The following is a 144,179-nucleotide window of genomic DNA, read 5'->3' as shown; positions in this document are numbered from 1 at the left end:
TTGAAAACCACATTAATAAAAGCAAACAAACATTACAGAACGCAATGTCCGGTGATAATAGTGTTCTTGGATGCCTAACCGAAATATAAGTATTCCTATCGCACTATTATATCATCATCATCATCATCATCATCTCAGCCATAGGACGTCCACTGCTGAACATAGGCCTCCCCCTTTGATCTCCACAGATACCTTATAAAGACGACCTTATAAAGGTCACCGGAAGACGCTGGATGCAGGTCGCTTCCAACTATTATATGCAGTAAGGTATTCATATGTTGGGTGTTGAATGCTAAGAAGCTTACAGTTTCTTGACTAGATATTGGACATACATTGATGTAGGGTATTTAAAGCCTATATCAGAATTTCAGCGAGTGTACTAGCAGAAACGTGCAAAGTACTAGCGCTGATCAATAGGGTTGAAGACCAGATTGTTTGTTACATTGCTGAGATAATGATAGGCTTTGATATTCCACTCTCAAATTAAAAACTACATATTACCAAAATTAGTTGAGTTAGCATTCTCTTGCTTACAAGGCACACAAAGTACTTAACTCGTACATAGAACTACAATTTAAACCATTAAATTGGTGACAAAATATGTGGTCGCCATTAAATTGGAGACAAAGTATGTGGTCACCATTAAATGGGTGACAAAGTATGGAGTCACCATTAAATTGGAGACAAAGTATGTGGTCACCATTAAATGGGTGACAAAGTATAGAGTCACCATTAAATTGGAGACAAAGTATGTGGTCGCCATTAAATGGATGACAAAGTATATGGTCATCATCAAATTGGAAACAGTCCATCTAGGTCACCATTCAATTGGGACGATCTTATGTGATTACTTTCCTCGTACGGCTCGTACGGTTTTGAATGAGTGAAAAGCATTGATGAGGTACCCTAATGCCGATCTTTTACCTTGGAACAATGCATTCTGTATCAGTTTTAAGTGAAGTCGAACCAAGCAAGATGAGTGCTCATTATCTGAAGGCACAGCAATATTTCAGACTTGCTTGATTTCACATGGACTGATTGGCGGGATGTCTGCCAAATGGACGGATCATCTCTAGTGTAGATATAATACAGGGCCGGAACAGCGGCTACAAAACCTGAAGTTAAACTTGCCGGCCTGATATCACTGCTACGAATTTGTCTTGTTGAGCCTGAAGCAGATGCTGGTATGTTACCGTCTGCAAAGGGACGGATTTTTATTTATGTTTATTTCACAAGGGAAGGGATGTAGTGTCCTGCAGTATCACCGATATCTGTCGTCTCCTTAAATGGAAAGGGAAATGAAATGGAAACGGAACAAAGTAAATCAGTTTGATGGCAGTGTGATCGGTGGACTGATCTGATAGCGTGGTTTTGTTGTGCTGCAGGTGTTTGATAGATCTTTAAGAAATTACCAAAATATTTATGAGTTTGATTGTTGGACTTTTTGAAACAAGGTTAAAATCAAAACAACAAGGGAGAGATGTAGTGTATGCAGGTACATGTGCATCATTGTATAGGTTATGTCATTATTATGACGCCTCGTGCGCATACGTCACTCGGTTATAAATACCGGATCGAGCGGTGGGGAGTCAGTCGTTGTCAGACTGTCGACCTGTGTGGTGGTGCGTTGGCGAGTCGATTAACATAATAAAATGAGCGTACAATACAGACACGAAATTAGTCCGTGATTTGTGTGCTTATTAGTAATTCAATAGATACTTACACGTTACCAGGATAGATTGGAAGGGGGCCGTGATTTAACATGTCAACGGAGTACCCACGTCAAATCAAACTTTAATACTGCATGATGACGTCACAATTGCTCTATTGGTAATTACTACAGAACCCATTGAAGGTACATACTTCAATTTCTGACACTATGTTAATTCCAGACGACATAAAACGTTATAAAGGACATAAAAGAGAATTTCAATAAATGGAACTGCGAGTAACATGATTGTTACGGCGCACGCTCTCATGTACAAATGTAAGTATTAAGCAGTAATAGCAGTGTATACGAATGTTCGACGCGTAATCTCAATCTAGATAGAACTTTAGTAAAGGTTCACTTAGGTGTATAAGCCTTGAGATAACATCGACCTCTGTTGAAATAAGAAAGGGTATTTCTGCTAACCCTTTTTGTATTCACAATAGCAAATCTCCAAGAGTCTCTGGCTTACAACGACACGTATTGTGATTTTGTAGTTTTACTTTAATTCTCTAACCTCACACTTTTTTTGGATTTTTATTTTGTACTGTTGGTGTATGTCTGTACTGTAAAAGTTCATTAATCATAATAGGTATTACAGTAATGCCTATAACTCAATACGTTAATGCGTCTACTCCATTAGTCGTAAAATTTGCCATTTTAATTTCCGCTCTAAACAAATACGCAACAAAAACTCACTTCATTATGTAATACATTCACAGAGTTAATTTCACAAAGTGCTTTGCTTCAATCAACGCTTACATATACAGATATATTTGTGAAATTTACAAATGAGAACATTCATATAATTAATTAATAATAATCATTACTCACAATGATCGAAGTAAACCTCTGTTTCAAAAGAAAAACTCGATTAAACTAAAAAAAGGTTTACAATAAACATTTAAATAGTAACACTAAATAAATTAACCGAGCTTTAACTTTAAGTTCATCAATTGATTAAAGTAGTATTTTACTTAGAGTAAATTCACAATTCTGTAACCGTCCGCTTTTCTCTCAATTTGTAGCACTATCGCTGCTAATTGGATACAATTAATTTTCGAGTAATTTGGCAATTGTTTATTTAGTGTTCGGTACAACATAAGTAATAGGTTGGCAAACAGGCCAACGCCTAGCGCCTGATTGAAATCGGTAACTGCGGGCTGGTAGACACCTGCAACACTAATGGAATCTGTCTTGTCGCCATCATTAAGAAAAAAATATAATTATAGTACTAGGTAGGTACATAGGTACTCACACAGGGTAGTCATAGCTGTAATGAAATACGTATATCTAACTTAAACGTAAACAAATAAAATAAAAACAATTGTTATTTATATATTGCTATAATTATATTGCGGCTCGTCAAACAAAGTGTTTTTACTAACTTATATTATAGGTATACGGTTTCATAGAGAATTACTCAATATCAATGGTAGATAGGTATATAGGGCAGGTAGATAGGAAAAATAACAGTTGCATAAATCTGTTATAATATTAATTCAATGGAATTATTACTCTTTTTACTTAGAAAAAAAAAAAAAAAAAAACATTCATACTACATATCTTATTTAATAAATGTATTAAATCCCGTAGTAGGAGGTAGTATAGTATAGTCTAGACACACGGAAGTGTGTCCGCCAAGTTCGAGCAAAAAAAGCGACACACCGGCCGTGGGTTATATTACACGAACCATTTCGGGCCAAATTCGACCCCCCTGTAACTCAACATCATTAAAAAGTAACTATTTTTAACTGAGGTATGTGTATGGAACTTGGTACTTATTCAGATCTCACTTCTTTTATAGGCGAAGCATTCCCATATTATCGAACTTGGCAGTCTTTCACATTTTTGTTTTGGGTGGGATTACTATCAAACCCTTGAGGTTCACCAGAACATGGAGTAACTAATCACGTAGATTATCCTTTAACATGTTCTAAAAAGGGAAATTCAAGTTGTTTACGTGGCAGAAATGTAAATGCATTTTATAAAAGATGCTTAACATTTACTTCAGAAAATATTATTCTAGATTCAGCGTAAATAAGACATCTATTTTTATTGTGTCACTAAAGTAACTGATTTAATCTCGTCCTTCCACAATTTTTATCTTAAAAATTTCCACCCAAGGGTATCTCTACATCTCACCTTTTTATTTTAGCTAAATTAAAAAGTAAATTAAATATTCTGAACTTGTTCGGTATATTCTACGGATTGTATAACGTTATCCCTTTCATTACAGATTGCTATTTATTACTCTCGGACCAATTGAAGCACCGTTGAGAAATTAATTTGGCACGATAAACAAAAGAGGGAAGGGACACAAAAATGTAATTTAACATCGATATTGTTAATTAATGGCCCAATGGTGTAAGGGGCACGAGACAAATGTTATTTCGTAATTCGCAATAAACTGCTGGTAGGTATTCGGGCACGAGGTCGGTCAGCCACAGATTATAAATAAGGGTGGGTTTTTACACGATTAAGCCGCCCTACCTTCCCCAAGGGGAATGAAAAACGGCAAACCTATGGCTTTCCTTGTTTTAGGAACCTTTATAAGTAGTTTAGTGTGCAAACCTGGGTTATTTTTGCCAACAATCGTGCCTGAAATGAAGATTTTCTTATGACGGAACTCACATGAGACTTTCACTCGTCATTCGGTATGCCAAGGCTTCACTTGACACGGACATATACAGATTCCCACCGCATGTCAGCTGAAACGTTGCTTGTTTCTTGAAAAAAATATGTGGGCGAGGTTCTACGTTTGTGTCCTAATTCTAGTGTGTGTTATTTATTTCTGCGCCATAAGGGACCAATTCCTCCCTGCTTTCATTTAAATCTCGATAATATTCGTGAAAAATTTTGATACCTTTATCTGTTTTATCATTCGTATATTTATTAAGCTCCGTAATCCTGTCATGTCCAGTGTGTCTGTATATTTTATTCAACATACCGCGCATAAAAAGTTACAAAAAATTCAAGCCCTAATTGCCTAGGTATTTGTTATTTTATACGCAAACTTAAACTTTTCGGCAACACAGCTGTCGTTGTAAGGCTTCGGTTTCGCGTTCGAAGGGTCGAGTTTATAGATAAATCAGTTTAATAGAAATTGTCTTGATTTATAAGCTGGTGTTACTATGACGGATCGTGACTATACATCATGGGGTAAGGTGGCCCCGATTATTTCTATTTGTGGTCGCCTTGCGAACATGGATCAATAAAACGTGATTCAATTGTATTGTCGAATTGAACTTGTTTTTTAGCGTGCGAATAATAGTTTTTCCATAACTTGGGTGTGGTGGCGATTGTAGAGAGTTATAAGATAATTAAATGTAGGTTAATTGCAGATCTTGGTAATAAGTAAAATAACTTCGAAAAAGAGACATGCCGAATTTTCAAGTTTATTTTACAGCTGCTCTCATTTTTAACGAACGCTGTTTTATTTTTTATTCACCTTACCTGATCTGCATGATTTCGAAATGTATTTAAGTTTTTGGTACCAGCTTGAATCCTTTACTCCCATCTATACTTAGATACCTGCGCACGAAACACGCCAAATCTGTAATGGATCTCAGTCTAAACCCTTTTAACTCATCCTACTAATATTATAAACGCGAAAGTTTGTATGTATGGATGTATGGATGTTTGTTACTCTTTCACGCAAAAACTACTGAATGGATTTTAATGAAACTTTACAATAATATAGCTTATACATCAGAATAACACATAGGCTACAATTTGTAAACATATTGTTCGAAATACTAAACCTGCGCAGACGAAGTCGCGGGCACCAGCTAGTTAATAATAAAATTAAAAGGAACCGAAAAGAGAAAATTAGGATAAAGTTATGTTAATGATTTATGAAAGGAACTGAAATAAAGGGTATTTTAATGAAGCATGCCAAATTACGCCTAAAAACCTTTTAAGTATACAATTAGGGAAGGAGTACGAAATATCAGCCTATTTGTAAATAGCCCACAGTTTTTTTTCTTTTGTTAAAGCAAGTCAGACACTAATAGCGTCGTTAGAAGGACGAGGCCGTTTTCAATATTCGATTACGTACTTTCTTTATCAACAAAAAATGGAACAGAAAGTACAATCAAGTGTTTCGGCCCAAAATATATGAGTTTGTATAGAACGTCGTCTCGGTAATGTAACATTATAAGTGTCATATCATGAGCAATGCATGTTGCCTGTATTTGCTCAGTATCAATATTATAGTGGAAACACAAGTCACGCCTCAGGGAAGCTGTAATTCGGATAGAATGTTTACCACTTACAGCATAAAGAGTTTCTCCAGACACATCGTCACAAGAAATATTTGATACATTGGTTAGGTATTCAAACATATCGATGTTAAGGCTCTTACAGCAAATCTTCAAATCTTATAAACATTAAATTCAACTTTATTGAAAGACGAGAATTATTCGCCAACCTAAGCTATAAAATTCACAATAAAATATGTACCTATAGCCAACACAGCTTTTATTATACACAAAAAATGCTGATTTATATATGGGTTAAGTTTTAGAGGGACTATTTCGGTATTCAGTAACATGAAACACATGTAAAACTAGATTGATTTATAGCGATATAACAAAGACTATCTTATACAATAAATCAACCCTAACTTTTACATGTACCAATTCTACGACGAAAACGACAAGTCATCCCGTGCGAGCCCAATATTGGCGCCCAGTGTTGCCCATAAAGTGTATCCGTATAATGTAAGTTTAGGAGCCATAAGATAGATCTTGGGGCATTTATTCCCCGTCCGGAATCCAACCACACTGACTATGTAGTTGCGGTGGTCGTCGCAACATTAACGGACACTACGCAACTACACATTAAACTGACGTAAACGACTGCTCCCTGAAAAGACTCCTTTATTAAAACTTATCAAATCAAATAAATGAAGGGTGGATATGTAACACTGTATGTACATAGATAAATACCTACATGCAGTAAAATTAAATCAACCACAAAACCAAAATGCCAGGTGTCTCCAAAAAGAATTTGAGCTACTGAAATTAAGCCGTCAGACAAAATAAGTACGTATAATTGATATTTTTGATAAATTATGTCTGTGAAAACAGCAAGTAGAGTTATTTGAAAAATAAAATCATTTACTTTTGAGGATTATTAAAAATTGCGGGCTTAAGTTGAATGTTAAATACTCGACGGTAGGATCCAACAAAGCTCAGTTACTGAGAATCTTAATAATTCTTTGAATGCATGCAAATATCATAAAATTTTCATGAGAAAATAAACTGTATAATTTTATGGAGATGTAACATATCTACATTTACATAAGTGCACGACCACAGTAAGGGTTAACATTAAACGTCAGTATTAAGTAGGTCCAAACGTTGTCAACATCTGCCACAAAAAAGTTAATCTGGCAACCCTTAATAAGTCCTTTAACCTTTCATAATGGACCGGATTTCAAGGGTTTGATCAACTGGAAAAGGGACCGTGCAGTTTATAAATATTTAGAACTTGTTAGGACTTTAAAAGATTCGATCATCTATTTCATTGAATCTATTTAACAAGCAGTTAAATAGATTCAGGTCCAATCACGCTCCATGTTAAGAGGAATAACAAAAATAGGGACAAAATCTTAGAAGTCCTTATTAAGTTTTATTTCAATCTTATTTTATTGGTGCCTACACCCACGTCACCTAAAAGCAAGTAATACAACTTTACTGATGGGCGATAATGAGAATATATTTAAACTATGACATTTAAATAGGTAGATACTTTAATAAAGTTATTTTTAGTGTAATAAAAATCACCGAATTTCTTCATTTACTTCAGAGTAAGTGGCTTGGAATCGTGATGTACTATTTGTATATCTTATGTACATAAGATAGGTAATAATGGCAAAATAACGTTGGCTCGAGTTATTTACAGATTTGATATTTTGCTTTAGACATATATATCACCTTTTCTTTTAAAATACGTGTATGTCTTATCATAACATGCACGTACTTCAAATACATAATGGTTTTATAACCGTTTCTTAATCATTCTAATTTTACACGATCTATTTTTATTCGTATGTTTACCGTACCTATATTCGTACCTATTTTAATCAAAACGGTATAACGTTAATTTATTTTTATCAAATATTTTAAAAAATCGGCTGATCCGCGAGGAGATACGGGTATTATAAAAATACCCTTTCAGTAAAAAAAATATTTTTTTCATTAACATCAGAAGACAAGGAAAATACCCAACATTCTTTGACTGAAAAAAAAAGAATCCACTACGTAGGTACTTGCTAACGATTGCTACAATATTTATATTGTTTTAATAAAATTAATACCTATAGTTGGAGAACCTTTTATGTTTGCAAAGATTTTTCCGGGAAAACTACTTAACTTCAATTATATTTTCATCAGGAAATCAGTAACAAAGAGCACTTAGGCTGAAGAAAGAAATCTTGTATCATATCTAATCACTTTTTCAGTATTCAATACTTCGAGCAGTCATCTCAGCTTAATTACAATGGCTTTGTGTTTGATTAATCGCTTACAACGTTATCACGTGAGCTGTAAAATCAACAAAGTAAATTATTAACTTGAGATATGATGTTAAGTCGGGGATTAACGCCTTGGATTTCGCTTCCTTTAATCTGAGTAAATATACATATCTCGGCTTGGCATGTACTGAAGGGTACCTATTTACAAATAAATACGACATCAATATAGGTACGCGAATATTAATAATGATTTGGTGGCCAAAAGCCTCCTCTCGTACTAACTAGGCACGATTATAGAATAACCACAAACCTTGCTCATGATAAATGGTGAAGAAATATGATGTATCAGATGTATCAGTGTTCTGCATTGCCATTGCAATTAGAATTTATTCCAAAAGTGTAAATATTATTTCGCCCTCTGCACCGTTCTCAGCTAAATGTAATTTGACTGTGTGCTAGTGACATAGGTACCTTGTACACTACTAAAAATTCGACGAATTCTAAAATAATACTTAATGGCAATCTATTGTAGAATAACATACTTATACCGACAAGGAGTTCCTAACTTATATTCCATGTATACCTAGTTTACCCTGTATTCTAAGTAATTTGTCGTTTTGTCATTTAGTTTTTAATATTTTTTGCTATGTTTTGTAAACAATACACAAATGTAATTGTTTTGAATGACTCGACTGTCTGTTTTGTTTTCATTTGTTTCTAGTTTTAGTACATAAGCCATGCATAGAGGGAGGTATAAAAGCGGCTGTGTACTGACACAAAGGTCGTGACAAAACATACAAACATGTTAAATAACGCAATATTACGCAACTGAACAAATAGCAAACAAACAAAGCTTTTATTCCAATTTCACTTTAATCTGTACTAATATTATGAAGAGGATTTTTTTGTTTATTTGTTTGCACCCTAGAGGTTCCGAAATTTCTAAACCGATTTGAAAACTTCATTCACAGTTGGAAAGCCACACTATCCCCGAGTAACATAGGGTATATTATATCCAGGTAAGGGAAGAAGTCCCCCCGGGATGCGGGCGAAACCTATACAGAGGAAATTTTTGTTCGTACCCTAAAGGTTCCGAAACTCCTGAACTGAATAAAAAAACACTATTGAATCTACCCTGGCAAAAATCCTCAGGTGACAAAGGCGGCTACTTTAATCTGGAAACGGGAAGTAGTTTCCACGGGAGGCGGGTGCAACCGCCGAAAAGAGCTAGTTACATATAGGTATGTACCAAAATTGTTCAGTGGGTGGAAATTCACACCACAATCCGATGTGACAAGCAAAAATAGCGTTTTGATGGCATGGCCGGTCCTACTGATTACTTAACACGGCACAGTTCATTTAATGAACGGACTATGGCTGTTGCTACCTTGGCTACCTACTTTTCGTCCACACCTATGTCACTCCCTAAGAGATTGTAACCTCATTGACAAAGTGACACGAATAAACAGCGGCCAACGAATTTTTAAAGGTGCAGATTTTAACTTCTATGAATACGTTTATGAATTATACGCTTCTTTTGTTAAATGTAATAAGGGAGAGAAAGTTTCATTTTAATGTCAAAGATTTAGCTTTAAGATTTATTGCCGCGAATATTGTCTGCACAAAAAGATCGTACTACATCGCCAGCTTGCGAAAAGTATCAAAAAACTTCTTATCGCGCGCATTTTTTCATGAAAAATCACATCATGTTATCATAAAGGAATTCTATAAGTTTGCTGTCATACACCGTTGATCGAGGACCGCCCAATACACGCAATAGAAAATTGCCAAACACGATAGTTATGACCACAAAATAGGAAATATTCCCATTTGAATTCCGCTCGGCATTCTGTAATTCTTTAATTCAATCAATTTTGGATATTAGGACCCAATTCTGCTTGGACAGACCAATTTTGGTGACATGTTCCGAAATCGTTTCGGTTGTATTTTATTTCACTTCTAACATTTTATTTATCGGTGTTGTGGGTACATTTTATACACCAAAACGAGAGTACCAAAGAACTATGTATTTCCATTTTCCAGTTTGCTATTCGCACTCTATCGAATAAAAGCGCTCTACCGGCAATCAATGAACTAAATAAACCACATGGGTTTTATGCCGATGTTGAAAATGTTCTGATACATTTTATATTCACAGAGTTATAAATGATATACTTATAATAGGTATCGTCGATTTTGGTAGTTCTAATTACTCATAGTACATTTAACTCCACAAAAAATAGAGGTAGGAATGTATTATCAGATTGTAATGTCGCACCTTCGGAAATAGCTGTCGAACCCGATATAATTGAGGAAAGCAATGTAGGAAGGAAAATATATCGAAGATAAAAATCTTTTCGATTCTCTTTCTACACACATCCTGTATCCTGTCAAAGATTTCTCAACTTGATATGTTATCGAAGGGTTTGAATTCGCTGTTAATACTCCACACACAGGTAAAACTCTTTTTATAATTCGGAGGTAAAATATTTGAGTGTTGTATCTCTGGAAATGCTGAATGAAAGGCAAATAATAACATTTACTTGCCAAATGAATTTTAAAAATTTCGTCGTTGCTGTACATAAGGTATCTGTATATGAACAACATTGTAGGCAGAAACTTATTGAGTAAGTAATACAATGCTTTCAAAGTTAATCTCAACGAAATCACTTTTCTTTCAGATTTAAAACATTGCATGAAATAGAATTGTAACGTTATTTCACATACTGCGAAAATATGTGTTTAAATTGAAAATAAACGTAATACGTTCTTATTTACTTTAAGCTTCTTTTCATATGAAAAAAATAATGCAGTATACATTTTATTTAAGCGCTATAATAATATGGGAAATGTAGCCTTATGACGGGTATGTAACGTTAAAATAAGCCGTGTCAGGAGACGTGGTTCTTTATTGTGACGATATAGTATGACAAAATGGCGCGCCTGAATGAGGCGGTCTCACACTTCAGCTGTAAGGACACTCCACTCCAACACTTGCTGGCTTCTACACCTACATTTTCTCTAAGAAAAGATTTGGTTTTTCCATTTCGATATACATATTTTGCAGCCATTTCGAGTCACAACTTGGAGTTGGACCTATATTTTACTAATTAATATGTAGTTATTGAAATTGTTGATTTTAAAAACATTTATCTGACCTATTTACAAAGGTACGTTACATATGCAAATATTACCCAAATAATTCTGATATTAAGGTTTAGATAAAACCACTTCATGCTAATTGTGGCGGCAATTTAATCGCAGTTACGATTGTTTCCATCTAAATTGGGTAAAATAAATCCCTATTTTACAAATAAACCAGATCGCTAATACAAAAAACAAACGAATTAATCAAATAGAACCTTTGCAGTAATTCCGTTGCTTTTTTGGGTAATGGGACGGCTTAGGAGTGCCTTTAGCTAAAGTATCGAATCAACTCGAAAACGATCGCAAATCAAATTTACGTCTTTCAGCCGAAGTAATAGGTGTAACTAGGGGCCTCCAAGTTTATTTGAGTCAGCGATTTTTTAAATGTTAGGTTTACTTTTAATGGTGTCTTGTCAAATCTTTCTCGATAAAAGTTGGATATCTACTGAACTGACACTCAAAGATCGTAAACATATGATATGTATCTATTGAATATTATACACACATCAAAAGTGTCTAGGGATCAAGCATTTTTATGCGGATTTCTTGAGATTGAGATGTGGCTTTGTAATAAATTTATGATTTTATAAATTTATATGGATCCTTTTTGGTGCATTTCATAATTTGAATCAGGAACTGTGAATCAAATTCGAGTAAAAGATGAAAATCAGCTGTCAATATTTTCCCTATAAACACATACAACGCATTGAAGACATTATTAGTGCTACTGTTTCCCTACTACTGATTAAAACCAACGTTATTATGGAGCGGCGACGTCATTTAAGCAGGGAAGAAATGCTCAGAGCCGTGGGAATGATAGAAGCTGGTTCCCGGCAACGTACTGTGGCTTTAGCTCTGAATACAAGTCAGAGTGTTATCAGTCGACTTTGGACACGTTACCGAAGCACTGGTACCGTAGCTGAGCGCCATGGAGGACGGTATCGCTGCACCACACGGAGACAAGACCGATACATTCAAATCTTAACTCGAAGAGCTCCAACAATAACCGCCATGATGTTAGCCGTGAGGCTTCATCACTCTTCAGGGAACTTAATTAGCGACCAAACAGTCAGAAACCGCTTGCATGAAGTGAACCTTCATTCCCGAAGACCGCTACGGGTACCACCTATAGCAATGCACAATCGTAGGATTCGATATCAATGGGCTCTTGAACACAGAAATTGGGCAGAAGAACAATGGCGTTTCGTGTGCTTTTCTGATGAGTCTCGTTTTGGTATGAGACCGGATACAAGACGTATACGACACTGGAGAACCCCTGGACGCCAACAGCGATTAAAATCCTGCCAGGAAGTCCATCCTTATAGTGGTGGAACCATCATGGTATGGGCGGGTATTTGGATCGGCGGAAGAACTGAGTTGATTTGGATCAGAAGCAACCTCAACGCTCAAATTTATGCTGAGACGATTGTATCAGACGTCATCGTTCCTCTACAAGTGCAAATCGGTCCCTTATTTCAGTTAATGCATGATAATGCACGACCGCACACCGCAAGAGTTGTAAGACAGACTCTCGCGGCAGCTAACATCAATGTCCTGCCCTGGCCTGCTCAGTCGCCAGACTTGAACCCGATTGAGCATGCATGGGATATGCTACAGAGAAGAGCTCTGCCGAATATGGAGGGTATCCAGTCGCAAGAAGACCTTTTTTTGTTGTTGCAACGAACATGGGCGGCCATTCCACATCGTGATTTGGATGAACTCATTTTGAGTATGCCAAACCGATGTTCTTGTGTTGTTAGTGTTCGCGGTAGAAACACGGATTATTAATTGTTTAAGTTACCCAATAAACTTTTAAAGAAAACTGTTATTTCAGTCTTTTTTTTCGAACTTTTGTGTTAGTGTTTCAAATGTCAAAAATCCCTTTATTAGGAAAATGGCAAATTTCTTTATTAGTGCAAAGGTGACTTGGTTTATCGTTACTGTGACAAACGAAAACACTTTATTTGATGAATCCTTAAAGAAAATTTTAATTAATATCAATCAGGAGAAAAGTTATTGCAAAAATATATGTTGATCCCTAGACACTTTTGATGTGTGTATAAGCGTATATAGCTCACAAAGGCGTTATGATCCTCAGCGGAGTCAAAGCGTGAACTAATGCTCCCTCGCGTTTGATGAACGGTAGAAGCATTAGCTTCATAGCCTCATCCAAGCATATACTGCGTTGAATCCATGCTGAAGGCAAACACGTTTCCTTGTGTATCTACATATCTAAAGTAGCTAAATGACAAGTATATGATTGTTCTTCAATACATTATTTAAGCAACATTATTAGTACCTAATGATAGTGTCAAACGATATCGAGGTCTTTGATTCCGTAATAAAATGTTAACATTGACAAGGTTTTTACAAATTCTCAGTAAATAAAGTAGGCCTTCATAATGTCTCGCTCATTCAATAAACGAATCAGGTAACTGACTTACAATTAGAGTCGGTCCGAAACAATCTCCCTACTCTTTGTCAACGCATTTTCTCTTAACAAAGAAATAAAGAATAGCTTATTAGATTTACAAACAGTGTCGAATTCAGAGAAAATAAACTGATAGGCAGTCATTTCATTTGCATTTAAAAGGTTTCATCAATTTTAAAGTGCACATTTCTGTTTATAGTTTCTATTTCCGAAGCACTGCAATGTTATTATTTCTGCACTGCTGTTTGTAGAACCAAATACGAAAAGCAGTCCTGAATTATATATTAAAATGAATAAATAACGAAACGTGATTGAATGAGCACTTACTCCATAAATACCTGCATAAGCCTTAAATATACCAAGTTAATTTACAATTTATTAAAACTCCTCGAAATTAAAACAAATACATAAGTGTCAGTCGGTTTTTATACCCTGATTGTCACTTCCACAAACAAGTATTGTGTCACAGGCGAGGCTCAAGCAAATTCCGCGATGTAAAACAAGCATAATGTAAAAAGGCATTTACGAGCCGGCAATTTAAAACCCGGGCCTACGTAAAACAAAATCTAATGACAAGCTTTGACGCCGTTTGCGAAGGCCACCTGAATCTGATATACAAAATTATGCCTATTAAACGTAACAACTTTTCTTTTAAAATACTTACCTATTTACGTACTTAATCTTAGTTTGGTATGGGCATTATTCGCTGATGGATTGTCGTCATCAATTCTTGGTATATTAGGCTGTGTGGGTACGTAACCGCAGTGTAAGCCTAGGTTTGATAAGCTCAGTTGCGTCCAATTAAGTGAACACTACAGTGTAGGTGATTGATAAGCTTGTTAGTGTTTAGTAGCCGCCTGACCCTCGCCGTCGGCCGTGTATGGCAATCACGGTAATGTAGGTTAGAGGTGTATGCTCTTATTGATATCGCCGCTCGTGTTCAGTGTCATCTCTGCACGACATCGGCGTAATGTTTTTATATCTTGTTTTTGTAGTGTCCTTATTCTTTAGAGTTATTATTCTTTATTGCACACATAAATACATTTGACACACTGAAAAAAGAGAGATAATGTACAATGGCGAGCTTAACCCAGTGTTGGGTTCTCTTCCAGCCAACCTTAGAGTGAAAGAGTGATTTAATGGGGTAGGGCAAATGTGCAACTATATACTAATAAAAATAATGTATATGTATAACATCTGAATAAATTAAATATATATATACCTTTTATAATTACATAAAATATATACAAATATATACACAAATATACACAGGTCATGTTGATAAGAATGTTCCTTAACTCGTCTCTTAAACATATCCAATGATGAGCTCTCGCGTATAGAATGCGGCAGGGTATTCCACAGCCTAACAGCACGAACAGTGAATGATCCATCATAGCGACTTGAAGTGTGGGATGGGACACGAAGCAGAAGAGATAAGAAAGAGCGACAAGGTTTGCCTCCGGGAACGTGAAACTCAAAGCGTTTACGAAGGTAACTTGGAGTGAGAGGATTGTGAAGAACAGAGTAAAGAAAAGAAAGAACGTGAGCGTCTCTACGCCGCCGAATAGGCAGCCACTTCAACTGGTTCCGAAATTCCGAAACATGATCGTACTTTCGGAGGCCGAAAGTGAAGCGGATGCACAAATTCTGCAGACGTTCGAGTTTATCAAGTAGCTCCTCAGTCGCATCAAGAAAACAGACATCAGCATAGTCTAACAGAGGAAGGAGGAGCGACTGAGCGAGAGTAATCTTTGTTGGAAAAGGCAGGAACTTCTGGAGACGCTTGAGTGATTGAAACGAGCAATATACCCTCCTACTTACTTCTGCAATGGGTTTAGCCCAAGATAAGTTGCAGTCCATGAAGACACCCAAGTTTTTAACATGTGATGAGTAGGCTATGACCACATCGTCGTACAGAAGTGAGGGGGGAGTTTGCAGCCTATTTAAAAAGTATCTGCCACCAATAATGAGAGCTTGAGATTTGTTCGGATTAACAAAAATCCAAAATTTTTAGCCCATTGACTTATATTCCCAAGATCATTATTGATGGCATCAATAACCCTAGAGAGCTCCTCGGGTTGACAATGTTGATAAAGCATTTGTTGTTACTTTTCTACATATGCAGGTAGTAAAATCAGTTTATTCGCATCTGCGTCAGTCTTCATTTTTATTGCGATTGATTGCGTACAAAATACCTATGTATTATGTATGAAATGGGTAAAATGGATGTACTTGAGTTTATACGCCACCGACTTCAAGGCCGATGCACCTAAGAATAGTTTTTTTTTTGCTTCTCAGTTTTTTGGGAGTCGGTTTTATTTTTTTGTAAAAAGTTTTTTATTTTAAACTTTTCAGTGACAAGCATGGAAGTGGAAGGTTCTCATCAATATGAATAATATAAGCACAAACACGAGGTAGTTTACGTCTTCAGTTGTCGAGTACCCTCGACCTTCTCTGGTCTCCATCATCAGGTTAGCTCCAAACCTTCACTGTTGCATAGTGTTATCAGACATACGCCTTAGTGACAAGTTTTTACCCTACGTATGCCTACAATTTTCGAAAATTTTCGAAAGATCAGATCTTGACCTGATGATTATGGGACCACCTGGGAGGTAAACCCTATCGAACAAAAAAAAATTTTGCAAATCGGTCCAGGCGTCTTCGAGTAATCGGTGAACATACATAAAAAATAAAAAAAAGATCCCGACGAATTGAGAACCTCCTCCTTTTTGGGAAGTCGGTTAAAAATACCTATGTATTATTTACTTCCAGTTAAATATTAATGATTTTTTGCCTTTGTAGCTGGATACATTTCACGTTTTAAAAGCCACAATGGTTCACGAAAAATAGCAACCACATCGCGATCCAAAGAAACTCATAAAAATTCTCTATATGCTAAACAGTGACCGCCCCTGCCACTTGAAATTAACCAAATGCGAAAATAAAGCATTTTCATGGCGCTAATAAAAATATTCGCATTGCTTTTTTATTGTAGAATCGTCAAAACGGGAAAGTATTGTTCATTATTTATGTACATTGATGCGTCTATTTACTGGCTGTGCTGTTAAGTGGAGGCTAGATTCTTAAGACTAATGCATAATTGTAATCTTCACTCCATTTAAGCACTTGCTCTATCTATAAGACCTTATAAGGCTTCGGTGAATATAGTTATTAATGAAAACAAATAACGAGCGACCCGAATATCTGAATGTTATATGTAATAAGATATTACACTTCAAGCAATAAATGCTAGGTATAGAAGTATACAATAAAAAATTAAGTATAACCTGAACGTCTCGTGAGTGCTCTGTTTTATATGAATATTCGCAAACGGAGTTTATATAGGTATACCTATATACGTAGATACTAATAATATTTTTCTACTCCTGAATTACTTGAAGCATAACTTATTTAGCTTAATTATAAGTTAGTCCTGTAATTAAACGTAGTTACCCTGAGACCGGCTACTACTTAATAATCGCAGTAATTACAACGTTTACGTGAACTTTATTTAGCCATCAAGCTATTAGTGAAACGTGTATTCTTAACAAGAATTTGAATAATTCAGAATTTATTCTCGTTAATAATTTCGCTCATTTTCAGCATATGTTCGAGACAGCCGACCGTTCCGGGAAAATATGAAAGAAGTTATACATATGTAATCCATCACCATTTCACACACTATTTTGTGAAATGTAGCTTCCGTGTAAAAACATGCAATTAAGTACTGCATGTTACCAAGCTGTCTTTTGTTGTTTTACTCTTTTGTAAGTTTTGTTTATTATTTCGCGACTGCTGTAGACAGTATTTTTCGTTTCACAGGTGTCGTTCTCTAATAGGTCGTGACTTCCTCCAAAAACTTTTCGCCATAATAATCCTAAAGATTGTGGAATCATCCTAACTAATATTATAAATGTGAAAGTAACTCTGTCTGTCTGTCTCTCTGTCTGTCTGTCTGTCTGTCTTTTCTTCACGCCTAAACTACTGAACCGATTTATGTGAAATTTGGTACAGACATAGTTTGGAACTTGAGAAAGGACTTAGGATAGTTTTTATTTCAAAAAAAAATATAAAAATAAAAAATAAAATTTATTCCGGACATATAGCGCCATCTATTGGTCAAACCAAAAATATGCCGGAAGTCACTATTCCATGCGAACGAAGTCGCGGGCAAAAGCTAGTTCAATATAAAACACACCAATTAATAAAGTAATATTGAGCCGACATCTACGCGCTCGCGTTTGAGCCATCGCAAATATTCCCAGAAAGCATAATAAACATCGTTATTTCCTAGTAATGTCAATTTAAGCTCGTAAATAATAAAGCCTTACATCAAAAATCCTATTGACCAGAAGCTTTTAAATTTCTATTTAATTTCCTTCGTAGCTTTTACTCGACTGCGCTTCAAAAGGTCGGGATTTGCGTCGCTACTGCTAAGTACTCATCATTCTATTAATAAGCAGTTCATTATAATACGGCATTTATTATTAATATTGCTAAAGGGTTGATTAAAAACAAGGCTTTGTTGAAATGTTGATTGCTTTTGTAAGTAATACGAGGTACGAGTTGAAACCGAGTTGTTTATTGGTTCAATGTTACCTTCCACAAACTTTATATTTCTTGTGAACATTTTGAGGTATGTGGTTTTATTGCTATGGTTCCCAATCTGTTTGCGGAAGACATAAAATATGCATAAATGGTAATATTCTATGAATGATTCATTTTCAATAATTGCCAACATAGCATCTGGAATTTCGCCCGAGAATAGAAATAAATATGGTCGCATTCGATTACTTTGTTATTTGGTCTAAGTTGGAAAGTTTTATACACAACTAGAAAAACATGGGTAACAACTTAGTACGAAATACAGGTGTTAGATCTCTCTGAGCCTCATGTTGATGTTACAAAAGCTATTTGAAGCACAATTAAAATTAAACAAATTCTATCTGCCCTTGGGTTAATTTTGTCCGGTATTTACATCGAAGCTACAATTAAATATGTTTAAATATATTTATAGTTTTTGATACCGATATAAATAAACATTATAATACAAACTAACATCCCTTTGACGTCCACACGTTGCCCGCATAGATAAATATCGACATCGCACTTTTAACGATGGAAAAATATACAAAAGCACTATTATAGTGAAGGTTCGTAGAGTACCTATATGTTTGATACATTTAAATCATTAGTTTATCAATGTACTATTCTATTTGGGTAAAATAACTGAATTGAGCTAAGAGTAAGTAATAGAATAGAAAATAAAAGAACCTTAGGTTGGAAATAGACGAAAAAAATAAGAGAGACCTCGTTAGACGATTTATTTGGTTCAAAATGATAGGTTCTTTAGTAGGAAAACTTTCCAATTAAGGATGTAAACATTTAATTACATAGAGTAAAAAGAAAATTAATCTTAATCAAGAACAACGTTTTGCATGCAATTTAATATACATTATATGTGGCGTCGATGTTGCTGTGGTGAAAAAATAAAAGCACGTTTTCCACGGCACTTAATTAAATGTGGAATTTTAATTATCGGCTTTTCCATGCCGTATACGTGGTTTTGCAATATCGAGTTGTCTCTTTATATTCACTTGTATTGTGTTGATTGTCACATATTTGTCTCTAAATTTAATCCAATATGTTGCTATGGCATTTCGTGAACAATAACAAATGAGTAAGGCCAATAAAGGAACAATTGTTTACAAATAATCTATTTTAGCAACAATTTTCCTTTCAGCAAGTTTGTTTTGAATTTCCCTAACATAACAAGCCTAATATGACAAGACATTAAACAGACAAAGAAAAATACACAATAATTTATTCCAACGAACTTCGGAAAGGTCCATTCTGTTTTCATTTGATTGAAACTTCCGCTGAATATTGTAAATGATTTAGCCTCAATGCGGAAACCAATATCCCTGAAATAAATGAATGAAGATTTATATTTCTTCCAATTGTGAAACAATCACTGTTATTTTTGTTGAACTCCGATAGTCACAGCTGTATTCCTGAGTTTTATGTGAGTAAGAAAGAGCCATAAATAAAAGGGCGCTCTGTCTCTTACAGCGCTTTCTCACTGGCGGATTTTATCGTACGTTACCAGTTTTTGCGCACACGCGACACACTGACCGCACCAAGAACCAAGTGTTGTCGCGCGGAAAAAAACTGAGCAGGAAATATTCAAGTATGAAAGCGCCCTTAGTAGTTCCAGTAAAACGATGGAGGGCGGTCTATTAGTATGGTTTCTCCGGCTTAGGCTAAACTAAACTTATGAAGTTTTCATTGGCAATTTCAGCATTCATCAGAGGGCCATTCTGTGCAATCGAATATGCAAGTTCAATCTAACTAACTACGAACTCAAACGAACTTACCAATGCAACATGAACAGAGAAATTGATCGATATAAGCCGGAGACGAGTGATTGTTTTAAAATTACTCTCTTGTTTATTAAAGCACGTTCGACAAGCATCTGTTTTCAATTACATTTGCTACTCGATTCATCAGTTTTTGGATACGCTGCACGTCATAAATGCAGTTAAGTTGAGCTTCATGATTCGTTAAAAATAAATTGAAAACGTAAAATGAGAATACAAATTATTATCCGAAAAACGTAAGATCAATGACCTGCGCACTACAACCTGAAAATGAATGAAGCGTAATTTAACCAACTTCATAATGAAAACCGTTTAACAGTAAACTAACAGAATATAAATTTCGATCCATCAAAACACATGACTGTATACTTTTGCCTTTGTAAATAAGTTTAAACAAAGTAAAACAACAACGAAAAACATTAGCATTTCCCTTAGAACCGCGAGCCAACTTTCCGTTGAATAGATTGATCGGGTCGAACTCGTGCGGCGGACACTTACAATATTGAAAACGAAATCTATCAAGTGATCTGAAGCCTTTATGAAATGTCACTCTGGTAAGTAACTTGCCGTAAACCTTATGGTCATAGAATAAAAAGTAAGTTTTTCACAGTTTAGAGTTGTAGATGTGGATAAAGAAAAAAGTCGTGGTGGCCTAGTGGGTAAAGGACCAATCTCTCAAGTATGAGGGCGCGGGTTCGATCCCAGGTCAGGCAAGTACCAATGCAACTTTTCTAAGTCTGTATGTACTTTCTAAGTATATCTTAGACACCATTGGCTGTGTTTCGGATGGCACGTTAAACTGTAGGTCCCGGCTGTCATTGAACATCCTTGGCAGTCGTTACGGGTAGTCAGAAGCCAGTAAGTCTGACACCAGTCTAACCAAGGGGTATCGGGTTGCCCGGGTAACTGGGTTGAGGAGGTCAGATAGGCAGTCGCTTCTTGTAAAGCACTGGTACTCAGCTGAATCCGGTTAGACTGGAAGCCGACCCCAACATGATTGGGAAAAAGGCTCGGAGGATGATGATGATGATGTGGATAAAGAAAGATCAGCTTTATGTTTATGTTACGGAAAAATACAATTGAATTTTTATGGAATACAACTTCCACAACAACGATATAGGAACTTCCATTTATCTGGTTTACTTTAAATTACCTACCTACATTTTTACACACCTATATTAAGGTACAGCAGAACCGACATACCTACTTCAAAAAGTTCGTTCGTTGTCATAGCTACTTATAGGTACCACTATCTAGACACACGGCAGTGTGTCCGCCAAGTTCGAGCAAAAAAAAGCGACACACCGGCCGTGGGTTATATTACACAAACCATTTCGGGTCAAATTCGAGCCCCCTATAACTCAAAATCTATTTTATTTACGCATATCAAATTTCTAGTATCTGTTGAGACTCCCTCACTTATCTAAAATACAAAATTTCATTAATGTACCTATTGTAGGTCTTGCGATATTGACGTCAGAAAATCGCTATTTTTACTATACACTCACTGACTGACTAACTGACTCACTCATCAAAAACCTAGACCACTTTCAATGGTCGTATTGACTTGAAATTTGGCATGGAGGTAGGTCTTTATGTCAAGGTAAAGGGAAAAATCTGAAAATGGCCAAGTGTGAGTCAGTTTCAAAATAATGAAGGTGTAAAATACCCGGTGTAAATTTATACAACTAAGGAACTAAAACGAACTAAACTTATCTATATTTATATATTATATCTTCGAATGGTCGTACCGATCTGAAATTCGTTACAAAGGTTTGTATTTAGTGAAAGTAAAGTAAAAATCTGAAAACGGCCAAGTGTGAGTCACTTTCGAAAATAACGAATGTGTAACTTTAATCCACGAACATAATATATGATAACATGTCATGTCAGTCAGTTGGTAAATCTAGTCCATTTAGTTAATCGAGTTCATTTCTTTGTAAGAAGCATAGTGCATATTCAAAAATCTGAAAGATAGTATAAATGAGACATTTCCTTAACTAACTTAATCTTAAGAAAAAAATGAAATAAACAACCTTACAAAAATAAATGAAATCCCACCCAAAACAAAAATGTGAAAGGCTGCCAAGTTCGATAATATGGGAATGCTTCGCCTATAAAAGAAGTGAGATTTGAATAAGTACCAAGCTCCATACACATACCTCAGTTAAAAATAGTTACTTTTTAATGATGTTACTTGGCAAGTTTAGCAACTGGACGCCTACTGTTGGACTGGTGGACTCGATCGAGGGATCGAGAAGTGTGGAAGCGGGATGGGGAGGCCTTTGGCCAGCAGTGGGACATTATAGGCTAGTAATAAAAAAAAATAATAACTTGGCAAGTTTTAATAGCAAATTATATACTTGATTCATTGCGTTTAGTAGGTTTATAACAAGGTGTGTGAAAACTTACCAAGTAACATCATTAAAAAGTAACTATTTTTAACTGAGGTATGTGTATGGAGCTTGGTACTTCACTTCTTTTATAGGCGAAGCATTCCCATATTATCGAACCTTTCACATTTTTGTTTTGGGTGGGTTTGCACTTACAGTAATCAGTAGGTACCTATCTGTCTGTATGGGTGTCGTAGATACTGATCTATACCTAGTTATGTACATACCATTCATAGGAATGATAATATTTTCTTTCAGAAATGTTCCACTTTGGCATTAAATTGATTGTCACTTACGTATTATATCTTTCCATACCAACGGCCTTTTCGTCTATTGCAGACGATTTATGTGGTGGTGTCTGTGATACAACGCCTTTCGTGACTGAACAGACCGATCTTTGTATAAAACTTTAGTAATTGTATCTCACTACTCCATGATATACATTTGTTAGATCTTGAAGAGCAAAATTCGGGGACCGTGGAAAAATCACGTGAATTGAGCGCTCGGTGACCTTTAGGTAAACTGAACAATAATAGTGGACTTTACAGAGCAACGAAACATTCTGAGTTAAGACCAGCTTAACAGTCGAAAACCTCTCTGTAACAGATTTATTTAGTAGCAAAAGCTCCGAATTAGACGGGATCACTGGTGCAAGAAATTTTGCAATTTCTGAGCGACATTAGGGTAAATACGCCAAATGTCGGCCTCCCCCCAAACTTCGGCCGTCTGTACATTTTCAGCTTGCATTCATTCAAAAGGTAATTAAGTGTTAGTTTTGCTCCTCGAATTGCAACCTTGGTTTATACTCTATACGTACAAATCGTTACTATCCGATTCTGTCACTTACTCTTCTCATACTGAGCGTCAGTAGCGATTGCGCCGATGAAACATCAAATTCGCACGTAAAGTAGCTTACTCGAAGTGAATACTCACATTTTGGGGATTGATATTAGAGCGATAAAACATTTATTTATTTTTGTTTTAAGCTTGATTGTCACTAATGGGTTATTTTTACTATATTTTAAGATAGTTTTTTCAGCGTTTTGCGTATATTTTTCAAGGAAAAATAGGAGGCCGCCATTAGGACAACAGTTTTGACTTAAAACCGGAGTCTCGGCCGTGGCCGACTTAAAGCAAATGCAGTCTATTTTATAAATTCCTATTGTACTAATTCCGTTGGCTTAACAAGAGAATTTGCAAAGCTTATAGGCAAATAGATCTATTTTACGTTTAATAGCCAAATAACGGCCGGGGTGATATTAGTTGAATCTCGAGAAATAAGGTACAAGAAATAGGGGCCGACATTAGAATCGTAAATAATCGTAATGTCGACCAGCCTCGAACTCAAGCGCCACTATACAGGCTGATGAAAAAATACTTTTATATTTTTTCATTTTCTCAAAATGAAATAATTTATTTATTATAATTCATTATATCGTATAGGAGTTAAGTTTAAATGTAGGAGTTGACAGTATTGTAGGCATGTTTATGGTAGCTTTATAGTTTGATACTTGCTATCTATTAAACCGTTCTTATTAGCTTAAAAAATATAAATGGTTGGTCGTGAATACGACTTTTTTTGTTTAGGGGAAACAAAAAAAATATTTTACTATAAATTAAACAAATACAATTACAAATGTATACTTAGTATTATATTATAATTCTGCTAAAATAAATCATGTTAATAATATTTGTCACTGCCTTAATTTAAAACAGCCTATACCTGGCCGACATTTGGAAAAAACGCAACCGACCTTGGGCCGTGAATGGCCGACTTTAGGGTTTTTCTGTTCTCGACGCATCTAAGCCTTATTACTTTTTTCTTTTCGTAGAAATATCAATCTTATGCCTATAAACATGACATAGATTAATCAAACTATCCAAAACCGCATCAGAAACTATCTTTCGTTGGAAACTGACGGTGCTATAGCGAACCGCAATCAGAAAATCGCTAAGGGGGCCGACATTTGGCGTATTTACCCTATTTATTTTGTACAACTCATACGAAATTGTGGACGTTTAGAAAATTATTAAAATCCTTTTGCCGAATTTAAAAAAAATATTTACGCCCAGAAAGTTTAAAAAATCAACAAAACATAAAAGACATTCCTAATAAGATTATTTGAGCTTTTTCTCTGTATTAATATTGCTTTAACTGTGAGACCTAACTATTAAAAGTTACTGATCATTAGTTAGTTATCTATGTATTACATAAAGAGAAAGTTCATAAATAATTTATTTTAATATACATATATGAAGCAGACCCATTAATCATAATATTGTTTGTTGATATGATAAAATAAGATAAATGGAGTAGGATTAAAAGTGTTGCCAGTAATTCTAAATTGTTTGTATTGTGGGTATTAACATCGCACATTTTGAAACGAAGATGGACATTGCCAAAGCCCGTGGTAATCTGCAGGAATGCCTACAATTTTCATATTTTTGTGTTATGGCGAACCCCATTGTCAAGGATAATTTGAAGCTTAATTAACTCAACGCCATAAAATGACATTTTCTGTAATAGTTCCATGGCAATATTCAGGTATGTAAGGACCTTTATAAATGGAACTGATGGGTGTAGACAGACAGGGTAGGAAAACTGATATTCCCCCAAAAATATCAATTATGTTTTGGTACATTTTCAGAATAATAACATAAATATTATTCAAGAGGCATTTAATGAGTTCATTTCTGTCGGTGGGATATATTTCTTGTGAAAATATCTAAAAATACATTCGTTAGTTCTTATATTTGTCTCATATAACATTCGATATTCCAGGTATTGAATGTTTTTCTCTTTATACATATACAAGACTTTTTTCTGATTCATTTCTAGAATTTTAGTTTGTCTTTATACGATGTCTGAGTTTCCAACCGGGCTAGATTTTACTCGGCCGGAATAGTTTTGAAATGTGAAATTTTCTATATAATATGCAAATATTAATGTTCAGTGAAGGCAAAGAAACTGACATGCGCAACTCAAAGATAGGAAAAGATTGGATTTGGGACGAGCATGCGTGAGCTACATTCCAATCTTCAGGTTACACTTCCGAGCTAGATTTTTAAATTTTTCTCGCTTTTGAAATTTCAAATTTTCGACTTATATTACCTACGAAATGGTTTATAATATGGATTTAGGTATTGTTAATATTTTTTTACTAAAACCTATGACCTCCTACTACTATAACATATACTATGATGTAAGTACCTGTGTCCAAGTTTTCACTCATTTTATAATCTATTCCTAGTCATGTTATTCATATTTATAGTATGATTCAGTTTTTTACTGATATACAATAGTGTATATATAGGCCTTAATATAAATTAAATTATGCTTTATAATTTGTTAATTGGCATTTCAGTCAGCGCTTAATTTGTTTGTTGAATTCCCAAAACTGTTCTTTGTTCCGGCAACCCTATTCGTAACTAGAATGGGATTTGGTTTTCTCCAAAATCTACAGCACGTTTGAAATCTAATTGCAAATTAAAACCACAAGGATATCATTGGAACTATTTGGAGCGAGTCCAATCGAAATCTTTGCCTATATAGGTAATTGCCAATATCCGAAGGAATGGAAAGTCGGTACAGTCCTCCGAACCTACTTCCAGATCTAATCTAAAAGTTTGTTGAACACCTGTTTGAAAAGGTTACCAAAAGGTTTCCTAAAATGAGTGGTCTTTCCTGTAATACAACGAAACGGCCAATGAATATAGTGCTAACACAATTAAATATCTTGGAATTCTTTGTTTGCGTGCAATCACTATTCATTAACAGAAAAACTGGCACATCAATTCCAACAAACTCTAGTTTAATTAGATTACAAGTAACACGTGTAGGCAGCTACCTTATGATTCTCCCATTGTAGTAAAATTTTACGAGTAGTAAACGTCAAATATAAAGTAACGTACAGCTCAGTCGTAATATATTAAGTTCATGTCTGACACAGCACAATAAAATGGTACATATGTTGACTGCCACGGAAGTGCGCCCTAGGGCACCGACAAAAGGCCGCCGCAAAAAGGAGAACGACCCAAATCGCACGTTTTATAAATACCTAAACTAACGGTCGATATTTTTGGAGTGGACTAGACTGAAAAAGTTCGAACGCTTAAAAAATATTTTTTATTTCAATTGAAGTTGCGTAGAAACGTATTTTTTTTTTTTTTGGTAATGTTCTCTCTTATTTTCTTGCTCAAGTCTCGTACTTACATATTCTCGGGTTTCCATATAGGTACTTACCTACGCTTCATCTAGGACCATCAATTTCAATTCTGTGAATACAAGTGCACTCGTCGGTGCATGAAGTCTTAAGTTGCCTATATAACTAGTGAAGATAATTAATTAGAAGAGTCTTGGCAAGATTCTAAGCTTCCGGGAATGAACAGGCACACCAGATCAACGAGACTTTCTTACTAATGTCTAATGTGTGTACCGCTTGTGAGCTTACGTGTTAACTTACTGGAAAAGAGCAGAGAAGCAATGACTAGACAATATAGAAAAGCTGGATACTGGCATTAAAAGTACAGATTAGTTTACAACTGTAATGGGCTAGACTCCAAAACCTTGTTAAACACATTAGACATTAGTAAGAAAGTCCCAGTAACAGAGTTATAACTTGCTAAATTGTGAAGTATCTAATATTAAAATCTCTCAACTTATATTAAGGTTCCTCCCACTCTCGAAAATTCTAAGCAATTTAAAGCAATATTATTACATCAGTAGATACCACACGTCTTGGGTCTGACTTAGCCTACCCGCGCACTGCAGACTAAACAGTCGGCAAACAGTTTTGGCACGATGGCTGTATTTTTTTTTTAATTCAATGAATCTTTATAGTCGATCTGAGGCCGCTCAAATACCTACCTGATCGTAGTTTTGTGCGCACTCCCATACCTACATCTCCGTACTTATCAAGCGCCCGATCAAAGTGTCGTCTGGCCCAAAAGTCTACAGTGCGCTGAAATAAAAATTAATATAAGGGTAGTTTTTAATTACTTATATTACTTAATATTGTATTCTTAGTTCATTTTTGGTCCTCAATGACTGCAAAGTAAAACCTAAAATAAACCACAGTACATGCATATACAAACATACCTACATGCGTTAATCAGCGAAATAGACAGTTAATAGTAGTGATGTTATCTGATAGACTTTTAATTGTGCCTCTTCTTTTACACGTGTGAGCTTACAGTACCCACCTTAAAACGTATTTAATGGATCTACCCACGCTAGTTTAGCGTGGGCCGATGGATTATCTAAAATAACATAAAATAAAAGTTTTACACTAGGTATATGTTGTATCACTTATGTTAAAATACCTAGCAATTTTGCTAGGACATGACAGTGTCCATACGAAATATTTTGTTTTCAATTAAAAAAATAACATTTGGTATGCTGAATTCTACATACATATATCATTCTTAGCAATCTTAATAATGTCGACTTATGCACATTCACATGAACCTCAGTCTTCTGATTCTCCCATAAATGTGAAGAGATTTGGCATTAATCCAAGCCCTCATCATTATCCAAGATATCTCGAGCTCTTAGCCGTCAATATGCAATGAACGTCGACCAGTGTAAGAGGCTGTTATTTCCCGCTTAGCTTCATCTCTGAGCCGTGGCGTGTCTCTGTAGCAAAGCTTAACGGACGTGCCGCAGAGCCCACGCAAGTGCTTCACCAATGATTGATTGGTCTCCCACACCTATAGGTATCTATCACGACCGTGTAACCGTCAGCATGAAACAGATCCGCCAATGTACATATTTCAAACTCGGCGTACTTCTATGTTACTAGAAGTATGTAATGAAAGTGGAGCTCGAAATATGTTCTCCGTACCGCCGCGGAATCAAAACACCGAAACTTTTTATAAAACTTTATCAGCGACAGCCCTCAAATTTACATAAGAATCTAGTTGAGTGAAAGCTTTGTTTAAAATGGAAAATTTGTGTATTTTCCAAGCCCTATTGTACTCCAGCAAACAATGTCAACTTAAGCAATTAGTCAGAAACTAAGTGTGAACGTAATTTGATCCAAAATTGTTTACATCCAAACTTTTGGCATCACATGGCCTCTCCCCGAACACTTTCTCAATCAATATTTTGTTTTATAAACCCAATCAGTCAGCTAATTGAAGGTTTTATTTTTCTTTGTTAACTTTCCCTCTTTACCTTTGAAATGCAATTTCTGGTAAATAATAAAAACGTCATTACCTGCTTACGTAAAGACAAACTGTTGCGTTTTTATAGTAGGTACGTAGTAACGAAAGGAACACAGGTATAAAATAGGAGTGCAACGATGACTGGAATAGAGCGTCGAGAATTCATTATAGGTTGACAAGCGAATATTTTCCTCGCAGCAGTCGCCAGGCAATTTCCAGCAACACGGTGGAAATTTTAGAGACTGTAATTTGAAATCTAAAACTAAATCTCATCCAGTTTCGTATAGAAAGTAGTTACCTTCGAACTTTCACGCTTGGTCTTTTAATCGAGTGAATGTAAAAATTCATAAATATATTCTGCTGCAGAAGCGATATAAAAATTCTAGAAAAGTCGAACAACCTTTCGATGAGGCGAAATTTTATGAGCTCTCGAGATATCCGACCTTTCTAAAGATTATGTTACACATCTGCTTCACAACACCTGTAAGGTAGGATTTGCCTATTGAAAATATACAAACCAATTTTTATTATAAACCAGTATCGCTGGGATTATGTTTATTTATAACTAAGTTTATACAGACAAAAATGTTAGGTACTTCGAAAGGTTTTGATATTCCCCGAATCTGATTATACTTTTTAATTTTACGACAAAAACGTCACACGCCAAATTGAATTCCGTAATTAAAGCCTACGTCAGAGGCAGAGCATGAATTTGGACGCGATGTCTGGACCCTTAATAATCCAATATTATACAATGTAATTTTTCATTTTGTCACATAATATTTCAACCACTTACAACAAAATACATTTTCCTACGTGAAAATATGAAAAGAAACATTAAAATCTGTTCTCATATAAAAATGAAATGTGTTACAGGTGATTTTTCTAATTTCGGCTTAATCAACAAAATACGTAGTCTGTATTGTATGTAGGTACATGATAATTTAACACCTGGAAAATTATGATTAAAATACTTAATCAATACTTTTTCATAAAACATACTTAATAACATTTTTTTGGAAGTCAGTTGAAAAATATAAGCTTTACTTTTAATATTAATATTATGAATGTTTAAGTGAGTTCGTATATTTATAAAGCTCTAAGGCAAAAGCGGCTTAACTTAGAAACGGGTGCCATATTATACCTACTATCAACATACATAAGCAAGATGAATATGAAAAGATGATGATAAAAGAAGCGGTGAAAGCAGATCAATGGAAGCCTTTGATTTCCTAACATGAAATCTAATGATACGTCCGATTAGCGCAACTGACAGCTGCATAAGATACGATTTCAGATCACCAAAATAAAAATTGAACAAGAAGTAGAAAATACAATATGCTTTCGAAGTCCAATAATGAGGCCGAGGTGTGCAAAAAACATTGATGTTCTCAAAGTCAGCTGTCGTAGAAGTCATAAGATTGAAAGAAGATTGAAAGTCTGTGTTAAAAATGGTGCAAGGAACAACGTGACGGGGAAGAAAAGGCGACAAAAGGTGATGTCAAACGCGTCAATCGTATGTTTGGTAGAAATGACATTGACCAGTAGACAGGTGCAATTTAGTACATACATTGCATTCAACGTCTCGAATCAAGATGAGCCTTTATGATTTGCACCTGTCGAGCGTCTGAAAATGGCGTTCCATTAAATCAATAAAATGGAGTGCCATTTTGAAATGACATTTTCGCTTAAAAAATTAAAGAATGGAGGTAAAATTCGCGAAACTAAGTAGCTATTTACAACATCTGAACTAAAAATACTAAAAGCTGACATTTCTACTAAAAGTATAAAAAGCCCCAAACTGTAGGGATGAAATGAATTGAGTCATTTGAAACGGAAAAGACAAATAGGGCATCTGATTTCAAAAGCCGCAAATATTTCGTATCGGAAATATGTATTTGGATTGGGAGAATCACTCTTTACAGAATACCCCTTTTGCGATTCAAATCCAAAATTCTTCAACTTTAGAACAATATCCGGTGTAACATTTCTGTACAAGTAAAGTACAAAGCAGACTATTTGACATATTCAAAACTTCCGTTCTTATAAATATATATTATCTGTGCCGTTGTGAATAAATTCTTTGTTTTTAGTAGTGTTATGGTATTGTGGTTGCTTAGGAAGTATTTCGGTTAAGCCGAGCCCGAAGAGAATCACAACATTACTATCTCAATTGTATTTCCAATAAAACCTTATCTTTAGCATTACCGGCTACGATTCCGCCGTAATCTCCGGATTGTTATACCTTATTTTCAAACTTACCTATGTTCCTCTTATTGATTCCAATTCCAATACCTATTCTTGCCAACAAATAACATCATGAAAATCTTTTCCAAAATATAACGGTTATAAGTGTGTTTAGTAGCTGTCTGTGAAGTAATAAATTGAGTATTCCAAATCAGTGGACTGCAATAATTCCAATATTTTCCTCACCACTTGGATAAATCAGCGAGAAACATTATTAGACGGCTTTTCACCAATGTTTCACCTTGTAGGTAATTTCAGAGTTTATTCACAGTTCTGAAAAGTTATGTATATTTCCATAAATTAATACAACGTGTAGGCCTGCGAATCTAGCCTGAGAACCTCAAGCTGCTGATTGAATTCTTTTCAACGGCATAATTTTTGCACGCATCTAGCGTATACTGAGCTTTTTGCTGGGCTCTAGATAACTATACCAAACCTCTTTATTCTACCTATGAACCGCTATGATCAATAAAATTTTGACAGATGTATTAATAATTTTGACAATATAACCTCTTGGAAAATAATTGCAAAATTGTAAAATTTATGTGAAATAAGTGGTAAAAATAATCTAGGCCACATGACGCAGTTTCTCTGGAGCATTGGCAAACTAGTTAATGACCCTTCAGCAGCTATATTTCATGAATTACGACAACGTTTATTCAGAACATCACAGGAAGAAATTACTCACGCTGAAGAGGTGCCAACATCAACTTCAGTAGTCTGCAGCAACGTGAGGTGTATCGAACTGGCTGATACTTCAAATTCTCCATTTTCCAGAAAACCCAAGCAACCAGATTTTTCGTCTGTAAACGTTCAAGTAGGAAGTGGAATATTCACAAACCGTCACGCATCAATTCAGTGTCGAGGGACATTTTACGGTAAACAAAACAAGTACACCAGCGTCTCGTCCACGCGTCGCTCTGATCGTGGCACTGGCGGTAGTTTGATGGCGGTTAAAAAGGATGCTACTACTAGGACAATGAAATTAAAAATATGCAAACAACATCGCGATGTAATTGCAGCTCTCCAACACTGGAAGTTTCGGGAAAAAAATTATTACGACCAACCAACATGTAGCAAATTTAGTCAGTTGAGGTCTTCGTTCACACAGCTGCTTAGCTCTTTGAAAGTGGAAAAAATACAGAGTGTCCCCCATTATATACCACCAGAGCAGGAAATGATAAGATTATACAAATCCGCAAGTTTAGACCTCAACGTTGACTACGAGGTAAGGTACAGACGGAAACGTGTACCACGAATGTCGCAAACAAAGTTAAAACCATTGAAAATTGACCCTAAAGTGTGATGACATTAATTATATTCAGAAACAAGAATAACACGGCAAGTAATTGAATTTCCCCATGTCGCGTGACAATTACCGCAGCGCAAATACACATGTTATTTAATAAAGATACAGTAATGAACACGATATATTATATTCAATAAATAATGCTATAACTGCTGTGCTACATCTTATGAGCTAGAAATTAAAAAAAATGTGTTAAGTACACATAATTTGTTTGACTATGAGTAAAGGAACTATAAACCTTCAGTATTAAAAATATTGAAGCTTGTTGTGTTAGAATCAGGGACAGGAAACTGCCGTGGTAGCTCTTGTGTGCTAAAAAATATTATAAAAGAAATGTATTAAGTATGTACCAATATACAATTGTTTGATTATGAGTAGAAACTTCAGTATTGAAAATATTGAAGCTTGTGGTGTTAGGATTATGTAACTGCTGTGCTAGATCGTATGTGATAGAAATTAATAAAAAATGTATTAAGTTCCTATACGTTATTGTTTGATTATGAGTAGAAAATAAAAACCTTCACTAAAATGTAGACATATACCTACATATGTACATTCTTAACATCATCTAGATGGACTTAGCATTCCAGTTAATATCAAAACATTATTTATTGTTTAATCTGCTGTCTTAACTTTGATACGTACCATGCCATTCAACTAATTATTACAACTTTCGATGGTAGGGACATTGCAAAAGCTAGACTTTTCAAATAAGCTGCAGACAAATCTATCTACTTTATTAATACCTCGTTTGAAAATTTAAATAGTATTTTAAAGCAAAACCAAACAAAAATAAATCATAGTAATTTTTAAAAAAATCTTTCAAGTGCCCTCTGTCGAATTAAATGCTATGATATTTTCATGATTATGTATTTGCAATTTACAACAAAGTTTAAAGTTGAATCTAGAAATTGGGTTCAACATTTGATTTTGTCTGAAACTCGTTTAATAAACGATAGATAATAAATCGCAAAGGTTTCTTTGTAATTGATATTTCTTCAATTTTATTCTCTGAAACTTGAAAGAGTTGTGCTTCATTGCTTCAAATAATTACGAAAATATTATTTGAAAATCAAAATCGTACCAACATTAATTTTACTTACGCTTAAAATGTAAGCTTCATCTAACTAAAACTTCTGACTATCATAACAAAAACTATAAAGTATATGTTAATAACTAGCGGGATGGCCGCCGTAACAAAATTGAACAGAGAGTGATTTATCATGGAATCCAACTTCTCGTTGAAGTTACGCAGCAGTTTCATACAATGCGTATAGAAAGTCCTACTATTGAAGTGCTGACGTCAACACTGGCGTTGATATATCGAATATGGTGTAATAAAAACATGCTTTTTTCGAATTACTTACAGCTTCAGTGCCCTCCGACCTCCACCGTTGGACAGCTACAAATGACCGGCGGCTCTCCCCTACCAGTGTCAGTGAAATTCAAGCTAAATTAATTTCTCTTCATTTGATCCTCCAAACTTTTATTTATTTCGAGAGTTTGAAGATTTTTCTCTCTTGTTTGATTCAAGCATGTAATAATTGGGTCAAGATAAAACGATATTGCATATACTAATATTATTCTAAATTTTACTCGATCGCAACAAAGATTTTGATCACAAAGCTTCACTAGAATGAGGTAAGAGTGATAGACCACTTAAAGTGTACCGGTCCACTTAATTATACATAAGCTGACCTGATTGAAGTTGGAAGTTGGTCGTCCATCTTAATTTCTGTCCCGGCGTAGTCTTCGGACACTATTCAATATTTCACCACTCTGAAAGTCAGATTCGTGGATTACGCGTTAGGAATTGGGAAGGTGTTAATGATGGCAGATATAAAATCAAAATGACATCAATGTTTTTTTTATTCTAAAGGACAATGGGCACTTTGTATGGGATTTGGTACCCGCTCCAACAGTAACGTATGATATATCATTATATAGAAAGGTATTTACGTGAACAATAATAAAAACTATGGGGCTTGCCTCAATTAGCTGTCCGATCCGAGTAACGATAAAAATTAAATCGACATAGAAACAAGTATGTCATCCATATATGCAAATTCATTAAGAGGCATATGTCTTCAGTATAATAATTTTAAACTCAGTTAATAGACATCTTACATTGTTTGAGATACACTCTATTATAATCTAAAGGTTGTAATAGTCTATGGAGTCATACTACGGAAACACAATCGTCATCTGATTTGACAAAAGTTCAAAACATTTCTGAAAACACAACTAATCATTTTAGTTACATACTATCTTTAAACATACTGGCTTCCATGTACCTACACATTATATGAAATAAAAAAAACCTGTTATTAAAACACGATAATCATTAAACATTAATTGATTAAATACTGAAAGACTTTCATCAAATACATAAGCTATATTCTGCGTGAACTGCAAAGGTTTGCACACAGACTTTTTTTAAAGCAGTGGGCAGGCAAACATTCTAAGAAGGCCAAATTCTTGTTTTTTTGTTACTTTACCAGTTTTTATTCAATACAGTTGGATTTAAGAACTACATCTACGTTGATGATTTATGAACATTATACATTCTATTAGTCGATGTCACGCGAAATGGACAAGGAATTGGGACTAGTCGTCATAGTAAACATTTTTTGGCTTGCCAAGACCTACGCAATGGTACTAGAATCAACACTGTTGGACAGGGTACCAAAACGCCCATCGTCCTTTCTTTTTTTATCTCTCCAGTCTTTGTGTTTGAAAACTACCTTCGTAATAGATACCATTACCTTATAAATACAGTTCACTGATGTGTTCAAATGAGGCTATCATTATAAGCGAGGACTTCTAATTGACTTTCTGTCGGCTATGCCTTCTTTTCTTCCATATTGTATTAAATTAATAAAAAAATAGCGAAACCGAAAAATCAATAAAAGTGCCTACTATCTTCTACTATATCTACTACTATCTACTATCTACTAATACTACTAATCAATAAAATACCTACCGCAAGAGCCTCAGTAAATCGTGATGCAGTCGCCCTTTGCGGCACAGTCACTGGCACATGACACAACATCCGTCATGTCGATTGATACAGCCTCGCCAATCAGCGGCCAGCACCACCGTATGCTATTAAGATTTATGATTAGCTAGTATATTGTGTTATCCCAATGTGCAATTTAACTTTGATGCTATAGGCTGTTTGTTGGATAATTTCTCATTAACCGCAGCTAAACAAGATTTGTGATACATAGCTTATCTAACAGGACAGTATGACACAGAAAATTGTTACTATCAAAAACACCTACAAGTAATGTGGCCGCATTTTGGCATTGAAAATGAATGAACATCTACCTAATTCGACTAATAGGGTTGAAAGTTGCGGCAGATAAGTAGTTGGTATTTATAATCAACTTGATAAACTTCTGAAAGGGATCAGGAAGTCGGTTAAACTCATTATCTGTCACCGAAACAGTGGCTGTGCTAAAACTTAGTAAGTAGTGTTGAGTGGCTGTTGCTAACTGCCATTAAGTTATCTAATTAGTTTTTTTTGCGTTAAGAATCAACGGCTCCAGTAAAATTAAAGCTAATTATGTTTTTGTGTTTATTTTTTTTTATTTTTGATTAATGTATGAAAATAGAACGATGATAAAATATTAACGATGCACAATAACCTAGTTCGCCTATTATTAAGAACATAAAAAACCATGGTTTATTTTGTTAATCCAAATCAGATGGGATCAAATTCAAAACGTGGCTTCGTAATAAAGTTTGTTTTTATTCTAATTTATATTCTATAACGTGCACAGCCAAAAGTACAAAAGAACGAAGTTATCAAGAAATCTAAATTACAGTCGTAAAGTTTTACGACATAACAATCACTGGAGTATTGAATCTCGCCGATCAACAGGATAAAGAACTGCTTGGGAAACCAACTTATAAGTATGTATGGCTTTTACTTTACCTACTTCTTCCCAGTTTTATTTACTTTATGTTCTCTATATAATGTATGCTTTACCTCCTGATCAACTTATTCACCCACGCATAGAAACCTTTCATAATAAAGTTACTGACGAACAATATTATATCAATTGTAAGTTTGATTTTTTTTTTTGAGTTTGAACTTTGACTGAAATCTAATAGGAAGGTTGAAATTAATTGTAAGTTTGATTGACTGCAAATTCTTCATTATACGTAATTAGATTTAGTGTTAACACCGTCAAATCTTATTTTTATATCTGTACATTACAAAAGTAGGGAACAAAGCGTAGAATCCATTAAGATCTACCAAAAATCAACTAACCGTGCGAGTTGGTGAAACTCACCGTCACATGATACCTATCTACTTAGCTTAACACTTCAGCTCTTATCTAATACTAGGTTTCAGATATTGCCACTTACTTTATATCTAAAATACAGTACAATCCACAGGGACGCTAAAAAAGAAACATTATTGAGGAAGTTCTAATATTACCTACTTTCTTTAAAATACCAATATATTTTTCGTGACTAAATGGATATTTGAAAAACATAAAACTTCATCCGACATAAAACATGTGAGGATAAACCTACATTCCCTTCGCAACAACGGATCCCATTAAATCAAAGGATAGAAGTGACATCGTAAAATAAATGTATTCCTGTTTACATTGATGTACTTGACCCGTATTCAAGCCGCTCAAACCTATTGTTGTGAAAACTTCTTAGCTTTCATTCATAGATTTCACGTGGATTGTTAAAAATTATATGATGGAGCACTTGCAGTAATCTCTATTCTAAACTACAATAATGTTAAATTTCAATTGCACTTTCACATTGTTGCCAAGTTTTCGCAAGGCCACCAGTGTTGCACGTAGGCACGAGCGACAATGCTCGAAAAACTGAGCGGAAAATCTGCAAATGAGAAAGGGCTGTTATTCTACACGTGTTCGAGCCAGGCAAAAAACCTACCTTCCGATGAATTTAAAAATAAGTTATTTCATTTAATTATCAGTAAAAAAGGAAGTTTCTAGATTTCTTGTGAAACTCTCGTCGTTATAGTTCGATATATTTAGTTTTATTTTTTATTATGAACACTATTAATTTACTTAGAACAACAAAAGAAAGAAGTCGATAAGGCTTAACATTAAAACGTCAATATGGGTATAACAACATAAATCAACCGATAATAGACTGATATCATAATTATATGTGTTGCTGGGGAGTTTGTTGCGCCACTTCTTTATTCCTGAAAAAAATACATGATCGATTGATAATTGGTGAAAGGTGAAGGGTGGCTTTTGAAAATTTTACCATTTAAAAAGTGCTGTCTCGCACTCAGCCAAGTTTAAAGAAATGAGTTTAAGATAGGTGTGTGACCATTCTTTACGCGTTTTCTATTGTACCTATTCCTAGGTATTCAAATATCACAAGTTACTTTTTATGTCGTAGGTATTACATAATCTTGCGAATATATCTATGCAAGGTGTATTAATAAATGGGATAGCTGTTGCATAGAAGAAATATAGCCGTAAGTTATGTTGAACTCGTATTTTAAGAAAGAATTGATATATTTACATCACTCTACTTAAATCCAATCATTTTTTACAAACAAAGTCAAATAAATCACTTTTGTTTTGCGTGTCGATAATATTTTTTTATTAAAATAGTAAAAACAATGTTGAAATACATACACATTTTGGAATCGACAAACAAAAAAGAATAGGCAAAAAACCACCTTTATTTTCTGTAAATAAATAATACAATAGATAGGAACTGAATTAAAAAAAAAAATTAACACTCAAATATTTTTCAGTAAAACTGACTGTTATATCTGCGATGTTCGATGGAGTAAAAAGAGATAATCCAAACTATAAAACAAACAACTGGAGAGCTTCTGTTTTGCTACAAAGTGATTAAACTGTATCGGCTTAAATATCGTGCAAGCTGTGATACAGATAATAAATCGCGTGGATAGTCAAATTATGTGACGTCATAATAATAATTTACTGCTGTCGTCGACGGCGGCTGACAAAAGCGGACGTGACTCGACTGAAAGGCTGCGTAAAGGCTCCCGATTTGATTAGCTGACTTTTGGTACTCTACATCCTTTACAAGTCATCCTTGAAACCTTTTAAAAACATATACCCTTCCAAAGAAACCTTTGAATTGTGGAGGATGAATGGTTGAAAAAAAATATAATTTTCCATCAGAGCACTCCATTTAAATGAACATGCTCGTACGTGTATATATTTTTAGCTACATTAATGCATGTTGAGGAGGGTTTTTCGTTGAAAAGAAGGCCAGAAAGCTATAAAGGCCAAATTGTGACTACGGTATAGTGTCTCTGAATATGCTGAAGATATAGCTATCTCAAAACATATTCTGATAAAAAGCTAATCAGAATCCAGAATTCTATATCTGAATCCATATGCTGTATAACAAAACATTCTTAGGGATGAATCACTTTAATAGTCGTGATTTCTTACTAAAAATATCCCCATCGAGATGCATGTACGTCGAACATGTTTTGCACTCTAATTTCTTCGCTTACAAAGTTGTTATTATACAATATCAAACAGTATGACTAATATTAGACACTAATACACATTAGAGTAGTTCAAGGATTGGCCTCCTAATAACGTGGCGAGACGAACAGTCCATAACGTTCTAAGCGTCAAGAAATTCGTTCCAGAAAATAGAGCGAGCGTCGACCAACCATAATTACGTAGAAAAGTATAATATTGAAACTAATCAGCGAATAATTTTGGTTTTAAATTTCATCATGACACATCGTTTGACGAACTAGAAAATTAATGTTGTGTGCAAAGCAATGAAGCAAGAATAATAGCTTCTCATTAAAAATCTAATCTCGGTTGACACCCTTTGCAAATTCCCTTTGTACTGAAATATCAACGCGAAATTCATGTACATTTTCTATGAAATTTATGGTAGGTAGTGGTCTTGTGAAGTCTTCTGTCTCCTAACCTAGAGGTATATAACAGGTTCTTAAGGCTAAAGATTCAGTGATTTATAGTTGTTAGTGACGACTTAATCCAACTAATATTATAAACGCGAAAGTTTGTAAGAAGGATTTCTAGCAATAAGTACTGAATTTATTTTGATGAAACTGCGAGGACATGTTAGTATACGCCTACTTTAATTCTATAGATACTCATTTCTTGTAAATGCAGGAACCCAATATAATGCCAAGTATCATCGATTCTTATAGACCTTCATGTCCATAATGCAAGCACCAGAGAATTCGCTTAACAATAAGTTTACAAAAGAATTAATTAACAGACTCGCGTTCTCTCATCTAAAAATACAATGTTACATACCTGCTTTGAGATAAGTAATATTCAATCAATTTTCAGTGCACATCAGAAATCCGTCCATTTTCCATGTTTGTCCAGTACAGGTTCATATCTGTCTGGAATCTGGAACACTATTACGTATCACAAATACAGCCCGTGCGGTTTTCATTTAAGTCCGCCCACTCTAGATTCGCAAGCAAACCTACAAAATGGGCGTTGGCGACTGAGCCTGGAATAATGCCTATGGCGGTAGGAGATGGATTAATGATGATAAATTACCGCCACTTATTTTGTCTACTTATACGGGTAACGGACAAACATTAAGTAACCACAATCTTAAATCACTTATTAGAGTAAGCTTGAATTGGAAATCTTGGCGTCATGCCATTCACTAAATCGCATACTTTACTTGGAATTGTGAACCTGGGAATTGAAATTAAAAACATAAGCCACAAAAGTTTACAATCTGTAAACTACTTACTTATAATCAGTACTGAGTTACACGAAACTATTTTAAACTCCTTATCAAACAAAACGTAATTTATAAAAGATCCTTATTATTATTTCCAGCAAAATATGTGTCCATTTATCTCCTATGAATTCATATCTGTCACCATTGTAGATTGTACGCAATATTTCGCAGGTGACCCATCATAATGTTATTGAATCTATACATTTTAATGGAATATCAGAAGCGTGACATAAAAATGTGATGACGCCTTCAACAGCGAAATATGATGGCGATGATATTGTTATGTGTCGACGGGGAGCCTTTACGACCTAAAATCCTCATAATATGTCCGCCATTAGTGTAATAAAAATATCTCTTTCTCTTCGGCATCTCAAGACGAGCTATGCTATTTTTGATTTGAGTCTTGAACGTCTGTATACTCCAGGACTCCGCTTTACATATTCATTACCGTTATAAAATCTACATAAAACAACGTTTAACAATTATACGCACCCGTTGTCGTTTGATCGTCATAATGGTTGTTTTCTCGATGCCAACCGTAAATGGTAGCTCCTACACTCCCATACTTACTTATCTGTGTGAAAGGAACTAAACAAATTATGTACTTTCCAACCATGACAATCGTAATCAAGGGTCAGATGCAAGAAAATAGTTATTCACGTCAACAAGCCAGCTTTTTAACCCGTCTTGTTATTTATCGCAAAATATTTACGTCTTCTATATTGTAGTGTCCCTTGGGTACCGACTCACATAGGGGTATTGGACCAAAAAAAGCGGACATTATTATTTTATGCTCTTATCCTGTTTATTGGTCAAAAATCACTATGTAGAATGTATTATTACTTATTTTATGATATTATTTTAGTTAAAAAAAAGTCGTGAAAAAAAAAATTAAACATAACAATTATTAGCAAATTTTGTGACATGAATGAATCAATCAATTAATCTTAACTGAAAAAATCACTACTTGCTTCAGTTTCATCGCCAGAATCCATCGAATTTTCGTCTTCAGTTGAGACTTCAACTTCACTTGGCATTAGCATTTCCCTAGCCGCGGTACTAAAGGGTTTCGACTTCTTTGGGCGTTTTGGCCTAATACTGCTTATAAACGGGTCAGATGTAAGAAGTAACCTATTCGTCTTGGTTGCACTGCTCTCGAGAAAACTTTCGTGCATAATTGAGTCGATATTGGCGAAAGTGTTTATTTCTTGCTTCAGCTGCTTCTTCCGAAAGACTTCCAATAGGTAATAGCGCATATTAAACAACAAGTGGCCCGTGTGCAAGTATTTTATGCACCGTGGGTGACATCGGATGCCAAGGATATAACTCAACGTACAGCTTTGCTGTCTCGTTACAAAAACATGCGAATTTTTCAATATTGATTTTAAGGCCACTTGATATTACATCTACTATAACAGAAAATCTCTCAATCAATCTTACATCAATTCCAGTGATTTCTGAAGACACTTGCGGTTTTTCAAAGAATCTACGACTTGTATTGCCATCGTTACTGTTGCCGTACCCGGCTTTGGGAACGTCAACAATAAGACCAAGCCGAGATCTAAACTCTTCTTGGATATCTTTCTTTCTATCCTTCACAATATCTTTTTCGGACTGCGCTCTTATTTGCCATTTTTTTATGGTTATTTTGTAAGAAAGATGGAGCAAAGTTTCGAAAAATCTAATCCTTGCATGTAAAATAGATAATCCGAATTTAAGGTTTCCTAAGTTCACTTCTTTTGATGATTGTAAATTATTAAAGTCTTTAGAAGTTGCTTTGCAAATATAACATCGCATTGTTGACTTAGTGTCCGTTGCAGAATTGCACACTTTACCATCAACCATTGTAAAAAGCATGGTATATTTTATGGTCACATCTCCGTTTTCTCTGTAGATCTTCAAATCCTGTAAATTATTGATCTGATCATTGTAATATTGTATTTCCTCGTTTGTAATATCAAATGTTTCATGAACAAATCTTATTCTCATGGGGCGGCAAAAGCGAGGTGAGGATGGTGTCGCATTTTGCCAAATAACCCTTTTGCTCTTGGTACAAATAATTTGAAGGGGCACCACAGATGATTGAAAGATGAAAGCATCGGAATCGGCCGTATTTTCAAATCTTTGTTTGTACTCTGTCTGGTTCGATCCATCACAGCCCCACTTACAAATTAACTCCAATAAAGCTATTTCTTCTGTTGGTAGACTTTTTAGTACATCATCCAAGTATAACAGTAGTCGTTGAGACGTGTGATTCAATAAATTTTGAAGTTTTACTTCGGCGCAGATGGCAGTTACCAAAACTGATTCTTTATCTGGGTAACAGTCTTTTTTTGCTCTTTGTATAACACTATAACATGGATATAATTTTTTATCACTAGTCCTAATAATTTCATACTGATTCCTCGTTAAAGACGCTTCCACAAAGATTGATAATGCTTGATTGGGTGTTAATTGTGATCTTAATGATGAACCGCTGCTTTTGTAGTTTTTTAAGTACGTTGATCCTCGGGTTGGACTTTTACTGATATCTTTGACCACTTTTGCAGCCTGTAGATAACCACATTCTCGGAGCTTCATTTGACTCGCATATAAGAGTTGTTGAGAGTCACCCTCATCTTTAAGGCTCTTAACTCTTCGCCTTTTACTGCGATCACATAAATCACTAAATGCTTTAGATGGACGACCTGAATTTCTACTTGATCCCATAGGTATTTCTACAGTACCTTGAAGCCAACTGTGATTTTTTTTCAAGAAAACCTTTTCTGTCCTACTCGCAGCAACCCATCTGGTCTTCATTTCTGACTTAATGGCAGAAAATTTGTGCAGAAACTGTTGTTTTTGTTCCTCGGGGAAAGTCGGCTTACTTACAATATCTTTCTCCACAGAGTCCAACTTCTTTACAAATTCTCTTTCTGTACTTTTTTCATCAATTTAAATAAGTATTCCCGCGTAATAACATTGTTTCCAGAACTACCTGCTAAAGAAAAACTCCTGTATTGTCAAGTTTTCAAAGTGAATAATATAAGTTTGTTTTGTAAAAATAGTATTAACGAAATAATACGAAAAAAATATGATAGGCAGATTTAGGCACCTAAATTTCTATGTTTTCAATAGTAGAATAGTTAATCTTGTTATTAAAAAAACAAAAATTGCCCTGAAACATCCTGAGACATAACAAAAACACTATTATGTATATGTTTGTTGTAAAATCTTACTACGTTTTTATGCAGTCTAAAGAATTGTTCATATCTATAAGCTAACTAATACTACATCAAAACAAATAAAATAAAACGAATAACGATGAATATGAATACCTGCTTCATTATTATCCATCATGAATATCACTTCACAAGACTTTGTTTAGTTAATAACAACCAAAATTGCGCGATAAAAAATCGTTAACTCAATGATTGCTACGTGACCGTTTGCAACCGTTCAATTGATAGGCGAAATAATGATACACAACATTTTTTTAAGTTTTTAATGTGGGTAGTTTTAGGTTCTTAATTTATCTAGGTACCCTCAAGTACATCCAATTTGCGATGATACTGTACTTTGATCTTGTCGAATATTGTCCGCTTTTTTTAGTCAAATACCCCTATGTGCGACTGTTAGCTGTCAAATATTGCATCTAGCCCTTAGCACGGTAATAATTACTAAGTATCTTTAGTGTTTATTGTTCATAGATACACCATTTGGGTGGTTTCTCGTTTCGAATAGCTTTTGTAGTACCAAATGCCTTAGTAACCATGTTGATTGTATAATAATGTAGAACCATTATTAACTCAGTAGTTATATCAAAACCATGCCTTAATTGAAATTCTCAACTAATATTTATCTTTCGCGATCGCTTGCACCCTCGGCGCTGAAATAGAACATTTGATGTGTTATCTAAACATTACTATACACTGTTGAGTTCCTAATGTATTAATAAAATTTATCTACAAGGCAATAATTTTGATGATAAGATCAGCTTGATAAAACACAGCTGGATTTCAGACAGTAAAAGTCTGAAATTCTCTCCTACTGCATCACCCACAGCCAGAGGAGTCATAATTTGATGATTTTATAAATAAAACGAAAAATGTGTTGAAATAGAAAGCTTGATATAAAGCTAAGATATAAAATCTCATCATTTCAATAGTTCATACGACACCCATAAAATACCACCATAACCTTATTACTTCAGATGGCCTTAAGATTCCCTTTAATAGCAGCACATTTAAATTTTACGACGGTGAAGCCATTTGGGTCCATGATGATAACGTTATAATTACAATTTATCACATACAAAGCAGAGTGGCGCTCAAAGCTATGTGCTTCGACGGGTCTCCGGGATTCATTTCAATATCATATTTTTCTCCAACAGTTCATCCTACACAACTGTACCAAAAATGATGTCTAGCACAATACTCCCTGACGCTCGTATAATTTAATGGGCAATTGCACCCCAAATCCTATAATCCATTCAATCTTGCTGGAACTTGATTACGTTCTAAGGAAGCAGTCATCTAAGGTCAAGGTCCTGATAAAGTGCAGGAGAACATTCACAATATAATATTACTTCGTAGATTCGTAAGTAAACCGTGTTGTTTTAGTGTATCCCACACAATTTCCGTGTACCACACAGTCCATTTCATAACCAAGGATACACTTTTACTTTAGTTTTGGAGCCCTCGGGAGTAAGGGCTCATCTATTCTGGAATGAAACATTTGCCAGTTCAAAAAGTTGAATTTATGAAGGTCCCATCCGACCATACACAGATGACACGTTTATTATGATTTGAAAATAAATGTTGTTGCAAGCATTTTCGTTATACTAGTGTTACATTGGTGACAAAGCTTTGTTGCATTTGTAATTTTTTTATGTATTTTATTTTATAGAACTTGACAGATTTATTAATGTCTGGCCTAAGAGATAGCAATAAATGGTGGCAGTCTCAAGGGACTACTGTCCGGAGTGCTGTCCAGTCGCATAAATAAGGTCCAACCCGTAATGACATATAGCCAACCTAACTTTAAGCACAGGTCTTCATAAACTTGAAGGATTCTCGTAAACAACGAGTAACCTCACAGTGGTATTGGATATTTAATCATTAAAGTTACCTAGAAGTTTAATAATGCCTAGACTCTCCACTCCACGACCTAGACTCCCCGAGTCCTTATAAACTATTGATTCTATTTGCTTTGAAATCTAAGTTCTTGTGTGTTTGTTCTTCTAAAGGTACCTTTAAAGTCTATAAGGTAAACTTATAGTTCACCTTCTGTTCTTTATCTTCATATACAGATCATTCATTTCGAAGCTCGCAACAAAATCACCATTTTATATATTTGTATATGAAGATAAAGAACAGAAGGTGAACTATAAGTATCAAGTGGGTACGTAGGCACGAGCCCGCTGCGAGCCGCTCGCGCGTGGAGCGCTGTAAGCTCGCAGTGACACGCCGAGTGGCGGTTTCACTGCGAACACAAAGGCGGCTCGCAGTGTGCTCGTGCGGACCGTGGACGAGCCGTACCCACTTGTAGGTTGATACCGTATCTGATACGTTTCGTGCTACACTTCTAAGTGAGTACCCAGCTTATGATTAACAACTGAGATACCATCTCACTAGGCATAGGTAGGTACGTGGATAAGTTTCAACATCCAAAACTTTACGGTCTTTAGCTAAAGTTAAGATGCGGAAAATAAACAAAAGAGGCCAATTTTTTCTTTGTTAATTGGAAAATGGACGAAAAACGCCTAAATTAGAAATAGTTTATAAAGTTCGGAAGTCCTGCTTTTAAACTTATACTACGTGATAATGGTGTACTGATTTAGATGGGATAAGTATTTGTTGTCTGGATATTTTCGGCCATAATTTCCCAGTAGCTATAGGTATGTGTCGACGGGGTGACAGTGACAAATTAAATAGCCAATCATACCATGATCCCTTGGGAATCTTACTGGCCCCAATCACTGTGGATGAAATTGTGGTCAGATCATCTATGAATATATCGAGATTAGGTACCTACTCGTAGTCGAACTACTAAGTCCAAGGGATAGAAAGTAATATATGTAGGACCTAAAATTATAATATATGCCTATACATCCAGTAATTTTTGAGTGCATCAATAACAATACCTAATACAAAATCCCCAGTTATAGCATTTGTATTAATTGATTTGAAACCCGAATTTCTAAAATGTTATTAGACCGTCAACGTCAGGACTCTGCTATAAAATTAGACTTGTCACTTTTGTACCAACAAATGTTAAGGTATTCGTTCAAGAGAAGAAATCCATTGTTACAAAAGTTTTTAAATTAATTCCGCTTATCACTTCAAACTTTGACTCGGAGCAATTTAATATTTATGTTCGTTACAAAACAATTAACAGTTAACTTATTAATGATGTTGGGAACATGCTGTGTCGCGAATGTTCTAATCTTAACACAATAATAGGTGATGCCGTATTTATCTAATATAACCTGAGCATTACTAAAGTGGCTATTCAGTCAGGCTTCGCCTACACACATCTTTTGTTTTCTTAAGCAAAGGAGAGGCCTTACAGAATAGGTATATGTTTTCATAGCTTGGTGTATGTTGCATACGTCATCAAAATTGTAACAATTAAAGTTAATGTTGCTCTCAGCTTCCCTTCTACATGGCATTATAATTGTTTATAATATTTTGTTTAGCACTATGGTTTTCCATGAGGATTTTATGTTGAGTCTTGAAGCTGAATTAAATCCTGCGAGAAAGTCTCTTTTGGGAGTTAAACCATGATGAAATGTGGATGCGTATTTTTCATAGCAGAAATATTAAATTGGGTCCCTATCACAAAAAAATCAGTAAGCAAAGACGTCTAATATCTCTGCTGGGTCCGAAAAAGATCCATTTAATGAATGGTGAAAAATTCATATGAATATTCGTGCAAAAATATGTGTTTGCGTGGGATATAATGAAAGAGGAATGATACCTTATTTTTTAAATGAAGCCGTGTGCCTCAATGTTGATGCAAAAGGAATATTAAAATTATGTGGAATCATATTACATAGGTATAAATTGATGAGAGTCAAGCATAAAAATTACAACCTTTACAACGATAAGTATCAACCTAAAACATCAGGCGTACTAATTATTATCCTGTTTAATTTACTCCTTCGTGATTTCAAAACTAATCGCAGATAATATTAGATTCCTTAGTAATTACCCAAATTATGGAAACTTTGACAATATGAAGCTTTATAATGACTATATTTATCTTTACTTAACACGTTCGCGTGAGCAACGTCTTACAACGTGGTATTGATATAAGTATGAAAAGGCGCAACGTCGTACGATGGCCTCTAGATTGTCATATTTATTTTGACCGACCATGTCAGACCTATGTGGTGGCGACAACGTTTATAGACGTTGGACGTGAAATAACGTTGCGCCACATAAAACAGATTATAAGACTACGTATAACGGCGGGACGTCTTAAGACTTGGTTTAATTTTGTATGGGAAAAAGATGCGCCACAGTACCAACATTTAAAAATGAGACTGCTCACGCGAACGTGTTAATTTTATCAAACTATAGCTGGGCATAGCTATAGTTTTGCGGTGTCCGGAAGGAACTAATGGAAAAAATGAAATTAATCTCTGCTCAAAGAACACACTGATGATTTTAACTCCTATAGTATCTATGCAAAAATTACTGTTATTTTGATAAAGTATTTTTTACTGAGAAATGGCGCGGGAAGGACATGCGACTTGTTGAAGATCGTCGAGGATAATTTCCGGATTAATCCGCACCCAGTTTAATCTCGCAGACTGCGGAAAAGAAAAAAATCTAATTGCTAGGAATTGTATCGCCCACCAGACGCTATTGTGTGACATAACTGACTGAAATATAGCAGCAATTTAATAACATTTGCACAGAAAAAGATGAAATGATTCAGAGTCAGTCATACAATTTTTAATCTCCGAATTTATGAACGTTGCAGTAAAGAAATAGGTTTACATATAATTATGTTGATATTTTTTTCTTATACATATTAAAGCTTACCTAACTGCTTTTGCATACATGAACATATTTAGTATTCATAAGTTTTGCAAATACGTAGGTATTTGTAAACATTGGTTGTGAACCCAAAATTAATATGGCGCAAGCACACATAAAACTGAAATCAAATCAAACTAAAGTTTTTGTGAAGACGAATCTTTTCTTTGTAACAGAAGTTGATTAAAATAATTATACCTACAACTGCAATGAAACTCACAAACCTCCCTTTTAATGTAGTCGGGTAACATCACGGTCGATATCCCGTCGATACAACGAATCATGATTCCATGCATATGTAATGTCCCAGTTGGGTATATACCGTGTATTTTAACGTAATACTTACCTAAATCCATCCAGTATTTTACCAAATCCACAAATCGATGTACGGCACATTCAACGTAATTGATGCTTTTATTATAAGAAACGTTTTCACTTCAGAAACGACGCCCACACATCTTATTTCGTTCCCAAGTTTATCGGGAGCCATTATAAACATTATCGGCAGAGAGTTGGACTCATCGCTTGGATTCGTGAAGTTTCCACTTCATTTTTTGCTTATCGATACCGAAATAGTAAATGTCGATAATTCCGCACACAATGTTGTTTCTTGTGTGGAGATAAAAAATTTGGTTGTTTCTTCATCCGTAAATTCTCGCCACTTTGGCCCCACAAAGCGTCCTTAGTAGTTCCTATGTAGCTGCCTTTGTTCAGATAATGATGAACAAAAAGTTCGAGCAGCGACCGCTAAAACAAGCAGTATTAGTCAGGTAAATATTATCTTTCCCTCAATAAAACTGATGTGCTGATGTTTAATTCAGGATTTCACCGAACTTTTCAAGACATTGTTTTCGTTGTGACTCGTCTACGCTCCAATGGGAAATGTTATTTTAAATTCTGGAATCTACTGAAACAAATGTTTATGTTCACTTGACCGTTACTACCTCTATAGGAATATTAATGCAAATTCAATGGCTATTGGAACGACTGAGTCGTTAGAAAGGAATTGGCAATAACTGCTCAAGGTAATATCGAGCTCGTATTCGCATGTAATTATTTTGTAAATAATACTGAAGATGAAGGAATAATAATTTTACACCCTCTTCAAGATATAGTCCAAAAATGCAATCTTTGTCTATTGGCAAGTAAGATACTATGATGTCTATATATGTTACAGTATTCCTTAACTCCCTTGAAAGGTGTTGTTTATCTTGACTACGTGATTTATACGAAACAAAATGGATGCTTACAAAATGGGGCTTTTCACAAACCGACATACACGTTCCAGTTTCTAAGGATTTGTGTTCCGACAGTAATATATCTAAAAGTGAGCATTTAATGAGGAGAACATATTTAAAATGAGATATTTTGAATAAAACTAAAATAATATAACTCACGAGTAAATAAAGTCACCAAAATTGATTTAAAACAACTATATTTTTTCATTAGCTATGAAGTTAGTCCAACTGCACACAGTTTATCAAATATTTTAATTTAAAAACACACTGTTATGAGAACTGGGAAAACAATAAATAAATGAAACTATGCGAGGCCAGGAGACAGAAAAGTTGATTATGATGTATCACTGTTTTTCGAAACAAGAAATATTGTGTTGGTTGCCCGCGAGAATTGCACAAAATCTGATAATGGTTTTATATGCAAATATGCACCTTATCGCCTGATGTCAAAGTCGTAAATGCATTCACTATTCAACTGAATCACTATAACAAGTTTTTCACATATTCTGAGTAAAAAATCGTGAAAACCGAAGTAGGATTTAAGTAAATATAGTAATTACTATAACGTATGTATAACGTCTGTAACTTATAAAGTATGAAACTTTGCAAGAAAAGGCGAAATTAATAAAAATATTGATCATCTTTATTTACAACATCATTTGTTACACGAACATATTTAACAGCTACAGTACACAATACACAGTCATTTACACATAATTGGTTGGTACTTGGTTTCTACAATACATTTCAATTCGAGGGACGATTTACAATGATTTACATCGTAGAATATGGCGTCGACCCTCAATATACTTACATTACGTTACGCGTCGTACCCTTACTCTTTGTAAGTACTGTGAGAGGAAATCCCAGAGGACTATCAAACCATTCAATAATAGAATCTAATAAAGTGATTCTAGCCTTTTGAAATGGTTTATAATTTACAAATACATATAGGTATGTAGAGTCACAATTTTAATACAATCTTGTAAAATCATTTTCTTTAATCGTTTAATATACTTGATACGTTATTATTCGGTGATATTCTACAGCATGTGCATATAATATTTATTGGTACAATTGAATACGAAGATATAATTATTTACAGACAATGTGTACACATGAGTTGAAACAGAATATTCATGACATATTCAAGTGTTTCGTCTAACCTTCGTGATAACGCGACATATGCGAGCCGTCCGCTTTACAACCTTAAATATGTATCATATGAAACGGAATGACAAGTACAAATGCAGGGATGCTGGTAGGGACCCTGAATATATGAACGTCATTAAGTATTTAAACCAAAATAAACAAAAATTGTAAGTAGGTAGCAACGTTTAGGAAAGTACTTTGAAATAACTTAATTGTTTCGTTAATTATGCTCACAGCTGTTACTGTTTTCGGATGAGATCTGTTACCAACAAAGGTTGTCATTCCCATTTCGTAATAAAGTAGGTACTTTATAGTAGTGGATGGTATCTACTACTATACTGTACTATTACTGTCTTAAGAGACAGTATTGTTGTTTGTTTATTTACGGAATTTAATTTTATTTAATAAGTTATGGAAAATTTAGTAGATATGTTTCGTTGTCATGTACCAATTCAGATACTCATACAACGTCATTTAAATATAAATCTAAAAAAATCACGCCTCGATTCAAAATATTTATGACATGAATATTGACAAGTTAAGAAATCCAATTTTCTAAAAGTAATCTTCTTGCGTTCTCCATCGCGATAGATACACAGAAAGCATTGATTTTGTATTACAGATTCTCAATTTTCCACCGTGCGGTTATATATCCATATACTCAAATATATTGGTACATTAAATGCGGTTGGCAAACTGTCGAAATTTGGAACGGATGCCCTGGGGGACAACAGTTAAAACTTATCGACATTTACACAAAACGGTTTTCGTCATTTTCATGGGAATACCTAACACATTTGATACAGTCATGTTAAAGACATACATACTTAACACTTACATATTTAACAATGATAACAACTGAAAAATCTATAAATTAAATCTTAATATTTACAAAGTTTGGTAGAAAAATCTTATTGACACATCTCTTTCTACTTTCTAATTAATTTCACTAATACGTCTCTTTCACAAATATAGATTATGTACAAACACTTTTTGGGATTGACTAAGAAATAGTGTACCTAAGCTCTAAGTGTAAGGTTATATTACAACAGCAGTTAAATAAATAAACAACAGTTTGAAACTCCATAATATCATAAATACACAGGGTATTTAGCTCTTTTTCTTTGATGGTTGCTCCTTTACCTAAGTTGGTTGGGTGGACGTTTTCGTAAATACATCCAGTATTTATACTATAATTTTCATTCGCAGTTATCACTGTGTTCGAAAAATTATTCGTCGTCGCACAAGTTCATAAAAAAGCAATGTGCATGACTGCACTTAATTGTTCGAGTTAGAATTATTTTCAGTAATAAATAAGTTCTGCGTTAGCGCATAACTTATAGAAGAATAAGAATAGACATAAAAGTTGTCTGAAAGAAAGCTCGGAACTTTATACTTGAAGCTAAAATTAATGAAACTCCAGGAGAGTTCTGAACACCAGTCCTTTATCTTAGTTTGATCCACATTTAGTTCAGGTAACAACATTTTATAAATACTAATTTAAAAACTGTCTTTCCATATTTCCATAAGGGAAAATACGGGATGATGTATTAATTTTTTTACAATGTTGTCGATAAAAATTGAGGCTTATCGCCGCAAAAAAACAGGTCATTTTTCTAGTCAATTGGGTCAACCCTTTATGTCGTACTCAATTAGTTCTACTTCGAACAATGTATCGGCTAAAGTACCTTTTTGGGGTCTTCCAGTGAACTCAAACAGTAAGCCGAGCCCTTATTAATTCGTTGTGGAATCCTACCAAGAGGACGAAGGTCGAATATACCCAGCCCTCGGCTATATACATTGAAAGCCCGTCTTTGAAAAAAGTTCTTACAGTGGCTTAGATACAATATGGTAGGGCTTTACTCATTTCACAAGAACAATGTCGGTAACAATGTTATTGCTATAGAAACAAAATGTATTGCCAAGGTTTCCGGGTATTCTACATAATTTGCACGGCATAGATACGTTAACAACGAGTATGAGCATTACTCAAGTTTGTGGAGAACAATATTACTCGCAGAAATAAAAGTTCACATTGTTTTGCTGCCTCTCCCGGCGCTTCGACTCGTAACTAAATATTTCCACGAAAATGTTATTCTGAACAAAAATACGTTGCATTTTCCTGCTTTGACTTGAGTCAGAAAAATGCTGACATGGTTTGTGTTATTTAGCCATTACTTTTAAATCCAATTTATGTTTTGATAGTTTAAATATAATATAATAAATATAATACCATAAGAATACTTCTGAGGTAATATGATATTAATCGCGGAAACTTTAGGGCTCTATTTCATTACAGTTTTCGAGGGGCGAGAGACGTGACCAGAAAACATGGCACGCTCTGTAATTACGTTTGCTATAGGTAATGTATTTAGCTTTACTTAGACATTTATTTATACGAGTATGATTGACGTATTAGTATTAAATTACTATCGCGTTCCTTATTTGTTTCTTTTTATATCGTACTGACTTTCTGTGTACTTATAAATTCCGACAAAAAAATATTATTCCTCTATCAAAATTTTGGTTTATTTTAAGATGATGAGTAGTGATAGTAGGTAAATATAGTTTTATGAAATGCTCAAGCTTTCTCATATAAAAATACGGAACCCTAAATCATGGCATAGTATACCTAACGGTGGCAGAATTATTTTTAACTTTCAAACTCGGCTTTTATGTTTGTACAAACTTTGGCCCAAGATTGATTGCTTGCACACATTCTTACATTTCTTGTTAAATTGTTACAATAATAGACTTTTGTTCAAAGGGCTTATTTCGGTACTACTTGATAATAATTGGCGTTTATTTATATAAAAACAAATGAAATGAACTAGATAAAAAAGAGTAAAATAGTGATTTTATTACACTGAAACTAAAAACAGCAGATCCCAACAATGTAACCTCACTCTAGTTCTATCCGGATCTAATAAAAAAGTTAAAGCTCGTCCGTTCTAGTTAGTCCCGTAATTCAATTCCTATTCCCCAGTAAAAGTGCTTACTAAACAATGTTTATAATACACTATTCTATTTTAGAAACCCTTTTTTGTCCGCCCAATGTTTTCTGATATCTACCACCAAGTTCATCCTTGTACTTTTCAAACTCGAAGCAAAAACATGTCTATGGTATATCTACCTACTTCCTTTTAAACGGATATTCTTTTGCCAGTAATGGTTCTTAGAGTTTAGTGCTTGATCAAAACTGGGTCGCCCATTCTAAAGTTTTTATCTACTTTTTACAGATCAGTAAGGATCTCAATTCCAAAATTGCACACATATCTTGTGAGTCCGTTCCGATAAGTATTGTTAAAATACTGACATAAAACGAAATAAAAAAAAACATCACAGAAACGTCAATAAAGTGATATTCCAAAGTGACAGTACAGCCCTTCAAACTATTATTCACATTTTTACCTATGGTTTACAAATAATAAGTACTTTGACTTTATGTGTAAGTTTTTTTCCAAGGATCTTTAAACATAAACTGAATAGTCACAATAAGCCACAAGCGAAAACCTTTTCTCGCAACAATAAGGAGATTAATGGAATGAAGCAACGCTTATTCAGCTATATGTTAAAGCCAGTTCTAATGTCCTTTGAATTCGTCCCACTTTCATATTTCATACAACATGTACTGTAACTAGGTAGAAACTAATTAATAAAGGTTCCATTCTGTAGCCTTGTGCTTTTAACATAGTATAATTAGCAACGAAAGTGGATCACTAACTTCAAAACACGTGCTGAAAGGACATACTAATAATTAACAAAAGTTTTAACAACACAATATACCTCAACTTTTGTTCCAAGAAATTCTACACTTAAATGACTAGAAAGTTAAATCTCAAAAATGCTGCTCAAAACACCAGTCAGACTGACAAGTAATTACACTGGTCAGATTGACAAGTAATTACATAATTATATGCAAAGGTTTGTAAATCGAGTAGCGGGCTCGTTAAAACAGTCTCTAGGCAGGGAGCGTTCCTTCAGCGTCAGCACTGTGGAGATACACTTAATCCATTAACTCTAAGCTCTCCAACTTTGCAGTTTCTGAGAGACACGACTACCTAATTTCTGTTGAACTTTGAAATCGATTCTCCAACAATAAATGTGTTTACGGTTAGATTTAGCCCAGAACAAACTGGAATAAAACAATAAACAACTGTCTAGATACTTTCCAAACAAAGTACAACAAAAACTCTGTAAACAAAACGTTCAACAAATAGCTAATTCAACATTACAGTACTTAGCCTATACACTATACATTTAGACTGCTAATAGATTTTACATAGAACTTACAGATTATAAACTGTACAGAGAATACTTAAATAAAAGTACCTACTTTTAAGTACTAAACAATTTGGTTCGTAGCTTAATCCCTCGCCACTAATTACTACAACATGTTGAAGAGTAAGCACCGCTTTAACTTTAACTTACAAAATTAAAAAAGTTAATTTCATTGTTAGGTGAAACTGCACTTAATTCACTTTTAATAAAGTTCAAACGCATTGTATGCTGTTGGTTGTTGAAATTCATGAAGACATGTAAGGACATGGTACCTTGTGGTTGATTCACAGGTTCGCGACCGAGGTGGTCGCGGTGTGGGAGCGCTACGCCTTCAGTGCGGTGACCGGCTCGGCTGGCGTGCCCAGAGGCAGCACCTTGCGCGCCAGCCGCGTGAACGTGGAACGAAACTGACGGCTCATGCTGCAGTACAGCACGAAGTTCACCGCGGACCCCACCAATGCCATCAAATCCATCACCTCACCTGCCAATAGAAATGCAACCTTGAGGTTTGTGAAATACAGTCGTTATTTCCAATAAAGATGGCGCGGAACTCTCTTGTGGTTAAACCCATATAAACTACACTTTCCATTCAATAAAATACCCAAAATAAGGTGTCAATTTCTAGTATAAAATATTACGTCCCACGGGCTTTGTGGTAGTTTTTCAAAATACTGGGATCGCGCAGATAAAGTTTTGCAATTAAAAATAATACGTAAGTGAATAGTGTGACCATACAGATGTTTTCTTTGTTAAATACATTGAAGGTCCATTGAACTAGATCCTATTGATTTCCTAAAACAATTGTACACAATGAGAGGCGAATATCTCGTGATATTCTAGGTAACAGCAATTTATCAAACCGATGCCATTGACGTTATATTGACACGCCCTAACTATCCGGGTCGACATTCATAGTAAAGCTAAAGGCAGTATTGAGTGATAGATTATATAACTTCAGTATAACACTTCAAATTAGAACTTAAGACTGTATAAACAGTAAAGCTCAGAGAAAATTTTGCAGTATCTGTCAGTTTAAACATTTCGATTCTGGTGGTATTTAACTAGGTACGTACATCCTTTATTGAAATCCTACTAATAAGATAAGTTCCAGGTAGACTTGTACAAAGTTCAGAATGAATACTTAACTACTTTCCAGTTTTCTTAACGAAGACGAACTTAGAACAATAATATCTTTAGTTTGTTTTCCTGCTTATAAATCTGTGTTTCAACAACAAACTGCTTTCTGAATTTATTTATTACAGTTACGCTGAAAGATGTCCATTATGACGCTTGCGTCGTCAAGCTCGCTATTTTCTTGTGCCTTACTTGGCAAGCATCTCGACATGTGCCAAGTGTCAATCATCGTGACATACCCAGCTAATTAATCTCTGCATCAATATTCACTCGAACCTATGAAGCAGCGATATTCTATATATGCTACCTTAATTTCATAAGCAAATCAATCTAAATCTTAATGTAATTTAGATCGTCCCTCGGTACTTGCTAAACTGCTTACGTCGCTGGCTTGTATGGATTGATTAATGTTACATTATGTGATGCGTAATAAAAATGTAATTTTCTTTCACCATAGGTACTATGACGGTGCTTGTATGGAAACCACCTGCATAAGCAAATTTTATAAAAAGATTAAGCAAAACACGTATTTATTTTGCATTTCACATAGGTAATTGTTAAAATGCTTTAGTTGGATTAATATGTGATTGCAATCAAATATTAAATAATCGTGAGGTCGTAAATGATAATACCTACATAAAATGGTCCTTAGAAAATTATAGCCGTAGTAGTCCTGAAATAAATTCTTTATTTGATTTTTTAACGCTGTTACACCGTATTCATTTCAGTTGGTGCTACCTATATCATTTTATTAGAAACGTATTTACAACTGTAAGAACATCACAATAAAATCGCGTTGGAATAAAACCACCCAGAAACACAATTTCAGGACATTGTGGAATTAAGAAGAAGTCAAATCGTATATCTCAAGTCAGCTGCCGATTTCCCCAAAGCAAAATGAATAAAAGTATGTAGCTGCTAACATAGGTAACTAGAATTCGTTTCAGAGAAATGCGAATCTACTTTGATTGTAGAAACCAGTCTGAATATTGAAATCTATACATATAATAAATCTGTAAAAAAACTGTGTCTGTACATTGAATATATTAAAAAAATAATAATTGGGTGGGGTTCAGAAACAGTAATGGAGCACAAATCCAAAAAAAAAATTCTGTCTGTATGTCTGTATGTCTGTATGTCTGTATGTCTGTTTGTTTGTACACGCTAATCTTCCGAACTACTGAACGGATTTCAATGATTTTTTCTTTGTTGTATCAGTATTAAGCCTGGTCAACATATAGGCTATAATTTATCTTCGAAACTTGAAGACCTGATGCAGAACACCAACAGACCAATAAAACTATAAGAGATACAAACATGGTGCCGTGGCAAAAATTGTTTCATTTGATGAGCATTTTCAGCTGAGATAATAAATTTTAAGATCTGGAACACCTGATGTGGAACCCCAAGAGCCCAGCTTCTCTGTACCATATACAGGTATGACGTTTTAGCAAAAGTTGTTCAATTTGATAAGCACTTTCTATTGACTTATACAAATTGAAGATCTAAAACACCTGATGTGGAACTCCAGGGCCCCAGCTAGACTATAGCATATAGAGGTATGACGTTTTAGCAAAAGTTGTTCAATCTGATAAGCACTCTCTGTTGACTTATAAAAATTGAAGATGTAAAACACCTGATGTGGAACTCCAGGAACCCTGCTAGACTATATGAAGCTTATGAAGATATGATGTTTTAGCAAAAGTGGTTCAATCTGATAAGCACTCTATTGACGCATTTTTCTTTTCTCTCTCACACAAACAAATAATAACGAAGATACAACAACGCTTGAATTTCGTGTTAAGTCACTGCTTAGTACAAATTTTACATACCTAGACGTGGCGTCACGAGCCCCCACTCTCTAACTTTGTTACGTTATATCTCATTATTATTTTGTATGTCTCTTCCAGACCTCGGGACTACAGAGTTCCGAATTTTTGGAAGGCAAACGTGAGGCCAAAGCCAACACGCTGAAGTCCTTTTGAGACAACTTTAATGAAATGGTGATACAAAACCGACGATTATCCCTTTATACACTATAGAAATGAATCCAAGGACAATCCCCGGTGGACGTCGTTAAAAAAAAGACAATCCCCGGTTCTGTGCTAAACTATTGCTAACTATGGAGGAAAACTACTTGGGCTATTGTGATGGGATGTTAGTGGATGACAATGTATTAGGTACATGTAAAAACGGCAGGTGGAGACTCGCCACCTCACTTACTGGGCCCCCGGGAACCAGTCACTGAATAGCAACAAGAGGACAACAGGGACATGAGCGGCTGAAGGGTGAGGATACCTCGGCGGACTTTAAACGCAGATTACGCGCTCCCTGTGCTTACCATGAGGCACCTATCCTCCGAGCAGGGCTACTAATCCTGCTCTAGCGACTCCACTCTGGACGGCCAAGTCAAACCAGAGGCGTGAAACCTACCCCCGTCATGGTTCACTCCGACCGGCCGGAGATGGGGGACAGTATACACTCCCTGGAGAACTCAGTATATATAGCCCCGCGGGGTCGCTACTCCCCGTCATCAGCCTCAGATGTCCTGCGGTGCCTATATCTCATTATTATTGTCGTTATTATCTCAAGAGCCTTTGTCCCAATTATGTTAGGGTCGACTTCCAGTCACGATGCAACTGAGTACCAGTGTTTTACAAGGAGCGACTGCCTATCTGACCTCCACAACCCGGTTACCCGCTCAACCCAACACCCCTTGGTAAGACTTACTGGCTTCTGACTACCCATAACGACTGCCAAGAATGGAATGTTCAATGACAGTCGGAACCTACAGTTTAACATCCCCTCCAAATAACGGTCATTGGTATCCAAAATATACGTAGAAAGTACATACGAACTAAATCACCACGAATTCCACTAAGTCACCACGACTTTGGCATCTATTTAATGTTTTTTTACGTAGTATTTTTGCCACACACAACTTAAATGCGGACTAATTAGAATCACTACTTTTATCCCTATGTTCACGTCTTTTGCGACTATTCAGATCTTTGATTTTGCTGACCCCGTAGTCGCTGGCATAAGGGACAGGATCCGCGTACGAAGTCGCGGGCAGAAGCTAGTCTTCAATAAATTAAACTGTTCTTCGAGTAATTTCGAAACGTCTAACAAACTTAGAGACAGTTTTGGAAAGTTTAAAGAATGAATAGACGTCATAATAAACTTATTTCTTACTTACAAACATTGCTTAGAAAGATTTCAGATTAACCACATAATGTTCAACCGCTATACAGGGAATGAAAGGATAGCCAGTGGAACTGACATTAATAATGTATTGCAATATAGCGGCAAAGGATTTCACGTAGGTACAATCTTATTTGAAGCACAGAATTCATAAAAGCAGTCTAAAAGTAATAAAATATAAGTGAAATATAACGTCACTTCTAGTTAGGAACGAGCCTGTATCATAGTCAAGATCGTGAGTCACGCGACTCTCGTTATACCAGCACATTATTTTTAAAACGACCAATCTCGGAGATTGCATCAGACTGTACCACGTGGATTCTTGACAAATGTGTCTACAGTAAAACCAAAAGGCTGACAGGATTTCTTAGTATTTTACTAACAGACATACACTCAGACCGTGTCAGACTATATTATTTACAATTACTAATGTAGTGTTCTCTTGGTAACTGTATTACGAAAATTCTTGTGGCAAGGCTACTTCGCAAGGTCGACTAGCTCATAATGTTATTCTTCTTTACTTTATTAAATTGTTGAGTTTATATGTTGTTATGTCAGGAATAACGATAAAAAGTATTGTTATTGTGTTTCTAACTATAGCTAATAAAGTACTGTCCTTGACTCTCTCCATAGCTAAAAGGATAGTACTTTCTGGAGTTTTCTAACTTGTAACATTCTTAAGTATTTAGGTACTATAGGCTGTTTTATATGCAAAATTAGCGAGCAACTCAGTGAAAAATAGAATGTACATCATACTAACTAACATTTTATAAAGATTATATAGTAAATATTTTCCCTAAATCTAATTATATTTTCGTTTAATTACTGCTTAGCTCCGCCTCTAATTAACGATGCCTATTTCGTCTCACTTAATAGGTGTAATTAAGGTTCGATGATTAAGACATCTACGTACGTATCTGCACCTAATTACAATGCTATGAAGCAACTGCCATGATTGTCCTTTAATTGCATATGTTGGTCATAATAATTAACGAAGTTGAACGGAGCGAGAATGGCGGACCTGACGATGCGAAAGAATTGCCTATACTTGCGTACCTATTTCTCGTATATATTATTATAAACCACTTAAGATAACTCTTCACAGTGTAAGTAAACAGATGTGAGCACATTCGAAAAACTCTGATTTATGACGAACAAGTTCTCCAAAGCGAAAATTTCAGTAACCTCATTTCTTATTTATTACCTACATTGATAAAGTAAAAGCCTCGAAAACATTTACGGGTATGTTATTTGCACATAAATATTAGCAGACTAAGGTAAAATAAATATAAAATTAAGTGACGAAAGCCTCCAGTCAGTTAAATTCCGTCTAATGATGGTACTTAATTAATTATGTGGGGAATCACGGGAAGCATTAACACCACTTTAATTTATTAGCCACGCATACACTTAATTAATTATGTGTAATGTTTAGAAATATAAATTTTCGCTTCTAAGAAATTAAAACACAAGATATACCTACTTACTTACCTACTGTATGAAATGGTTTTACTCACCCTTTGCTACCTTCTAACCCCAATGTGATAAAGTATCACTAAAAGAAACCCACTCCACTGATCTTGTAAGCTGAAAATAACCACCCAACTGTAGGATTTTATATCGACAATAAACTAAACAGAAATTGACTTTTAGTACTAGTTAGCAAACCAGATAAACTATCCGCACTAAAATAGCTATTTATTGTCAATTAAGTTATTATTCGAATCAATGAATCGAGAAAGTTAATTGACTTTTCGGGTCAAGCGGATTAATATTCGTAACGATTTCAAATCGGGATGTTTCGTAAATGTAGATAACCCTTTAACGATTGGTTAGTTAAGTTAATCGCTGACCCATTATATTGGGATGTTCGACTTTAATTTTTAACAACAATACGTTACTATGAAGAAAGTATTAAAAGTATCGTCGTCAGGCTTTTCCTCTTTGCGGTCAACCCTCGTGTAAGTCGTCAGATACTTATCGATTTTGAGTTATTTATGGTGCTGACTTGTCAACAAATCATTGTGGAGAACCCTCTATATCTTATGATTTCCTCAAGGTCTAAAGTTGTGTCTAGACAAAACACTATCTTATTGTTTATCGAATAACCAATACCTAGCTAGTGAAATACTAACGATTATGTAGAAACACTTCAGTAAAATACACAGAATCTGCCATTATTCAGTTTATGGAATATTTACTACATTGTTAATTGTTAAGCAATTAAATTTACCAATAATTCGTTTCATTGTATTTACAAATACGCTAATAATGTCAATAGAATTTCTATAAATTAAATTCAAATTCAGTGTCCAAATTTATCTATTTCGAGGTAAACACTTTTGATAGCCAAAACAGTTTACTGGTAAATAGATTTTAATCCCCAATTCTTCATGAATATTCGATGGTAAAACCACAGCTTACATTTCAGTACGGAAATACAGTGTTATTCTGTTAGCCACTTAACTGATCCGCTACACGAGCACTAAAGGTGCTACCGTCGAGTCCTAATTCGTTTTATCGCATCAAGAGTTCCGTCAATTACCTTAGGATCCAAGGGAGTTTAGGTATTAAGAACAACCTTAATTGCCTAAGTACCAGTTGTTTTTCTAACGTACCTGGTATCTCGAAGCTAATGTAATCTATGTATAACGTTCATGCATTATGCATGACTCCTCATATATTAGCATATGAGGAGTCATGCATACCTACATTAAACATGTCGGAAAAACATCGGAAAATGTATTATAATAATTATGACATCATGTTTCGGATATTTTGTGATTTTCGGTTAAAATTTCAGCTACGTCAAGATAAATCACATTACCTACTTTTAAATTTTCTTCATTCCTCTACTTCATAATAGACATCCCTCGAGATTTGAACTGCCATTTGTATTAAACCAGTAATAAAAGGGTTATCTAACTCTATATCCATAGACGGCAGTTCGGGCAGAGCTGATTGAGAGCTTTATCACTGTTCTATCACAAAGGGCCGTATAACTGACGCTGACCTCGCTAATCTGCCCGATGGACATTTGACCACTACCGGAGGCTATGAATACCGTACTTTGTCCGTAGTCTTCGCAATGGCCGACAGGAGCTTTATGACTTATTACGAAAATTTTAGTGCAGAGATACGCCTCGATAACTCAATCCTACGAAGGTAATCGATACATGCAGACGTGAACCACTAGGTTGTGATCTTATTTATAGAATATCTACATTTTACACCATCACTCAAAAAAAACAGACTGTATTCAGATTAAACTATTCAATTTGACCTCAAATCAAATCAGAGCTCAAATTGATGATATTTTATTCGATCTACTTTTCAGTGTAAGTAGAAGTAGAGTAAGTTCCGATTAGAACATTTGGATGTCTCCTCCATAGACGGTAGGTACTTCGCTCTTCCGGAGCTTCAAAAAGCTAGCCAAAGTCGACCGTGGACCGAAGCCAACACGGTGTGACGTTGCTCATATTTTATGACTATGTTAATGAGTTTCGTCACCTAAATTTTGATTTCACACACTGTACAAGTTCTTAGTTAAATCAGCGAACAGTGCATTTCAAATAGTTGACAAACAGTCTGATGAGACTGCCCGGTGGCGGCATCGCCATGTTGCATTTATATTCGGAGAAGTTAGAATATTATGCAGAAGTCCAACAATGACAAACAGCAGCATCTAACTCGGAAATATTCCTTGTCAATGCAAACGAATATATCTATATGTAGGTGTATATGTATATAGGTACTTATTATATTAAAACAAATCAAAATGTTTACACATTAATTAATGCGTTATCATAACTATTTGGTAATCTGTGACGTCCTACTCATAACTCTACATATTTATAGAGGTAATGCTTTTACAGTAAAGCTGCTAAATCGATTGTGTTGTAATTAAGCACTCAGATAGACTGTATCTGGATAAAGATTATAATTTTATCTGATTACATAGAGTGACTACATATTATTATCTATAGTTATAGGTACATTAAGTTATTATAGTTATTATAATTATTATCTGTGAGTAGACAAATGAAAGTTGTGAATGTGATATTTTTTATTGAAGTAAATATTTTTTGTTATGCTTTTGCGGATTGACGGGAAAGGATTTGTGATAGGAAGTCTCCTGGAAACGATTATACAATAATGTCTCATCTAGACCTTAATAAGTTTCAGGGAAAAACCACGGTAGTCAAGTAGTGCAGGCACAGAAAGCAGGTCGGTCAAATGTTGTATGAATTATAAATTATTTTGGGCACAGTTTAATCTTTTCCTTTTGAAACATTAATATATTCAGACAAATTGTTATAAATTATATAAGGGTATAAAGCCTACAGTCGTGTTTGCTTTATACAGCTTTATTACGATTTGACGTGAAGATTTGGGAATAAGTTACAAGCTCTACCGCCTTCTAGCCCATTAACGTAAATTATTCAACTATTATGCGACCGCTATGGTTTAAACCTATTTCTTGCCCTTACAAAAGCTACATACAGGATCTAGATAATTTTCTGTATTGTTATAATACCGTGGGACACTGGAATCTGCTTCTGTATTTTAGAGTTATTCCCAATTTGTCATTAGTACCGATTGGTCACCAACTATTTTTTCCATACACCAAATCCCGATTGGTCATTCGAGCAAAATAAATAATTTAATATTTAAATTTTGAGTTCCGATTCGTCACCCGCATAAAATTTCACGTATCAGAGTACCGTCAGAAATAAAAGTGTTAGAAGAAATTTTAAATGATAAACTTCAATGTAGGTAAAGGTTTTAATAGTTCTCATATACATATAATAAAGTTTACATTAAAACACAGGTGAAGACAACATGGGCATTTTATAAACCCGAAAATGTGACTCGATACTTTTTGTACCGGTAACAAAAGTACCAGGGGCCCATAACTAGCAAAGAGATTGTATACATAAAAATATTCATAAATATAAAATTTAATTAACAAAAATAATTTGAATGTAGTCAGCAGTTGTGTTGTACATACTGCAGTTTTTCTTTTAAATTGGTCCTTGTTCGGTTAAACAGAACGTTTCAGTTCAATTATCTTCTTAAACTTCTTGTTCTTACTATCCATACACTTCTTCCTCCGAGCCTTTTTCCCAAAATGTGTTGGGGTCGGCTTCCAGTCTAACCGGATGTAGCTGAGTACCAGTGCTTTACTATCCATACACAATTGAGAAAATATATTTATTTTATTTATGTATACCTATGTGCTTAAGTTTTGCTCACAAGTCACATACACTTCCAGGGCACTCAATAACCAACTAATAATGCATTTACACCACATGTTTTTTTGCTAATACCGATAATAGTAAATAGTTACTTACACAAAACAATAGAAACCGGACCATACTTTGCCCCTTCTATATATTGTCTCTTTCTAGAAAATAAAAGGCTTCTGTTTTATTACCTGATTTTATATATAAATAAGTTATACCGGAATTTTCAAAAAATTGGTTCACATACATAAAATACAATTCATCGACATGGTGTAAATTGGTATGTTTATCTACAATTAGGAAAAAAACGTAAAATCCTGACACTCTTGACTGCTATACTCCTGTAAGTTATGCGGTCCTAGTACATGGTGGGCAGTTCCATGGACACTCGTTGATTGGTATATTACTCATCTGATTTATGCGATCCTGGTATTTTGGTTTTGGCCGTGCGTTGTGTGACGCCGTTGAAATCGCGATTTTATTAATAGCGTCTTGCCATAATCGGAAAAAACATAACCAACATAAATAAAAAAAAACGTAATACAATATCGTACAGCTTATCTTGTTGACAGTACTTTTTACAAAATAAAGTACGGATGACCAATTGGGACTAAGCAAAATAAAATATTTTATTGAATGACAAACTGGGACACGTTTTTTATGGATGCCAAATCACTAAAATGACGAATCGGGCATAACTCGTATTTTAGAACGATGATATTTTAAAAGAAATTAAGGGAGCCACATCTGGTTTTGTTCCTACGCATGGCCTGCAACTTTTGGGATATGTAACCTTTGACCTGCGCACATTTATTATTATGTTTAAAAAATATATTTTGCCTTTTTACAGAATATGCTTACAACAAATGTTTCCAGTAATAACATATGATACTGTGTTTACTAGTACACCTAATTAGTGCATTATGTTATTAAAATTAATTACTCATTAGCAATAATAGCCAACATCACAGAAAATATCGTTCCATCAACCGTAGGTAATTTATACATTTCGGGACAAAAGCCCTTAAAATCAAATCAATCATTTTGTTTGAAGTAAAAGAGTAATAGATTCCCATTCAAGATAAAATATAAAGAAAACGAATAAGCGATTTTATCTGGGAATTAATTACGGTAGCGTGATCCCGAACTAGGCCTTCGTTTGTAATGACTGACGGATCGTTTAGTTTTATCTCTTCCGTAAGGACGCGTGTGAACGACAATCATTATGCCAAATAATGCCCAAAGCCCAAACTACTCAGAGCTATTTCCTGCCCTAAAGCAATTAATACATTTCTATCTGCTACAAGGTACGATAAGGCCGGACACAACTTTTGTCTTTAATTGTTATCTATGACTAAATCTGCAAAACTTTGTTTTGCTTGTGCGATTCTTCGTTTTGCCTATGTTTCATTCTACCTGTGTGATTCGAGACAATACTTTAGCGACTAAGGTGAAGAAGCTTTTAACAGAAAAAAATCTATCTCATTATTTTCATATATGCTTATTTTTGCGTGAATGCATAGGTATGTAGATTTAGGATTATTTGTGACGGTCGCAAAGTTTTAAAAACAGATCAGGTTGTAGGAAAACTCTATCACAAATGAATTGTCCTTTATATTCCAATTTAATCGTTAATAATATACAATATAAGTACCTAGGGATGGTCTGTTTTTGGCACCAGAGCCCATAAAACAAGGAGGAGATATTACAGGGTCATGTCGGGAAAGTTTATCTGTTCACAAGTAGGTAAGGGTCAACCCAACACAGACATCTGGACAGATTAGACACCGTCATGTGGCTACTTGCCAAGTAATTAACGCCAATGCTATGGACTAACGGATTAAGACAATGGACACCGTTATTAAGCAGTCGTGTAAATTGTAATTATGCCGTGTAATAGGTAATTACTAGGTAATTGTGGAAATTCAGACCGTTAGGGAAGATTCTAGAATGACTTAATGAATTGATCATGAGTTCTTGGGTGATATCCACGCATAGAAATCTACCCATGCATTGTAAACTGTATGTAAACGAGATTTCTTAGTAGAGTGGTACCCCTGCCTACATGGCAATTTAACCGTATTGTTCTAAAGATACGCTCTTTTGCCTTTACTTTTCAGGCAAACAGACTACGTTCTGTTAAAGGTGATATATTCTCGAATTTTTGTATTCAAAGACTGTCAATCTTCAAATAGAGAGCACACAGTGCATAGTAGTTGTATCATCAATTATACGTAACATGTTCTCCGAGTCACGATGTACTGTAGATATGCTGATGTATGTATAAACAGAGCTCAACCATTCAAACTATTGACAACACGATAATATAATGGATGGGGTTAGACAATGATTTATCTACACCCTAAATAATATGTTTATTATAATGAATTTAATTTGTTTTAATAATGTTTTACATCATTTAAAAATGGCCTACACAATACCTTGCATGCCGCATATAGTGAAATGTTAAAAATTTATACACTACAATTCATCATATTGGCTTGATTTATATTTCGGTCTAATTAAGAAAGACTTACCAAAAGCGTAATAACAGACTTGAAAGAGGTGCGGAGCTATAGCTGTAAGTAGGCCGAAGAGGGCTTGTGGTAGTTCTGTAGCTAGGAAGAGTCCTAGTAGAGCGACCAGCATCCGAGTCGTCCGGTCTGTGCGTCCACCGCCACCTCCAGCTCGCTTCCCGCCATCTTCATTCAACCGGGCTTTCTCACCCTGGACAATAAAGATGGCGAACTTTATCTTATCAACTAATGAACATAAAACGACACATTAACAGTGGTCATTTTCAAAAAAAAACATAGGATATGATAAAACAACACTTTGAAAATAAATTTCTCTACTGCTCGTCAGACACGTCTTCGCTCTCATAAAATATATCTAAAAGCATCGGCTGTCAGCAACAAAGAAAAGTAACTTATATTTTTTTCTCAGTAAGTATTGTTTCTATTCAAGAGATAGTTTGAAAGCGATCCTTTGAAAGAGCTGGTTATGTTATGTACGATATTGTACATCTCATACAAGATGATCAGGAATTATATGAAGCTAATCTTCAGGTATGTGAATATCATTATATGCGGAGCTTCGTAGGGTATCGGAAATCCCTCTGTGTGTAAAAGCATGTATGGTACCAAGAATATGTTAACGTACGTAACAATGTACCTACAATCGATACTTGCATGACCGGGTTGTTCTTATCAAAAACCCAACTGGACCGAATACGAATACAAAATAAAAAACTGGTCGTACCTCGTTAGTTGTGATTGCAGATTTTTTCAGTAATTTTTGTCTTCTTCTATCACTCGACTTCATTTTTAGTATTAGTAGCACACTCAGTATTGATAACACTACACAAGGTATGAGCTTTATAAACACGCTGTAAATCCAAAAAATAGCTGTGAGCAACTCGTTATTATCTGTCATCACTATAGCGTACTCTCGCTCCGTGCTCACTGTTGCATTCTTAATTATATCCGTATCGTTCAATGTAACGTTTTCGTGCCCATTTTTCGACGAAGAAGGAATTTCTTGAATTTTCATCGCAAAATATATGGGAAGACAAAGTATTGGACACACGGCATACGCCACTGCTATAGCGATATTGGTGTTCTTCTTGTTACACAACGTCCTATTTTTTTGTGGAAACTTTATGGCTATGAACCTCCAAACAGCAAGCGTGATCGTCAACCAAATAGATATCGTATGGAAGGTTTGACTGAATATGGAGTGAAAATAGACGTAAACAGCCCATGCATATGAATTGCGATTGAGTTCTGCGCAGATATCTGTATAAATATGTAACGCCAGTGGGATGTAGTCAATCATAACGAGCAGATCAGCGACTGCCAGCCCGGTGAGGATAGAATTTGTAGATGAGATCATCTCTTTTCGACTGAGTACGGCGATGTTGACGGAATTAGCAGCACTACCCAGCAGGCAGATGAGTAATGCGATGTACCCATGGATGCGGACATAGGCTCGCTGGAAAGCCTGCCCCTCTGGCACGCAATACGCCACGCCGTCGCCTTGCATATTTCTATTTCGTTTTGTGCCAGCCACAGACTCTTGGAAAACTATCTACAAGCCGCGTGCATTGTCTGAAAAGAAAAAAAAGGGTCTTACATCATTTGTCACAACGCTTATTGCTGCGGAAAATACGGCCTATTCAGTGAGGCCAAGAGAAAAACCTGAGAAACCCGACCGCTGTCACTCAAAAAAGTGTATCAACGCGAGTAATAAACAAATAAAAATATCTAGGAACAGGATTTTCCGGCTGGTTGTGTTATCCGAATGTTGTCGGTTATTTATGTGTGTGCCTGCAACGGCCGGGTAATGGAATAATCATAAATAAAGTAGCGCGCGGCACTCAGGGCTGGCGCCACTTTCTCCGATTGTTCGCAACGACTGAAGCACCTCGTATTTTCTTCCCTATCGGTAAAGTGCCACACAGTTCCGGAGAGACTTTGTAAACTACTATAAACCATAAACTTCTGCAAAATGATTATTAAAATTATGCCTTCTCGGGTGGTAGTGGTTTTATAGCTTTATTTTGTTCAGAATTTAGTTTAAAACTGTGTTGACCGCAGATCACATTATAAGTAATTTATCAATTTATGTTTAAAGTTTTTATGAGATAGAGAACTTCGGTTCGATTTTGCAGGTACCTACACTATGCTTACAATAAGCAACACATAAATATGTATGAACTCCTCACTAACTAAACAAACCATAATCCGGATACTGGAACGGACTCACAAAGTTAGCCGACATTTATTATCCTCTGAACTTACAATAAACTAACAGTTACACTGTTTATCTCTTCCTACTTCAATAACAATCATTTCCATAATTTGTAAATACGCAGTTGTTATGTTTTTGTTTTGGTATTTTTTATTAGCCACAAAACCTTGCGATGTAGCCCTTGACTTTCAAATTACTTTACCCGTCCATGCTCACGGCATTTAAAAAATAAGTTTACATAAGAAAAACGAGTGAGTTATGTTATTCTCAAGTTCAAAGCCATTATGAATACATTCAATACATTATACTATTGAGAAGTTGTGTTTAATTTCATTGGTTAAACAAGGGGTAAAGTAAAGGATCGTCATCTTCCTACCATTTTTTAAATTAATTCTAGGTCATGTTCTGAACCAGATGCAGCTGATATATAAATGGTTTCGTTCAGTAAGTGGGCGTAACATTTTTTGTCAAAGTCTACGCAATTACTAGGCTAAGTGACAAAGTTAGTTTATTGAGTACCCTCGAGTGACCAAACTAGAGACTGCTTTTAACTCATGTCGAGGGCTGTTCTCAGTTGACTTGACCCTGGATCTTGACAATTAAGTGGATCTGCGTACGTGTAACACGGTAGTTACGAGCTAATTACATTACCTCGCAAGGTACCTACGTCGGACACTGATACCCCCGGCCCACGTTGAAGGTAAAGTAAATAAGAATATGCTTTACCATTTTCCTATTACTATAACACGCCTTAACACGGAACACGTAATTCGCTCTAACACCGCTGTAATTTCGCTGCGAAAAGGATGATGCGTTTTACCAAAAAACATTCTACTTTAATAACACGTTCAACCTTATCGGAATTACTATTCAAAGGAACTCAGGGGACGGCACGTCCGCATCGTACGTAAAAAGATACGGGAAAAGGTGTGTCGTTTGTTAACCAACTAACTTTACCTTTCGGCCCGTTTTAATACAATTTTCGTTTTGGTTCCCTTCAAAATATTCATGTTAAATAAAACTAGTTACTGTCTAGGTTTGGATAAAAGCCAAATAAAAAACTCAATTCAATTTGGCTCTTTCATAGTCAACAACTCAACTCAGCGCCGGAACTTGAAAAGACCTAATTAATTCATTATACTGACATTTGACATTGCCAATTAAGAGTCACAAACCTGATTTAAAATTACTCTAGTTTGAAAACAAACCCTCAGACATTCTGTGAATCGTAGGTAATTTCCAAGAAGTCCCTCCCTACAGACCGTCGGGCTTCATTTATAATGAATACAATTTTATAAAACCTCGTTAGTAACCAACCATCCAGTGTTTTGTTCATACCTAAACCTTTGTATTCGCAGGTCAAGTACTTCTAATTAGTGGTACCTTCTGAGGTACACACTAACTTGACGTAGACATGCTCATTTAATAACTTACAACACCTGGTGTTCTACCCGTTTTGTGTCGAGTCTCTTACGCGTGTGTAAGACATGTCCTCCATTAATTAACCGTTCCGTGTAAACTAGATGAGAAAAACAATAGACGTAGTTCGGTATATCAATCATTTGATATTTTGCGATCTTCGCGAGTTGTCAATTACATGTTTGCTCGCTATCAAAGAACACTTCGGAAATAGGCCATTATAATAATGCGAGTCCTTAAGAAAAATAATCCAAGCACTTTGTCTTCTCAACGGGAAACATTGTCCCTTATTTAGACGTGCGTTGGCGTAACAAATGGTTACTATTACCATCAATATAGTGGACTATCACTTGGATTTTGATGGCGGCTAATGATGCAAAACGAAACACCGATTGTTAGCGGAGGATTACGTCTTGAAAATTCGTCCGGTTTCACTTTTGCTGGTTTATTCACGTACGAATACGAATGTCAATTAAACAGAATGAAAAGAGCGTATTTGACACTGATCTTGTGAAGAATTATCACACGATAATTACGAGGACGTTTCACAAATGTAATCAACGTTTTTTTGACATATTACGCATCGCGTCGACCCATTAAGGTGCTGGATTTTGTTCAAATAAAATTAAAGCTGTTTTATTACCTATGCATTAAAGGATTAAAAATACATTAAGAGTCAAAGGCAAACGTTTCACCCCACTTATACGGTTCGATAGGCATCAGTAAGTACTCTACGATTACGTAAATAAGTGTGCTCCCGATCTAAAAGCTATAAAATGCAAAGAGTTTAACGCTCTAACCGCATAAACAGCGCTCTTAAAGCACTGATTAGATAACTCAAGTTCACACTTCATCAGACCGTAGTTTGAAAAGACGCGTTTATTGGGGCGTTCTACATTGACTACTAAACGATGTTATTTTGCATCAAATTCAGTTACCCACGCACTTAATTCAATTTAATACAAAACAGAGTTATTTAATTAGTTCTTCGTAAAGGATTTATGTAAATCCTCTGAATGATTAATGCAATAAAAGTATCAAAACTTGTCATTAAAATGCTTTCATAAGTAATCAGAGGCTGCAAAGTGTAAACAAAGGGGAAGAACTTTATTAAGCTCAAAAATAAATTAGGTGTCTAAAATATCATTTTGTTTGACAAACAACCGAGGTCAAGGTCAATGTGAACACTTAGTATTAACCGTCGTGAACTACCTACACAAATGATTTTACTACCAGAGCGGTTTCCCGCAGTCGCATCCCGAGGGAATCACTTCTTCGGACAAAAGTATTTTAAGTTGTTCCCTTGGTATATGTACCTCTAGCATATATGTTGGTTCCCATTTATTTCAGTACCAAACACGTAAATGAGTTCAGTCGAGTTTAGCGCTTTAACTTTTGCATTTATGAAATTAAGTAGATACGTAACTGCTAAGTACTTATTTCCGAACTTTATCAAGACTGTCGAGACACTTGCTAGCCAATACATAATTATGTCTGTGGTACCTTTTTGGTAAAGTTTTTCATGCATATTTTTTTGGCATAATAAATGATAGAAATCATATAAGGAACAAATGAATTTCCACCAGTTACCGCCGCCGTCTATTTCAGTGTGAACGCAGAACTAAATATTTATATGAACTTACGAAGTCACTTTGAGCATATTTTATTAAACATTCTGTAACTTTTATCTACAACTGTAGGATTAAGTAATCTACTTTATGTAAATGAGCAAAAAAAAGTAATGGAATAATCCCCTAAGGAAATTGATGATGTTTAATAAGCATTAAGGCGTATTTATGGTTCAGGCGTTGGGATCTACATTAGTAGCTTTGTCCATGAATTTATATCCATGTATTTTCGTATTCATAAATATGAAAGAAAACACCGGTTTTAGGTACATTTAAGTACGAACAAATATCTTTCGACGTTCTCCTCTCTAGTTAAAAGGATAAAAAGTATTCCTTGCTATTATAATGAAAACTAAATATAAAGCTTTAAGTTAACTACATTGCTGCAATTACTGCACAGTTAATGTAAATATCTAGCCGCTCCTGATACCGCTACAGGAAAAATATATATTTTTATTGAGAAGGACATTTTAATTGCGTTAGTTTTTATTGAATCTATTGCAAATTGATAACAAAATGAAATTAAGTGGGTTGTTTTCTCTGTTAAAAATAATTGATTGTAAAATTCTAGATTTTATGTAGCTTGTTAGTGTCGTTTCTGATAACAAACACGTAATTAACGAGAGATAAAAAGCTTCTAATGTCTAAAATATATTTTAATTAATAAAGTAAGGCTAAAACTTGGAATAATTGTGTTACTAAGAAAAGTTCATGGCAAATATAACTATAAATGTTCGTAATGTTTTATAATTCACTAAAAGCTGTTTCTCGCAACACCACCCGCTTTTTATGTGGTAAACCTTGCGCCCCCACACATCATTAAAATGATTATAAGTTCTATATATAGGTGAATATCTATCTTCATATCTCTAACCGAGAACGCATGACAAACACATTAGTAATTACAATATTAATTAATAGGTATATAAATGCGCAGTAATACATTATTAGACAACAAGAACACCTGTCAAGTGAACTTAATCCATAAATAGAATTTTCTATGAATCTCAACAAATAAATTAAGCACACATCGATTGTTATAACTTTGAACTGGGGCCCGATTCTCCTAAGTTAATAATGTCAAAATCGAATAGAAATCGAATCGCAATATGATCGCAATAGCAGTTTTAACCATATCGGGCATTCTGCTACTAATAAAAGACCAATCGTATTCGATTGACATTTGATTGGTGTGCGATTGGTCTGCTATTTTGGTGATTTTGGTCCATACGGTAGTTTGCTGTACAATCATTTTGCAATCGTAAATCATTTGCAGACAAAATGATTCATTATTGAATGACAGAAAAGGATAAAAACGTTTATTTCAAAGAAAAAATAGCGGAATGCCACATACGCTTCAATCGTAATCGAGTCGAGATCGGATCTCAGTCGAATCGAGTCGAACGTGAATCGTATGACGCTTAAGTAAAATTAGGAGAATCGGGGCCCTGAGAGTTCAAAAGCACAAATATATTAAAGGTTTATAAACTCAGCTTAAAAGAAAGTTATGTATTTGTTGGATAATTAACCGACTTCCCAAAAAGGAGGAGGTTATCAATTCGGCCGGTATATATTTTTTTTTTTTTTTTTTCTATGAATGTACATCGATTACTCCGAGGTTTATAGACCGATTTACGTGATTCTTTTTTTGTTCGACTCGGAATAGCTGCCAGTTGGTCCCATAGTCATCAGGTCAGGATCTGATGATGGAAACCCTGAGAAATCGAGGGCAACCTTCGAAAGTTGTAGGCATACATAAGGTAAAAACTTGACACTCAGGTGTACGCCTAAAAGCACTATTCAACAGTGAAGATTTGGAGCTGATCTGATGATGGAAACCAGAGAGGGTCGAGGGAACTCGACAACTGAATATGTAAAATACCTCGTATTTGGACTTATATTCTTTGTATTGATGAGAACTTCCCACTTGTATGGATAGTGACAACTATTCGTATCACTGAAAAGCTTTAAATAAAAAACTTTTTTACAAAAAAATTAAACCGACTTCCCGAGACACTAAAAAGCAAAAAAAAAAAAAACTATTTTTAGGTGCATCGGCCTAGAAGTCGGTGGCAAAATTAACTTAGTAACATCCATAAGACACCGACTTCTAGGCCGATGCACCTAAAAATAGTTTTTTTTTTTTTTGCTTTTTTTCATAGACAGTTCATAGAATGGGACGACAAAGAATGATTTCGTTAAATCAGTTTTCATGAGTATCTTAAAGAGTGGTTTCGTGGAATCCCGCAAACCTTCGCTGGCGAGATTCAAGAACATAGTTACGTTAGTTAACCTGACCGACCACTTCTTGATTAGTGTGGCCTAAGTGGAATTCCCAATACTTAGTACTTCAGCTCGAAACTTTCTTGAGTTTGAGGGGATACGAACCAATTATTAAAATTGTACTTTGAATACATTTTAAATCATAAACAATATTTACAGTTCAAAATATACGTCGTCAAATTGTAATAGGATCATGTAATTACAATCCAATTACACCAGGACACAAACTATACATTTATTTTGAAATATAATGAGGTAAGGTTTTAAGGTCACAGGACTTCACGCTTTACGCACATCACACAGTTTCCGGAGCGTCCAAAACCTTTCCTAAAAACCACAGCACTAATCAAAGTCGGAATAAGAACAAAATTAGTTTGTTCTTTACACATACTGGCCTCGTAATTAACAATTTGACGTCTGTGCGTACGATAAAGGCGGCGAGAGGCTAAAGTTTAATTAATCCGTATTTCACCCTTATCTATACAGGCATGTGGGCATAATCTGTCGAGAGTCGCTATATAAACAATTAACTTAGATTGAGCAACCCTGAACCCGTAGATGAGCAAATTTTGTTTTCATGCCTTTCTCACTGAGTGGGTATACAAGTATACTGTGCACAGCATTCATTTTGGCTGTGGTACGGCGGAACCACCGAGTAACGAAGCGTTATTGCCTAAACAAATACCGAACTAATGAAAAGTTGACCCACCGTTGAAAAACAACAAAAACTACTTTGATACTGACCTATTTACTTTTTTGTGGATTTTATTCTATGTTTGTGGCAGGTTGGTGGTGAAGTTAATACTTTAGTGGGAGGCATAAGAGAGGATGCAAAGTAAAACCGAAGACGTGCATAGCTTTCCGTTCAGCATACTGCATTTTAATGCAGAAACTTGAATTTTCCTTCGACGACAGACATTTTAGTCCAATCTAATGCAGAATATTTTCATCTACAGGTTGCATTTCTTTATTGAAAAACCTAGATATAAATCTGTGGTATTTAATAAAATAATTTCAATGTGACACTTTTTTAATACAAACATTTGAATTGCTGTTATGAATAGAAGTAATTTGAAAAGGTTTCAAGTATAAATGATTTATTTTCAACAGCATTGAACCTCGACTGATTTAATTTGATTTATTCAATGAATTTAAAAGATTATCCTGTTTTCAACTAGAAGTTCAAAATGTTTATTTTATACATTGAAAAATAAATTAAAACGTGAAATAAATTGAATTGTTTGGTTAAAAAGAGAAATATCAAATATAAACATAGAAAAATCTTGTTTACTCGAGAGGGACCGAAAACACTAGAAACTGTTGTTCCTACTTATAAAGTGTTGCACCTTGAAGTCTTCATGTTTCAATTTTATAATAAACGTCAACTCTGGGAAATAATTTCCAAGGGTTCTCACTGCGACGGCAAACTGTAGCAAAACAACTGGAAACTGCGCCGTAACCATTCTGTCAAAGTAAAACAAAATGATCTACTTGTGCCTATAATAAAGACATTTATTTTTCATTATTTCACTCGTGTTCATGATATAAACTCAATTTGTAAACATTTTCTTTGCAATAAATCAGCATCACACGTAATTTTTTTCTCATTTCATCCCCATAATAATAAAATATGAAGTAAAACAAATTAAGGAAAATATTTCCTTGCTCTTGCAGTACTTAACGTTTAAAAATATGACAAAATAGTTCACCGATAAAAGTTTGTAACTTATATAAAAGAGATAGTCAGTATGCTTCTGAGAAAAATACGAGTACTAATGTAGGAACCATTTGTGTGGTACACGGGCGTGATAAATTAAATCACGTCACAAGCAAGTACTGCGTTACCCCTTTTTACGAGGATACACCAAAGGCCATTATGAAAGTGGGTTTAGGTACACCTAGGTAAACATAGGTCCTTATTAAGTTTACATTACTTACGTATGTAAGTTAAGGTTCGCTAATAACATAGGTTATATAGTTATTATTATTACGTAATGAGTAGGTTATAGGGCATGATGCTATAATGTAGAATATACGATGTCGTAATTTCGATGATTCCTAGCAGATGCTGAGTAAATCTCAGCTGCTCAGATTGAAATAAATGTCTTGTGATGGTTATCCATAAGTAGTTCCTTGAACGATACATCATTGGAAAACAAATGGGAAATATTATGACAGACATTATGCATTACACCTGTTCGTTTTTTATTTATATTGTTAACTTTATTACTTAGACCACGTTATAAACTAGATAACAATGTTTATATTAAAGCTTTCATTTGAATCTATTGTCATTATTATAAGCCGAGAAGATGCCATATTGTTTTCTCAGCTCAGACTTCTATTTTAGAAAACATTTGGAGACAATGAAATTCTTGCAAAAATGTGTTTTTTCCACAGCAAATGAATGAACTCTCTGGAGGTTTATAATATTTATTTTACTTGTGGCTTTTGTTGGAAAAGCCTTTGCGACAATAACGTTTTCATAAAATTATCTGTCTGAATGACTTCTAGTTAGTGTCAATTAACTATTGCCTTTATTGCTCTAGGTTAGTACATAATATACTGTCGAGAAATTAAAATGATTTGTTTATCTCAAATACTAATTGTCACTTGTTCTAAATATAAAATAAAAAAGACGTTCTGAATTCGTATAAGTAGTAATAAATCAAACAGAGTAAATAGAGGGACTATTTATTCCTGGTACTAAAACGAAGCTTCATTAAAAGCTACACACAGGTAAAGAAAACTCCTTATACGTACACAGATAAAACGGCTCACTGATCAATCGACGTAAATCGCTCTTTGCCTCAGAAGTATGTGAATGATGAAGTTTAATTAAAGTGCGCGAGAACGTTAAAGGAATAGTCTCGGCAAACCTTACCGATATTAGTTAAGTACGTTAATTTAACGGATACCAGGCATTACACCCCACTGAACTTGCTAATAAGTTCTGTTGATTATGTAACGCAATAAAAACTAAATTGGTGCCTGTAGGTAGCTATTTTCTATATAATTTCATTCTTTGTTCCTATTACTTACGTGAGAAAATGCCATCTCTTACACGAGAACTAAGAAAGCCATAAACTTGATAATGTATGGCTTTGATATTGTAATATCTTAGATAAGTACAAAGTAGCTCGTCTCAAGCAATATATCTAATACCGCAAACAGTGCAGTGGTCTCTCAATTTAATCAGATGAGAATATCTCTTGTTCAGTCCCATTCGCTTTATTGCAATTCAATGCTATACAATATGTTCAAAGATATCTAGCAAATACAAACCTTTAAACCTCAGTACAATGATGTAATATATCACCCATTTAATTATTTCAGCTTTTATAATAGATAAAACAATTTAACAAAGTCAGCAGGTAAGATGCCTCCTTTGTTAAGCTCAATTTACGATTAAAAGTTTATATCCTCATTTGTAAAACATTAATTTCAATTAATTTAAATTTTCATATAATTTATTAGACCAGCATTATTTCATAAAGTGCTTGAAATTTCAAAAAAATATGTAAAATTACGCTCTCAAAAAGCAATAAATTAATAAAGAATTCGTTTTGAGGTCATCTGTAGTAACAAATCAAAATGAATAACCTTATCTATAAAATTACCATTCAACGGCGTTCGGGCAGTGATGCAGGCATTTTTATGAATGAAAGTGTGTCCCTGGTGTCGTAGGGTAACACAAAAGCCACACCTAATGTGTGTGGCTTAATTTTACACATAGGTGGAGCCGTCCATATACTACTAAGCGTGGACCGAAGTGGCGCTGCGGTTTCCCTCACAATCGCGCCACGTAACGTGTCTGTGCGGTACACAGTTCCTAAGCCCAACAAGAGCTTTGAAAGCTCTGAATTTATCACTTTGGTAAACTTCTATTAGAAATTACCAAGTGAAAAGTAGCATTTTAATTGAAAAGTGAAGCTACCTGGTGTGGGCAACGTAAAATGTAAAGGAAATAAATTCATGACTCCTAAATAAGCTCACAAAATTAAATTCATTCATAGTATGCAAAACTGACGCTGAATCTCAGACAGCAGACGACCCGTTCATTTTATAACTAATTAAGAGAGGCTGTATCGTGGCTTGCATACTGATTCTATTACTTCACGCATGTGTTAATAATCTCTTGCCCTTGGGATTAGTTAACACGAACGTGTGAAATCTTCGGGACAATCATTTTCATGGGTGTAATTAAAACGGCCTTTGGGTATTTTAGAAGAACCAAATTGCTCATTAAGAACCCTAAGGAATACTTTGTGTGCATTTCTGAATTAAGTACCTATGAATATATTTATCTAGGAGATAATGTCCCTTGGCTTTATGTGTAGGCAGGTACTCTTAAATCTCTGTAAAATTTTAATTTATGAATTTCACGAAATGATAATTGTTGGTTCTTTCATATATCCTGTGGCCACAACATTGTTAAGCCAATATTTAGATCGTTTAAAAAACAAATTGAGCTTTCTTTATCATAATGAAGTTTCCATATTTTACCTAATTCTTCACTTTTGAACGATTTCGATTTTACCATTGTGTTATACAAAGAGCAGATATAATGAGACACTCGGCCGCATACACCTTGAGTTCAAAGCGGTTGGCATTGAGATAAGGTACACCTTATGGGAGAGGGCTGTAAGCCGCTCACTGAATGTCGGTTGAGAGTTGAGAGCAGCTTGTTATAATACTTAGTCGACCACAGTCACTACTAGGAAGTGGGATTTTCCGATACAGGTCGCTTCTGATCTTTTTATGCCTTTCTAATAAGTACTGCCTACCGAATCAAAGTTGTAAGAAAAATCACTTGACAAATTATTTTTTTTATTAATGTAAGAGGTTTATTAATTGGTGTATTTACATATAAAGGTACACAAACTGGTAACAATATGAACATAGTAAAGAAAACGGCAGCTAATTAAAGTTCCAACCGTGTGCCCTACATTTTACAGATTCAAGGACCGCGTGTAAACAAGTTCAGTCGATCGTATCCAACTGCTGTATAAACTTCAAAAGGTTATACCAATAATGTCATGATTGTTGCTAAGCCATTGTTTTGTGCCATTGTAATTGAGCATAATCTTTAAGGTTTTGATTAATAGCAGCTTAGATGCGATCGTTTAAGAAGAAGTATTCGCCTTTAGTTAGAACAGAACCTATCACGCTATATTCGAAACATGTCTAGGCGAACGTTCCATATCTAAAGAAGTCAGTATAAAAACGAAATATTTTTATGCAATATCTATACTTATAACAAATCTGTAGAGAGGTCAATTCTGTATTAAATATATTTCCAAAATAACCATCGGGGGGTGATGATTAGTGATCGATACTGATGCCAAAAATGCAATCAGTAAAATTTTTGTCTGTCTGTCTGTATGTTCGTTATGGAAACAAAAACTACTTGACGGATTTTAATGAAACTTGAAACGTGAAGGGAAAAGTTGGGAAAACGGGAGAAGTTATTCCATTTACTTAATGGTTAAAACTACATAGAAACCATGTACGACGGAAATGTTCTCCTTAAAATTATGTAAAAAATGTACCACGACAGCATATGTCTATCTTTTATGGTTGGCTCACAATAGCACGTGTAACTTTCGATAGCTTAGCAGTTTGGAGCTTTCTTATTATATTTGTCTACTATTACGTTTATAACACCCTCACGCACACTAATTTAAAAAAAGTAATATTAGAAAATTGGATAAGCTGGTGTTTATTATTTCCTCTCTTTGCACAAAGTCCGAATTTAACGCTCGTCGCTGGCAGAAGTTCTAGTTTGTAATAAGACATGGAAACTTAAATAAAACGTAAAATACTTTATTAGATTATACAAAATCTGATTATTATAAATATCCAGCTAAAGCGAAACTTTTATTGTTATGCTTCTGGTAAGTGTTTTCTGATAGAATCTAAATCTGAAACTGAAGTCATTAGTAAACTGTCTACGACAAATTATAGATAATGATATTGTAATGTTAGCTTTAGGGGAAACGAGATAAGATGAAACGGGTCAAAGACAATAATAGTTTCGTAGTTATTCTTTCTATTACATTATTTTAACCGCAATCATTGGAATGGTCAGATTACAGATATTCAATATAAATAAAGTTTTCCTCGAAATATACTCATATTTTGTTAGTTATTTTAAAAGAAATGTTAAAGTTCGATGACCTTATGAGTTATGTTTTCTCTTGAAAGTAAATTGTTTCTGAATGAATCGTCATTGATTAGCGGATCACCATAATTTAAAAGATGAACGTGGAACAACATTCGTGATTGACACAGATGCCGCGAGCTACGTAGATGTCATGTTGATACATAAGGGCAGACTATCGGAAGACCCTTAATATATTCCAATCACGCGTCCCACTATCGACTAACCTACACGCCAGCCAAGATGAACCTCCGGCACAGCACTGAATAAATCAAAATCGATAATTACATCCGTCGTTCAAACAGAAATTCGACAATTTCTTTTTCACAGTTAGCTGGTGTACATCCATAAAACTGTAACTTTAACAGGAACAATAAGAGTGCCTTTGTTCTCTGCTACTCAAATACCATTGACATCGCGGAATTTCTTGTATATGTGTAAAAGCTTATCTACCCAAGTATCCTCAAAAATTTGAAATTACGACGTTGAAGCTGGTTTATGAATTTTTCACTTTGTACTACTTTGTAATGATATTCTCACAAACAAGTTTGAAGTCTTGAGATTTTTGGTGGTGCACGTTGAAAAATGCCTGACTTGACTTTAAAACAAAGTAAGTAACTTGCCTCTATTGTAAGCACTAAATAAGTGAAGTTTTATATTCTAGTAATATTCATAGGTTGTCTTCATCTAAGTATGCAAGTGTACGAAACCTACTGGGAAAATCAACTTGGATTACTTTTTGCAATTTATGTATGTATTTACTATAATAATACCTACTTGAAAAAAACAATATTGTGCATAAGCCATGAAACAATTGTCATGTCTCGACAGTGAATTTTCACATACAAATCTAAACTACACGCATTTTCACTCAGCAGATTTTCCCTATTTTTCGCAGCTACATTACTTGCCAACAAACTAAGGGAACTACTTCATTTATACTCTATCGTATGCCACTTTCATTCTCCGAACATCGTGCTTGAGCCAAAAAATATTTACTTTTACCGCTTTCCAGATATTAAGTTTACGGGACGAATAATTGTATCCACCTTTACAACTTTTACCTGAGATGGTATGCAAGAACTCGTTTGAAATACTTACCAATAATACCGAAATTTCAAATTAGTGGGAATAAATTTCTGCCATACTTTGGTAATATTCAGAACATTTGGAGATACTAGACTTTGATAACAAAATTACACATACGTTTTACTTATCATACATGTACGTGTGTTTACGCCTTCCTTTGGGCACATTAGCACGCTACATTACGTCTCATACGTAATAAAGTTAAATTTTATGTTTAAAGACCATCGTAAGCATAAATTAAACGGGCATCAGTAATTAATCATTTAATTTCGACAAAAATTAAGATGTAATTTAAAGTTTAATCTCTTGGTTTCACCTAAATCACTAAGGCTCTGTAATTTATTGAAATTGTCCTGGAGACAGCCACTTGAATAAATCTTAATTCAATAACATTTATTAGAAATAAGAATATTACATTACAAAGCAATTCAATGTTGCCTATTTTTTAAAGTTTGCTACCCTATTCATCATACTTTTTATTTCCAAATCCTAAACAAATATTCTTTGTATTCAAAGAAAATGCTGAAGTTAACAGTAGAAACTTACTTATAAATATAGATCGTTATTCTTTCTCAAAACACTTAAGTAATTAATATTTTATTTATAGAAATTATGAAGGCACGTTAATGGATATTAAACGCGTCGACACTTTTTGTTTTATTTCAACAAGTAAGAACAATTTTATTTCAAGAAGTTTGCAAAATATAAACAAAAGCGGTCCAACAATACTTATCTTTTGTTTGATTGTCCTGAGAGTTGCTAAGAACGGAGACTCTTGAGTTTATCGCCCAAGACTCAAGACCTAGTCAGCCTAGGTACAGATTCCTATCAGATCACGAGAAAGTCTATCTTAATTAATCGATAAAGATAGGAAAACTTTTTTTCTTTGTTCTTTATCAATCCTAACGTGACCCATTAAGCACAAAATCATGCATTCATCCACTGGCTTATGTTTACCGTAAAATGAAATTGATATGATTAGATTTAACAATTTGTAAGGCATGTTTACCTAAACCCAATATAATCCGTGTTACGAGTTTTAGAAATTAGCCTGCCTCTTCGTATACATAACTTTCAAGCTAAGAATACTTTATGAAATATAAAGCTCTTTTGATGAACGAATTTGTGTGTTTTCTTTTGGTTCGAAATCCAAAGCCAGAACAGACGCTAGTTGATAGTTCAAAGATATTTTTTACAATAGTCGGTAAGAATTTGCTCCAAATCCAACGGAATGCTGAATCATAGAGAATTAGTCGCATGAATAAACTTCGCTGAGATGTTCGGTCTATTATCCATATCTCTAATATGAAAAGGTTTCGGTTCTATACCTACGAATAATGTGAATTGTTCGTGGATTAAAGCAAATTGGTCATCCGTGATCTATTACAGTCAATTTGTCGGATCTTACTTAGAAAGGACACGGTCTAAGTTTGGAACTCAAGTAATGCGATGGTACAAAATAATTCAGTGAACTAGACAACAAACAAATGTGTCGTGGACTTTTTTGTTCCCATTCTTTCACGTTAGCCCCAGGTAAGCTGTTAGGTACGTGCTAAGGCTTTTACGTAATGGTTTAAAGTAGGTACTTACCTGTAAAAGTTCTTAGTTTTGTCTAGAAATACTGGGCGATCTTTTTCAAATTTTACTTAATTTTTTGTAATTTTGGGATATGGCATTAAATTAAAACTGCATCTAGCATCTACCAAAATAAAAGCCATAGTATAAGTAACGACATTGAAAAATTTACTAAGAAGTGTCGAAACTGAAGTCAGTGATTTAAAGATTTCATTAAGACGCAGTTTAAAGTTAGAACATAAATTCAATCTGTCTAGTTACCTTTAATACCGTCTTAGTTGCGAAGGATTTAAGTGCAATTACCTACCTATTTCCTCCAGGAATTGGACCACAGACTCTTGGGACTGTGACTTATCTGTCCTTTAAATCACTGTATTTTAATTAATTGTGATCAATTTTTTTAACTGGCACGTAATTTAGTTATTAAACGTAGTAGTTGTTGTCTTCACTACGATATTTTTATGTTGTTCTCAAGAAAACAAAAAAATTACCACAGACACATACCATGTTATTTATTACACGTTAATGTTGTTTAAACTTTTTTCAATATTTCGTGTGAGGTTCTTTATAAATTATATAATATTCTATCGTTCCACAAAATTTAATTTAATTTTGATTAGTGCGGAATATTAAGCACTCTTATATGAGGTAAGGTACATAATGTACTCTGCGTTAAGTTCTATTTAAAAAAAATGTTAGGTATCTTAGTGATCAACTACAGAACGTTCGCTGTAGTTTGCTCCGAAAGCTATCACGTGCCAAATCAAACAGTATTAGTCGCATGAGTGCACTTTAGTTAGACATATCTGATTAATGTTTGCCACGTCTATACAATGTGAAATGATTTTACCAGGAAAAGTTCTATCAAATATCAACGACGACCTTGTACGTAATTTGAAGGATAACGAAGAAAATCATTTTCCAATAAGGCGCCATACTTGCTACTCAGGTTAAACAATTGTGCGTTAAGTATTTTTAGACAGGTAACTTATTTTTCATAACCTTGATATGTATCTATGCTCTTCAAATGCGTTCTTTTTTTTAAATGGTCGAGGCATCAGTAGCTCAAAAGCAAGTACAGAACGAGTTCTATAAAATATATGCCTGATGAAAAAAATACTGGTACCTGTATTATTAACTTTTTTAAAAAATCGATAACGTCGCAAATGCGATGTTTTAGTTAAATCTTAGTAAATTGTTGTTCTTATAATAGTTTACTAATTAAATTAAAAGCAACTGACCTGCAGTTTGGCGATATAACAAACTTCGACCTATCTTTGAGCTATCATGTTCGTTAAATGAAGTTGAAAATCTTCGTGATTTAATAACATTTACGTCCAGTGATATAATGAGACAGAAGTAAAGGCAAATAGGTCGCGAAGGTTACAACCATGAAATAGCAACTAAAAATCTAAAATGTATTTTTCGTAAAGCTTCTATATATTTTCTTCTTAATTGATTTCTACTCCAAACAATTCTTAATTGTTCTTGCAGAAGTAACGAATAAATAGTTTTCATGTAATTTTCTATTATAACACAATGCTGAAACACATTCTTCTCTGATTTGTTGGTATGTACGCCTAGCAGAAAACATATTAAAGTTTTCACTGATTATGCAACTCATTAGAGATAAATATCTTAATAATGGACTATTTTCCAGAAAAGAATATTGTCCATAGAGAGAGCCTTAGAAATTAAATAAATGATCAATTAGCTATAATTTATAAATGAACTTTTTGTTTTTTTTTTTGGAAAGTAAAGATTTAACACATTCTAACAGTGACTCAGTAGGGCTGGCATTTTCAGTAACTATTCAGAGCTCCTATAAACAAGTGCGTGTATTCTAAAATTAATGTTATAAAAACAACAGATAAATTCAACTGTTTACTTGAGATAAAAATACCGGATGCTATTTGTTTACACGATTAATTCTAGTTTAACGCCTACCTTGTCGATTTGAATGCATTTGTTAGTTATTTTTCTTCCTGTAAGATACATTGCATCAAGTTATCAAAGAATGAGGAAAGTACTTTCCAAGTGTTCGATATAAAAGTTGAGATTGAATGATGTTCTTTTTTAAATATTTATACAGCTTCAGATGTGGTACACTGCAGTTTTATATTTTTATCTAATAACGAAATTCTTGCAATCTACCCAATAAAAAGAATAGTTTGGTTTCTTTCATCTCAAATATCAGTCTGCACTTGGGAGTTTTCCTGGAAAATAAACCTAAGTACTTAGTCGACGCGTATCGTATCCGATAATTCTGAATATTTGGGTAATTTTATACTATCGATGCATATAATTTCCCAATATTTTATTTTTTTGCGAAATAAACTAGAACGAAGCCCTTACATTTTTTTATTAGAAGGTAAAATATCGCTACACATTTATCAAGTTTCTAAAAAGTTGTATACGCAAACTAATTTAAGTGATACCACCAGGCACTTAAGAAACTCTAACGGAAACATGAAACGTTGACTAAGTGTACCTACTTAAACTTATTTAAAAGATACAACAACACCAACATTTCCATTAGCAAGCACCTACTTTTCTTATAGAAATTACATTTATAATGGGAGTAAAATGTAGTCCTTGACATTTTACAACGTTCAGAAAAATATCCGGAAAATCATAAAATTGAAAAAAATGTCCCATCTTTATCACAATACCGTCGACGTACCATAAAATAAGTTCGAAGTATTGTGATCCCCAAATAAGCAGGTATTCAATTCTCCCTATCCGTAAGGGTTATCCAACAAAATATGTGAAAAGGTGGATAGTGAAGTACTATCGGGGACCCTTAGAGAGCCATTAAGATTCTCATATAATAACCTCTATAGTGCTCGAAGCTGTATTGTTTGTTATGTTATTCAATTCTTGAATCTATAACAACTTCCTACTTTTATATCAGGACCATGTTCGAGACTTAATTTGCCTCTTCGGCATTCATGCAAAGGCGTCGTTATCACAGTTAATTAAATTGGTGTGATAGAAACTTAAGTGCATAAGCCATTAACATAAATAAATATTACGTAGTATATAAATGTCGATAGCATTATAAGTACTTCTGATGTTATCGGTTCAAATCAAATGATTTCCTAGTTGTTTTTTTTTTATTGCGCTAAGTAATTTTAACCGTTGAGACATTAAATATATAATAGTAATACTTACACGTTATTCTTCAATATTAAACTTAAACATCACAAAATTAAATTGGTCATCATCACAATAATTAAAAAAACATCATTCGTTTATTGTTAAATTAAACTTCATCTCATGAAAACTTGACTAATATGTTAGTTTTGTTGATATATGATACACTGTAATAACCTTATGTGCATGAAAATAATTCATCGTAACTTTTTACGGAGCGTTGGTTTCGTGTCTGTAGCGGCAAGCGTCAAGGCGAGTCGTGGACCGCGTGTTACCGGTCGGCGCGTCTCATACTGACTGGTCGGAGCGGTATACGCTTGGTTTACTGAATCCAATGTAGCGGCAACTCTCAATGCTTTCCTCTTGACACTTGCCACCCCTAACTCTCAAGTTGATGTTCACGTTTTGAGATCATAAGTGATGAGGTATTCAGACAAGTGCCTCATATTTTTGTTTTTGATCATAAAGAAATTCTTAGCTATAGGGTTATTAATGCTGTAAAGTGTCATTTATTAACGAAGCCCAGAAAAAAAATAAGTCTCATTGATCGAGTTTTGGATCCAATCGTTTCGGGTGAAAACCGTTTCTATTTTTGTAAATAACCGTAATACAGTTTTTGCCAAGTTTGCCAATGATTCTGTTTCCTTCTCTAGGGAATTTAGGGAAAATATAGCAAAGAGCAATCTATCAGTTCTATCTAGGTAATTGATGTATTAGTTACCCGATAATATGTAGGTACGAAACGTAACTAGCGTTTTCACGGATTTTGTCATTTAAATATGTATCTTATCTATGAGTTTATGCACAGCATTTAAAATTATAATTACACTGAAAGCTAGCTGTGAAACAGTTGAATAAACAATGATGTGTGCCGATGAGTGCTATGAAGATTATGTTTACACTCTAGAAGTTTTTTCTTGGTCATGAAATCATGGACTCCAGTTAAGTGACAAGCAATGATAGCCAGAGCGAGACTTGATGACACGATTTTTCAATTCACATCACTGTTCATAAAAATAATTTTGAGAGTAAACAAAATAAAAGTTAATTTATTTTAAGAGGAATTCGAAAGTTTCTATAGAAATCTCTCATCAAAGTACATTTTCCATTTTACATCAACAATTTTCTTGGTAGATAGCAATTTTCATTCGTTTACTCAGGCCGTACTTTTAAGTTTTCCGTATTACAAACGTCGGATTCCGGGAGCCGGGAATAAGATGTTTTGTAATTAAATATTTCTTTTGAAACGTATTGTTGATATTTTTTCATTTTTTTAATAACGTAAAACATATTTTTGATATTTCATATTATGAACTAAAAGGACTTCTAGATAATTTACACCGCAAAAAAACTAAACTAAACAAAATAGGTTAATATCAAACAATAAAACAGTTAAATAAGTGAAAGAAGTCCTCCCCATAGGTGTAGCACCTAAATGAACAAAATGGATCTACTTTCATTCTACGTAGCGCACCTTAAGGGGCATTTTTTATCCTTCCAAGCCTGGTCTAAAGCCGGCCACGTTTCCGAAGCTGTAAAACGTGAAATATAACTCTTCAATATCCGTCGCATGGAGGCGGCTGCCGACGTTGGTAGCTCCACTGGCCACCCACTCGTCTACCACATTTAATTGTTACAAGTTACTTGGTCGTTGTTTAAAACTCTCGTGTCTGCTTAACCATTACTTACGTTATAAATAGATTAGGTATAAACGTCGCCCTTTTGACTTTGTTGATTCGGTTTAGACAAAATCAGATCGAAAAAATATAAACCAAGATAAGGAAATAGAAGCGCTTAAGTTAAAAGTAAGTGTTCCTTCAAGATGAAATTAATAATACCATGAGAAAATCCTAGCTCATGATAATATTCCTTTGTACCTACGTCTAAAAATCTATTAATATCTATAGACTAAGAAAAATCACGAAATCCCGCTATATTTTCTGCGTAAGGTCAAACTTTAGGCATCTCCCACCCACAAATCAGTAGGTGGATCGCCTGGAAAATGTGTTGGTAAGGTTTTTCCTCTTCAGCTAAACTAAGCTAAGAAAATGGCAGTTTGAACACTATGCCTCGAACAACAACTAAGCACTGTTTGATATAAAAGGTATGTACCGTCGAGCTGCTCAATGTTAAGTGGCTTACAAAGTGCAGACTTTAGCCCTAGTTACTTTAACAAAAAAAACTGTAACGCACCATTATCTACTATAACCTTCTGTAGTATTAATATAGTCAGGAAATAGATTATGCCAATTGCGCTTAGTGGGCAAAGAACCAACCTCTCGAGTATGAGGGCGTGGGTTCGATTCCAGGTCAGGCAAGTACCAATGCAACTTTTCTAAGTTTGTATGTACTTTCTAAGTATATCTTGGACACCAATGGCTTATAAAAAGGTGAAGGAAAACATCTTGAGGAAACCTGGACTATATAGTCTGAAAACACCAACCCGCATTGAGCAAGCGTGGTGATTAATGCTCAACCCTTCTCCGTGTGAGAGGAGGCCTGTGCCCAGCAGTGGGACGATAAAAAGGCTGTAACAGAATTGCGCTTATAGTAATATAAACTAATGCCGATCTACAAACTAAGGTCGGTCGCATTGTTAACCTGGTGAACTTTTAAGTCACTCCAATAGATTATGCGTCCTCGCTAAACCTTAATCCTTAAAGCACAAAACTAGTTGTTATAAACTGACCTAGATGTTTTCTACCTACATAATGAGATCCGACAAATAATAATTGATAATCTCTATCGTTCCCTTCAGATCAAATCGCAGTAAAGCTGTTGAGCGGCAATATACGTGCCAGTTACATGCGAATAGGTCTGAATGAAACCTCGCCCTCAAAAAACGTTAAAGCTGGCTTAAGTTATTTTTTGTCATCAAGCGGCATGGATACTGTAGGCGACAAAAGAATAAACACACAGATCCGAAGTCCAGCCCACTGTCTGGCACATTAGCCCCGAAGCTTTGTTCCCTCAACGATCAACGACACAATTAGCGTCATTTATCATTAATCAAGGAGCGTTGCAAATGTAACTTATAATTTGTCCGTTTTTGTGAATCCAGCAATTATAAGTAAATTCAGTTGATTGATTGGATAGATATCCAATTGACATCTGAATAAAGTTATTTTTGGGTGCAACGTTCTAGCATAGACATATAGAAAGAAATGAATTGAGCATTTCCAATCCAGCAAATAAATAAAAATACAGCCAGAAAACTGTGAAAGAGGTAAAGTAAGCCTGAGAAGGTCCTCTCTTCGCGGAGAGTGGTTAATTTCAGAAGGATTTTTCTCGGTCAGTTTTGAATCTACATATATAAGTATCAACTCAATATATACCTTTTTTTTTTTAACGACGTCAAAAATCATCAAATGACCCCTCCCGCTGTGGTTTAGCAGCGGTGAGGGAGTGTCAGACTCTTACTGACTAAAAACCGTCGTGTTCCGTCATAGGCCTTTTATGTGTCAGAGAGCACTTTTAAAAGTAGCTTACTTTCGTCCTTTCCTCTTTCCCACAGATCAGCTATATAAATCTTGCAATGTTTTAACTGTCAGGCAATTATTTATAATGCACGCAATACTAACACAACACTCTCAGCTTTCCTACAATCCTAACATGATAAACAAAAGACGTAATGATATAGTTTGCAGTTCAAACTCCTCGCTTACTTTCGTCCTTTCCTCTTTCCCACAGATCAGCTATATAAATCTTGCAATGTTTTAACTGTCAGGCAATTATTTATAATGCACGCAATACTAACACAACACTCTCAGCTTTCCTACAATCCTAACATGATAAACAAAAGACGTAATGATATAGTTTGCAGTTCAAACTCCACCTCAAAATATGTGTATACGAATAGATTCTTCAGATTTTTAGGCTCATTTCTGTACAATAAACTAAATAGTGAACTAAGCATTTATAGCCTTAACTACTTTAAATGCAGAAAAAGTGTTCGTAATTATCTGCAAAGCCTGTCTTATGATAATACGGAAGACCTACTTACAGTGTGTAAATGAAACTGCTAACGCAAACAATAATAAATAAGTATTAGGTATAAGCAAAGTATGTATTTTAATCGATGTTAGCTATTAAATTTTTTGTATATTAGATTGTCAATTTATGTTGTCAAATTAGCAATTAAGGTCTCTTTTCGCTTGAGACACAGGTTTAACCTAGTTCAAGCAATTATAATGTTAGCACATATGTCTAGATTTTAAGAAATAATGTTGTTTAATGTGAACTTTGATAAATGAATAAATGATTTGAAATGATTTGATTTGATGTACCAGGGCTGCGGTATCTCTTTCGAACAACCCGCAGCCCCGGCAGGCCTTGGCCCTGCTGGGCCCCGCTGGGGTTGCTGACATCTCTTTGAGGAGCGCGTGGAACAACGCGCGCCGTCGACACGGGTCTGTCGTCTGAGCAGACAGAGGGACGATGAGCCACCCGAACTCACCGCCCACAGACCCACGTCTACGGTGGCCGGGAGTCATCACGCGACACCCGGCGCCCATGGTGTCTACCTGGTCCAGCGTGGCGGCCGGGATGAGAGGTGCGCTCAATATATACCTAATATGAACTCTTTGAATACAATACTAAGATCCTCAAGATACCTACAGATTGTTGATACCTACAAATTTAAAAATATTTACGTACGTACTTATGTATTATATTGGTCATATACCTATGTATAATCGTGTCTAGAACATTTACTTACATTCCTGTATTACCATGTTAGAAGAACAATCTTTAAGGCAAATAAGTCACGGCCTCTACATTTGCCTGAAGTTACACTCATAATTTTGCATAATGTAACGAAAATTGAACAAGTCACTTACTTTTTGCATATGATTATTTCAAGTTAATATAATTTCAATCATGCCCGTTCTGTAGGTACTCTGAGAATGAAACAGCAATTCTGACACACGGGTACATTACAGAAAAAAAAATGAATTATTATGTACCTGTCCTGCGAAATGCACAGCATACACTACTTTAAAATGTCACAATTGATTGCTTCAGAGATAGGTCAATATATATCATTTGCAATTCGACGACTTGGCAGGTCACACAGTGAATACCTGTGCATAACAACTTGGCTGAATCTACCTTCCAGCAAAAGCCAGAATGCTATAGGAGTGGAATATCGAACACCTTTGTTGGCTCGAGTCTGTGACAGCGTCGCGTCGCCATGTCTCCAGCGTGTGTAAGTCGATTTAACTAGATCGTATTCTCGTTGGTGTTTGTGGTGGTATTATGTAAGTTTTGGCCCAACTTCCTGTTGTGCAGTAGCTCGAGACTAATCGTGTAGGTGTTCGCATTAATACGTGCCGAATACTACCGAATTTCTTGGGTTTATTTCGACTTAGTAACATCTCTTTCAAAGTTGTTTCTTGTTACTGTTTCTAAATCGAAGTATCTTTAGTCAGTATCTTCTTAGCCAATATCTACCTCATTATATGGGAATAAGTATGGAGTGTACAACAAATAATATTTGGGAAGGGTAGGTACATATTTAAGTTAAACATGAGGCTGAATATACCTATATAAAGATGTCACCACACACACAAATATTATCCCCGATAACTATTATTTTCATACAGGCAATATTTAATTTGTGTTAAGAATATAAAATATGCCTAGATAAGTACCAGTTCATTCACTTTCCTAGTTTTAGGCAACTATCAGAAGCCAAAGAGAGTTGGACATCTATTGAATAGAACACAACACAAAAGGCTCGGATACAAACCAGAATCTCTCAACAGCACTTCAAATACTAACATATAAACAAATATAACTTGGAAACGGTTCAATTCTATCCCTTAGCTGACAGGAGACAATAGAATTGTCGATTGCAGCGTTTCTCGTAATGCACACGATACAAAATTCATCGAATCCATCGAGTCAGACGTTTCTGTAAGCACTTTCACTATCCTAAAATTGACAGTGTTTCAAGACTTGAACTTAGAATTCTATTTAGTTTGATGAATTTATATATGTGCAAGTAGATATACATGAGCATGTTTATAAAAAATCTCAAACACATTTACTCCGAGGGTGATATGAGTACCTACACACATACAGTGAGCTGCACCATTTAACAATAACTTATTGTCAATAAGCAGCCCTTAAATTTCCGCCCATTCGTTAAATTTGCGAAGTCACGACTGAAATAATACAACTACAGCCTTACTTATAAACGTGAATTAAATATAAGGAATACTTAAGGTCTGTTTAAGAAAATTCTTACTTATAAACGTTGCCTAAGCATGTCTTAACTAACATTTAATCACTACTTAAGACTTTAACTAGTGATTAGTTAAAATGTTGCTTAGACGGTGATTAGAGATTTTATAAGTAGGGGGGCAAGTGTTTATGTCGTGTATGAGTAATAAACAGTTTTTGTTTTAATCACCATACTTTATGATGATTTGTCATAGAAATTACAATAACACCTTCATTTTTAGGGTTCCGTACCCAAAGGGTAAAACGGGAACCCTACCCCCTTACTTATAAACGTAAATTAAATATAAGTAATACTTAAGGGCTGTTTAAGAAAATTCTTACTTATAAACCTTGCTTACGGCCGGTTCACACATGTCTCCGTTTTACTGTCCCGTTTTATCGTGTACGTTTTTTTTTCGTCGATGGCGTATGTAGTTGTATACAGAATACTGTGCCATGTGTGAAGTCACTCATACAACTACATACGCCATCGACGAAAAAAAAACGTACACGATAAAACGGAACAGTAAAACGGAGACATGTGTGAACCGGCCGTTAAGCATGTCTTAACTAACATTTAATCACTACTTAAGACTTTAAGTAGTGATTAGTTAAAATGTTGCTTAGAAGGTGATTAGAGATTTTATAAGTAAGGGGGCTATTGTTTTCGCTCCTTTGTCCGTCCGTCCGTCCGTCCGTCCGTCCGTCTCTCACCAGGCTGTATCTCATGAATCGTGATAGTTAGAGAGTTGAAATTTTCACAGATGATGTATTTCTGTTGCCGCTATAACAACAAATACTGAAAACTAGAATAAAATAAATATTTCGGGGGGCTCCCATACAACAAACGTGATTTTTTTGCTCATTTTTGCTCGATATCCATAAATATATGTAGGTATATAGAATATTAGTTTGGATGGTACGGAACTCTACGTGCGCGAGTCCGACTCGCACTTGGCCGGTTATTTATGAATTGTTTTCACTCTCTACAATAATACATTTTGGGCATTCATTTCCCATTTGATATTTTATTTCTGGATTTGAAAGCCCTAAAATGTTCCTAAGTGTTTCGCCTTAATGGATATCCGTTTGCCGCAGGAATTTAAAAACCTCGTTTTGTTGTGGGCAGAATGCAAATTACCCTTTATGATTTGTAGTCAGTCGTATAGGTACCTAGGCTGCTGTAGACATAGGTAAGTTGTATCTAGGTACCTAGCATCAAAAACAATTAAGTTCACAATTTTAAATGATTTCGAAAAAGGCTTTTGGTAAAATGTTTTTGGAAAATTATTTTATTTACTTACCTAGGTATTTCAAATGAATATCTTTAGAAAAAATACGGAAAGCTTCTAGTCTCCATATTTTGCACTTACCTACCTATCTTTGGCTATACACAATATGGACTATTTCATAGAACGGAATCTTAATGAGAATCCGCTGGGAAATCTGGTAGGTACTACAGAAATACGAGCAACAAAAGTGTCTGTACAACTGCCCTCGATAGCATAAATAAAAAGTCAGGGAAGACAAATAGGTTCATCTATGGCACATCGTTACAAATGTCAACGCGCTGGGGAACTAACACGAACGAATACAGGAATTGATAACTGTAAGGAATATTAATTGTAGGTAAGTAGAAACGATCGATCGATCGATCTCAGTGGCGTGCACTTGGAGAGGCCTATGTCCAGCAGTGGACTGCTATAGGCTGATGATGATGATGATGAAGTAGAAACGTAGAAATTATTAATTAGGAAGACATCATGCATGCATATTAAGAAAGACAATGCATAGGAAGATTTTTATGTGTACCTACTCAATTAGGGGTACCTAAGTATGTGAAATGAGCGTGTAGGTACCTACCTACTTGTATCAAATAGGCAGTATCCCGTGACGTAGAGCGGAAACAAATCCAGGATTTATTTTTATTGATGTCAGAGTTTCATGGGTCGACATAATCCCATTGTTAGATTTGGACTCTGGCCTACTTAGCGCCACGGTCGCGTCGCGCCGCGCTTCCGACCGTAATCCGCATACTATGGTCAACTCACAAAAAGCTCCAATAATTTATCAAGCAGCCCGTCTATCCCTGGAAGCGGAAAACTCAGAATTGTTTCCTTTATATTTTTACTCCGCCCGCACCCATGATTTTCGTTAATTAAATGACTTGCTGCGAATTTCTATAACCGATTTATCCTTTTTTACGATTGGAGATTGAATTTGAACATTAGCTACATAAGACTATATTAGATCGGTTACTCCTGAATTTCCGCTATCGTTTTCGCTTCCGCTGCTGCTGTCGCTGCCGCTGTCCGCTGTAACGTGGTGTCTCTCACACAACTAGTAGATGTGTAATGTAGCCTGTAGTGATTGTGACAGATTGTGATCATACATTTTAACCGCAGACAGAAGTGACACAACGCATGCTCAAATGCTGGCTATCTAAATTGTTTAATACATTACTACTCTAGTCCAACAATATTAATTACATTGGTATATATGTTACCGTAAGATTACAAACATCGTTAGATTACAATCTATCTCGAGAGATTGTAAACTGTCGAATTATTGTGAACCGTAACATCTGATTGCAATTTAACGCATTATTTTTCGCTATATTATAATCTATCGATGAGAAATTGTCAAATTGTCAACTGTCCGAAAGCTCTCTCTGATTGGTCAGTCTTTTTGTAAGATCGACCAATCACGACCAGCCGTTCTGTTCCCATGGAGTTCCCGTAGAGTTAGGAATGAAATAGAGGTGTCAGTTAAATAAAATAAATGCTCTTCAAAAATTCTTCAAGTATTAAATTTATATAAAAATAACTCTTATAAAAATACAGTTAGGTATTTTGTCTTCAAATACAAACTAATATTTAAAAATAAAATAAAAGGGGTGCTAATTAAACAGGCTTCTTTTTAATATCATTATTCGCCCCCAAAAATGTATGTTGCCTTCTAAATTACTAAGTCAGCCACAATTAATAAAGCGTCGAGCATCTAAATAATACTATCTTAGCCACGAGTTATCTTCCACTCTAAATACAACTCAGCATGATGGTTATTTTTTTGCATCTAAATTTGTAGCATGCATTCTAACAGTAAACTTCTTAAATACTATTAAATGACATCATAAAAATATTTATTTACCTTCTAATTTTTTAACTCGTACCTACTGAGTTTTTTGTTTAAAATATAACACATCCCATATTAATTGACCCAGCATGGAAGTAAGCATGCAACATGCAGCAAGCATAACTTCTGTCACGGCTCCGGCGCTGCGGGGCTCCGGCGGTCCCATGCGAGCTTATCGTCGCAGATGGTTTTCACGCTCACCACCGCAGCTTCGGCTTGCTGGCCGGCTGAGCCGGCCAGCCTCAGCCGCGGCGGCGAGCGCTGAAACTACCTGCGCCTCAGCTCGCAGGCCGCCTCGCCCCTCCGCGCCTACGCGGTTTTGAATTGCACTCTAGGGGTAGGGCAGACAAGACTACGTGGAGTCGGTTTTGCAGCGATTCGTTTTCGTCACTAACTTCAATTTTTAATACAATTTTTAATTGTGTGTAATTTGAGTCTTAAAAATTAAGTACAATTTTTGATTTTATAAAAAATTAAACCGTCACTTATTTTTGCACGTCAAAGAGCTGTGACACCGGGAGTTGCAAAGAACATTGTCTTTTTTGACGTTCTACCAATCAGCGCGCAAGATGCATTCCGTTCTACGCCAGTTGACAATTTGACCGCTCTACATCGCTCTCGATCTTACAAAAAGACTGACCAATCAGGGAGAGCTTTCGGACAGTTGACAATTTGACAATTTCTCATCGATAGATTATAATATAGTGAAAAATAATGCGTTAAATTGCAATCAGGTGTTACGGTTTACAATAATTCGACAGTTTACAATCTCTCGAGATAGATTGTAATCTAACGATGTTTGTAATCTTACGGTGACATATAGATACCTATCTATACTATCTAATAATTATAATAAAGAGGAAACATTTTTTGTTTGTATGTTTGTGCCCCAAAGCTCCGAAACTATTGTACCGATTTGAAAAATTGATTCACTGTTGGAAAGCTATAGGTGTACCTACTCTTCCCGAGTAACATATAGGTAGAGTATATTTTGAAGCCTATTCATGTCAAATCTGTCATCCTTATAAAAGGAGATGGCCAAATTTTCATAGTAAAAAAACCCAGAATCGACAGCAACGAAATGGGTACCAATGGGTTCATTATGATAGACTTTTGATGGTGCCAAAAAGTCAAGCCTGAAATCCATGGGGTATAGGAGCTGTACCATATTTTCACAAAAATAGGTTATGTTGAACTTATGTTGATTTTAAAGATTATTTACATAAAGGACCTAAAAAACAAGGAACATTAACATTATACATGCGAATAGTAATATCCCCATAGTTACAGAGTTTGCCTGGTAATTAAAAGGTCTTGAGTTTGACCCCCACCCATTGCACTATTCACATGAACCACTCCAGATACGATTAAGTACCCTTTCTTTTCTTTCCTACTTGAAGAGGTTTCCCTGTTAAAAAACTTCGTGTAAACTTCTGAACTGGCAAAGGTTAGTAAAAAAAACTTAAAAGTAAAAAAAAAAAGTTTTTTTGTATTTTTTTTTAGCTTTTTAGTCACTATTCGCATACGTGAAAAGTTCTCGTCAATGCGAATAATATAAGCCCAAACACTAGGTTGTTAATATTTACCATTGCCGAGTTCCCTTTACCTTCTCTTTTCTCCATCATCAGGTCAGCTCTAAACCTTCACTCGTGTATAGTGCTAACAGACATACACCTGAGTGTAAAGTTTTTTACCCTATGCACAACTTCTAATGAACAGCAAACACAAAGGTTAAGCTTTTTTATGTACTAAAATCTTAATCGAAAAAACCGTGTAAAAAGAGAACCCCATGGTTTTTAGATGATATGAAATACTTTTTGTAATCTACAAATTATACTGAATCCAACCATACATACGAAGTTTCTGTCGACTCTGGGTTTTTTTTTTGGCCATCTCCTTTGTGTAGATATAACATAAAATACGCGCGCGTAATTGTAATTATTTGTAGTTTTGACGACAATATTTCACTGCTTTCGTACAGTAACATTTTACCTACTACCCGTTTTCTAGAGAGCCACATCTGTACCAAATGTTTTTTAGTCTATGATTACAAAATGGCGAGTTGTGCAGATAAACAATTAATTTTAATATAAAATTATAGCTATTCAAACTAGTACTTTTATTTTTCGCTTGAATAATATTACATAAACAAATTAGATTACGCTATTTGGGTCCTGATTTACTCATACCCATCCAATCTGAAGCCATGTAAAAATCTTACTACTGTCTGCTCCTAAGTTGAAAGTTAAATTGAATGTCACAAAATATTCCTCGGAACGTTCTGTCTATAAAGTTATGTAATCGATGTATTTCATAAAAAAATAAGGGAGTGCCATCAGGATCCATAGCGCAGAACGTCACGTCGCGCGTCGTCGCTCTGGCTCAAATGCCTTGGTTCCATAACATCAAAAATAAAAAAATCGATTTACAAGATTTGGCATGGCATGGTTTGCCGATTGCCGGCTGTTACTTACTGTGTCAATTTTCGTTTTCTAAAAGGAAAATTGTATTAAAATAATAATGTATCTATCAGTTCAGTAACATAAGTTACATTAATAGAACTACTCTTGCTAGAGTTAATTAATACAGAACTTGAAACAGGAAAGTGGTATTATACAAAATGTGTCAGTTGATGTTTTACATCGTCGTTTCAATATTTTCTGTGTTAAAAACTGCCACTGGTTTGGGGGAAATAATTTACGCGATAAATGCTGGTGGTCCATCGCACACTGATATATATGGAATACATTACGAAAAGGATCCTTTGCAAGGAAGAATCGGTACCGCTTCTGATTATGGTAAACAACTGGTAATGATCGGTAGAGTGAACCCCAAAGATGAGATATTGTATCAAACTGAGAGATACCATCACAGCACATTCGGCTACGATATCCCAGCAAACAGAGACGGCGACTACGTGCTCGTGCTGAAGTTCAGTGAAGTGTACTTCAATGCCCCTAACATGAAAGTGTTTGATGTGGTACTAAATGGAGACCACACCATTGTTGCTGACTTAGACATTTTTGACAAAGTTAGCCGCGGTGTTGCTCATGATGAGTATGTACCTTATTCAATCAAAAATGGTAAACTGTATTACAATGAGGAAGAATCTGATATAAGAGGAGGAAAAATTAAGGTAGAATTTATTAAAGGTTACAGAGACAATCCTAAAATTAATGCTTTATATGTAATGAGAGGCACTATTGATGAAGTACCTAAGCTGCCTCCATTGGTGTGGCCAGAAAATGAAACTGAAGAACCCAGGGATGAGGTTGAAGAAAAAAGCTCCAAATCCCGACGTGCCAGTGGGCCCAAACAACCAGATCCATACTCTATGGATGAGAGCTCTGTGTTAATCCCAGTGTTCATCACTATTGGCGCTTTCATTCCACTTTTATTCTGCCTCTGTAAACTATAATCTCTGCTTGATTATAATTCTTATATTGTTTTTGTGTGATTGTATGCTGTTTAGTATATTTTTATTTATTGTGGGTAATGATATATTTTATTTGAATAAATCATATTGACATTATTTTCAAGCACTTAATCAAAGCTCAATGGTGATAGTACAAAGCCAACAAATGCAAAATGACTAGTGCCCGTCCCATGTTGAAATATTAATTAAATTCTACACTATGCGCACACAACATGTGCTGATCAGATGCACTTTATGTAAATAAATAACTTGAGTTTATTTAAAATAGATCTTTTTCTTCATATTTCATTTCCACCTTCTTTATTTATTGATTACCCTAGTACCTTATAATAGAAACTTGGTCATGTTTCATTCATTACACTATTAAATCCTTAAATTAAAAAAATAAAACACTGGGGGTTTCAACTATTGGTTTAGTCATTTATGCAGCTGTTTAAATAAAATTATATACTGAAATAATAATGCACTTTGAACATAATTCAAAACTTATTTATTATACAGTCTCACATACAATATATTTCTTTAAATATGCCCAGCATAGCATCTTCCAGTATTTTAGCAGAAATGCATTTAGTTCACCATTCTAATATTACTTCTATAATACAGGTTTTAGAGCCAGGTACCTGTATTGAGCTATAAAAATTGTCTCTTTATAAGTTGATATGAAAGGGAGCTCTTGACAAAAACTTCCTACAGCCTTTATGGTCCTCCATACTGTCTTCCTATTTTGATTTTTTGAGCAAGCTTTACAATCCTGCGTAATCTGAAAAAAAAAATCATGCATTCAATTTTATGTTATCATTACACACAGTACCTATACCTTGTATACAAAAAAGGAACAAGAAATATAACGAGTCGCTCTATAAGCATTTACGCGAACACAGGTGCAATCTTCATTCCCGCACTCCGACGACGGCAATTCCACGCGACCACAGGGAGTTCAGGCGCATGCAAGGGTTATCAATCACCAACTTTCAGACTTTCCAAAACCCACAAATCCATTTTAGTCCGAACCGGGAATCGAACCCGAGACCCCTTGCACAGCAATCGCGCTATGCGAATATTACTAGACCCCAACCAACGATTAGTCTGAAAAACAGTATTTGAAGTAAACAAACTAATACCAAAACAGGAGCGAAATAGTACCCAGAAGTGGATATACCTACTTCTGCAAAAAAATGGCGACCTGACGTAGCACGGACAAAATAGCCTGCAGGTACCTACAATAATTCCGATAGGCTATCGCCGGTGCCGCACGAACACCTATAAAAACGGAAGGTTGATGTGGCATTCGCGACTTAACGGGGCCTTATTTCACCATAATTAGTAGGTACAGGTACCTATACAGGGTACCTACCGATATTCTTGATAAGAATAATAATTACACCTAGATACGCTGAATTATGTCTCAACTTACGCATTCGACGTCCCATGTACTTTATATTCACATTTTCCTTCATTATTTTGGAAAAATCCTCGTCTGCATTTATTCTTTACTTGTGAAATTGCTTCGTTCGTGATATTTAAAGATTCTGGAATTATTGTCGTGGGGACAACCACAATCGGCGGTAGCGTTGTAACAACATCGTTGTTAATAGTCTGATTCAACGCTGGTTCAGTTACCTCCATACTAACAACAGTACTATTTTTGAATTCTTCTGTAGTCCGGTCAGGTAAAGCTGTCGTCGAAGTACTCGCATTGTGTTGCGTCTCAATGTTTATTGTTGTGTTTGCTGCGTTTAACGGTTTTGGTGTTGTACCGTTCTGCGGTTTTATCGTCATTTCTGAGTAATCGTACGCGTAATCATAATCCTGTAAATTGAATACATCACCATGAAATTACTGCATTGTAAACAAGTCGTATCTACAAAAATATTTGCAAAACTGCGGGCAAAACAGGAGTTGATTAAACGTTACGATTTAACGTCAGCTCTAAATTCCAGATTATTTTACAGTAGGCCCTAATTGTGCCACAATATAGGTATATAAATAATTGGTATAGTAAATTATATTTATAATGAACATAAACATACCACATATTCTTCTTTTCCTCCTTTTAGTAGAGCAATGATATTAATGTTCTTCAAACCAATTTGTACATTTAGATCTCCCGTTTGTCTCTGATCAAAGCTGGATGTGCAATCGGTTGTTCGCAACAAAAGAGAGCACAAAGTCAAAACAAGAACGAATAATTCACACATTTTCTACAAGAAGTTTGCCTATGTACGATAAAGTGGGAATTGCGATCGAGTCCCGTGGTCATGCGCGACTGGCCTGAGCCACCGGTTGCCCTGCTCTCTGCTTAAGCACAAAGTTATTTCCAACAACTTTAACAGTTATTTCAAGTAACTGTGGGAAGGTCGATAGCCTCAGCCGGTGCACTGCGTCTTCAGATTGCGTAATAATCGCAGATTCTGTACTTATTTGTTATTTTTTAAATTAACTAGAACATAAAGCAGATAAACACTCAATGTGATGTCGCACGTAAAAGGTTTGATAGATGGGACCAAAATAGCGCCAATCTATACTCAATTATTTTTATTTATTATCTAAACCTGCGTGTAGGGTTGAACCTTAGCGAACCTGTTGCACACAGACTGGTTTATGAGCTGGTAGATAAAATAATCAATTCGTTGTACTTACCTACCTGTTCCAATCGATCGACTAGATTGGTTGAAATTCGACTCATACAAGTAAAATATGAATACTGGATTGAAAATCAGTACCTGCAGCATAGTTTCATCATTTCTTGTAGGTGCCTAGTAATTTGTTGAACACGGTTTGCACTGTATGTTACCGATACCAAATGTAATAAAATGACAATACCATTAAAATAGTAGATAACATTTGCCTGGGCAGGTACTCGTAAGTTATTTAATTACTCAACTGTTTTTTTACAAACTCATTAATTGCTTATAGGTAAGTAGTTAAGTACCTGCTTGCTGTTTCTCGCGGTTCCTTTATCCGCGTCCCGGTGGAACTACTCAAGTAGGAAGTAGATTCCTACCTATTTGAGTTTATTAATTACTTAGTTCATAAAAATATTTTCTGTTTCTAATTTAGGTTGTAGAAAGAATTAGTATCCATGTATAAGACCACATCTTAACTCTGAACCAAGGCTTGCCAAACCAATGTTTTGAAATTAACAGGGTTCTCAGAAATATGTTCAAGATTAATATATATTTATTTCGCCGTCAAAAACTGTATAGATTTGGCCAAAAATTGTTTGAGACTAGCCAATTTGGGCATTCAGCGCCTTAATAGCAAATTGAATATGACTGCCTAACTGACTTCAACGACATTAATTTAACAATAGCTAGGTACATAAAATATCAAACAACATAATTAATAATTATAGTTGACTTGCTGAATCAATCTTTGTTAAGTGTCGAAATCAACTGGTTAAAAAACACCGCGGCCAACAGCCAGCAGACGATAATCCAATTATTTTTATCTTAATCACCACTCCTATTGTATACCAGACGAAATGCTAACATTGTATGTATGTTATGGACCATGTGATTAATTCGGGCATTATTTATAATGCCCGAGCATTATGAATAATGTCTAGCTTTATCGGGCCAAGTGATTAATAACTATCTTAACTTCATTATTTATCACATTGCACGGGCATTATTATATTGCTACATGACAGTTGGGCAATTTGATAATAAAGCTATATTTTATGCGGTGCGAGGGTGGCAGTTGTTCTAAAAAATAAATCCTGTTACTTGCTACATATTTTATGATTATTGTTTTAAATTATATGTTCTATTTTAATGGGAAATTATAAGTCTAGGCACAAAACTATTAATTGGACAATTGTCATCTAATTTACTAACTCGGCCTCGTTTTTCTTGATCGCATTTTTCTTGGCTCGTTTTTTTATGGTAGAATTTAATTTGGATTCAAAACATTGTATTAAAAACTGAACTTAGTGACGAAAACGAATCGCTGCAAAACCGACTCCACGTAGTCTTGTCTGCCCTACCCCTAGAGTGCAATTCAAAACCGCGTAGGCACGGAGGGGCGAGGCGGCCTGCGAGCTGAGGCGCAGGTAGTTGAAGCGCTCGCCGCCGCAGCTGAGGCTGGCCGGGAGCCGGCCAGCAAGCCGAAGCTGCGGTGGTGAGCGTGAAAACCATCTGCGACGATAAGCTCGCATGGGACCGCCGGAGCCCCGCAGCGCCGGAGCCGTGACAGAAGCCATGCTTGCTGCATGTTGCATGCCTACTTCTATACTCTGTCAATTGATATGGGATGTGTTATATTTAGTTTATTTTAAGTGAAATGTCTATAACAATAAAAAAATGAAATTAAATATGTTTGTATTACTTTGCCCAAAAGGTTTGCCCAATATGTATAGTGCCCGGTCAATTTGATTGTTTGAATAATTATTATCAAATTGCACTCTCATATTGGGCATTATTCATAATGACCGGGCATTATGTATACTGCCCAATTTATCACTTGGTCCATAACATGTACATTTTATTTGCACAGCAAACTGCGAACCCCTTTATGCTGTCGGTAACATACTCTTACATTATCACTTTATAACGAACTGTAATTAAGGAAGGATAAGCTATGTCGAGTAACGATAAGCGAACAATAGAGAAATTAGGTTCATAACAATAAAACGACCAACTGGATTATTCAGGTATTTATCCTTCCTTGTAAACTACTAAAGGCTAACTTTATGTCATGATGTAAAATTGGTTAGGTAATAGGTACCTAAGTATAAACATTTCCGACCACAATGGCTCAAAGAGAGGAATAATACTATAATGTATTCACGGAGACGAGTTAGTATAGCGCCTTCTCTATTGCACATTTTCATACAAATGACAAAGACAAAAAAAACTTTTTTAGGATCAGTGGGCGTTAACAATACCTTAGAAATGTAAACGTGCGTTCACACTGCGCTTCTTAAAAGTACGCTTAGTTTTTTCTTGCGGCTTCGTCTATCGTATTAATTGAGAGACATTTTGATAGAATTTATTTATTGTTACCTACTTTTTTATTTAACTGATGGATATGAAGGAAAGAAATAAAATCGAGAGTTAATGATTATATTTTCTTTATTATATTATAATATCTACCTAGTATACATTTTCATAACATATCATCATCATCATCACTCTCCGTACTATCGCTACTGTCGTTTCCTACATTTATTATGAATCTTTCAGTCATTGCTTCCACATTTCTGTCCATGGCATCCATTTTGGGCTCAACTATTTCTTTGACATGCTTTATACATTTTTTCCATTTCTCTGCGTCAATATATTGTATGGATTCCTTTAATACAATTTTTAATTCTGCCATTTTGTGTGTTTTCATGTGTGAAGCAACATTTCCTTTAACTTGAGCCCACACTAGCTCAATTGGATTTAATTCGCAATGATACGGTGGCAGTCTCAGTACAGTTTTGTTTTGTGACTTTGCCATTTCGTCTATAATACAAGCGTCGTATCGCTGTCTATGGTTTTTAACAATGTTTAATAATTCACGTTTCAACATTTCAGCGTTACAGCTAATATTTTTTTCGCGTAACCAATTACATATATCCTGTTTTTTAGATTTGGCCGTTGGGATTCGCTCTATTTTCCTAGAGTGATAGGAAGCGTTATCCATGACTATCACAGAATTATCGTCCAGCATATTTAAAACTTCTCTAAACCAATTTTCAAATTCTTCGGCATTCATCTCCTTGTGATAATCGCCTTGTTTCTTCGACTCAAACATATTTAGACCACCTTCGACGAATCCATCCTCACTCCCAATATGAGTAATAAGTAGTCTTTTGCCTTTTCCTGTAAAGAGAATATAAAACATGTTATAAAACACGTGTTTCAACACTGAGAACATAACTATAACTTAATGATAATCATAACAATGGATGTAGCGCACCTGGGCCAGTTTTCTATGCAAAAATTGGGAAAAAGTATTTTATTATGATAATGCTCATTTATGACAAAAGAACAATAAACCGGTCATTAGCACACATGCGCCGCTTAAAAATTAATATTGACCATTACATAAATAAAAAATACACACCTGAAGGTGTTTTCAAGCCAGTTGTTAGTCCATTAATAAAAGCGTCTCGCCTGCTTTTCACTGTGGTATCGACCCAAGCTTTTGAGGTAGTGTGACCTTCATTCACCCAAGTTTCATCTAAATATTTAGTAGATTTTTTGATGATTATTTCGTGCATTTTTGATAGCTCGCAGATAATTTCTTCTCCAAAAGAATATGTCATCGCGATCCAGCAATAAGCTGTTTCTGCTTCTCTTACAAAATTTAAAACCAATTTTTTTCAATATTTTATGTAGCGTCGTTCTCTTTATAACGCCCAAAGTGCCATCATCACTGATTTTCTTTAAAATCTTATCAAGAGTAGGTATTTCATTCTGCGCGAAGAAATTGTGGACTATATTTCTGATGGCACATTTTGTAAAGTTATCAATCGTATCAACAATTGACAAACGTTGCTTCAATTTCTTCGGAGATTTTAGCTCGCCACTATCATTCTTCTCTTTTACAATTCTATGAACAGAAGCCCAGTGAACACCTAAAGAAGATGCAACTGCTTTCAGAATGTCACCCTTGGAGGCCGAAGAGTCTGCATTTCTCATTGCGTGGTACATATTTAAAATCATAGTCTTCTCGGTAGACAAAAAAGCCCGCCGTTTTCTTTTAACAGCAGATTGTTCGATATCCGCCATTATCTCAATCAAAGCAATCAATCATATAATCCAATACACCAGCCGGTTCACAAGTTGAGCGCACAGTCACAAAGAAGAGCACGTCTGCACAATACGGGAAGTATGAGTAGACTAAAAAGTACTCGTACTGTGTACACCGCCTTAGCATTTATCACTGACCAATCGCAGTTAAAAAATTGTGTGAGTGAGATAGCGCTCTACTAACTCGTCTCCGTGAATACACTATTATAGGGATGGCTTCGTTGTTCTAGTACACGTAGAGCGCGACAGGTATTCTCGAGTTCGATTCCCTGATTGTGCCGAAATCGCTTTGGTTTTGGAAACCAGCAGCCCGATTTCTGGAAGTTGATGCATCCGAGACTTGTGTCTGCGCAAATGCTTGTGCATTATAATAATATATCCTGCACAACTGATTGATCTCCTTAGGTAGGTATATGAGAAAAACGGCTGGGGCGTAATTCATTATTATTATAACTAATGATGGGGAACAGCGACTCTGTGGACAGTGTGGACCCAGGCAGGTATTCAGAATGTACCAGGACTTCATAGTTCCTACCTACCACAATCTCCAGCTTATCTTGACAAACGAGCGATGCTGCCTACTTACAGTTGTCTATAAGATGCTACCTACACGATTAAGTAAAAGTTAGTGCAAAAAGGACCCCAGTGTGTTGTGACCCCTTCACAGTATAAAGGTAATCCTAGAAATTTATAATCATAAAAATATTTATTCATAGCCATAAAAGATCAATGAACTTAAAAGACCATGCGCCAAGTTACCAAGGGTATAAAAAAGCTATTGCAAATTTTCTTTTGACAGCTCTGAACTGTCGAACTGACATCAGTAATGTAAACGTAATCCACTACTACATAAACAAATTGTTTTCATTTTCTTATTATTGTTTACGCTTATGGTCATAAAACGCACTTATGAAGAGCTTACGTAGGTTACTTCTACGGTTGTTCATAGCTCCAACAGACACGTATAACGAAAGTTTTATACGAAAATGATTAAGTTTTGGAAAAGTGCAGGTAAAGTACTTGTAACGTAATGAACCTTACGTTTTTACAATACTCGTTCTATGCCATCGTAACAACCACCTAACGCAACACGATTACTACTTATTTTAGCGAAAGGTAAATCAGGCTGTCCTGTACGACCTCCAGAAGTAAAATCAGTGAGCACACCTGACATCAAAAGCCTTATAAACACACAAATATTACTTGAAGACAATGCAGGTAAGTGCATCATATAAGCGGGCATATATACCAAGGTACGATAAATGTTCTCAAATGTTGGTGCTATTATGTTCCAGATCCCAAGCAAATGTTTGAAAAGACCTCAAAGCTGTCCATAAGCTTACACGATATTATTAACGAAAAGAAGGCTCTCAAATATTTTGTACAATTCATGGAAAACATAGGAAAAGATGTCCTCATTAAATGTTTGTTAGAAATTGAAGAATTTCACAAAAATGTACTAAATTCACCCAATGCTAATGACAGTGGAAATAATTCTAAAATAAATAGAACTAAAAGTTTAGACCTCCAGTGCAAGTGTGAATTAAATAAAGACAAAACTACGAAGTCACAAATATATGAGTGGAAAGGAAATAGTGATATGTTTACTAGTTCTAGAAATTCTAGATTCAGTGAATGTTCTATGAGTTCATGTGGTAACTTGACAGAACATGGAAAATGTGACATCTCAAATTCAATGAGAGAAGACAGTCAACTTAGAGATTCTTCTGAAGAAGCGGTAAAAATATTCAAGAAATATGTGGCTCTAGAAGCTCCACACCAACTCGATTTGCCTGATAGTTGCAGAAAAACTGTTATATCCAATATCTGCCAACCTGAAGGAAAAATACCTGAAAACTGTTTCAAACCAGTGCAAGATATTCTTATTAGTCAAATAGAAGAAAATCATTATAATGATTTTATCAACAGCCCATTCTATATAAAAGCACAAATTGACATATTGACCAGTAGCTCTCTAAATCTGAAAGATATTTTACACAATGAAACAGTCTTGTTTTACTTCACAGAATTTCTGGAACAAGAATCTTGCAGGGTGTTATTAGAGTTTTTAATGGCTATCATGCACTTTAGAGATAATATGCTGAATGGGAACACAACAAGTCCTGACCAAGCTCAAGCTGATGCTATATCTATCTATGAAAAATATTTCTCTCTACAAGCAACCCACCCAATTGGATTTCCAACTGATATAAGACTAAAGATTGAAAGTGATATATGTAGAGAAGGAGGTCCCCTTCCAATTTGTTTTGACCTGCCTTACCAAATTGTGTTTAAAACACTGACTCAGTATGTTAAAGCATTTTTAGAATCAGAGTTGTATTTCAAGTACCTCTCAGAAATGATACATTCAGTAGATAATATGTGGTCATCAAATCACAAATCACATTCCGATTGCAGTAGTGAATTCAGCATTAGCACTCAAAACACTCTACTTGCTATGGGAGATCCAGTCTTCCGTAAGAAGAAACGCAATCTCTCTGTACCTGACATGACAATAGACTCCAATCAGCTTTATAATGCTGATGCTTTATGGCAGAGAAATAGACCTGATGGTTTAAATCTTGGTAGAGTTAATAGTTTAGGCAGATTTGAATCTAAATTTGAACCAGATCCGGACAAAAAGGATAAATCTGTCTTAAAGAAAATGGTAAGCAGGTTTGTGCCAACAAACACATCTAAAGTGGAAGAAGAAATGGCTTGGCAAATAGCTCACATGATTGTTAAAGATGTAACAGATCTTACTATGGCCCCACCAGACAATGAGCATGATGATATGTGATAGTTATCATTTAATAGCATATTATATATTTTGTAAATCAATAATGTATAGATACTTGTAACTAATAAAATCATCTATTTCATATTGTAATTTCTATTATTGCATTTAAATACTGAATGAAAGTGCATCCACATAAGTAAAAAAATGTATATTCATATAAAGAAAAAGTCTAACAAAATGCCAACAATACTGGAATTTATTTCACACTAGCTGTTGCCCGCAACTTCGTCTGCGTGGGCAATATAGAATAGTCAAAATACTACTTATCCCGTAGGTGCATTCTTTCACGTGACAGTATAATTAGGATTAGCACTTAGCAGTCGCATAGATCAAGGTTGTGTTGTGGTGTGTAAATTTTGTGACGTTGTGAATATCTCTGGATCTAGTCAACCAATTTGGAAAATTATTACGTATGGTGCGTAAGTAATTTTCACAGGAAACAGCTATAATCTATGTCTATATGCTTTGAGTCTGACAAAGCTGTCATTTGTACATTTTCTGCAGCTGCTGCGACTAATCAGAAGCCAGAAAGTCTGTCAGTCTTACCATGGATATCGTCTTGTGTAGTTGACTGGATTGAAGATAGGTAGTCGCAAGCAAAATATTGGTACTCAAACAGATTCGGTGACTGGAAGCCAACACCAACATAGTTGGGGAATAGCTGGATGGATGATAAAATGAGTCATCATCATCAGCAGGCGCATAGGGTAGGATAGTTTCACTTACTCACTATGGTAAGGCTGACCCCACATTAGGCGTGCGCGATCCTCGGGCGTGTGAGTAGCGCGGGCGTCGCGAGCGCGCTGCGTGAACGTCGCGTTTTGCTGCTCTGCGGCATGTGTGAAGAGTGCAAGCGACGCGCTCGCGGCGAGCACGCGGCGCTCGAGTTGCGTTCTTACCCCTTCGCCCGCTATCCCCGCCGTGCCGCCCGCTAAACGCCTTAGCAGTTAAACGTCAAGGAGAGCGGCGCGTGCGCGCCACGAGCGCGCTGCAAATGCCTCAGGGCAGCAAAACGCGACGCTCACGCAACACGCTCGCGACGCACGCGCGGCGCCCGCGCTACTCACACGCCCGAGGATCGCGCACGCCTAATGTGGCGGCCTAAGCCGCGACTCCACCGAAATGTTTGCATTAGTTCACGAATAGGCAAAATGTACGTATCTGTGAGAGTCCACTTCATGTGTTAAATACTCACTTGAAACTTGCAGTTTTGCCAAGATTTTCAAAATGTACGCTCGCAATTTGTCATTTCTTGGTGGAGCCAGCAAATCAAAAGAAACATAAGTGTTGTATACTGTGCGTCACTACCGCACACCGGGAAAATTTCGCTCTTGCGGAGGACGTTTATATACCATATTTTGTGACACACGTAAACAGGACGACAGTACCTAAGTATCCACCGAAACACTTTCAAAGAACTGATGAACGAACAAATCAGACCTGACTTGGTCACCTGGGGCCAATCAGAGCTCTATGAAGCGATAATACGCTTTGGCTCCTACTGTTATTGTGGTTTCTGAAAATTTATTCACCTCATTCAACGATGAATGTAATTCTGATGGTACTATTAAGAACACTTGCTTAGCGCAGAAGCTGACATTGGCAGGTCAACTCTTTTGACTTCTCGAATAGGATACCATTGGTTTTTGTGCAATGCACACCTGCAATGCATTCTGGATTAGGATAGGATATAGGTGGATAGGATTTGCAACAGAGAACAATTCTGTCTTTGTGATTAAATGACATCAAACGTAGTTTTATATAAAAGGTGTTTTTTAGGGTTCCGTAGCCAAAATGGCAAAAACGGAACCCTTATAGTTTCGTCATGTCCGTCTGTCCGTCTGTCCGTCTGTCCGTCTGTCACAGCCGATTTACTCGGAAACTATAAGTACTACAGTGATGAAATTTGATGGGAATATGTGTTGTATGAACCGCTACAAAAATATGACACTAAATAGTAAAAAAAAGAATTGGGGGTGGGGCCCCCCATACATGTAACTGAGGGATGAAATTTTTTTTTTCGATGTACATACCCGTGTGGGGTATCAATGGAAAGGTCTTTTAAAATGATATAAAGTTTTCTAAAAAACATTTTTCTTAAAGTGAACGGTTTTTGAGATATCAGCTCTCAAAGTCGTAAAAAGTATGTCCCCCCCCCTCTATTTTTATAACTACGGGGTATAAAATTCTAAAAAAAATAGAGGTGATGCATGCTAATTAACTCTTTCAACGATTTTTGGTTTGATCAAAGTATCTCTTATAGTTTTTGAGATAGGTTGATTTAACTGTAATTTACGGAACCCTTCGTGCACGAGTCCGACTCGCACTTGGCCGGTTTTTTTAGACTTGGCTCGGGTCTTACTGAGACTGTTCGTAATCGTGAACAGTGTATTTGCGATCAGAAGTTGAAAGTAAGCATGACTCTGGTATGCGGCGCGTAATTTGTACGTTTTCAGACGCATAAAGCATTTTACGTGTGTATGGTATTAAATAGAGAAAGCTCCCATTTCTTATCTTCACTTTGTATCTGGGCTTGTTTTTAAAGCTACAGAATCCTACATTACCTACCTCACGCTTAGCAGCGCTCGCTTGCGAGAGATAGATCCTCATTTCTTCTAGGATTAAGTTTACATATTTTGCATCAGAAAAAATAATTAAGGTCTACTTAATACTACTCACTCAAAGTAATTTGTTTTAAGGCCACATTAGTGGAAGATAAGCTAAACTATTTTTATGAAAAAATCCTGATATGAACTCCATCTGTAACTTTAAATGATAAGTAATTGTTCCACTAAAGTCATCATTTTTGACATAATGTTCAAAAAATAATTTAGATGGCACCGTTTTAAATTTGGCCGAGAACTATTAATTTTCCTTTCATCAAGGTAATAATTATAGTTGGATTTTGATGTGGCACGGCAAACTGACAAACACTATTGAAATGTCTATCGAAAAATTACACTTCGTGTTAAAATATGGTGAATTACGGAAAATACACAACTCCATCTGTTGAAATAATAATCCTCTATAAAGAATGTATGGTAATATTGTCATTTACCACCTCGCTCCTTTGACAAATTGATGATGTATTTTATTTACCACAGATGGAGCTACTTTAACCTTGGCTAAACAAAATTTTCATATTTTTTTTTCTTCCGAAGTTACATATAAAGGTGTGATTTTCTGTGTAAAGATTAATATAGGCCGATCAACTAATATAAGTACAACATTCAAATGTGCAGTTTTGACAAATAGATTGCGTGTCGTAATATTTTACATCTTGAATTCACAAAATTAATCATATCTTTTGATAGAGTGAATCGATTTCGATGAAACAAAAACTAAGTAATACCCCAAGTTACGTAGAGTTTTTGTATATAAGCATTGTGTGCATTTAATTCGTAGATTTTACGTGAATCGCGAACAAACAAACAGATAAACAGACAAACAGACAAAAATGACAAAAATGATGGAAATGGGTTCTGTTAGTTATCCTTTAACATGCTGGCTATTTTTTTTGACAATTTCTTCAATGTACAAAAATTACTTTTCTACAGATTTATTATATGTATAGACTATCACAAAGTAGCATAATTGTTAATACCCAGTGGAATGGGTGATAACTGCAGTCTAGGTGGTTCTGAACCCAACAAAGGAGACTGTTCATCATAGAAACAAAACTCTTTTCTTGTTTCATTACTAAATGTTGGCATATTTCTCCATTTATCCGTATTCCATCTTCGGTAGACTAGAGCATTTAATAAAGCCTGCATAGGATTTGTTAATGCCTGGAAACAAAATAATTCACATTTATAATAAAGCATGTAAAGGGTAACATTCACTTCACTTACTTGTAGCAATACTAACCATTATGTACCATATTGTAATAATAACTTTAACAGGAATGTTAAACCACATTGTCCACAGCAGTAAGCCATTTACAAGATTTGGCACCCAACACAAGTAGAACACTAGGTTGATCAAGAAAAACTTCAGTCTCAATGTGTCCACTACTCTTCGTTCTTTACTTGTGAACTGAAATGTAAATGTTAAACATTATAGAAACTTACTGTGATGTTCTTCACATAGTGAGCATCGATACTTGTATTCAATAAACTCAAGGATGGGCTATAAAAAACAAAGCAGGAAGCAGTGATGCAGACTTTTTTAATAATACTGGTTTTCCTTACTAAAATTGAATATAATTTGAATGCATTTATATTGCATTTGCAAATGCCAAATGCAAGGTTGTGCTATTGGTAAATAATAATATTTGCAATATTATATTCATTGACACTACTGACCTACCATCTATACTAATATTATCTATATTAATATTATAAAGCTGAAGAGTTTGTTTGTTTGTTTGTTTGATCGCGCTGATTGTCTTACTATTGTGTCTGCTTCGTGGACAGTGAAGTGGTTACTAATACATTCAATAATATACCTGTGCCAGAGGAACTGCTACAGCCATCTCCACATCTTTACTTGACAATACATACATTATTGGGTTCACTATCATGACCATGGCTATGGGCAAGTATGTTGCACAATAGTTAGGTAATATTTTGTACAAGGCACTTGTTGCAGTTGGAAGATTGTGGCACCTGTAAATCATAAGTTGTTTTTAAAGTTGTGATTACAAGTGCATTCAATATCACATTAAATGTTCTGTCTATCCAGTGTCTGTATAATACTCATGCCTTAATGTGTGACTATGCATCATCTGCCTAGCCTTTTAAGGTTGGCTTCTAGTATAACTGGATGCAGATGAGCACCACTGTTCAAATACCTAGCTGACTGGTTGACAGACTTTCTAGTTTACACTGCTAACATGCTTTCTGAATCTCTGGAGGAATTTATCATGACTAGATTACTGAGATATCTACTTGGTGAAGTCATATATGAACCCTTATAAAACTTGTGGGATAGAAATGTACCAAGTAGTCCTAATTTGAAAGTGAAATGTTTTACTCACTTTGCATTAGGAATATAGAGAATGGATAGTCCAACACCAGTAGTAGCTGCAGGTACTCCCCATGCAATAGAATGATATAGTAACGTATGCGAATCTCGTCCCTTTATAGTAAGCCATGTGTCTATGGCATAAAACAAAGTCCAGAACCAAGTTACTGTGTAAAAATATTGAGTCCATGCCTGAAATTATTATGACAGAAGATTTTTACCAGGTCACACCAAAACAATTTAGAAGGATAGAGGCATAGTAGTATTTATAGTACCTTATTAATGTGGCATACTTACTGAAATTATGCTACAAAACAAAACACTAACATCATCATCTGGTAAAGGCATAATGTTCTTATACTTGAGCCATAAGGATGACCGCACTAACACACCTGAAATAAAATATTTACACATTGAGTTAACATACATATCAATAAATTTACACTACAGTTCAGTTTCAAAGTAAGCGATCAATATTTTAAATTACAGCCTTATCAAAGGTTGATATAAGTTCTGTAATTTTACCAAATGATGCCAATAAATCTGCAACAGCCAACCAGATAATAATTCGTCGTCCACGCGTGGAACCGATACCTCTTTGTATCCGATTTATGACATCCGGTAAAATCTAAAAATATTTGTATATAAATTACTAAGGCCTTAACTGTTAATATAAAGAAGTTATGAAACAAAATGTTAAAAGCTAGGTTGACAGAAAAGGTGGTCAAAACTAGGTCGTCGGATACAATTTCTAACCCGGTAGGCTGTAACTCTAGAAGCCATATGAACGACAGGAATAAAACTTTTTACTTTCTAATAATATTCGTATTAATTGATACATTATGATGCTACATAAATCCAAAACTATTCCTACCTGGTAAACAGACCCCAGTATTCCAACTGTAGATGAAATTAAACACACAATATTGTAAGAATCGGTGTTAAATTCGTCCATAATTCTGACTGCAAAGTCTTCTTTATTTCCAGTGTGATGGCAACAAAACGTTTGTATTGTAGGGTCCGACATCTTTGCGGTACCTTTGACTAAGTATACTACAGATTCTTTGTACGTTTAAATATAATAATCTCACATTACAACGAAATAACCCTAGTATTTGTATTGGTATTGATAAGTTTGATAACGATAACAACCGCCAACGTCAAATTGAGAAAAGAAATAATAATAAACGGCATAGACAAAATACAAAGTTTTCAAAACCTGTTTTGAACCAAGAAGTTTTTTTTTTAAACAACCATGAAGTTGTATATATGCCTGGAGACTGACGCAATGAAATGGGTGTTTTTGAAAATGTAATTATTTATAGGAGGTTTTCTTTCTGAGAATTAAAAATAATAACCAAGAAAATGATAGATGGCGTTGTAACTACTACTATGTTACTGGGCCTTTTGCCAAAATACCAAGGTTAAAAATATGCACCGAGCCCTTTAAGTGGCTTGATTCAAGAAAGTCAGATTTCTGGACCAATTGTTTTCAGAATCTCTCGGGACATTTAAATAATAATCTGCATGACTTATTTTCTCCTTTTATTCAATTTGATTCCCTATTTTCTGCCGTTATAATTTTTAATTACTAAAGTCGACATTGTAACTGATTATAATTTAATGCTTCTGTGGATCAATAACTGTATTAGTTATTACTACTTATTACCTTTTACTTACCGAGATATTAAAGTTTTTTCATCTTACCCCGATTTCGTCCCCGCCTGTCATTTGAACATCTTTGGCAGTCTTTACGGGTAGTCAAAAGCCAGTAAGCCTCACAACCAGTCTTACCTAGGAGTGTTTTGTTGCCCGTGTACCTAACTGGGTCGAGGAAAGTCAGATAGGCAGACGCTCCTTGTAAAATACTGGTACTCAGTTGCATCCGATCAGACTGGAAGTCGACCCTAACGTCGTTAAGAAATGGCTAGGCAGATGATGCTGTAGCTTACTTGGGTATACCTAATCATATAATATTATCAGAATAATAGGCGAGTACCTTTTTCAATATTTAAATAAACGGTCAAATGATTTTTAATGGATAATAAAAAAGACGTGTTATCGGTGCTTTTAAATTAAAATATCGTGACCGTCGAATTGAGCATTCGATTCTCTGTACACGGTGTACACCTGCCATATTAGATATGTACATATTGCACCTATCTATACGACATGTGTGTGACATTGTTAAAATCACGTTATTGATACACGTTATGTACAATGTACAAGGTATCATATCACATCCTACTTAAAAGAACGATACATAGATAAAATTAATGAGAGTAGACAATAAACTGGGCACTTAAGTAGATTACTTACCTATTATAGATTTGCAATTCATCAAATCATCATGACCGCTTTACACACTATTTGATTATTTGATTCAGTGTCAGCAAATTAACTGGAACCGTAACGCACCTCAATGTTATTCATATATATATATGTATACCTATGTATGATTCCTCGGCTTAAAACATTTTTCTTCACTCCCCATCATAAGTTGTTCGAATTTCGCTGAGACAGGTTGCCGAAATGTAGGAATCATGACCACGTACCCTTAAGGCTCCGAAACTACTGAACCTTACGTGGTAGGTACTTAAGTAGGTGCTAACAGCATTACCTTACTTAGATTAAATAATTGGTCGTCTGAGTAAGTGCTCCGAGACCACAAATTATATTATGCGCCATAATAACACCGATGACACAGTTTTTTTTCAGTTCCATAGTCAGTTCCTATATGATTATAGGATCCCATAGGAATCGAAGTAGGCAGTTCTCAAAAATTCACTTGTAGATCAACAGACATGCACGGATTCTTTATTTTAAGGGACTATGTATGTTTATCTACTTATTCTGCTTGTGGTCGTGAGAATTTTACTTTTTACTTTCCTACATAGATTATTTAGACTGCAATTTATTACGTGTTGAAATACTTACATTCCGTAGGTATAATCAACATCGGAAAACACTTTTTTAGAAACCTAAAAACTGAATGCCAAAAAAGGCCCTACCGACATCACTCTAGAACTGGGCAAATCAACGTAGCAGTAACATGTTTGTAATTTTTTTGGTGACTAGGCACTGCAATAGTTGACTATCCACAAAACTAAGTGATGGTTTTTGTTCTTACAAACCGTCACACGGAGTCACACCGTAATAAAAAGAGATTTCTAAAAGACTGTTCTAAGAACCTACAACGGTCCCCATGCCACTTATGCCAACCTTAGTAAGTATGCATGTATCTACTAAACTTACCATTTAATTTTTTGTGATTTTGGAATTTGGTTTGTCGGTGGGAAATGTGGTTAGCACTGTTAGCAGGGACCTACTTCGTATTTCCCTTTTTATAGTTAGAGGTCACATTAAAGTGGTAAGTATATTTTCCAGTATAAGTTAATAAAAAATAACTTGAACTTATTGAGATTATTTAAACTCTGGAAAAATTCCTTAATTAGTTACAAAGTCGTGGTGGCCTAGTGGGCAAAGAACCTCTCAAGTATGAGGGCGCAGGTTCGATTCCAGGTCAGGCAAGTACCAGTGCAACTTTTCTAAGTTTGTATGTACTTTCTAAGTATATCTTAGACACCAATGACTGTGTTTCGGATGGCACGTTAAACCGTAGGTCCCGGCTGTCATTGAACATCCTTGGTAGTCGTTACGGTTCGTCAGAAGCCAGTAACTCTGACACCAGTCTAACCAAGGGGTATCGGGTTGCCCGGGTAACTGGGTTGAGGAGGTCAGATAGGCAGTCGCTTCTTGTAAAGCACTGGTACTCAGCTGAATCCGGTTAGACTGGAAGCCGACCCCAACATAGTTGGGAAAAGGCTCGGAGGATGATGAGTTACAAACTCTGCGTTTGTAACTAATTAAGGAAAAATCCAGCACTTGGTACCTAGTTAATTCCGTCCAATGTTATCACTTGAATCTTTTATTTGCCAAACTGATAGTTAAGATGCAATACCAGGTACTCCTAATTAAGGTCAACTTATCTAAATACGCTATCGATAAAATACTTACTGAAGGACACCCCTCGAGTGGGGTCAATAACCTTCCTTTAATTATTTGAATGTCATAATTTCCTTATTGAGGTGCTATAGAATTACAAAATTAGTAACAAGTGAAGAATTTAGGTGCAATTGGTTGTATACCGTCATAGTGTGTGTAGGTACTTGGGTACAAACTTAATTAAATCAAGATTAAGAAGCTACAGGTGCTTTGCGGTCAAGATTTACAATAAATAAAATACACATTATTTTCAATCCAAACAATATATTTTGCCTCACATTACGATAATTTATATACTTACACACCTTAACTAATTCATTCAACAGTAATGAGGTACCGAGTAGTACAATTTAAAAGTTTTATGCAAATGGTGCAATAAAATTCAGTTAGTGACATGTATCAAATTTTCACACAAACACACCAGATAATAATTAATAATTATTATATAGGTAAATAATTAATTATACTTTATGTATAAATCAAAACAATGGCTTAATTCGGCGATGAGTCATTTGGGTACTGCTTGCACATGTCAAAAGCCAATTTAGCTTTTCCCTTGTATCTAAACTCTGATAATATTTTCTCATAGCGCATAATAATAGAGAAAATACTGAGTGAAATGTATGTTTGTGTTTTTATTACAATATCAATGCAAATGGTGTAACGTTTAACTTGATCAATGATTCAAATAAGACAATAACGTGCTATCTGTGAGGAACACTGAACACTGAAAAATACTTTTGGACTTCGAATTACACTTCTGACAAATAAAGTAAACTATTATTTAATATATTTTATATTTGGATTGTTCATACGAACAGGTACGTAAGTCAATAATTAACATTTCAAATGTTCTCTTTATTATAATAAATTTTAACTCCACACACAAAAGAGAGTATTATATTAATAATGACTATTGATTGCCTCCTTAAAACAGATACATACATATAATTATTTTGGTTCCTCTGTGGCTGGTAATGGGATAACCGTCAAGTTATGATTTACAGCGAAGCAAGGATTGATAGGGTCTCTTATTTCTCCGGAATGCGGAGTGCAGTTCAAATGCGACAATTTTGCATCATCCAAATTAATATCGTCACCAGATAGCCTGAGTGCCGTTGGTTCACTTAAAGTGGCGTTGCTGTCCATTAACGTGCCATTTTGGATGACTGCGTCATTAGTAACATTACTTATATTGGCTGATTCATCAACTACCAAAGGTGGTTCTGTAACATTATTTTCTGCAGCGGTGTTTAAAAGAATCGAACATGGTATAGTAGTCATAAATTCTTTACCAGCTTTTGTAAGAACTGTAATAGTGCACTTTGTGTTGTCATTTTTGTTTTCGTTTATACCGGACTCTTTTACATCGGCTTCCGGTGTAAATGAAGTCGCAATAGAACAGGGAATAGCCAGCACTTCAGTTTTGTCATCATTGCTTATAGTCAAACTGCAATTTACTAAATCTGCTAAAATTGAATCGGCTACCGGAGCGGTATCGTTAGATGGGGCGACAGCTACGGGCTGACCTCTGTTGTCATAAATAACGGTATGGTGATGCTGCCCAGTAGACCGCGCCAAATTCCAAAGAGCTAATCCAGTCAATACAGTTCCAATACCAGCGCCTGCAATGCCAACTCCCGTAAGAGCGCTTCCTGTGCGACTCATACCACCACTTCCTTTGCCATAGTTTCCATAGTTTCCAAAGTATCCTGGTGCCTGAGAGCCATATCCTGGATTATACGCACCATGCCCACCCATACCTCCATAGCTAGAGCCGTAATTTGAATAAGGAGGAGGTGGACCTTGAGGGTGGTAATTATTTCCATAGTTATTCTGATGATTCGGGCCGCTGTACGGTGGTGGTGCGACAGCGGATCCAGGTCCTCCACTATTGTGTTGTGGGTAGCCACTGCCGGAGCCAGATTGTTGCGGGTAACCGCTACCAGAGCCAGATTGTTGGGGGTAGCCGCTACCGGAGCCAGATTGTTGTGGATAGCTATGACTAGGCTGCCCACTTCCTGATAATCCTGGGCCGTGTGATTGTGGGTATCCCGTCTGTCCTGTTCCAGTATTTCCCGATACTCCAGATCCTTGTTGCTGTGGATATTTGCTAGCAGTTTGCTGAGGATATCCACTACCGCTTCCTGACAAACCATTCGATGACGGGTAAGAGTGACCTGGTTGACTGTTGGTATGTTGTTGACCAGCTAAATTATTAGGAGCACTACTTCGTTGAACACTTTCATGATTAACTTGTGGTTTAGTCTTGTCACCAGATAATCCTGTTCCACTAGAAGGGTACGAATGACTTTGCCCGCTGGACGGCTTTGATTGCCACGAAGAAAGTGTTTGGGTGTTTGATTTTTGAGCAGGGCGCTCCTGCCAGCCGAATAAAGTTGGCTTAGGAGCTGAAGCTTGGGGATTACTGAATGAAGTTGGTGCAGGTTGAGGATTATAATTTGTCTTTTTACTTGATCCCCGGCCAGAACCCGAACCACGACTTCGGCCAGACGTTTTTCTGCCTTCAGCACAAGCAATTAATAAAATAGCGATTACCGCTAAAATATATTTCCGATTCATATTTGAGTCCTTGTATTCTAACAAAAGTTCAGTTTTTTTAACTTCACTGTTTTCACTTTTACAATTGTACGTCAACACTATACCGTCGCGTAATACACTCTGTTTCTCGAACGTTAAATGAATCGACCGAGGAATATGGTCGAATGTTGACCGCCCACCCTACTGCGCACTACAGATGTAAGTACCTACATGCTTACAATACATACATAGGTGCTGTGACCTACGTTAGTGCCTAGGTAAACGCTAACGCTATAAATGGACCACACGCAAACAACATGAAGCCTTCGTGGAATCAATATCATCCATGGAAACCCAAACAACTGAGCACCAAAACAAACCTTCACGAAATCGATAAACTATGTTGCAAACTTCGATAGTTTACAAATGGTTATGCAATCATGTTACATGGTAGGATAAAGAGATGGTACACACACCTAAGTGTCATGTGAGACATTTGCAAATCTCTAATAACTTCGTAAATAGCTCTTGCCTGATTATCCTTGTCGCCTAAAAATTTTGATCTTGAAATAGCATGCTATTTGGAAAAAATATCCTATCCTCCGAGCCTTTTTCCCAACTATGTTGGGGTCGGCTTCCAGTCTAACCGGATGTGGCTGAGTATCAGCGCTTTATAAGAAGCGACTGCCCCATCTGACCTCCTCAACCCTCTTACCCGGGCAGCCCAATACCCCTTGGTTAGACTGGTGTCATACTTACTGGCTTCTGACTACCCGTAATGACTGCCAAGGATGTTTAGTGACAGCCGGGGCCTATAGTTTGAAATAATGAACCATTGGATATATTTATTCACAAAAGCTATAAAGCTCACGCCCGGCAATTAGACTGATACCTAAGTGCCAAATGTCTAACAAACGGAGCATTGAAGTTGGCTGGACGCTGGATCATTTACTTAGGTGCTTAATGACGACTACAGAAGGTCCTTGAAATGTATGGTAATATTTTAGGAACTTGAAATATTGAAATATTAGTATGGTAGTATTTCAGGAACCTGAAATATTACCATACATTTTTTTACATATACATATACATTAACTAGAAAAAGCTAAAGTAGGTAAAGTGTATTGGGTAATGTCTATAACAATTTCCCACAATTGTTCAATATGGATTAAAATTATTCTCTTTCTAGAAACACAGGAACGGTGATACACAAACACGTCAGCTATTGGTTAATAACAGGAAATTACTTATCCACACCAGCCAGCAGGGACTAGAGTCCACGACAGTGGCTCATGTCGGTGGGTAAGATGGATTTTGTACTCTAAGTTCACCTGCAAAACGTTACTATTCGCCATGATTCAACATTGGTGCATAGGATGTTTCATCCCAATGGACAAATTGACATACTAAGAATCCCTGGGAATACTAACACAGGCATATACTGTACCCTAAGTACCCCTCAATTGATAAATTGATTGGGTTACAAAGGGAACAATTGGGAAGAAATATATATTATTAAAGGTAACATTGTATACATTTGTACAAGTACCTGTGAGTACCTACAAAACCCCCTTTTGTATAAATAAATCAAGAAGTGATAAGTTATCTGCTACGTCACTCGATTATCTACTCTATAAACAACGTTAAAAGTGATAAATATAATCAGAAATCAATTAAGATTCCTGTCCAATTGTTCTCATCTTGAAGTACGCATCAGGCAGTCGCTTAACAAAAGAATTTCGCAATAAAGTGCAAGCAATAAGTATAATGATTATTATCGTAACGCTTCTGTACTGCCTTGCTAGTTTTTGTAGTGCCCGACCTAACATCGATATTGGGCCGCAAAATGTGGTGACGGTTCCTTCGAATTGTCCCGAAGGACAGGCGTGGGTGAACGGAGAATGTCGTGACATTTGGAGAGTTACTGCTGCACCTGCTAACGTTTTCACAGTACCAGCCAACTGTGGTCCAGGACAAGCTTATGTCAATGGACAATGCCGTGACATCTGGATCAAAGCTCTTCTAGCGCAAAATTATGCCAGGTAAGATTGCGTTTCATTTTTACCTACTCGTACATCCACTGACGCTCTATTACAACCAATTATTTTTTTCTGTCCGAGATAAAATGCACCTAAATAACCAGTAGGTAAGACTGACCGTAAACACAGAAGTTTTGTGTTTACAGACTGAAATGAAGATAAGATATATCTTATTGTGAAATTGCTTATCACGGTTAAAAATATTTGTCCCCGATCCTTTTGGTACAAATTGTTCATGACATTTTAACGTAAGGTATTAGTGGTACGTAACTTAATACCTAGTACCTAAGTACACGATGTTAACATTTGGTGGAAACATCAAATGGTATTAGCAGAGTGCCTAACACGTTTTTTTTTGGAAAATTTAACTTCTGTGAGTTTAAAAATGTCGCCCCTCCGATAACCGAACATGCTAGTTCGTTCAGTTCCTCAACAACAACAACAAGGAACTAGTTTTAAACTTAAGGAAAACATTGCCGTTCTTTCATGTAATGTTTCGTAAATGAGAAGGGGGAAATCTTAATCTGACTGAATTAACAGAATCACCTAATTCATTGATAAACATCATAATTGTTCATAATGCTTGTTAAGTAGGTACCTACCTAAATAAAATCAATACATAATGACAAGACAACACGAACCTAATAAGGAAAACTTTAAATTTATTACAATGGGGGAATGCCTATACTCGGAATTAAATAAGACCTTATCATTAATATAAAACGTGATCCTAAGAAAGTACCGGCTTTAGTACCAGGCATAAACCATGGCGTTGAACACAGTTGATGGTCTAACCCTAGCATGTACTAAACCCGTTACTTTTTAAGACCACTTTTTATTATGAAGTATTAGGTGTAAATTGCTTTTGTTTTTTTTTTAGTGGAAGTCAATTGGAATATAGCGATAATTCACCGAAAAATGTAGTGACTGTGCCACCTAACTGTCGCCCCGGCCAACAGTGGATTAATGGATCCTGTCGCGATATATGGAAGAGGACACCTAACACGAAAAATGTTGTGACGGTTCCCCCTAACTGTCCTCCAGGACAACAATACGTCAATGGTCAATGCCGTGATGTGTGGAGAAGGTAGGTAAGGATTCCTTATTTTTGTTAATTGTAGTATTAGCTTATGAGGACCATAATATACGAGACAACCTTGAGTGTATAAAAAGTTTGTCTGAAATTAATCTTAACTACCAAAACGGCTTTTTTTGTTTTTCACTTAAACATACTTAAGTTTTATAATATTTTACACGATATATATACTTAGATCTAGAGAGCATAGTTACAACAGATGTAAAAAGGAAACCTCTGATGACATCATAAATCACAAAATATGCCATGCAAACCCTTATACCTACATAGATTAGTAGTTACAACACAACACATGTTGCTACAACTTACTTAATCCTCTGAAGTAATCTGTGATAAGGGAGGACAATTAAGATATTCAATTGACTCATGAAAGTCAACGTTCCTATAAATGAAACACAATAACTATACCTACTTTTTTTTTCAGATTGCAAATTCAATACGAGGCCTTGTCTGATGTTAGCGATTCCAATAGAAATATTATAAGTGTTCCTAGCCAATGTCCTTCTGGGTACAAACCTGATGCTCTTGGAAATTGCCGGCCAATCCTTGCCAATTTCTAATTTCTTAATCACCTAAATAAATATTAAGAGTATCTACTTGCCTAAAAATTAAACCGTACTTATGCCTAATAAATCCTATTGAAAGCTATGTTGATTTTTTTTTATTTACACACCCCAAATCTTACCTAGATATCTACCTATCTCAGGAGGAATAGTTTAATTAAGTCCTAGCTTTATCTCAGTCAGCTCATTCATTCTCTATTTCCGTAAACGCAGTTACGAATTACTTAGATAAGATTAGGAAATATTAATGAACTACTTGACGTCGCAGAACATTGCCCGAAGCCCTTTTTTTAAAATAAAACTGTCTTCTAAAACGGAGATAATTCGTTTATAATTCGTTAATGCGAATGTTAGTTTAATCGCCAATCCTTCCCAGGTAAATAAATAATGTAGTATATTATACTATAGTTCGGCCATTCAGAGAATGCGTTCCTGACACGTCGCGATTGAACTGACGACGTAACTTTGCAATGGCGTTGCAGTTACGATAAAAATATTTTTGCTGGTTGTTTACCGTTTTAACAATTGAGGAGCATTAAAACAACATTATTATATCAATAATCAATGAATGTTATAATTTTGTGCCAAACTGAGTGTCAAATAACTTGGTAAACAATATTTTTCTAAATCTATACTGCGCTATTACAAGGTTATGTCAGCGGTTTATATTTTGTAGTGCTGTGCTAAAAATAACAGGCAAGTATCGTAATCTGTTCTTATACAGTTATAATATAAAATAATACGTTTTGATTTTCTTTTTAAGAATTGGAAAATAATGGACTATAAGACTTAATTATAACGTTTATGAAATATAAAAATAAAACTATGACCAAACCGCATTTTTATACTTAGATTAAAAATGGTAACCCCAAATGGCGTTATGGGCCGCCATTTTGTGACGCTAAAACAGTCGTCCGTTGTCGTTTCGTGCGCATAGACCACGTTTTTCAAGTGTTTTCGATCTGTTTTTATTTGATTACCCGGCTTTTGTTAGACCGAGATATCAGGATTGATTCTGTTATTGATAATAATATAATTATACATGTAGGCGAAGATGATGATGAAGACACCACCTCCTCAAGCAAATCGGAGTCTGATTAATATTCTGTTCGCACATTCAATTCAATGTACTTGTAACAAAGAATAAATAAAACAATTTTATTATATGAATATTACCTTTTTTTGGTTTCCACTTAAATAACTAAAATATAAAACAAATGATTCCGCCAATTTAAAACGAAAATAATCTTAAAATAATGCGGCGGTTCATTTTGAAGGAACGGTAACGAACTCAGTGTTATGTTGTGCCCATCACTAGTCGTGACTAACTGATAGGTGTCAGGAACGCATTCTCTGAACGGCCGAAGTATAATGTCGTTCAATGCCCGGACGACCGGGGGCGCGATTCTAGATTCACATCCGACTGAGATCAAATCACGACTTAATTACGATTGAAGCGTATGTGGCATTCCGCAATTTTTTCTTTTAAATAAACGTTTTTATCAATTTCTGTAATTTGAATGAATTATGCAAATTATTTACGATTGCAATATGAGTATAGAGCAAACTAATTTTGGGTGCATCGGCCTAGAAGTCGGTGGCAAAATTAACTTAGGAACATCCATTAGACACCGACAGCCCACTTCTAGGCCGATGCACCCAAAATTAGTTTTTTGGCTTTTTTGTGTTTTTTGGAAGTCGGTTAATTTTTTTTTTTTTTGTAAAAAAGTTTTTTAAGACTCAAAACCAAAATTACGTAAAATGTAGCCCAAACATACATTTTTTTCTGCTACAAAGTAAGATGAATTCTGGACAAGTAAGATAGATATATACATACAGTGCCGGTTTTAGCTCTACTAGCGCCCTGGGCGAGATTTCTACGGCGCCCTCCAACCGCAATTCAAACCCATACGAAAAACAGAGACATATGTAGTTATCGACTGCGCGAGCGAAGCGAGTGCGAATTTTTTTTTTAGTTAATAAGTCAAAGCAAAAATTACGTAAAATGTAGCCCAATCGTACCTAAGTTATTGCTGGTTGGTGAATGCAAAAACACGGGAACAAAGCTCCTGATTGCGCGGGCGAAGCGAGCACGAAATTTTTTTTATATTTTAGAACTCAAAACAAAAATTACTTAAAATGTAGCCCAAACGTACATAACTCTTTGTTGGTTTTGGCGCCTATGTATGGACGTATTTTTGAGTATTGGGAGATTAAAAGTAGCTATCCTCCACTCTCTCAGACTCAGAGCAGCAGAAAGCACTCAGAGATATTTAATGGTTACTTAAGCCATTCCTTAGTGAAGGATTTGTATGACATTCCGTTGGTGGTCAGGTGGTCAGGTTGGTGGTTTTAAATATTGCTATTGAAAAACCTATTTGACTTTTAATCATAGATGTAATATACTAAACAAGATTGCGCACGCTCAAAATATATATTTACGAAAATGAACTCTATTCCAACGCAATAAGGTACTAAATTGGTTGCATAATACACAAAGGCAAATCCGAGCCGAGAGGGATAGTTATAACGGAGGCCGTTTGTCTCTTTCTAACACCTTGCCAGCATAATAAATGTTGTGATCAACAGTTTTGTCTTCCCAAAAAAACAATTGAATCACTTATATTTTTATCTTATTTTAACAATTGTAAGTCAACAAATTAATAACAATCACATTAATTTATTCGTATTTATTCTGAAAACACAAACAACATAAATTTTTATTTTGCTTTTTTTATTTTCTTGCGGTAACCCTGAACATTCTTGGCGCGAAATCAGCATTTAAAATTTTGTTTATATTTTTTGTATTTAATCAATTTAAACTATTCTTCTTTCGAGTCGATGACATGTCATATGAGACTACACTATGTCAGCCCAATATTCCGCCACAGCGAGAGCACGGCCGGATGCGCTCATTAAGTCCTCCCGCGAGCAGGTTTCAGGGCACAGTGGACATGCGATTAGGTGGGACATCGTCTGCACGGCAGCCCCGCACTCGCACCCAAGGTCCGCCCCGCCCGCGAAACCCCACCTGGATCGATTATCTTTGCTCCGGCCTACCTGTGTTCGGAGTCTGTTTAGAGCAGTGGTTCTTAACCTTTTTGTCATGAGGGACCACTTTACCAAAAGTTTGGCTTGCCGGGGACCACCCCATTGGTTTGTCTAAATTGAGGGTTCTTTGATAAAGAATACAAGCACACTTTATAATTAGCACCCATTTCTTTATTATTTAGCAAGAAACTAAAAGCTACAGGTTTTAATTTAATGAGATTTTTGTGACTGCATTCGCTTTACTAACTACAAAATTCTTGGTTTAGTACTACTTTCAAATGCGCGAGCGAAGCGAGCGCGAAATTTTTTCGGACTCGTACGGACGTAAAATGTATCCCGAACGTACTCAACTCTTTGTTTGTTGCCGAATACGCGAGCAAAGCGAGCGGGAAATTTTTATTATTTTTTAAGACTCAATACCAAAACTACGTAAAATGTAGCCCAAACGTACTTAACTTTTTGTTTGTTGACAAATGCAAAAACGAGGGCATATAGTTTCTGAATACGCGAGCGAAGCGAGCGGGAATTTTAATTATTTTTTAAGACTCAGAACCAAAATTACGTAAAAGGGCTACATTTCAAACCTTATTTTTTTTCTGTTGGTCAAGTAAGATGGATAGCAACGTTGCGAAGCAAAGCTTCGCGGACCACTTGGAATGCCTCCAGGGACCACCAGTGGTCCGCGGACCACCGGTTAAGAACCACTGGTTTAGAGACTGCCAGACTCTTCTCGGGAGATCGTGTCCAGGAGGGAGACTTTCTAAGAGCGGGACAAACGGGGAGGGCAGTAAACTCCTCGATCGCCAAAGATCCCGTCTGGCACGAGAGGCCTCACCATCGACAGGAGCAACGGTTTTGTAGAAACTCCTGCGGCTTTTAAGCCGTTGTGGCACAGAGGTGTAATTGTGCATGGGGTGTCGTTGGTCTGTTTCGAGTTTGGCTCTCTCGATGCCAGAGGCTACGCTTCTGCGAACATCTGGTGGGGCAATGCCGGCCAGTGGGTGCAGCATTTGTAACGGGGTCGGCTTGAGGCAGCCAGTTATAATGCGGCACGTTTCGTTCAGTGCTACATCCACCTGCCCAGCGTGAACGGAACGACTCCACACTGGGCACGCATATTCGCCCGCGGAGTAGCAGAGTGCCAGGCCAGTGGTTCGCAGCACCGTTGGTGAGGCTCCCCAGGTCGTGCTCGTCAGCCTTCGCAACAGGTTGTTGCGGGAGGCAACTTTCTGCTTGATATTCTCGCAGTTTTTCCTGAAAGTGAGCGACCTGTCAAGAGTTACACCCAGATATTTTGGTAGCTTGCAATGACTGATAGGTACACCTCGCCACTGGATGTTAAGGGTTCGACTCGCTTCTCTGTTGCGCAGGTGGAATACGCACGACTGAGTTTTTGAGGGGTTTGGTTTTAGGGCGTTCTCCTGGTAGTAGGTACTCAGGTCTTCGAGTGCCTTGTTTAGGTTTTCCTCTACCTCCTCAAAAGATCCCTGTGATGTCAAGGCCAGATCATCAGCGTACAGGAAGCGAGTCGTGTTTGGGGTAGATGGTTGGTCGTTGGTGTAGATGTTAAATAGTAACGGAGCTAGGACGCTGCCTTGGGGTAGGCCATTCCTTTGGGCTCGCCAACGACTTTTATCGGAGCTAAGGTGTACTTGGAACCGGCGATTCTGGAGGAGCTCACCAAGGACCCCGACAAATTTACGGTCTCCAGTAAGTTCGCCCACCTTCCACAGCAGGCGTTTAATGTTGACAGTGTCGTAAGCCGCAGAAAGGTCGACGATTTAAACTATTAAAATGGTGAAAAAGTGTTGCGTTTATACTTGTAAAAGTGAATCCTATGGTGGTTGCAATATTTCGTTCCACAGGTTAGCTAATAATAACATTTTCGTAAATCAAACAACTAGGGTACCCATGAATTCTTGTAATGAGTCAAAATATGGGTGGTGGATTTTAAAACTGTTGTACTATTGTTATAGCTTCCCAAAAAATGAAGAAAGGCGACATAAACGGCTCAGCAGTCTATATGTGAAGCAAAAATACAAGAAAAAAACAGTCTTCACTTCGAATCTTCCTGCTTTTATACTGCTAATTCCCGCTAATTATTAAAAGCCTTTATTAGTATTTTAAGGTCACAAACTGCGTAAGTTAAAATTTCAATACCAATCTGTGTTTAATAATCTTAGCAAATTCGAATTTGTCTCACATAGCTTAATCTCATAGTCACCCTATTAGAAAGGGACAAACGGCCTCCGTACTAACTGTTTCACTCGGCTCGTTTTTTGGGTAAGAGTGCGCAGTCCTGTTTACTATATTATGTCTATGCTTTTAATCCTCTCAGATCGAGTGATCGTCTTCTGGAATCTAATGTCCTAAACCTGGGGCCCGATTCTCCTAAGTTAATAATGTCAAAATCGAATCGCAATATGATCGCAATAGCAGTTTTAACCATATCGGGCATTCAGGGGCCCGATTCTCCTAAGTTAATAATGTCAAAATCGAATAGAAATCGAATCGCAATATGATCGCAATAGCAGTTTTAACCATATCGGGCATTCTGCTACTAATAAAAGACCAATCGTATTCGATTGACATTTGATTGGTGTGCGATTGGTCTGCTATTTTGGTAATTTTGGTCTATACGGTAGTTTGCTGTACAATCATTTTGCAATCGTAAATCATTTGCAGACAAAATGATTATTGAATGACAGAAAAGGATAAAAACGTTTATTTCAAAGAAAAAATAGCGGAATGCCACATACGCTTCAATCGTAATCGAGTCGGGATCGGATCTCAGTCGAATCGAGTCGAACGTGAATCGTATGTCGCTTAAGTAAAATTAGGAGAATCGGGCCCCTGTATGGCCTTTGGACAAATCTAACGCGCCCTGCATTATACGACAATACATTAATTTAATTGAAATTTTTTGGTCCCGGAGCGTACCGCGGCGCCTCTGAGCCCGCGGCGCCCGGGATATTCGCACACCCTGCACCATAGGTTAATACGGCTCTGATGCTATCCATACATTTGGATACAGTTCTTTTGTAAGTTGCGATTTTTGATGAAATTTAAAACAAAAATAGGAGTAACATACTGATCAAGGATTGGTTGGGGGCGCCTGCGGCCCCCCTTATATCCGGCGCCCTGGGCCGTCGCCCAACCGCGCCCTACCCTAAAACCGCTATACATACGTAATATGGATAGCAGCGTCGCGGACCACTTGGAAAACCTGCAGGGACCACCAGTGGTCCGCGGACCACCGGTTGGTTAAGAACCACTGGTATAGACCAAATGACAAACCAATCGGAAACCAATCGAATGTCGTTGGAATACGATTGGTCTTTTATTAGTAGCAGAATGCCCGATATGGTTAAAACTGCTATTGCGATTCAATTTCTCTTCAATTTTGACATTATTAACTTCGGGCCCCAGAAATTGAACGACTTCTCGAACTCCGGGACAGTTTTGCAATATGGTAGTAGATGCTGACGATTTGTCGAACAATATCGTCCATATAAGGCCATACTACAAAAATGGTGGTCCTTAAACCTATAATTCACCTATAATCATTGCGCAATCTTCAATATTTATCATGGATATCAATGCACTATATTATAATGTTGAGCAATTGACAGTCTAGGGAGTGCCTTACATTCATAAAAGTGTTTACTAGCAAGTACTCGATATTGGACAAGCACAAATCGACTAATTTAGTAAGACAAGCAATTTTGTTTGACGTTTGAGTGCACTTTTACTTTTTGTGGCAAGTGTGTAACATCCCTAGCCAATGCCAAATTGCCAACTAACCACTAACTTGTAATGAATATTTTATTGAAAAATAATATTTAAATACTATTCAATGCTTAATATCTGAAAAATAAGAACAGCGTTATACACTGCCAATGTGATATTAAAGGTACATTGTTATTTTCAGTGAAAAGACTCATATGAGTCATAGATGATGAACATTTTAAAGTGGTTGAAAAGTTGCTAAAAAGTTCTAATAATGTCTGAAAGAAAAGGGACTAAAGCTCTGGAGTTGTGGTGTAAGCGCCTAGTGAAAGACTGTCCTGAAGTGCAAATAGATAATATGACAACTTCCTGGAGGAATGGCATAGCATTTTGTGCATTGGTTCATCATTTTAGGCCAGATTTAATGTAAGTAAAATCTGTATTAACAATAATTTCATTGTTCTTTTAATCAGCATTGGAATAAATATAATATAATATTCTTCTATGTAAAATAAGTTTGAAGTAAGTATTCCATTTTATGTGTTTGTTGTGATTTGCAGTGATATGTCCAAGTTGAATCCAGAAAACATTTATGAAAATAATCATTTAGCATACAGTGTGGCTGAGAAGCACCTAGGTATTCCCTCACTATTAGACCCAGAGGACATGGTTGAGAATGATGTACCAGACAGACTATCAATTTTAACTTACCTGTCCCAGTTTTACCAACGCTTAGGTCATACAGGTCAGTTTTGTACTAGTATTTTTTATAAATTTAATAATTTAGTATTTATTTTTGCATTTAATATTTTTATTAGTCTATTTTAACATTTTATCATTTTTGAAATGTCCTATTTGATTATTTTGTATATATTACAGTCAATACAAAGTTATCAGAAAGTGAGTCCAAGGTATCACCTCAAACAACCACTACAGAGACATCAGTGAGTACAATAATATCATTTAATATTAAACTTTCTAAATGTCTGTGTGCAATGTTTGCATTGAAACTATTGTGTTCCTAATTTCTCTTACACTTTCTGTCTTGATTTCTAATACCTATCTTTATTACTTACTAGGCACCAATAAGGTTTGGCAAGACTGGTCTAGACAAATGTGCAGCATGTGGCCTGCCTGTGTACCTTGCCCAGCGCCTACTTGTATCGCACAAACTGTACCACAGAAGATGTTTCCGTTGCTCTAAATGCTCCGGACATCTAAACCCTAAGAATTTCGAGATAGTAGAAGGATCTGAATTTACCTGTGATAGTTGTAAAAATGAAAAGACTTTATCAAAATATCTTAATAATAATGATCATGATCAAATGGGGATGCTGGCGTTCACTGATACACCGCATGAGACAAAATCAGTGTCCATAGAGGAACCCCCAACTCCTAAATACAAATCAAGACCACAATCTATTTTGGGTGAGTGCTTCATTTTACTTATACATTGAGGACATTTAATCAAATAAGCCCTAAAGGATTCAATAACCATAAATAAAACAGTATCTTATCAAAATGGACTGATATGCTACTGTGGATTTACCAAGTATTTCCATATACACAACTTTTAAATATTGAATTCTGATGAAGAAATATCTTGCTTAATTATGTTAAGATATTTGTTTGCCAAGGATATGTGCAATCAAGAAGTTTCTGCTCTGCATCATGTTCTCTCTTTGTTGACTGACTGCTTTTTTCATCAACCTAGAATGTTTTCTTAATGCACAGTTAAGCTACTAGTGGATAAGAACTGCAGTTTGACTACTTTATGGAAGACTATGCTTTTGTTATGATTGTATTATCTTCATGTGTGCCTGTTTGTTTTACATACCATTTATCTCTGTTAATATTGATATCTTATCATTTTGTAGACAAAATAAACATGTTTGAGAAAAACATAGAAAAAGACAGTAATTTAGAAAATAAAATCTCAAATATTTCATTAAAAGACACTAGTGTAAGTAATCCTGAAGAAATTAGCAGTACCAGTAGTTCTCAATGTGAAATAGACTCAAAACCTAAACTAGTAAATGTGAATAAGAAAATGGAAAATGAAACCGTTTTAAGTAACAATATTCCTGAGAAAGTGTATAAAAGTAATATTGAAAAGTTCAATTTCCTGCAAACACAACTGGCTGACGACAATATAAGTGTTGGTAAGAGTTTAGAAAGTATAGATGACATTGAAACACAAAACAAAGACTGTATTAAAACAATTGAACATAATACAGATAAGTTAGAAGACAGTAATGATGTGTGCAGCAGTGTGCATTCTGAAGTCAATAATGAAACAGATGACAACAGGATAGCAAATAGTTCCTCAACAAATATTGACTATAATCATCCACTAGAACAAGCTTTAGAGATTCAACAAGGTCCAGAAATTAGCATAAGTGTTCCTCCTAGAAGAAAAAAGCAGAATGCTTTAGAGAAAGCCTTAGCTTCTGCTATGAAAAAAGAAAAAGAAATGAAAATGGAAACTAAAGAATACCCAGACCATTTAAATCCCTTTTCAGATGATGAGGAAGAGGAGGTAATGTTTACAAATATCAAGCATATTGTTTTATTGAAACAATTATAAATGTTATAATATCTAATACTTGTCTTTTAGAATACTGTACCACCTCCTCAAAAAATCAGCACAAATCCATTTGGTAGTAGTGATGAAGAAGATGACGATGTGCCACCCATCCAAAGCACACCGAAATCGGACAACACGCCCATGTGAGTACACTTTAATACATACATATTTTAAGAAATTTATTTTAGTCTAAAGTTGGCATCTCTGCAAAAATATCCCACATTGCGCTCACCGACCCCAGCGCAGTGAGTATGAGTAAATCCCTCCAGCTTTGGGGAAGGCCTTCGACCACCAGTGAACAATGTAGGCTTTGACGACGAAAAACATAATTTATTTTGGCTCATCTAGTGATAAAAAATCTACTCATCAATGTTCGAAGCAATTTCGCAATGTTTCCCCCTTACATCCCACAAAATATATTCCGAATACGTTTAACAAAGTACTAACAAAAAAATATAATATGACGACATACAACGATTGAGTGCACAATATAACAAAGGAACAATAACTAGGTACGTGCCTACATCAAACGTTACCTGGTCACCGGCGAACATTGGAGTCGTAATATACAGCTATTTATTAGCTCCAGTGAAATACACGATAACATGCACAGGTGGATTTACATACCTTATGTACCTACCTATTGGAATGAAATGAAGTAGGTGCGGCCATGCATGTGTAGATTCTCGTTAATATTATGCATTATTGACACAATAGATATACCATAGTCAGCAAATTGCCGCTATTGATATTGAAACTAACATTATTTTTGCTCTGTTTTTCTAATATGTTGATAATGATGAGGTGAAAGGATTTGCATATTTTTAATGAACTAAAGACTAAACGAATTAATAAAAATATACAAATTGTAAAACCATTTATTGTGCTAAGAACTAATATCTGTTTTCTCTTTATTAAATCTCTATATTAAAGCATCAAATAAGGCCACAATACAACCGACCTAGTGCGAATCAGACAAGTATGTATGGTCAAAGATGTTTACTTTACTATTATCAACTCTTCAGAGCAAATGAAAACGTCGTAATAATTTAAATACATAATGGTAATATGTATGTGCATATGCATCAGTGGAAAGGAAATCTAGATGTTGTCTCATGACTCATGATTATATTACAAAATATAAGCGGTAAAGTGGGACTATTAGCGCCAGTTGTACTATTAGCTATATGGAAATTATATACATACTTCCTTATTACAGAAAAAGGCTGATAGCTGTGAATCCATTCTGGTCCGACGGAGAGGAGCCCTCATCTGATGACGATGACACACACAATAAGAGGTTTAAAGAGTTCTCTTTCAAATTAATGTTTTTTAGACCTTACAAAAATATCTACAGTTCGCGCTAAATAACATTGCAATTCTTCAATAATTTGGTGTTAACCATTTAAGTCCTCGCAGCGAAGTTGGCTACTATTGACTTCACAGTATAAAAATAAATGAACAAAAATGATATCAAATGGTTAAATTCAGAATTGCAAATTTATTTGGTGCGACCTATACAGGTACATTACAATCTTAATCGCATTTTTTTTCTCAGTTCCATGTACAGATCTTCAATGGCCACCAGTACTCCGAATCTCCCGGGCAGCACGCCTCGGCGAAAAAAGGCGAAAGCGCCGCCTCCGCCCACCATCGCCGTGACCGAGGCGCCTCGACCTCACTACCCCTCGACCTCCATGGACGACGTCGCGAGCATATCCTCTTTCAGCTCCTATAACTCCACCGTCAACTCAGATCAAGTGAGTGCTTTAAACTTTTTATCTTGTCTTGCTTATATCTTTTTTATTATAGTTTCCCGTTGATCTTCGGACTAGGTACTCACACATTTGTAGTCACCATATTCATTGTTTGAATATACGTAAAATACATACAATATTTACTTTAGACTTTATTTAAAAAATCCTGTGTTACCTACATTTACTGTTTCGGACTATGTACTCACACATTTCTAGTCACTATATTTATTGTTTGAATAGACGTAAAATAAATAGAATATTTACTTCAGGCTTTATTTTAAAAAATGTTGTATATTTACTAGCTGTTTTCCTGCATTCCTGGGAAACTTCGCGTACCCGGACAAAGTGTAGCCTATGTTACTCGGAGATACTCTAGCTTCCCAAAAGTAAAAGAAAGTATTTTTCAAATCTGTTCAATAGTTTCGGAGCTCTTAGGGTACAAACAAATAATGTTTCCTATTTATTATATCGGTGTAGATTAATTTTATTTATTATATTTTTATATCGTTTTAGAAATCAATCGGTAAGTGCACCCCAACTCTTAAGAGGCGGCCCGCGCCCACGCCGCCCGGCAGCCTGTCCACGGCGTCAGGCGGCGGCGGCTCTCTGGAGAAAGGTATCAACACTTCTGGAATGAGAAGCATCGGCTCCGAAGGTGTGAACACAATAAGCATATTTAAGAGTTTATTTAAGACATATAGTTCAAGCCTTTACAATCAAGTGAATCCGTTTTCAAATGACAAAGTTGTAAAAGTAAAATGACATTAGTAAGTAATACAATATCGATTAAAGTTTGCTACTTACACTTGCTACTTGTTCATGAATTTCACATAGTTTACAATTATTATTACCATCATTTTTATTTTTAATTGAAGATATAGCTGAACAAACATTTGTCCCCAGGTGGACGGAAGGCTAAAGGCCCAGCACCAGGCCTGCCTCTCCCAGAGAGACGCGAGGTGAAGCTTCAGATGTCGCCCGAAGAGTTACAAGTGCAGCTCGATCTATTGGAGACGCAACAACTGGGCCTCGAGCGACAGGGAGTGCTCATAGAACGAATGATTCGCGACAAGTGTGAGGGTAAACATAATCCAGCACTCTTATTTCTATCCAAGCACCCACTATCACTTCTTGATTAATTATCGAGTTTTAGATATCTTTCAGTAATAAAGATTATGATATTTTCCCTGTAATTTTTACAAAAATATAGTAAATGGAGATAAATCATCGTAACTAATAAATGTGTGTGTTGTTACAGGCGACGAGGCGGACACAGTGCCACAAGAGGAAGTCGAAGATTTAGTAATTCAACTGTGCGAACTAGTAAATGAGAAAAATTACTTGTTCAGAAAACAAACTGAATTGATGTACATGTATGTATTGTTGTAACGTAATTCATTTTTCTGGAAGGGCTTTCGTACGTCGCTTTCGCTTTCGTTGGATCTTTTGGATAAAGAGTAAATTATTGTCTGTTTCGTGGCATATGTAGCTTACTGTCGTAAAGACATTTGAAAACGAAGTAATGAGTAATAAACTCCGTTTGAGTAGGCACTTAAGTAAACATAAAAATCTTCATAATATATAGGACTTTAGTATTTAGAAAAAGTGATAGATATTCAATTTAAAATTTCAGACGGCGACAACAGCGTTTGGAGCAGGAACAAGCTGACATCGAACATGAGATCCGCATAATTCAATCACGACCCGCCGTCAATCGCATTGATGCTGATAAGGTGAGAAATTGTAATGACGTCAAAGTTGAATAACGGTTCTGAGAAACGAGTAATGAGCTCAAGTGCATTGTAAATTGTAAGTCTCATTTGCACATAGCGGGAAAACACTTGACTGAAAATTGCACTCACTTGTGACTCACGGAATTAATCTAAAGATATACATACATATGTGTATGAACATGTGTGTGTTCCAGTATTTTTTAATTATTGTCTATGAACTTTTGCTGCTAACTATACATAATACAAATACGGGTATTACTAAAAATAAATTACATACTATAAAATTGTATCTCAATCTTCCAAACAGTTTATGTACTATCTTTTACTTGTTAAAATTGGTTATTTTGTACCGAATACTTTTAGTGCATCCCTAGAAGTGTCACTTCAATATCCAGATATTCATAGAAAGCCAGAACCGCATTCTAATTTTGGACAAACTAAACTATTTAGAATTTTTGTATTTGAGATGGAATCTAGGCCTAGAATAACCATAACGAAACCACGAATGTTACAGGCCCGCGAGGAAAAGCTGGTGTTACGTCTAGTAGAAATAGTTCGTATGCGTGACGAGTTGGTGCAGCAAATTGACGCAGAGCGCCGTCGTGAACGGCAGGAAGACCTGGCTATCGCTGCCTCCATCGCCAGCAAGAGAGGTTAAGCATATTAATCTATTCTTCTATATAAAGAGGAAATATTTTATAGTTTGTTTTTGCATTGAATGAATAGACTCCGGATCTACAGAACCGATCTGAAAATTCTACTTTCACTCTTAGGAACCTACATTCTCAGCGCGGAACATGCGGTGAAACCGCGTGGAATAGCTAGTGCAAAAAAATGCCATACTTATCAAATTATCATTATGAATAGCTTACTAACCAGATTGTCTTATTTTCCAGCGCAAAGAAATAGTGAGTCAAATAGTTCGTCTATGAAATCAGTAGAAGTAATACCAACACCTAAGAAGAGCAAGGTGAAAGATAAAGTTAAAAAACAATTGAAGAAAGCCAAACACACACTTATTGCTAAGAAAAAGGAAGATTCCGGTGACCGTAAAGAAGAAAAAGAGAAAGAAAAAAAAGTTAAACAGTAGTTTTTTGGGTTCTGACACATAATTATTTCCTTACTGAAATCATGGCGAGTCCCATAATATCTGTACATAAAATAAGTAGTTTCAATGAAGCTTGATTGAACTACATTATTTTATTTATGTATAGATGTTATGATTGTTTTACCATTGTATGGTAATCTATTGACGGTTCGTTACATATTTGTAATATTCAAGCATTAATATACGCATGCGCGTCATGGCGTTATGAACGTACTTAAGTAAGACTGAAACATTCCACTAATAATTTTAACTATTTAAAGAAATGTTAATCATTTGAAGGGATATTCTTATTTGTATAAAACTGAAGTTGAACTGTAACAACAATTTCGTAATAATCATAAAAAGAATGTGGAAATTACGTGCCAGAATTAGACTTTAGAAAATTATTTTGATATTGATCTGTTGACTATCTCTATATTTATCTTATTTTTGTCTTAAATAACTGTGCCAGATGAAAACTGGAAATATGCATAATTATTATAAAATATTAGTAATTAACCAAACTGCACTTACATTGATCGCAATTAACACCAAAATAATTTAAGTTACTGTTACTAACAGAATAATAATTATTAACTCGAGCATAAATAATGCACTATATTACTGTAAAAGATTTGCATTAAGTTTTTTTTTATGTTTAAAAAAATATATGTATATTATTATAGCAGTCAAACAGGTAAAATGATATTATATTTTTTTATTATCGTTAAGTTTTACAATGTATAATTTATATACACATTATGGTAACATCTCGTACTTAACTATTGCCTAGCAAATTCGTATATGACCTAGTAAACGCAGACGGCGGGGCTAGACGTGCGGGACGGGCTCATCTGACTGTAATGTCAGTCGTTTGCCATCTCTATCGACGGTAACCTATCCCTCCATGGTCCAAAGCCGTGTCATGTTCGAATTTGCCAAGCTGTAACATATTTATTTATTTTCATTTACAAAAATGTTAAAATAAGTTGTCAGTATTATACTTACCCACTAACTGATAATAATATTTTTTTAAGTCTACGAAGGACTTAATTTTGAATATCAGTAATATACAATTATTCATGAATGTTCACTAATTTTACTAAAAAGGACATTCAAACAAAATAATGTAGATTACCTCACGTTAAATACTATGCAACAATTAATCTTTTGAGTTTGTACATCATCAACTTCATCACCACTAGAGGCTTAATATAGCTATGAACACACATTAATCAATATAATAACTAACGGCATACTAACTCATTGTTTTATAGTCAATTCGAATACTCGTCTTCCGAATTATTTAAATTATAATTATATTACGTCAAATATTTAATTTGATTACTTCAAATAAAACATGTTTCATATGACTAAAAAAGTAGATTTTATTAATAACTAGTCTTGCACTCATATTCCTTGATCGTTTTATTTTGATACTATATATTAATGCTAACATAGGTTGTATATATCTTACTTTAACCTGCAGATTTTTTCAGTCCAGCCCAGTAGTTTTACTAACCTCTCTGCGTTTTATAAGCATTATACATTTTCTGAGTAAGACATAACACATGCAATAGCACAAAACAATAATAAATCAAATTATGATCAATTTTAAGATTTTTTTATTTCATAACATTGAATACCTTACAGTTGTAAACCTCTTCATATCATTTGATAGGATGTTTTAAATCAAGAATAAGGAATCAATAAACTACCTTATTACAAAATTGTCATTGGGTTTCAAGATATACATGTCAAAGGATTTGAAGATGTAGAATCTAAGGGCTGCAGGCTCGTTCGAAAGACCGCGGCCCTGGTACACAAAAGGCTCCAAAAAGAACATTTTAGACGGTTTTAGACAGTAAGAGACTAGCACACTGATGATTTCTCACAAAAAAAAAATAAGATCTAAAATCATAGTGGGTACAGTATATATAGCTTGTGTAAGTCATATCTATAGTTTGTCACTTTCGCGATATGCACAGCAAACAGATAATTCGAACCCAATTTAATATTTAACCAAGAGCTATTAAATTGGGATACATATTTATATGTAATAAAAAATAAACGAAATCCATAGTTATCATACATTTACCACAAAGTTATATTTTATATTGCAGTAAAACATTATTATGCTGATACATTACGTAATTTGCTAACGCATATGTGACAAAAATCTTTAGTCTCGATATTAGATTCCTATACTTTGCCACCATACAATTAAAAAAGCAAAAACATTTCAGTGCTCATACATTAACATAACATACAAAAATTGTGATAAATCATTCACGTCCCTCTTGTATTTTATATCATATTACTTAATTTAGTTGTCCACCATTATTTCTTTCATAATTATCATAGTTAACCAAATGTATAATCTTACTAGTGTCCAATTTAGACATTATTATTTCTAGGTAAACATAAGATTGGATGTACAATCATAGTCAAATTCATTAGGCTTTGCAATAAGTCAATTTCATTACAAAACTAAAAAGTAGAATTATCTTAAATATACCTTTTATTTAGTTTGACTTCCACAAAGAAAAAAAGAAGGTACTTTTGCAGTACTTGTTTTTAGAACATAAGAAGCCTATTAAATCAAAGCCTTAAAAATTAACTTAGAAACCTAAATGGGTTTTTGGATCCAACTAAAAAAATATTACCTAAAAACTTGATAAACTGTATGTATACATACACTAAGACTTGTTATTTCTTATTTGTGTCTATAATTACATGGTACATCAGGTTATATGCACAATTTACATATATTTTCTCTATTTCTGTATTCAAATTCACAATGCAGCAATTAATTCGACTTAGTTTTATACATTTCATGGAAGATACAACAGAGTTGACGCAGCTCTGAAACATGATTAGTAATTTCGAAATACGAAGATATGCATTCTAGTTTTCAGTATTTATAGCGGCAACAGAAATACATGATCTATGAAAATTTCAACTCTATCACGGTTTATGAGATACAGCCTGGTGACAGAAGGACAGACTGAGGAGCGAAAACAATAGGGAACCCTAAAACGATGGAAAAATATCAAACTAGTCTCAGTGTATACATACAGTAAAGAATTATACTAGTCTTTAATATACAACTATAAATCATGAGCATAATTATTGTCAAATTCAATTCTCAAATTACTCTGTTTTGTTTTACCTAATTTCCCCCTTAAGTCATCAGATTTTTTATTTTTTCTTGATTTTAAAATTTGACGCAAGTCACTTTGGTCAGGAGTATTTATAGAATCGCTGGATTTCATATCTAATCTTGACCAAACACTGCTAGAGCTATTTACTTTGTGAACTCGACTCATAACATTACTATCAGAGTTTTCAGATAAGTCATCACTTGAAAGGCTTTCTTCAGCAGGAATTACTTTATCACCTAATCGTGATAGGATACTGTGCTTTTTCCTATGGACTTCATGCTTCTTAAATTTTTCTGATAGCTTAGTGTGTTCCTTCTGAGTATAATTGCTACGAGAATTTTCAATTTCAATTGACAGTGGTGAAAATTCATCTGGTTCTTTAGTATATTGCATAGCCAATTTTTTCTTTTGTCTAGATTCTTCATCATCTGCATGCATCCTCATTCTAGGTGCTTTAGATTTAGTTTTCCATTCCGTGTCAGAATCGCTATCTTCAACTTCTTTTTTATTGTAATTGTCTTTATCTATATGTCTTTTACCTAATCGACTAGCTAAACTTTTATTTTTAATTTTAATAACTTTTTCTGGCTCTTCTGTTTCATCTTCGTCTCTATATCTTGGTTGCCTTTGAAAAACTTCCTGGTGATCATACACTCCCCAAGATTGACACAGCTCACCCCACGGATTTTTACTTACAGAATCCATGGTTTGATCATAATAATCATCAATATGTTTGCTTTGTGGTTTTTTTTTAATAATTTTCTTGTCTCCATTTGTAGCGAATCTCATTAATATTAAGTCTTTTTTTGGATGTGGCATACCTTCTCTCCAATGATGATTAGCTTTATCAGCAAGCATTTGCTTTAAGTTTTCATCTCTTATTTCCCTTGAGTGAACTAACAAAGCTAATGCAGCAGAAATGTGATCCTGGCAGACAACATTACCTGAGGAATAAAATGTTTAAGGTATAAACGTGATGTAAATAACATTTAGCATTACTCAGAAAAAAATATATTAATTAAATTCTTACATGATGTTTCATTGATCCATTCAAGAGACAGTGGCTTATAATCTTCTAAATATTGAAATATTTCCTTTGTAGTAAGCCCATCAACACCATTCAAATTGATAGCATCAAAGCGAAAATGCCTCTCATTTCCACTTTCTATGCCAAAATTCTGGTACAGTTCATCTATTTGTCTTTGTGTGATAACTCTATTTCCAGTGAGATTTAAACCAAATCTTTTTGCCCTTTCCTCTATTTTAGAGGCATCCACTTTCTCCAATTTTTCAATAATTAATCCAGCTTTGTCAGCTTTGTAGACCTGGTAAGTAAAAATATTATTACTTAATAAGATTTTGTTTAATAAAATAAACAAAATTACAAAAACATTGTAGAGTTATTTACAGTATGAACCAAACTTAATGGTTTCTTGCAACCTGCCAGTAGTACTAGGGCTGCTTTACATGGAGCAACTGCCTGTCTGACCTTCTCAACCCAGTTGCCCAGGCCCCTTGCTAAAACTGGTTGTCAGACTCTGCTTTCTGACTACCCATAACAATAACTTTACAACAAGTTACTTACCACTGTGCAATCTTCATTGAATGAAATTGGTTGTTTTACATCATCACAATCAACATGCATTTCGTTATCATCGCTCATTTCACCATCTTCTCTTTCCATCTTGTACTTTTACTATATTGTATCAATTTTGTTTAACCAAAGTTTTTATAACAAAGGTAACTGAGTAAATTATTACGTTGCTACCATTAACAAAACAATAATTATTAAAAGATTTCAGTGTTGAGTAACGCTTTGCTGTCAATCAGTTAGAGATGGGTAACTCAGGAGTGATAGATAATAGAGATGGGTAACTCAGGAGTGATAGATACAAATGATATGAATCATTCCATTTGAATCAATCACTCTTCATATCTTTACATATCCGAATGTGTCAGTAGTTCAGTATATCTTTCTTTACACCTCACTCACTCGTCGGTCATCGCGTCGGGTACTAACTGATCTGTGGCGTCGGATAGCTTCGTCGCGCGCCATTGGTTGAACGTCAAGCGAGCCGTCTCGCTCGCACCCATACGATTACGAATGTCGTTACTTTGACCACAATAAGTTGACACCCAATAATAAGTTGTTAACTCTATTGCTCACGCATAAGGCTTATAATTGTTTGTCCTTAGTGAATATTTCGGTATTATAATCTTGTCAAATGTATTGAAAACTTACCGCCTACCGAACAAACATGTTTTGACTCGAAATACACATTTTGAACTAAAATTTAATTTTCACGTAAATAATTTTGTAGGTAGACAGTCCTAAGCCTGTGTAAAGTATGAAAGGAAATCAGAAGGCTATTTCTATTTTTAATTTCTAATACTTACTAAACTAATGCTTATACTCAATACTAGATTGCGATTGACTATTCATTGAACTAATTAACATAAAAGAAGTAGGTTGTACCTACAGTCATAAGAATAGTATTTTTTTTTAATTAGAAAAAAGTTGTTCAATCGCAACCGCTCAATAAATCAGAAAGATGCAAACAACAACCAACCTATCACTATATCTGAATGATCTATTTGAATGAGTGAGCCGCACACGAGTTGCGAGTTTAAACGAGCTACTGAGTTATACTGAGCTACTGATATAAAGATATGAAAGAGTGATTCATATCCCAGTGATTGAAAGATGCATATCTATCTTTTCTTTTCAATGACACATTTTGCCCATGTCTAATAGATAAAAAAGATATGTATCTTTCCGTTCTTATCACTCACTCTTTGTATCAGTAGAAATCCGAATGTATCAGTGTATCTTTAACAACTCATTCAATCCGTCGTCCATTTGTATCTGTGTTTCACTCGCACACACAGCGTTGAGCGGCTGGCGTCACGGTTTCTCATCGGAAAGTCCAGACATCTCTTTCGCACTTCCCTACTTAGAATGTTCTGTCTCACTCGATACCGAGAATAAGTGTTTGACCATTATTTTTATTTATTTATTCGATTTACACGGCTTTAACAGCCAATTACATAAATCGTAAACTTAAATTCAAAATGAAAAATAGAATCTTAAAAAAAAAAAAACTCAAAAATATTATAAACTGATTTACGAATCTATCTATCCTAAATGAATCTATCACTCTTAGTTCGT

At 35.4% G+C, this 144,179-nt stretch overlaps 11 protein-coding genes across 14 annotated transcripts; 5 read left to right on the top strand and 6 right to left on the bottom strand.

Moving 5' to 3' along the window:
- The first annotated feature begins 31,529 nt into the window (after positions 1–31,529).
- Positions 31,530–32,258, top strand: LOC124630879. Its single transcript, XM_047164916.1, has one exon. The coding sequence runs from the start codon at positions 31,530–31,532 to the stop codon at positions 32,256–32,258; it is 729 nt and encodes a 242-aa protein (XP_047020872.1).
- Positions 32,259–49,890: 17,632 nt separating this feature from the next.
- Positions 49,891–86,642, bottom strand: LOC124631356 (G-protein coupled receptor dmsr-1-like). The gene is made up of 4 exons (XM_047165719.1): positions 86,370–86,642; positions 67,548–68,395; positions 66,824–67,013; positions 49,891–55,183 (listed from the first exon to the last, which is right to left on the bottom strand). Exons 2-4 carry the CDS (start codon positions 68,328–68,330, stop codon positions 55,026–55,028), a joined length of 1,131 nt encoding a protein of 376 aa, XP_047021675.1. The 5' UTR covers positions 68,331–68,395; positions 86,370–86,642; the 3' UTR covers positions 49,891–55,025.
- Positions 86,643–98,129: 11,487 nt separating this feature from the next.
- On the top strand, positions 98,130–99,412 carry LOC124631339 (malectin-B). Its single transcript, XM_047165691.1, has one exon. The coding sequence runs from the start codon at positions 98,332–98,334 to the stop codon at positions 99,127–99,129; it is 798 nt and encodes a 265-aa protein (XP_047021647.1). The 5' UTR covers positions 98,130–98,331; the 3' UTR covers positions 99,130–99,412.
- Positions 99,413–99,618: 206 nt separating this feature from the next.
- LOC124631340 lies at positions 99,619–102,752 on the bottom strand. Its single transcript, XM_047165692.1, has 3 exons — positions 101,181–102,752; positions 100,565–100,959; positions 99,619–99,910 (listed from the first exon to the last, which is right to left on the bottom strand). Exons 1-3 carry the CDS (start codon positions 101,346–101,348, stop codon positions 99,847–99,849), a joined length of 627 nt encoding a protein of 208 aa, XP_047021648.1. The 5' UTR covers positions 101,349–102,752; the 3' UTR covers positions 99,619–99,846.
- Positions 102,753–104,207: 1,455 nt separating this feature from the next.
- LOC124631127 lies at positions 104,208–106,703 on the bottom strand. The gene is made up of 2 exons (XM_047165318.1): positions 105,205–106,703; positions 104,208–104,960 (listed from the first exon to the last, which is right to left on the bottom strand). The coding sequence occupies exons 1-2, from the start codon at positions 105,404–105,406 to the stop codon at positions 104,260–104,262; spliced, it is 903 nt and encodes a 300-aa protein (XP_047021274.1). The 5' UTR covers positions 105,407–106,703; the 3' UTR covers positions 104,208–104,259.
- Positions 106,704–106,729: 26 nt separating this feature from the next.
- On the top strand, positions 106,730–108,783 carry LOC124631125 (A-kinase anchor protein 10, mitochondrial). Its single transcript, XM_047165316.1, has 3 exons — positions 106,730–106,904; positions 107,004–107,111; positions 107,189–108,783. Exons 1-3 carry the CDS (start codon positions 106,880–106,882, stop codon positions 108,691–108,693), a joined length of 1,638 nt encoding a protein of 545 aa, XP_047021272.1. The 5' UTR covers positions 106,730–106,879; the 3' UTR covers positions 108,694–108,783.
- A 43-nt stretch (positions 108,784–108,826) lies between these two features.
- LOC124631126 (G-protein coupled receptor 143-like) lies at positions 108,827–114,844 on the bottom strand. The gene is made up of 8 exons (XM_047165317.1): positions 114,533–114,844; positions 114,184–114,286; positions 113,956–114,050; positions 113,672–113,850; positions 113,141–113,300; positions 112,561–112,728; positions 112,272–112,481; positions 108,827–108,902 (listed from the first exon to the last, which is right to left on the bottom strand). The coding sequence occupies exons 1-7, from the start codon at positions 114,683–114,685 to the stop codon at positions 112,272–112,274; spliced, it is 1,068 nt and encodes a 355-aa protein (XP_047021273.1). The 5' UTR covers positions 114,686–114,844; the 3' UTR covers positions 108,827–108,902.
- A 3,066-nt stretch (positions 114,845–117,910) lies between these two features.
- On the bottom strand, positions 117,911–120,402 carry LOC124631491 (hornerin-like). The gene has a single exon (XM_047165913.1). The coding sequence runs from the start codon at positions 120,244–120,246 to the stop codon at positions 118,615–118,617; it is 1,632 nt and encodes a 543-aa protein (XP_047021869.1). The 5' UTR covers positions 120,247–120,402; the 3' UTR covers positions 117,911–118,614.
- A 1,459-nt stretch (positions 120,403–121,861) lies between these two features.
- Positions 121,862–123,987, top strand: LOC124631452. The gene is made up of 3 exons (XM_047165851.1): positions 121,862–122,246; positions 123,124–123,330; positions 123,764–123,987. Exons 1-3 carry the CDS (start codon positions 121,972–121,974, stop codon positions 123,897–123,899), a joined length of 618 nt encoding a protein of 205 aa, XP_047021807.1. The 5' UTR covers positions 121,862–121,971; the 3' UTR covers positions 123,900–123,987.
- A 6,724-nt stretch (positions 123,988–130,711) lies between these two features.
- Positions 130,712–139,458, top strand: LOC124630903 (MICAL-like protein 1). Of its 4 annotated transcripts, XM_047164946.1 has the most exons (15): positions 130,712–130,766; positions 130,885–131,108; positions 131,243–131,427; positions 131,562–131,626; positions 131,762–132,110; positions 132,560–133,221; positions 133,300–133,412; positions 134,489–134,569; positions 134,828–135,029; positions 135,540–135,681; positions 135,930–136,106; positions 136,285–136,399; positions 136,660–136,759; positions 137,274–137,412; positions 137,656–139,458. In XM_047164946.1, the coding sequence occupies exons 2-15, from the start codon at positions 130,957–130,959 to the stop codon at positions 137,847–137,849; spliced, it is 2,676 nt and encodes an 891-aa protein (XP_047020902.1). In that variant the 5' UTR covers positions 130,712–130,766; positions 130,885–130,956; the 3' UTR covers positions 137,850–139,458. The 4 variants fall into 4 exon arrangements, with proteins under 4 accessions (XP_047020902.1, XP_047020903.1, XP_047020901.1 ...); XM_047164947.1 differs by lacking the exon at positions 130,712–130,766 and having other exon boundaries at positions 130,781–131,108; positions 135,930–136,100; XM_047164945.1 differs by lacking the exon at positions 130,712–130,766 and having other exon boundaries at positions 130,781–131,108.
- Positions 138,550–143,306, bottom strand: LOC124630905 (nuclear cap-binding protein subunit 3-like). Its single transcript, XM_047164949.1, has 3 exons — positions 142,596–143,306; positions 142,041–142,335; positions 138,550–141,954 (listed from the first exon to the last, which is right to left on the bottom strand). Exons 1-3 carry the CDS (start codon positions 142,692–142,694, stop codon positions 140,957–140,959), a joined length of 1,392 nt encoding a protein of 463 aa, XP_047020905.1. The 5' UTR covers positions 142,695–143,306; the 3' UTR covers positions 138,550–140,956.
- Between the last annotated feature and the right edge of the window lie 873 nt (positions 143,307–144,179).

Source organism: Helicoverpa zea, chromosome 6 (assembly GCF_022581195.2).
Source record: "Helicoverpa zea isolate HzStark_Cry1AcR chromosome 6, ilHelZeax1.1, whole genome shotgun sequence".
NCBI classification, from domain to species: Eukaryota; Metazoa; Arthropoda; class Insecta; order Lepidoptera; family Noctuidae; genus Helicoverpa; species Helicoverpa zea.
Note: the sequence above shows the minus strand (reverse complement) of the source record. Positions and strands in the feature narration are given on the sequence as shown.

Bases quoted from the DNA above. Each gene is read 5' to 3' on its own strand.
- LOC124630879 (XM_047164916.1), top strand. From the start codon at position 31,530: ATGACGCAGTTTCTCTGGAGCATTGGCAAACTAGTTAATGACCCTTCA.
- LOC124630903 (XM_047164946.1), top strand. From the start codon at position 130,957: ATGTCTGAAAGAAAAGGGACTAAAGCTCTGGAGTTGTGGTGTAAGCGC. The intron at 135,682-135,929 runs GTGTGAACACAA...ATTTGTCCCCAG, and splicing joins GAGAAGCATCGGCTCCGAAG to GTGGACGGAAGGCTAAAGGC. The intron at 137,413-137,655 runs GTTAAGCATATT...CTTATTTTCCAG, and splicing joins CTCCATCGCCAGCAAGAGAG to CGCAAAGAAATAGTGAGTCA.
- LOC124631127 (XM_047165318.1), bottom strand. From the start codon at position 105,406: ATGACATATTCTTTTGGAGAAGAAATTATCTGCGAGCTATCAAAAATG. The intron at 104,961-105,204 runs GTGTGTATTTTT...TTCTCTTTACAG, and splicing joins TGGCTTGAAAACACCTTCAG to GAAAAGGCAAAAGACTACTT.
- LOC124631452 (XM_047165851.1), top strand. From the start codon at position 121,972: ATGATTATTATCGTAACGCTTCTGTACTGCCTTGCTAGTTTTTGTAGT. The intron at 122,247-123,123 runs GTAAGATTGCGT...TTTTTTTTTTAG, and splicing joins CTAGCGCAAAATTATGCCAG to TGGAAGTCAATTGGAATATA. The intron at 123,331-123,763 runs GTAGGTAAGGAT...TTTTTTTTTCAG, and splicing joins TGCCGTGATGTGTGGAGAAG to ATTGCAAATTCAATACGAGG.
- LOC124631340 (XM_047165692.1), bottom strand. From the start codon at position 101,348: ATGTGTGAATTATTCGTTCTTGTTTTGACTTTGTGCTCTCTTTTGTTG. The intron at 100,960-101,180 runs GTATGTTTATGT...TTCAATTTACAG, and splicing joins GAGGAAAAGAAGAATATGTG to GATTATGATTACGCGTACGA. The intron at 99,911-100,564 runs GTAAGTTGAGAC...TTTTTTTTTCAG, and splicing joins GTACATGGGACGTCGAATGC to ATTACGCAGGATTGTAAAGC.
- LOC124631339 (XM_047165691.1), top strand. From the start codon at position 98,332: ATGTGTCAGTTGATGTTTTACATCGTCGTTTCAATATTTTCTGTGTTA.
- LOC124631356 (XM_047165719.1), bottom strand. From the start codon at position 68,330: ATGCAAGGCGACGGCGTGGCGTATTGCGTGCCAGAGGGGCAGGCTTTC. The intron at 67,014-67,547 runs GTACGACCAGTT...TTTATTGTCCAG, and splicing joins CTGCAATCACAACTAACGAG to GGTGAGAAAGCCCGGTTGAA. The intron at 55,184-66,823 runs GTAAGTCTTTCT...TTCTATTGGCAG, and splicing joins AGTCTGTTATTACGCTTTTG to GTGAGGTGATGGATTTGATG.
- LOC124631126 (XM_047165317.1), bottom strand. From the start codon at position 114,685: ATGTCGGACCCTACAATACAAACGTTTTGTTGCCATCACACTGGAAAT. The intron at 114,287-114,532 runs GTAGGAATAGTT...AAATATTTTTAG, and splicing joins TACTGGGGTCTGTTTACCAG to ATTTTACCGGATGTCATAAA. The intron at 113,851-113,955 runs GTAAGTATGCCA...TAATAATTTCAG, and splicing joins TGTTTTGTAGCATAATTTCA to GCATGGACTCAATATTTTTA.
- LOC124631125 (XM_047165316.1), top strand. From the start codon at position 106,880: ATGATTAAGTTTTGGAAAAGTGCAG. The intron at 106,905-107,003 runs GTAAAGTACTTG...TACTTATTTTAG, and splicing joins TAAGTTTTGGAAAAGTGCAG to CGAAAGGTAAATCAGGCTGT. The intron at 107,112-107,188 runs GTAAGTGCATCA...ATTATGTTCCAG, and splicing joins ATTACTTGAAGACAATGCAG to ATCCCAAGCAAATGTTTGAA.
- LOC124631491 (XM_047165913.1), bottom strand. From the start codon at position 120,246: ATGAATCGGAAATATATTTTAGCGGTAATCGCTATTTTATTAATTGCT.
- LOC124630905 (XM_047164949.1), bottom strand. From the start codon at position 142,694: ATGGAAAGAGAAGATGGTGAAATGAGCGATGATAACGAAATGCATGTT. The intron at 142,336-142,595 runs GTAAGTAACTTG...TTTACTTACCAG, and splicing joins TCAATGAAGATTGCACAGTG to GTCTACAAAGCTGACAAAGC. The intron at 141,955-142,040 runs GTAAGAATTTAA...TTTATTCCTCAG, and splicing joins ATGGATCAATGAAACATCAT to GTAATGTTGTCTGCCAGGAT.